Here is a 123,770-nt window from a genome sequence, read left to right as displayed (position 1 = left end):
AATCCAACCTTTTTCAAGTTTAATGGACCACCCTACAAGCAACTTTTGACTTGTATAAAGGATTGCCTTTGTTTTTGTTTTTTTTACCTCAAAACGGTATTATTTGTTTTCTTTATATTGGTTGAACAATTAAATGTAAGTTTCAGAAACTTACACAAGTTTGATTTCGGCTTTGTCTCCTTGGGTACTGACGTTAACAGTATAAGATAACAATCTACACCTGTACATCCTTATTAAAAAGAAGTTGTGATATGAATGCCAATTTTCATAATTATAGCATAACTATTGTTCTACCCCTCTTGATGAATCTATAATATATGCCACTGGACGTTAATCGATCAACTATTAATTCAGCCATCTTATCCTTTTAGTTTTGTTATAATTTGCATATCAAATACATGAAACAACTGCAGATTTGCATTTAAATTAGAAGGTTGGAACGGGAAGTATTGCACATATAAAAAAAAATCATTCACAACCCTACGTTTTGATCCCCTCACAAAACGACACTTTATAAATTTCACGCATCCGCATTATGGTGCTAAAAATGTTTTAATTTGTCCGTGTTTTTTTTTTTTTTTTTTTTTTTTTTTTTATTTATGTTGTATTCCATTTAGGGCTGCAATTTATTGATTGATTAATAGAAATATCGAAGCAATTCTTTTAGCTTATCAAATTTGAAAAATATACAATTAATTTTATTTAGTTATTTGGATTCAATTACCCTAAATTGAAGGGTGCGAACAGATATATTAATGTAACTGTTTCAATGAATTGCATGGTATACAAATCCTTGTTCTAATATAAATGGTAATAATTTTCATCTGCGAAAAAGATTGATACTTTTGTTATGTTATTTTTCTAAATTCTATTTGTTTAATCGGACATCGTAGAGTTTAATTTTTTTTTATTACCGTACTGGACTTATTGTGTATTGAATTGAAACATGAACGCGAACCTCGATGAGAACACCTGGATTGAAAGTTTGAAAACGTTCCGACCAATGAAATTCGTTTTGATATGTAACGCGAACTTCAACGAAAGCTTCTAGATGAAATATTTTATTTATACGACAATAAGTTTTTGTTTAGAAATTACCGCTAAAATATAGTTAATATAAATTATATCAGAGCAACAATGCGTAATTGTTTCTTTTCCATTCTTGTTTTTTTTTAAATAATGTTTATGTTGATTTTAATTTGGTAGGTAGACCTATATTAAATGCCCGTAACGTAAATATACGGTGTTTTTTTTAAATGCATTAGACGTAAGAGAATGTCGACTTAGAGCAAGTCAAGGTTGTTAAACTTAAATCAACCTACCCATCGTTATCGCAGACTAAAATTTATCTCATATAAACAGAATGCATGTTCATTTATAGCAATACTTTTTGTACGTCACGTTGCATGACAGCACAATAATCACGTTACAGAATCGGAACTACAATTCACAGTTTTCGTATTGTGCTGCTTTTCCACAATTAACGCCCGTTTTGCGTCAGTGACCAATCTTTAAATTTGGCACAGTTTTAAAAGTTTATTGAGCTGTTCCTTCTTTTACAGTTTGAGCAACTTGAAGACTTAACTGTTTATTTAATTCAACAAATGTCAGCATTATCTTCATTAATTTTATTATTTAACACAACATTGTTTTTATTACAAGCTATTTCATATATCAATATACAGCTAGGGAATATTTGTTGTTGACCGAAAATAGAAGATACATCGATTTAAACTATGTAAAAACATCGATTTAAACTATGTAAAAACATCGATTTAAACTATGTAAAAAATAAATAATTTTTGTAAGTTACTTTAATTTCCGTGTCTATATTTAATTTACGAGTACACTATTATAGTAAGACAGAAAAAGAGAAACAGAAATATACAGGAATACATAAAGTTTCGTAAGTCAATGCCATGGACCATACGTTACGTACATGTCACGAGTTTTTATAGCACTCAGCAAGTTTTGAAACGAATATGTGAGATAAAGATCTACTGCATTTGGAAAAATTAAAAATATGTTAAACATCTAACTACTTTATTTTTAACAGATTCACAAGTTTTGCATTTTTTAAACCGTGCATCAATATTTTAATGTTTTTATTCCTTATATGTTACGTGAATCGATCATTCATTTGTTTAAATTATGTGACTTTAATAACAATACACGCATTAATATATATATATATATATATATATATATATATATATATATAATGAATCTAATCATCAACCTAAGACCTAATTTAACAAGTTTTTTTTTATTCTTCCGGGATTTGAACTCATGCAATTTGGATAATGAGACAACACCGTCTGCACTGTGTCCAGCGCTCTTAACCACTCGGCCATTGAGCTTTCGATGGCCTAGTGTTACCTTTTCCTCGTCAGTAGAATCTACAGATGTAACACAGTACATGATATAGTATACACGAAGAAGGAATTAATTGCAGATTACCTAAGTTTTCTGTTCTAAGGGATCGTAAGATGAAGTCACAGAAAAGTGAACGAATATAAATATATAGATATAAATGATTCGTTCATTGTTGAAGACCCCTTATCAACTCTCAAGATGACGAACCGACATGAAAGCCCTATTCATTGATAATTGTTTTCTTTTTTCTATGTATTGCCTTTAATTTTGTACAATGTACATTTACTATATATCCTTTTATTTTCTATATATGTCATACGTTAAATATTCAATCTGATGAACTTTTAAATTGCATTAATTTATTCGAAACAATTCCATGTAGCATATGGTCAACAAGTTAGTACTACTTCAAGAAAAGCATGTTCTATATCTTTGAATTTTTCTTGTCATAATGTTTGTTTCCTTTTATATTTCTATAGGCTGTAGTCCAAAGTAAAAATATTTCGATTTGTCGGCATTTTACTCATAAAACTGTCTCAGCCTCTCCAGCACTCTTTGGTTCTAAACAATGTTTATGCACAGTATACGCGAGTGACTTCAAGGAATCAAGGGTTCTGCTCAAAATATCTTTAACTCTAAGTCCACCTTCAATTGCAGGACCGATAATTGGTGTTATGGCCATGATATGCCTTATAATGATGTCTTCTGTATATTCAACAGGCATGACAGGTTCGTGTGCATTCATTAGAACAACGGGTATTTCCTTTATGTCTTCTTCGGTTAAGCAAAAAGTCTTTAAATAATGTTGAACTTCCTTTTTTATAATAGGATTCTGAACAATAAATCGTCCTATCCCGGGAAATATAGTAGCAGCACAGGCCATCCCTGCTTTAAAAGCAACAGATGGGATACTTTTCTTTAACTCGTCATACTTGTCCTCTATTACTTGCTTCGAAGAAACAGGCAATGCAAACATGATAGCTTGGTATTTTCCTTCAGAAAGTGTGGCTGTTAAATGCTTCAGACAAGAAGACATTTCGCCGAGCTGGTTGTTTCTGCTTGAAATCACAAATAATTTCGCATTTTTAATTTTTTTATGTTTATTCATCGACGATTTTGCTTTTTCGCGGATTTCTGTAACAATTTCAACATCGCTTTTCCTCTTACCAACAGGTTTGTCATAATTTTCGTTATCAATAGCTTGATCAAGCATTGACCGGACAAAACAGAACGGTTTGTTAAGATCCATTATTTTTCCAGCTAACCACGCGTCGTCCTGCGACGGAACATCTTTGAAAAATATGAGGATATAGTCAAACGATGCCAACTCAACTTTGTCTAAAAACATCTCACGTGGCATAAGAAGACTAATACCAGGACAGTCACAGTAAAGAATCCGACTATTTTTCGGATCAACGTATTCAGTTTTTTCCATAGTTGTATTTCCTGATCCCGATTTTGCAAATCCGGGTTTTCCAGGTTTAACATTCCGTATCATATTAATGAACGATGATTTTCCAACATTTGTGCCTCCGGTAATTGCAATTTTGACATTTGCTTTTTTCCATTTATATAGCATTCTATTGATATATCTCTTGGTCTCTACGGGTCCATTTTTAATCAACATTTGTGTGAGGTTCTTCATAATTTGATCAGACGACAGCTGAGTTGAGTTAGATCGGCAATCGTCTGGAAAATTAAAAGAGGATTATATGTAAGTGTTTTTTTTATCAATCAATTTTGACCATATTGCTTTTTTTCTATTTAAGTTTTTTTTTTTACCAAAATCACGCCTTGGCTACTTTGATAAGTTTTGGTCCTGATCGGGAACTAAAAACAAGTTTCATTCTAATAGAATTAAGTACCATAGTGTTAGCATAGGAATTTATCATGTCGTACTAGCATCAGAATTTTGATAAATGTCGCATCATCTTTAATTTTGTTGTGCATTTGCCTTTTTATCTTTTTGTTTTTATCAACACTGGTTATGTTGTCAACCTCTTCCAACCCCACTCCCTCCGAACAATATTGAAAGAACGAAGACAAAATATCTTTTTTAGTTAAACCATTGCGTAGACATTACAGAGTTTAGAATTAACCCGTATGTCTATCTGTCTATCGCCTGTTATGTACGTGAATAGCTGTTGTATCGTATAACTGATGTTGATCATGGCAAGACGTTCTGTCAAAAGCAAAAATCAGGTCAGTATACTCTTGTCGTTTGACTTCTTTGATAGAAAACCTTGTCTGATTTTTGTCTAAGACAGAACAATCATTCAAGATGACTTTGTTTGACATGAGTGTATATGTTGGTCGATAGGTCACATACCAAAGTCAGATCATTTTGACCTTGACCCGCGTGATAGAAATATAGTAATGGTTGGTGTCTGGGTAAATATGTATGGTGCTGTAAAACTTAGGTTGACAAGCTTGGTATAAGATACATTTACAGAAACGAGATGTGTCACATACAATGATAATGTCTTTTTGACCTTGACTTTGACCGTATATCCCAATTTTTTTTAATGTAGATTTGTGATTTCAGGTAAGTAAAGTTCTGATAGATTTACTAAACAGTTACCATAACTCGACCTCACATAGAGGTAATGAATATTTTTAAACTATAATTGACTTGATACTTAATTTAAACTGATGATGTGCATATGTGAGGAGATTAGTCCCGATATGCCTACATGCGTAGTTAAAATCTAAGAACGTAACCATGTTAGTCATTAATGCTGTTTAAAGGGGCACTAGCTGTCAAATTCATGCCCACCGATTTGAGTCAAATTCTCATATTTGTTTTATAACAATGTAAAACATTTATCCAAATTATAAAAGTCTCAAATAAACAATTTACAGGACATGGGCATGATAATATGTAGCTTGGTATCGTGTGTATATTAGAGTTGACGTCATTTAATTAAATATCGAGTTGACCTCCCGAATTACACCGATGCGATATAAACTTAAATATAGATTATAGATATAAATAGATAGCGGAACTCGTGGAATTTGACTTTTCTAGGTCCATCTAATTTCATTTGTATATTAAAAAAAACCGTATAAGAATGATTATTTTTATGATCGAATCAGTCAAGCAAATGATTTACCTTTCACTTTCAATGTTGACAGTTTTTTCCTTTAAATTTTCAAACACACACATCCAATTCATGCGTTACCCATACAAGCTAAGGGGTTAAATTTAATTTCACATGAAAGCGGATTCAATGAGGTCGGGTTATTCACTTGCAAGTGAATAATTCATTATCAATATTTCTTAGCTTATTTTGAAAAAGATGGACCATAATGGCTGCAAATAGCCAATTATTTTCAAACTATTTCACTTCCATTTATGGTTGAACAAAAAAAAACATAATTTATATTTTTATGTATCTCGTAGTTAGTACCCCTTTAAAATAACATGGTTATGGTGACAGGTAATTAACACCTGTGTTGATATTTCTAGCAGAACTTCAGTGTGCTGAACATATTTCATTTATATAAAAATGGAACGGATTTAAATTACAAAAGCCGTTATAAAATAAAAATGTTAGAATTAAAACAATAAATAAAAGGATTGAAATAGTTTTAATTTTAATAATTATGAGTCGGTCTTTTTAATCTATGAAAAGTGTTCACTTTTACAATCTAGTAAAGGCACCGGGTCATCCGGGGGATAGCTAGATCGACTGAAAGAAAACTCAATGTAAATTTCGGTGTATAAGACTTCTGTAAGTAGGAGCACTGTCAAATGGAATATATACCTAAGTAATTCAAATAAATTATATACAGCACATCTATATAAAAGAAAACAAACAGATAAATATATTGTTTGTTTTATATGGCATGTATACCAGGGTTTCGCTTTTTATTTAGAGGTGACCACGAATAAACATGTGTGTTTACTGTACTGGTCACCACAATTGGGATGGGGTGTGTCACTTCCTGTATTAAGGTATCATAGATGTCACGGTCGCTGGAACGGGCTTCCTTATCAACTTCGCAAATATATTACTGTCACTTGTCAGGAAATTTCTACTTAATATTTAACCGGGTCAAAATAAGACTAAATACATGAAATATAAGACGGTGCTGGAAAATTTATACTAACTAAGTGTCCTGGGCCGCAAATATTTAGCCAAATGTTTAATGGGAAAAATGGTTTGACACTCATTATTCCTTCACTATTATAATTTCAATATGAAAATTTCAGAAAGAATGTAATTATCTAATGATACAATTTGAAATGGACGAACAATCTTTATTTATTTGGGGGTCTCTAAAAACACCGCAAAGGACCTCCTTTGTGCACAAAGGAGAACTACGGATCCTAAAAGGTTTGATAAGAGCACAAAGGACCTGAAATTCCCTTTAAAGCACGGAAATATTATAATTCCTGAAGAAAAATGTAAAAAAAATAAAATAATTTCAATAAAAATTGCGATTTTTATAATGTACGATTAGGTGTTATCACTGGTATCGGATTGGAACCGACTTTATATCCGGGCTATGTGATACCTCATTTATGTGAATTTTTAAATAGTTGTAATATGATATAAATGATAAAAACGTCAATTATTATTCTTAATGTTTTGTTGTTGTAATATATTTAAAGATAAGGGACTTTCCAAAAGTACGAAAATTATGTAAGAATACCGATGTTTTGCTCTCATATTTTATCATCAGCTAGCTTTCTTATGTATGGTAATATGTATTGCTATGACGAAAACGTTTCTAAAGTGAGAATACTATGGCAATAATTCTGAAGGTAGGAAATTACTTAACATTTGTCAATCCGTCTGTATTTATATCATATGTTTGTGTTTTCTCAATATTTTCTAATACATGAATTTATTACTAAGAAAAATCTTATAGAAAAGGCCCGTAATATTAAGCATATTCGTACCCATTACAGAACACATGACTGTGCAGTTCGTAAATCTTCAACTTTAATACCAATTTTTTTTTTAATCAATATTTTTTTCTTAAAAAATGAATAATTAATGACGTTTTTATCATTCATATCATATTAAAACTATTTAAACATTTGTGACAAAAATGCAGTTTAGGCATAAGACAATATTTGTAATTTATCGTTGAATTGTAATCCATGATTAATTACCAATTTTGAACAATACGTTAACGAAAACTACATATAAAATCATCCTTTTATCCTCGGTTGTTACGAGACGCGTTAATTGTTGCTAGGGTGCTTTCTTCGAGGTCCGCGCTCTTGGTATATAAAGACACTGATTTATAGTGCGAGTTCGCTCATTTATTAATTGGCCGTCGACGGATGAACATCGAAAAGTGAATACAAGCAAAAAAAGAAGTTTAAAAGGAAATTTTGTAAACCTAGTTTGAGCTGAAAGCTTATGGTTTTGAAGCATGTGGTTTTTAAAGTCTTTACGATTGTTGCAAGCTACCGGGTTGTTTCGATACTGTAATTTCCCTCGGGAATGATCGCAGTCCCTCGACCAGGTGGTTTGTAAGAGTCTGGTGACTTTGGTGCTTCGGAGACTTAAGTATTACAATTGTTAGAAGCTACCGGGTTGTTCCGACACTGTAATTTCCCTCGGGAATGGTCGCAGTCCCTCGAACAGGTAGCTATATATAGTTTGTAATAGTCTGGTGACTTAGGTGCTCCGGAGACTAGGTGCTTCAAAACTAGTTGTCTCAGGAACTAAGTGCTTCAGAGACTAGTCTTTTCAGCACTAGGTGTCTCTGAGACTGGGCGTCTCAGAACTAGGTGTTTCAGGAACCTAGGATTTTTGAAGCTTGTTCTAATTAATAGTGGTTGAACGGTTATAATATAATTGTTTGCAAATCAGTTGGGACCTCGGAGTCAGTGAAAGGATCAAGGATAAATTGAGGTTCTAGTTTTCACACAACTTTTTGATACAAAGTTTTTTGTGTAAATAGTATTATTTCTTTATTAAGTTTCAAAGTTGGTCTTGTAGTTTTAAGTAAAGCCTCCAAGTTGTAGTTAGGTTTTTGAGTTAATTAAAAGATTGATATTGGAGTATCTCAGATTCTGTGAAAACGGATACGAACATAAAGTTCATAAGCCAAACACGTTACAAAATTGGTGGCAACGATGGGATCTGAGAAACTTCAGTATTGTATGTAAATACTCACATTGTTTTATTGTCATTATTTCCTTTTTGTTCTTGCAAGAAGCAACACATTATTTTGTGAATACATTGATTGTTCAGTTGTTCAATATAATATCTTTAAAAAAACTGTTTGATTTATTCTTCAAAATATGTCGCGAACTTATAGAGAAGATGAAACGTTGTATGACCCTTACAGTGACGAAACCCGAAATTTGACCAGGTAGTTAGATAGATTAACGAGGAAATAGAGTACTTAAGATCTAAGAGTTTTGAAAATGTCCCAGACTTTTCTCAGTCAATTCCTATCAATCAAGAAACATGGCCAAGAAAATCTGACACTGGATTTGATACTTCCAGAATTCCAGACCCCGACTTTGGTACAGGCAGCAATATACTCCAAAGTTCAAATGTTGGGAAAGGGGCGGCTAAGTCAAAAGTTATGCCACGGCCTGCAATACCTGATAAACATATCCCAGCTTCGATAAAGTTAGCTCCAGAGATAGCAAAAATATCATAAAGCCCGCTACGTTTGACGGCCAAGGATCATTGATAGATTACAAGTCTCATGTTGATGCCTGTTCGCGTATAAATGGCTGGACAGAGTAAGAAAAGGGTTTATATTTGGCAGTCTCATTGAGAGGACAGGCCCAGGGGGTACTAGGAAATCTACCCACAGATAAAAGACAATATTTTAAAAAGCTTGTCAGGTCTCTTGAAGAGAGATTTTCGCCTGCCAATCAAACGGAATTGTACCGAACACAATTACGGGAGCGTTGTCAAAAGGCTTCAGAAAGCCTTCTGGAATTAGGTCAGGACATAAGACGCTTAGCGAACCTTTCATATCCAACAGCCCCAAATGACGTTAGAGAAACACTTGCTAAAGAGCAGTTTATAGACGGACTCATGAGTGTAGACATGAGGCTAAAGATAAAACAAGCTAGACCTGCTGACTTGAACGACGCGATTCGACACGCTGTTGAACTTGAAGCTTTTAATAAGGCCGAAATTAAGCAAGATAATGGGAAGGGCTATTCAAGGGCTATAACTAGAGACGGGACCAACAGTGACGCTAGCGACAAAACAGTAGAGCTACTTAAAAACATGCAGACAGGTTTGACTGATCTGCAACAAGAAGTTAGAGCTTTAAAGCAGACTCGGTCGCAATATCAGAATCACAAGAATCGAGGATGTTTCAATTGTGGAAAATTTGGACACTTCAAGAAAGATTGTCCCGATAGTAGTGTGAAAGGAGGACATTCAAACTCCCAAAACCTACCCGAATTTCACGGGAAAAACAGAACGGTGTGATAGGAGTTAACAAATTAGCAAATGAGGCCGGTATGTTTATAGAAGCTAAAGTTAATGGTTGTAAAGCCAAGATGCTTATAGACACAGGAGCGACAGTATCTCTAATTTCAAAGAAATTATTTGACCGTATGGGTTCCCATGTTCTGTCACCAATGGACAGAGAGATATTGACTACCAACGGTTCTCCATTAATTGTATTTGGGAAAACCATCATTGATATTGAAATAAATGGTGATGTCTGTTCCAACATAGCTGTGATAGTAGATCTGAACGTAGATGGTATACTGGGAATAGACTTCCAGATGAGCCAAAGTTGTGTAATTAATATTACTAAAGATAATATTTGGGTAAATGGAAAGGAGACCCGTTTACATTTTGAAGGTCAGATAGGCTGCTACGGGGCATATGTAGCATCGGCTGTACAACTGCCTCCTCGGTGTGAAGTACTGGTGTCTAAAACCATCACAGAGCCTGTTCTACAATTCAAAGAAAAAGTTAGAACGGTAGATAAACATAAAGGAATATTGGTTACGAATCAGGAGAAGAACTTATCACATTGCTACCAGTGTAGCAAAGTCTTTAAGAAGTCGGTTTATCGCAGACGTCATATGAGAAGGTTACACAGGAATAATGACGTTAAAATTATTGAGCTACCAAGGGAACATGACGTTTACTCTAAAGACGGAGATGTGAACCGAGAAAAAGTCTCAGAAAATAACAGCTCCGAAAACGAAGATAATGTTATCAAAAGAGCCTGACACAAATATTAAGACTTCCGATCAAGTGTGTCTTAGCAAAAGAAAGACAACACGACAAGAGAAAACTGTGTCTCCAAAGCAGAAAGAGTTATTGAAGTACAGAAAATACATAAAGTCTGTTAGAAGTATGTTAAATAGAAATGAGGTTGAAAAGAAAATTCGGAAAGAATTTCAATCTCTGGTTGAAATTAAATCGGTTATTGTGGATAGCAATTGTTTAATTTTTTTTTTATAAAATATTAATGTAATTTTTATTGTAAGTGTTGAGGTGTATTGAGCGTCACTGATGAGTCTTATGTAGACGAAACGCGCGTCTGGCGTACTAAATTATAATCCTGGTACCTTTGATAACTATTTACACCACTGGGTCGATGCCACTGCTGGTGGACGTTTCGTCCCCGAGGGTATCACCAGCCCAGTAGTCAACACTTCGGTGTTGACATGAATATCAATAATGTGGTCATTTTTACAAATTTCCTGTTAACAAAACTTTGAATTTTTCGAAAACTAAGGATTTTCTTATCCCAGGCATAGATTACCTTAGCCGTATTTGGCACAACTTTTTGGAATTTTGGATCCTCAATGCTCTTCAACTTTTTACTTGTTTGGCTTAATAAATATTTTGATATGAGCGTCACTGATGAGTCTTATGTAGACGAAACGCGCGTCTGGCGTACTAAATTATAATCCTGGTACCTTTGATAACTATTTTCACCACTGGGTCGATGCCACTGCTGGTGGACGTTTCGTCCCTGAGGGTATCACCAGCCCAGTAGTGAACACTTCGGTGTTGACATGAATATCAATAATGTGGTCATTTTTACAAATTTCCTGTTAACAAAACTTTGAATTTTACGAAAATTAAGGATTTTCTTATTCCAGGCATAGATTACCTTAGCCGTATTTGGCACAACTTTTTGGAATTTTGGATCCTCAATGCTCTTCAACTTTTTACTTGTTTGGCTTAATAAATATTTTGATGTGAGCGTCACTGATGAGTCTTATGTAGATGAAACGCGCGTCTGGCGTACTAAATTATAATCCTGGTACCTTTGATAACTATTTACACCACTGGGTCGATGCCACTGCTGGTGGACGTTTCGTCCCCGAGAGTATCACCAGCCCAGTAGTCAACACTTCGGTGTTGACATGAATATCAATAATGTGGTCATTTTTACAAATTTCCTGTTAACAAAACTTTAAATTTTTCGAAAACTAAGGATTTTCTTATCCCAGGCATAGATTACCTTAGACGTATTTGGCACAACTTTTGGGAATTTTGGATCCTCAATGCTCTTCAACTTTTTACTTGTTTGGCTTAATAAATATTTTGATATGAGCGTCACTGATGAGTCTTATGTAGACGAAACGCGCGTCTGGCGTACTAAATTATAATCCTGGTACATTTGATAACTATTTACACCACTGGGTCGATGCCACTGCTGGTGGACGTTTCGTCCCCGAGGGTATCACCAGCCCAGTAGTCAACACTTCGGTGTTGACATGAATATCAATAATGTGGTCATTTTTACAAATTTCCTGTTAACAAAACTTTGAATTTTTCGAAAACTAAGGATTTTCTTATCCCAGGCATAGATTACCTTAGCGTATTTGGCACAACTTTTTGGAATTTTGGAGCCTCAATGCTCTTCAACTTTTTACTTGTTTGGCTTAATAAATATTTTGATATGAGCGTCACTGATGAGTCTTATGTAGATGAAACGAGCGTCTGGCGTACTAAATTATAATCCTGGTACCTTTGATAACTATTTACACCACTGGGTCGATGCCACTGCTGGTGGACGTTTCGTCCCCGAGGGTATCACCAGCCCAGTAGTCAACACTTCGGTGTTGACATGAATATCAATAATGTGGTCATTTTTACAAATTTCCTGTTAACAAAACTTTGAATTTTTCGAAAACTAAGGATTGTCTTATCCCAGGCATAGATTACCTTAGACGTATTTGGCACAACTTTTTGGAATTTTGGATCCTCAATGCTCTTCAACTTTTTACTTGTTTGGCTTAATAAATATTTTGATATGAGCGTCACTGATGAGTCTTATGTAGACGAAACGCGCGTCTGGCGTACTAAATTATAATCCTGGTACCTTTGATAACTATTTACACCACTGGGTCGATGCCACTGCTGGTGGACGTTTCGTCCCCGAGGGTATCACCAGCCCAGTAGTCAACACTTCGGTGTTGACATGAATATCAATAATGTGGTCATTTTTACAAATTTCCTGTTAACAAAACTTTGAATTTTTCGAAAACTAAGGATTTTCTTATCCCAGGCATAGATTACCTTAGACGTATTTGGCACAACTTTTGGGAATTTTGGATCCTCATGCTCTTCAACTTTTTACTTGTTTGGCTTAATAAATATTTTGATATGAGCGTCACTGATGAGTCTTGTGTAGACGAAACGCGCGTCTGGCGTACTAAATTATAATCCTGGTACCTTTGATAACTATTTACACCACTGGGTCGATGCCACTGCTGGTGGACGTTTCGTCCCCGAGGGTATCACCAGCCCAGTAGTCAACACTTCGGTGTTGACATGAATATCAATAATGTGGTCATTTTTACAAATTTCCTGTTAACAAAACTTTGAATTTTTCGAAAACTAAGGATTGTCTTATCCCAGGCATAGATTACCTTAGACGTATTTGGCACAACTTTTTGGAATTTTGGATCCTCAATGCTCTTCAACTTTTTACTTGTTTGGCTTAATAAATATTTTGATATGAGCGTCACTGATGAGTCTTATGTAGACGAAACGCGCGTCTGGCGTACTAAATTATAATCCTGGTACCTTTGATAACTATTTACACCACTGGGTCGATGCCACTGCTGGTGGACGTTTCGTCCCCGAGGGTATCACCAGCCCAGTAGTCAACACTTCGGTGTTGGCATGAATATCAATAATGTGGTCATTTTTACAAATTTCCTGTTAACAAAACTTTGAATTTTTCGAAAACTAAGGATTTTCTTATCCCAGGCATAGATTACCTTAGCCGTATTTGGCACAACTTTTTGGAATTTTGGAGCCTCAATGCTCTTCAACTTTTTACTTGTTTGGCTTAATAAATATTTTGATATGAGCGTCACTGATGAGTCTTATGTAGATGAAACGCGCGTCTGGCGTACTAAATTATAATCCTGGTACCTTTGATAACTATTTTCACCACTGGGTCGATGCCACTGCTGGTGGACGTTTCGTCCCCGAGGGTATCACCAGCCCAGTAGTTAACACTTCGGTGTTGACATGAATATCAATAATGTGGTCATTTTTACAAATTTCCTTTTAACAAAACTTTGAATTTTTCGAAAACTAAGGATTTGCTTATCCCAGGCATAGATTACCTTAGACGTATTTGGCACAACTTTTGGGAATTTTGGATCCTCATGCTCTTCAACTTTTTACTTGTTTGGCTTTATAAATATTTTGATATGAGCGTCACTGATGAGTCTTATGTAGACGAAACGCGCGTCTGGCGTACTAAATTATAATCCTGGTACCTTTGATAACTATTTACACCACTGGGTCGATGCCACTGCTGGTGGACGTTTCGTCCCCGAGGGTATCACCAGCCCAGTAGTCAACACTTCGGTGTTGACATGAATATCAATAATGTGGTCATTTTTACAAATTTCCTTTTTACAAAACTTTGAATTTTTCGAAAACTAAGGATTTGCTTATCCCAGGCATAGATTACCTTAGACGTATTTGGCACAACTTTTGGGAATTTTGGATCCTCATGCTCTTCAACTTTTTACTTGTTTGGCTTAATAAATATTTTGATATGAGCGTCACTGATGAGTCTTATGTAGACGAAACGCGCGTCTGGCGTACTAAATTATAATCCTGGTACCTTTGATAACTATTTACACCACTGGGTCGATGCCACTGCTGGTGGACGTTTCGTCCCCGAGGGTATCACCAGCCCAGTAGTCAACACTTAGGTGTTGACATGAATATCAATAATGTGGTCATTTTTACAAATTTCCTGTTAACAAAACTTTGAATTTTTCGACAACTAAGGATTTTCTTATCCCAGGCATAGATTACCTTAGCCGTATTTGGCACAACTTTTTAGAATTTTTGATCCTCAATGCTCTTCAACTTTTTACTTGTTTGGCTTAATAAATATTTTGATATGAGCGTCACTGATGAGTCTTATGTAGATGAAACGCGCGTCTGGCGTACTAAATTATAATCCTGGTACCTTTGATAACTATTTACACCACTGGGTCGATGCCACTGCTGGTGGACGTTTCGTCCCCGAGGGTATCACCAGCCCAGTAGTCAACACTTCGGTGTTGACATGAATACCAATAATGTGGTCATTTTTACAAATTTCCTGTTAACAAAACTTTGAATTTTTCGAAAACTAAGGATTTTCTTATCCCAGGCATAGATTACCTTAGCCGTATATGGCACAACTTTTTGGAATTTTGGATCCTCAATGCTCTTCAACTTTTTACTTGTTTGGCTTAATAAATATTTTGATATGAGCGTCACTGATGAGTCTTATGTAGACGAAACGCGCGTCTGGCGTACTAAATTATAATCCTGGTACCTTTGATAACTATTGAAATACACTCAACACAAAAAAAAATATATCAATGTGAGTCCGTCGGATGGGGACGTTAAATCCGGGGCCCCATGTACAGGGACATGTCACACCCTGTGCATGTAAAAGACCCCTTCTACAGATTTCGTTAAGAGTAGGCTCCTTGGGGCCGCTGCAGAGGCAAAATTTGTTAGAGACCTTTTAAACGTATTCTTTGGCAGTTGCTTTGTGTTTATACAACTAGGAAAAAAATGTATGTTAGTCATGCGAGGACGCATGAAATAGAAGGCATGGGTAAGGTGACAAAAATGCAGTTTAGGCATAAGACAATATTTGTAATTTTTCGTTGAATTGTAATCCATGATTAATTACCCATTTGAACAATACGTTAACGAAAACTACATATAAAATCATCCTTTTATCCTCGGTTGTTACGAGACCCGTTAATTGTTGCTAGGGTGCTCTCTTCGAGGTCCGCGCTCTTGGTAAATAAAGACACTGATTTATAGTGCGAGTTCGCTCATTTATTAATTGGCCGTCGACGGATGAACATCGGAAAGTGAATACAAGCAAAAAAAGAAGTTTAAAAGGAAAGTTTGTAAACCTAGTTTGAGCTGAAGGCTTATGGTTTTGAAGCACGCGGTTTTTAAAGTCTTTACTATTGTTGCAAGCTACCGGGTTGTTCCGATACTGTAATTTCCCTCGGGAATGGTCGCAGTCCCTCGACCAGGTGGTTTGTAAGAGTCTGGTGACTTTGGTGCTTCGGAGACTTAAGTATTACAATTGTTAGAAGCTACCGGGTTGTTCCCACACTGTAATTTCCCTCGGGAATGGTCGCAGTCCCTCGAACAGGTAGCTATATATAGTTTGTAATAGTCTGGTGACTTAGGTGCTCCGGAGACTTGGTGCTTCAAAACTAGTTGTCTCAGGAACTAAGTGCATCAGAGACTAGTCTTTTCAGCACTAGGTGTCTTCGAGATTGGGCGTTAATTATAATATAATTGTTTGTCAAATCAGTTGGGACCTCGGAGTCAGTGAAAGGATCAAGGATAAATTGAGGTTCTAGTTTTCAGACTACTTTTTGATACAAAGTTATTTGTGTAAATAGTGTTATTTCTTTATTAAGTTTCAAAGTTGGTCTTGTAGTTTTAAGTAAAGCCTCCAAGTTGTAGTTAGGTTTTTGAGTTAATTAAAAGATTGATATTGGAGTATCTCAGATTCTGTGAAAACGGATACGAACATATAGTTCATAAGCCAAACACGTTACACATTCAAATACATGAGCTATCACATAGCCCGGATATAAAGTCGGTTCCAAACCGTTACCGGTCATAACACCAAATCGTACATCGTAAAATAGCAATTTTTATTGAAATTATTTTATTTTTTTTACATTTTTCTTCAGAAATTATAATATGTTTATGCTTTAAAGGGAAATTAAGGTCCTTTGTGCTCTTATCAAACTTCTTTGAGGTCCTTAGTGCTCCTTTGTGCTGCTTTGTGCACAAAGGAGGTCCTTTGCGGAGTTTCTAGATACCGTTTATTTGGCTTCTGAGTAATGAAGATAAAAAATGTTTTATTATATCATATTTGTACTTTGCAAAACAAACTGAATGGAAATTATTTTAAACGAGTCACTTAATTAATGCATACTATATATTAAAACTGCATTGAATATGCACTATTTTGTAATAAAATCTAAAGGAACCACAAGACATACAGAGAAGAGTCTGACGCTCAAGCAAGAAGCTAATATTTCTGTACGCAGTGGTCGAAGGGCTGGTTTCTCAGTGCTATAGAACCAGACAATTAAAAAAAAAGCTCGTCCAAAAAGAACACTGAATTGCTGCCAAGTGCCCGATTTAACAATTCATGCTCAGTCAAGAAATGTTGTGAAAAAAATGCATATCAAAAACTACACAAAGTGTTTTGAGATCTCAACGAGCAAAATACCACAATATCCCAACTCATTTTTCGTAAAAACAGTATTCGAATGGAACAACCTTGAAGAAACTATAGTGCGTACACCGAGCGTTGACAGTCGTTTAAGCTAGGTTCACACTGCCGATCAGACCAACTCGATCAACCTCGATCAAGACAAATTAAGCGATCGGGACACTGGTCTGTCTCAATCGACATGAATGTTCGGGGTGGTCTACCTTGGTCGTCATCGATCTGACTTTCTACCCGAGAGTTGTTGACATGTCAAAAACATTCGAGTAAGGATCGAAAAACCAGTCACTCGAGAAGAGATCGAGAATTCGACGAGTATCGGTCGAATTGATCGGAAAAGGATCGTGTAACGATCGAGCTTGGTCGGAATACAAATAGTTTACCGATCAGTACTCGATCATTTCGATCTTTGCTCGACTGATATCCGATGATTTCCCGATCAACGCCAACCTTTACGATATGAGGTCAAGATTAACTCGACTAATGCCCGATCGCTTCATGATCACTGCGACTTCTATATTTTTTTTCATCCCAGACTGACTCGACCAGTACCCGATTGCTATGCGACCACAGTCGACCACCCTTCGATCTCTATTCGGCCATACACGAGTTTACATGACTACTACACAATTCTCTAAAAATGTGTGCAGCTCTAATTTACTCTCATAACTTTGTTTCTGCAAAAATATATTGTCATTACTTATTTATTAACTGTACACAAATTTCTCCATGTACAGTACGCGTCTGTACGTTTCCATAGAGGTGTAAAATTTAAAAGAGAAAACACAGAGACCAAAGGAACAATCAAACTCAAAGGTCAAACCGACACAGCCATAGCGAAAACACGAAAGCCGACGAGAAGACAAGCAGAATTCTACATACATGTAACACAACATAGAAAACTAAAAACTTATCAACACGAAACCAAATAAAACCTGGGATGATCTCATGCAGGTGTTTCGGAAGGGAAGTAGATTCTGCATTTTAGCCCCACAGAATTTTTCAAATTTGAGAATAATTGTGCATTAAAATTTATTATTAGACAGCTGATGACTAATTTAGCCTTCAAAGTTAGTTTTTAAGAACATCAATAATGTATTTAAGCTGTTTAATGGGCTATTTTTGTTTGACTGTCCGTATTTCCCGTATGTCCAGAATTTTTTGCAGTATAGAAATAAGAAGATGTGGTATAATTGTCAATGAGACAACTCTCCGAAGGACACCAAATTACACAGAAATTAACAACTATATGTCACCGTACGGTCGAATGTTTCATACAATTTTTGACACAATTTCATTTAAAAAAATGAGACGAAAGACAATTACTTTTTATTTGAATTCGTGATAGATACATGTATATGTAAACAGTTTCAGAAAAGGTGTCCTCCAGGGGATTGAAATTTGATTTTTGGTCAAATTTTGGGAAACTATGTGACATCTTTACCCCCATTTTGCAATATAACTAGTAAAAAAGGCAGGTTGTTGCCACGGATACACCAAAAAAACACATCTTGAACCATTCAACTACTGGTATCAGATCTATAGAAAAAAATACTGATTACATACATATGCACATATGACACAAACAGTAGGCTTAATTTGTGAGAACGCAAGGGAAAGGGGGTGGTAATATTTATGTATATTGCTATCTTACATCAGTTCTAATCCAGTGACTAACTCATTTTGAAGAAAAGAGCCGTAAAACTCCCATAACAAATCAGCGTCTTACTTTACTTTCAGGAAGTTTTTATAACCATTGGGTCCTCTTCGTTCAGCTCCTGCAAGTCTCTCATACTTTTGATTGTGCCATTTGATTAGGGAATTTCCGTTTTAAATTTTCCTCGTAGTTTATAACAATTTCTACTCCCACACAGTGGTCGCCTTGTCATCACTGCATCATCTTGATTTTTCTGCACCCTTTGCTGTCCACTCGATTTTCTTCGTTTTCTACGCTCTCTTCAAGCTCCACCACAGCTATTAATCTGTCTATCTGAGCTCTAACCATCTTGCTAAACAATCCAACTGCTTTATTCCCATGTAGATATTTTACATGTATAATTTTACTCAGACCTTCTGTAAACTACTGAATCTAACCAAATAAACAGGGAACGTGTCCATTTGACACAGCTAATGACCCAGCTTACATATAAAGTTATAAAGAGTCATTACTCAAGAACGGTAAAAGTGACACCACGAAAATTCGCACTTGATCTGTGTTTGAGAGCGGAAACTAATTGATGGGACGTACGAATACGTATTTAAGGACGGACAAGGGTAACACTTTTATGCCTCCTTCCGCTGCAGCGGGTGATATAAAAAAAAACATGTTTTTATACTGAAATTGTACAAACCCGACCAATAACCGACTATCTCTACGACCCCTATACGATCAAGTTGATCTGGTCTGGTCGAGATCTTACTGAGATCGAGTATAGTTGATTTGGTCTAGCTAGTCGTGTAAAGATCGTGTAGAGATCGTGAATTCGTCGGAATCATCGAATATGTATTCAATTAGTGGTCTGGTTTGAGTTGTGATAGAGTCGTTAAGGAGTCGTGAATGATCGGGTTAAGGTTGAGTACAGTCGGATAGCAGTCGGGTAGGAGTCGTAAAAAGGCCCGATCAAAAATTTGGTCACGCTTGGTCGTGGAAATTTGGACTATCGGGATCATCGAGTTGATCTAATCGGCAGTGTGAACCTAGCTTTAGAAACTGCCCTCGTGCATCGTCAATACATCGACGGCGCTCTCTCTATCGTTGTATTAATGCCGGTATTTATAATAACAACGTTTCCTACAGAAACAGATACAGATCTAGAATGATCATGGTACTAGATCGAAATATGTTAAGAAGTGTCCCCTCTGGATATTTTGTTAATGACCATGATCGTAAAACTATGAAACTGTTTATTTTTTACTACACGAGTCACCTACATAAAATTAACAATGAAAATTGGGAATGTGTCAAAAAGAAAATAACCCGACCATAGAGCAGACAACAGCCGAAGGAAGGCCAGCAATGGTTCTTCAATGCAGCGAGAAACTCCCGCATTCGGAGGAGTCGTTCAGCTGGCCCCATAACAAACATGTATACTAGTTAAGTGATAATGGACGTCATACTAATCTCAGAATTATACACTTACTTACTTACTTACTTACTTACTTACTTAATCCACTTCGTCCCAAAGGGGGATATAGGGCGACTACAGTTACGAATTATACACAAGACACTAAAATTAAAAAATCATTCAAAACTAAGAAAGGCCAGTGGCTCCTGACTTGGGACAGGAGCAAAAATGCGGCGGGGTTATAAACATTTTTTTCTGAAATCTCAACCCTCCCCTAATACACCCACTTTAACGCCCTATCCCTTTGACTTATCCGATAAAAGATCTCACCATCTCTCCATTTCCATGTCAGAGGCAAATATCTCCAATATGCTTACACTAATTTTATTTCTCCATGAAAAAATGGTAAAATGGTAGCCTGGGATTCTGGCTGACTGCTCGGGAGAAGAGCCAGGCTGAATACAGCATGGTTTGTCAATTGAGTTAGGATTGTATTGTTACGATTCAAATGCAAAGGATTTTTTTTATTTTATATGACATGTAAATTTTAAAAATCTAGCTTTATTCATAAACATTGTGAATCATTTCGGTTAATTACCGATCCGATCGACAAACTATTATATTTGGTAAGGTTGCCGGGCTATAAGGAGGTGTGGCACCGGGTGGGGTTCATATCGGGAATACTGGGCGTTAAGCAGCTGTTGAGATCGAGGGACTCGTGAATATTTTGGTCTTTTTGGTTGTATTTATTTACAGAACGGAAATCTGGTAGCGGCAATTTTTAAGCTTCTTGACCAGAAAAATTCAGTAGCCATGTATAATAATATATATATGTCAGCCCTTTCCTCTCCTGTCAGAATAAAATGGTCAGATAATAGGATTAATAGAAATCGTTTCTTACTAGTACCTGGGTTTTTCTAGTAGCGATGTGTCATTTATAGCCGACTGTATGGTATTAGGTTTTCTCATTGTTAAAGGCCGTAGGTTGCCTATATATACTTGCTTACATCGACTTTATTTGAACTTCGCTTTAGTGGATAGTTGTCTCATTGGTTTATTACCAAATCTCCTTATTGTATTTGACTGAATAATCCAGTCATTATATTCCACTATTTCATTAACCTCGCAATTAGGACAGATCGATAAAGTCCAGGGACTGGGCTAGTCGGGATGTATTTTTATATAGTTTCCGTTCTCGAACGAAAGTCCAAGTCAGTAAATAAAATAAAACTTGGATCCTATAAACATGCAATTTTGGTTTTGCCTTTTTTTAGACGCATTTGCTGTAATTAATTGATTAGAATTACTTAGGTATATATTCCATATGGAGGTGTTCCTACTTACAAGAGGCTTATACACCGAAGAAGAAATCGAGCGCCATCTGTCGTCATAATGATCGTTAGCATAACACAACGATAACATTTCACACATTGACAAATCACACATTGACAATTTACGAATCGACAAGTTACAAAACATCAATATACAAAATTGACAATTTACCAATCGGCAAGTTACAATCCATCAATATACAAGTTTACAATTTACAAATCGACATTTAACGAATCGAAAAGTTACAAAACTTGACAATTTACGAATCGACAATTTACGAATCGACAAATTATATATAAATATACTAAATGAATAAATGATTTGGAAAATACGTTAAAGGTATAAAAAGTCATGAGAATTCCGAATGTAATAAGGTTCTATCCGGGCACTCTGATTCTAAACCTTGGTTCCATCTGGGTTGTTTGGTTCTGAACCTTGGTTCTATCCGGGTTCTTTGGTTCGAAACCATGATAACTGGTTCAACACCCGGGTTGTTTGGTTATAGCAACCCGACTTCTTGGTTCCATCTGGGTTCTATTCTAGATTATTCTAATGTTCCCGTTGCACTTGGAGAAGATAACCACAAGTATCCGAATAAAAAGATAAAGTAGGTCAAAGACGCTAAAATTGTTATATAACATTAAACATGTTAAACATTTCAGGATCGACGGTAAAAGAAGCTGTAAGGTATTTATTTTCTCATTATAATAATTTTGATTAGGAAACTAGATAAAAATAAAGCATCGTTTAGGGGCGTTTTTCAATAAAAGCATAACTTTCAGACCTAAAAAAATGGAAATTCAACTTGTCTAAAATTTAATTTCAAGAATTATTTTGGATACCTCTATTATAGACCTGTTTGTAAACAAAAAGTGCAATCTTAAATACTCTTTAAAATTATATTTTTTTTATAATTTGTGTACTGTTTCGTAGGGGACTTTTTTGTAACAAAAACAAATATGTAACACATAAACAAACGACAATTCATGAATTACACTCTCCTGACTTAGGACAGGCACATACAAACAGAATGAGGCGGATTAAACATGCTAGCGGGATCGCCAACCTTCAACTTATGTGGCATGAGTGCCAAAGAAGAACTCTCTGCAAGAGACCAGATAACACAGAAATTAACAACTATATGCATGTCACCAAACGGCCTTCAAGAATGAGCAAATAGATATAGGAAGATGTGGTATGAGTTCCAATGAGACAACTCTCCATCCAAATAACAATTTATAAAAGTAAACCATTATAGGTCAATGTACGGCCTTCAACACGGAACCTTCGCTCACACCGACCTACAAGCTATAAAGGGACCCAAAATTACTAGTGTAAAGCCATTCAAACGGGAAAACCAACGGTCCAATCTATATAAAAAACGTGATATTTGAAACACGTATAAATTACATAAACAAACGACAACTAATGTACATCAGATTCCTGACTTAGGACAGGTGCAAACATTTGCAGCGGGATGAAACAATATTATAACATCACAACATAGAAAAACACACGATAAAACGAAATTGAAACGAGAGAAGAAACGGATAAATGTATAGGCTCCTGACTTGCGACAGGCACATGCATACTGAATAAGGCGGGATTGAACATGTTAGCGGGGTCTCCATCATCTCCTTTACCTGCGACAATGCTTATTTCCACATAAAAAAAAATATTGAAATTTGGTAGCGTCACTTTTACCGTTCATGAGTTATCATGTTCCTTTAAAAACATAGAAAATGCTGGAATTTTTCGTTTTCGTTCTTTTTTATAAGTTTGACTCAATCAAATGTTATGAACCTTATACGTAATGATTATTACCCCATAATACAGATCTTTTAAGTTCGATATTGGGTGGTGTTACTGTTCATGAGTTATTAGATATGAGAAGTTGGTACGAGTACTAATGATACAAATATCAACACGTAGCCTTAATATAGGAAAAATGCTAAATCTGTAGTTTCTGTTCTTTAACTTTAGTTTGCCTCAACCAAATGTTTTGAAATTTATACACAATGCTTATGGTCACAAAACAGTCAAAATTACATAAATGCTGTATCTATATGTGGAAGTTTACTTGTGGTTTTTTCACAAGCAGGCCCATAGACATATTGTACATTTATTTCAGTACACAGTTTATTTACTTCCTTTGGATTCTACTTCTATTAAAATTAACTTGCATATTTTTATTAGATTGCGGTGCAGTTTGATAATAGACAGTCACCAGCATAAAAAAGTGTTTCACTAGATTAAGCTCTTTGTCTAAGTGTACATTAAAGGTTCTTCACACTGAGTTCAGTTTATTGATATGCGTATACCTTCTGTGTGATTTTTAAGATGCTTAAACAGACTATCCATATCTACATGTCCATGAAATAAATTCCAAGGTAAAATGATTGAAACATTTTGAATTATCTATCACAACTGGCAGCACATGGTGCTACTGAAGCAGTAAATATTTTCTCTAATTTTTCACGGCAATTAAAAGATTTAGTTTTCATTTGATCAAAACATTCTTCAATTCAAAAATTGAGAATGGAAATGTGAAATGTGTTAAAGAGACAGTAACATGACAAAAGAGCAAAAAGCAGTCAAAGGTCACCAATGGGTTTTTTAACAAAGTGAGAAAATCCCTCGCCCGGCGGCGGACTTCAGATGGCCCCTAAACAAAATGTGTACTAGTTCAAACTCCAATACAAAAAACCGAACTTACAATTAAAAACATATCTAACAAAGATATGAGTGCAATCAGACAATTCTCCATATACTTCAAACAAAATATACAAGTTGTACAATGAGGGCAAAGGTCAAGATCACATAAAGTTTCTCGTGCCACAAGACTCACCATCTTATGACAATACATCTTCATGCTACATATTCAGAAGCAAGGTCAATTTAGAATTATACTTCTAGGTCAGGTTAATATACAAAGTAACACACTGTATCATGATGACACACCCAAAGTGCATAGGTCAAGAGTCAAAAAGTCTGGTAAAGAGTTCCATGTCAAAAAAACACAAAGCAGTCCTGCACGAAAGTTCATCACGGTACACGTAACAATGTCTCATGTCATGATGCACTACACATGCCAAATACAGAAAACATTGGCCAGGGACAGAAACAGAAGACATATATCTAAACTCAATGGAACAGTACTTGTATTGCAGGTCGACACTATATGCAAGTGCCTTTAACATAGAACATAAAGTCTCGCAACAATTCAAAGTTAAAACCGTCTTTCAAAAAAGTTTGAGCAGGATTCTTTGCAACGATGATCTTACCACTGTTAATTGAAAATCGGATCGTGCAGTTATGTCAATAAATTAAAACGGTAAGATAAGACATTAAACACTTAAAACTAGGGTTTATAACCATTAATGTCTAACCTCACCATGTGATAGCACTATGGTAAACTGATAGAAACACATGATGCAGTCATGAAATTGAATATTTGCAATAGTACGACAAGAACAATACAAGCCAGAGTTGGAAACAAATGAAAGTAATTATACAGTCATACGAATTTTTAATCACAATGAACAAATTAGGAACCGTAGTTTTCATTCAATGTATTCATTTAAAATGTACGCTCGCGTTAAACAATGGAAATTAACACTGTATATTTATATAAACGATCAATCTTGTAAAGAATAAATAAATAAATAAGCTTTATTTAGAGTCGGCAAGGTATATAAACATAGTCAAACCGACATAACAGACATTTTTAACAATACAACATTTATAACAATACAACACATAATATAATACACATGCAATAAATTTCACAGCACAAAAATGAAGCACTAAAAGAAGAATATAAGCATAAGCTAGTTATTAAAGCTAAAAGCATATAAGTGTAAACTAGGCATAAAAGATGGCAAAATGCATAGCATAAAAAATTTGAAAAATGGGGTATGATCTAGATGGTAAATAAATTTGCATAATATATAAACTAAAAGTCTGCACAAACTGTGCACTTACAGTCATTTTCATTCCATGTTTACAAAATTATGAATTGTTCGAACTTGTCGAAAAACAGAATTTTCTTATCCAGGCTTAGATTACCTTAGGCGTTTTTGACACAATTTTTTAGAAATTTGGGGTTCGCAATGCCTGTGTTCTAACTTTTTTATCTGAGCGTCACTGATTAGTTTTATGTAGACGAAACGCGCTTCTGGCGTATCAAATTTTTAGCCTGGTACCTAACTACATTGTATGTATGGTGAAAATTATCATCCAATTGTGAACTTTCCATTTCTAAGTAGCAACATTTCAGCAGCACCTGCATACGGGATATATATCTCCCAATTGATATGGTATTCCCGTGCTTGCATTTCCCATCATGATTTTCTTGATAGAGGGTTGCTGCTCACAAGGAAGCTATTTAACCAAGAGTTCCGAATGGTGAAGTTGAAATCATCCCTTCGTAAATTTTACGGACGCCATCACGAGTTGGTTGACCGTTATGGAATAATTGTTTTACAAATGATATCGGATATGTTCCTTACGTCGTAACTACAATCCCCTTCCCTTTAATGAATCTGACCTACCGAATTATACTATTTACCGGATTTGTTATCACTGAGCAACACGACAGGTTCCACATGTGGAGCAGGATCTGCTTACCCTTCCAGAGCACCTGAGATCACCCCTAGTTTTTGGTGGGGTTCGTGTTGTTTATTCTTTAGTTTTCTATGTTGTATCATGTGTACTATTGTTTGTCTGTTTGTCTTTTTCATTTTTAGCCATGGCGTTGTCAGTTTATTTTCAATTTATGAGCTTGTCTGTCCCTTTGGTATCTTTCGTCCCTCTTTTATCATAAACCATCGTTCATCAGAGAAATACATTTGCATGTTTTGTATACCAACTTTTTATCACTACGCAGTGCCCAATATCTACTATATATGACGGTTATACCTCGTAATATAAATCATTCTAATTCATAAACTGTGCTTATTCTATTCCTTAAATAACGGTCATGCTTATTTGTAACAATGACATTAAGGATATCAATTTTACAGCACAAGATGTGCCTTTCTATAGTTTATGTCTCTTCAGTGATGCACGAGACCAGAATATTTGAAAATCCAAAACGTGTTCAAAAATGGATGAGCTGATGAACATGTGAAACCAAAGCAAAGAAAACTGAAATCCAAACAAAAATCAACATAAAATGTTCGCTTGATATGCCTAGCATGCTTATAAAGCAAAATATTGTCAGATGTTTTAATTGCGCAAATTAGATATTATGTTATTTACCATCAGGATAAGCTTCTCTGTTGATTCCAGAGTCTGACTCCTCATTATCACCTGAACTGTCAAATACATCGTAATCTTCTTTTGGTTTGTTCACGTTCAACCTCAATAATGGATGTCTTTCTAAAAGTACAGGTGCCTGTGCTAAAATTATTATTTATACTGATGCAACACACATTTTGGTGATTTGTTTTACAAAGTCATGATTATCCTTTGTATAATTGCTATTAATTCTTACTATACTTTAGAAAAAAATCAATAACTGACTTACCTGCGGTAATAGAATATTCCAGATTATTGACGTCACACGAATGTCGGAAGTGAAATAAGATATTAATGTATGACTTGGTTTCCGAACTCTTGAATCATTACAATATGTTGCATTTCATTTTGCCGAGAATGCAAAATTAAAACCGAAATCAGGTCATAAGACAGTTGCAGGCACGAAGACATTCAAGTGTTAATACCAGGCGGTTTCAGACCAAACATTTCTCTCACAACAACGTTACATAAATTGTTAATGACTACCCATCACCTAATCAAAATGTTGTGGTAACACCACATCAATAAAATGTAATTTAACAACGCCATTTTTATGAGTACAATGTCAAATGTTTCCTATGTACTGAAATGCCACATGTGCCACTGAATCAACTACAAACATATTTCGCTTGTAAGGCATGCAGTTTAAACCGTATGGTTTCCAAAAAAAGACTATAATGAATGAGACAGTGGCCAAATGAGAAGAAAGAAAAAAATATAGAACTCAAAAACATGCCCAACAAAATTAACTGGTTTTTGTCATTCATGAAGCTATTGGTTTTAAGCATTATTATCTTTGACAATGACAAATCCATATATAGATAAGAGAAAAACTAGGGTTTCAATGCCAACCCAAAGATTTAAACAGTTATAGTGACGTCATTAATTTATCTTTCGAACTGTAAACTCTATCATAAAAAATGAAAAAAATAATAAAGAAATTAAAAAGGTCTTTCCTACCAATTTCACTTAAGAGAAGAAAATGTGGATAAAAACAATGTGTCCGATATTAAATGATAGCTTATCACACACAGATTTTGAAAATACAATGTTAAAGGTTTTTTTTTATATTAATTAAGGGAAATGATAAGATACTTCCGGTTCAATCAACTTCACTTCCTGTGTCAATTAAAAGCTTACTTTACGCTGATTTAAAAACAAATTCATATACGTTTGCTTGAAATAAGGAGATAAGATCCTACTTCCGGCTTAAAAAATAAAAAAAATGACCATTTTAAGGTCATATGTCTATTATTCTAATGCAAAAGATCCCATGTCGTAATCATGTTTCAATATGTATCTGCAGCAAAGGTCAAAATCTTGAACAAATGTACTTTTGACCTTGAACTTAATTCCAATGTCACGCAGCAAGGACCTCAAATCAGATGATCCTAAGTCTCCATTACGTACGGGAAATGAGTTGTATACCTAACCAATACAGCTCATTTTTTTTTATTGGGGAAAAAAATTCCTATCATATGTCAACGACCCTTTTCAACCAAAATACGTATGTAACGGCATGTCGCAAATAACAGTAGCCAAATTCAAAATTAAGAAACCTTACCTTGATGTTTAACCTTCATCCCATTTTTTTTTTCTTGGTGGACCAAGGACCTAAATTTTAATGACCCTAGGTCTCAATCTGACGATCAGTTTATTTCACAAATTAGTGAATTAATTTTGTCGTAATCATTTACGGTTGCGAAGAAGATACGCACACAAGAAAAACAGTGTTTTTTGGGATCCAGTTCGATATCATATGCGAAAAACTTTTCTGTTACATACTGCGAAACCACTATAAAAAAAATGTGGCGGAAGAAGATAAAAAATAATAATAAAAAAAAAATCGTTCAAAGATCAACTAACTTCTTATTTGTACATAAATTAGGCCGATAGCTTTCTTGTTGAAATTGATTTACATTGTCATTTAGGGGCCTTCTATAGCTGACCATGCGGTATGGGCTTTGCTCATTGTTGAGAAGACCGTTCGATGACCTATAGTTGTTAATTTCTGTGTCATGTTTGTCTGTTGTGGAGAGTTGTCTCATCGGCAATTAAACCACAACTTTTTTTTATGTTGTCAGAAAACAAAAACAAAATCTTATAAAGTAGAATCTTCAATTTGCTAAAGGATGCTTTGTCCAGACATAGTTTATTTATTGTAACCCTGTCATGTAATGTTGTAATTTTAATGTTATAATTAACACTGCCATTGAAACGGGAGGTTTGGCATGCCACAAAACCAGGTTCAACCCACCATTTTTTCATAAAATGCCCTGCACCAAGTCAGGAAAATGCCCATTGTTACATTATAGTTAGTTTCTCTATGTGTTACGTTTCGGTGTTGTGTTTCTGTTGTGTCGTAGTTCTCTTATATTTGACACGTTTAACCCAGTTTTAGTTTGTAACCCGTTTGTTTTTCCTCTATCGATTTATGAATTTTGAACTGCGGTATTCTACTGTTGCCTTTTTTTTATAGAAACTGTACTATAATTTTGAAATTTTTGATTTGGTAAAACGATCGAATTTATAACAAAAGGACTGGACATATTACTTATACCACCTCCCCCCAGCTTTGAGTTTGCTTCTGTTCCTCTCCCAACATTCCACACTATATCCACCTAAATTACGATTTCAAAGGAAGGCAATTTTATAATCTTGTTCTATTGTATACTTTCTCTTCAGTTTTAATGCTGTTTTTTAGGGGAGTAGAAGGGAGAGAGGGGGAAGGGGCGATAAAAATCCAAATACTTCTCTCATAGCGTAATTTTATTGGTAAATAGCTATATATATTTTTTCACCACAGCACGACGCATTCCGGGGTACATCAAATATCACACGTCTATTCCTCTGTCTGTCCTTCCGGACCCCCTGGTTAACTAGATTTTTCAAGTATACAATTCTTGCTAAATTTTTATAAAAAACTAGTATGTTCGAAAATTAGTGCCATCAACAGTTCCTTAAAAGAGTTATGCCATTTGGAAATATTAATTATATTGGAAATTGCATTTGTATTTGATGTCAATCCGTCATGTATATAATAAATTTGTAAAAAAAAAGTACAACATAAACAGCAGCGCAACGAGCGCATAATACTCCCGTCGTCTTATGAAAAACAAAAACATAATTAATCTTTTTTAAAATAACACGGGGGTTGTGCAGGAAGTCATGCTAAGTATATCCTGACTCTTATTTTTGCTCAATAGGAAGTTTATATATCACATCATGTTTTATATGATATCAAATTGAAGCTCAATATAAATTCAAGAACTGAAAAATGAATTAAAGAATCATCACGAAAAATTATATCTTCATATTAATTTAAGTAACAAGTATGTGAAGCTTCATACAGTAATTATAATACGTTTCTGAGAAATGGTGCGACATGTGAAAACCCCCTCTTTTTTCATAAACTCATTAACTCTACATCATTTTTCAGTCATCCCTAAAAAGCATACAGATCTTCAGAATAATACAACTCACATTTTAATATTAAAAATGAACACAAATACGGCCACTTTCATTTAAGACGGAAACTGTCTAAAATTTAACTAAAATGCTACAATTGTCAAGATTTCCGTAATTTAGCATGACTTAAGGTAGCACAATACAAAGATTGTTTTACTTCCAATCACTAACCTTTAAAATGCTGTAACTTTCTTGTGAATGCATACAAAATAATAAAATGAGGTATATATAGAGAGATAAAAGATTAAACTTTTAAATAAATGCAATATTTTTATTATGCAATAATTACGTAATCAATTATTATGTATTTAGTGGCAAAATCTCGGTCAGTTCACTTGAATGAATTTTGCTCTTTCATTTCTTTAGCTATACAGAACATTTTAATGAAATCTTAATCAACACATCATGGGCTTCAAAAGGGTGTCTCAAATTGTCCATATGGTATATCATTCATAAATCTTTAATTAGTGTAAACACCCTAACCACATAAAAGAAGATAATGTTTAATTAGGTGTAAAACTTGTTCTATACATTCTATCTGAAATCTGAGATACCCTTTTGTAGATAATGGCCATAGGAACAACATACAATAAAATCAATCCTCTAGGAGTACCTATGAGGAAACTAATTTCAATTGAAAGTGGAAATTTGAGGAAAAATATTTTAGACACAGTTAACATTATAATTGGTTACATAATTGTTGCATCATACTAACATTGCATTTATTTGAAAGAGTAATCTGTTAGCTATCCATAACTACCCTTTTTATAAATTTTCAAGCATTATTAAGAAAGTTAAAGCATTTTAAAACTTGGGAGTTGGAGTTATAAAATCTTTGTATTGTGATACCTTAATGATGCTGATATCCGATATATGTGTATTATATTATCAAAACAGCCCACATCTATGTATCAGAAGCATTCTACTTCCCAATAAATAACTAAAAATTTACATTTTAACAATTTTGTAAAACTGCGTTATTTTAGGACCAAAAAGGGGTCTTACTGGGCCTACTCCTTCTGATATTTATGCTGCAACATGTTTACGACGGACAGTTTTTCGGACATTTGTATACCATAATTACGTTCCATCAAAATTTTTACGGGCGTATGAAAATATTATTAGCTATTGCCTTGTATTAGATAAAATACGTTGCAACGTGGAGGAAATAGGAACTTTATCAAAGTTGTATCATTGTTAATATTAGCGGCATAAACTCATTCATTTAACATAAATAAATTGAATAAATTGTTCAATTAGGAAATTAATTACTTCGTGTACCTTAGTTTTCGGTATTAGTTTGAAATCATCATTGGTTTTCTGTGATGTAATGAAATGTCAGAAAATCGGATCCGGACCAAATCATGGATGATGAATGATAACAAAAATGAAAATTGACATGCATTGACATGCATTATATTAGTAACACCAAAAGGGTCAGTCGTCTTGAGATTGCTCACTATACGATACTTTGTTGAAGATCTCACAGAAAAAGTAAAGATTTTTATTTGACTGTTATTATATCCTGTTAGAATCAAATTCACTAATACTAATGATTTTGAACTTAGCAAGCGAAAAAAAACAGAAATTGAAGCATCGAAAATTCACATTTTGTTTCTTATTACGGAAAATTACACGCATTACGTCCCGCAAAAAGTGACGTTTGCGGGAATTCAAACGCATAACGTCGCGCCAAGAGTTAACTCCCTTGAAACTGTATCGGATGTCCCTAAGGGCATACGATACAGTTACAGGAGAAGTAATGGCGTTGCTAACGTAAATTGTTATTTTCGCGACGTCAAACTATGAATTATCGGGAAAAGATTCAGTTTTCGACTGATTTTTATCATTAAAACTTATTTAACATGAAAACAAGTTCATGGATCCCCCTTTTTTTTCCAATGCCATTTGGTTTGATTACGCGAGAAGATTATATGTGACAACTTTCATGAAAACGTAAATAGCGCAATTTTTTTCAACTTTGATAAATATACAGCAAAAAATGATGATTTTTTCTACATTCATGAACATTTGTGAAATATGAGATATTTCTGAATGAAAAATGTATATTTTTTTAAGGACACTTATAAAATACAGAAAATACAAATTATTTAACAAAAAAAAAACAATTGTGTTTACCTTTTTATAAAAAAAGTTATGTCTTATTTTTGAAAAAGAAAATACGGCCACAAATCCGAATTTTGAGCAAATATACAAAATGTCAACCTCCTTTTACTCAAAAAGTAGCTCATGAAGGTATATTTTTTATAACATATTTGATTTAATCAGGTAAAAAATAGTTTATATGGATTGTTTTTCAAAATGTAAATACGGGATCAAAACTGTATCGTATGCCCTTAAGGGGTCAATTGACAATTTTGGTCATATAATTTTTTTGTAGATCTAACTAAAAGTTTGCTAAACATCTTTGCTGTATACAGTACTAGTTTATCTTTATCTTCAATGATATTTACTTAAAATAACCAATTTAGTGGCAGCAACCAAGAAATAGGTTGTTCGGTTTGGCTGAACATTTCAGGGCTGATAGATGTTGATCTTTTGAAATTTGTTTACCCCATGTCAGATTTGCTCTAAATGCTGAAGCTTCTGATATATAACCAAGAACTGCATTTGACCCCTATGTCCTACTTTTACCCATGGCGGCCATGTTTGTTGATGGATCAAAACAAATTCGGATACAATTAAAAAAAAACAAGATTCCTGAACGAAAATTCATTTAAAATTAAGAAGTAGAAGGCACAATAGCTTCAGAGAAGATTTTTAAATGTTAGCAAACTTAAGCTTGATGAACAAGTTGTAAAAAATTGTCTTTAAAGGGCAATTACTCCGTAAGGGGTCAATTGATATTTTTGGGCATATGACCTTTTTCTTAGATCTAACTTTGCTGAACATAATGGATGTTCACAGTTTAATTTATCTATGAAAATATTCAAGATAATAACAAAAAACTGCAAAATTTCCTTAAAACCTCCAATTTAGTGACAGGAACACAACAATGGGTTGTTCGATCCTACTGAAAAATTCAGGGCTGGTAGATCTTCACCAGGTGCACATTTTTACCCCCCCCCCCCCCACCCCCCATGTCAGATTTGCCTCAAAAGCTATAGTTTTTTAGATGTAAGCAAAAAAAATGCATCTCACTTCTTTGTTCTATTTTTAATTATGATGGCCATGTTTGTCAATTAATCGTAACTTGAGATACAATTTATAAACTAGATACTCTAAGGAACATTTAGTAAAAGTTTGAAGGTTTAGAGGAGAAGATTTTTTAAGACAGTTTACGACGACAGACGATGGACGCCAAGTGATGATATAAACTCACATGTGTCCCTCTGGCCCCTTTGAGCTAAAACAAGACATCGTGCATTGCCAATATATAAGTATAGACAGATTTAGAACTGTGGAAGTACATATGTGTGTGAAAATTATAGTTCATGTACAAGTAAGTATAGTTTAATTTATTGATAATGAATCAGTATGTATACCAATAAACAATATTGAAAGATCTTATTGCAGTATTGAATTCGTTACCTTTTAGAATTAGTTTATTAAAAGGATTGACAAGTTTACACGGATCGTAGAAGTTTCTAAATTGTCAGGCTAGGTAAACGGCATCCCCGTAGAAATGAGTACGTTCTATCCCGTTCGAAACAGGTAAACCCAAACTACTAAACCAAAGGTTTGTATATATGACAGAATTTAGTTTACTGGTTGAGCCCCAGTCACACTGTCACGTTTCAAGAGCTACGTTTTACAACGTTTTGAAAGCGTAGCGAAACAGGAATATACGTAACGAAGCGTATCGAAACGTAGTGATCCCTTGTTCAAAACGAGACCTGCCCCGTATGTTTTGAAAATTCAACAACAAACGTAGCGAAAATTGAAACGAAGTAGAAACCTAGTAAATACGTATCAAAGCTTAGCGAAACGTAACACAACGTGTTTTATACGTATCGAATAAAGGCAACAATAGTATACTGCTGTTCAAAATTCATAAATCGATAGAGAAAAAAACATATACGGGTTTCAAACTAAAACTGAGGGAAACGTATCAAATATAAGCGAACTACGACACAACAGAGACATTACACCGAAATGTTACACGCACAGAAACGAACTATAATGTAACAATGGCCATTTTCCTGATTTGTACAGGGCATTTTATGAACAAATGGTGGGTTGAACCTGGTTTTGTGGCATGCAAAACCCCCCGCTTTAATGGATGTGTTATTTATAACATTAAAATGACAACATTACACGACAGGGTTACAATAAATAAACAGATAGATGGGAGAAAATGTAGGACAAACGAATAATCGCCGTCAAAAGGTAACAGGTTAAAAAAAAATTATACGCCAGACGCGCGCTACGTCAACACAAAACTATGATCAGATGTGAAAAGTTTGAAAGCCATAGCAACTATAAAGTTGAAGATCTCCAAGGACCAAAAGTTCCAAAAAAGTTGTGAAGGCAGATTTATACCCCTAGGACAAAAACTTCATTATTATCAAGAATAATACATAGTTTTGCAAACAGTAATTTTATAAAATGACTATATAATAGATATATATGATTAAACTGAAGTGGTGACTAGCTATAGAATAAAAACGAATACATTACAAAATTATAGCCCTGTTAGCCATAGGCAATGCAACGCACAAAGACACGCCCCTTTTAAATTTCTAAAACGTGTTCCGAAAAGAACGAAATTCAAGATTAGATTTGTATGACTTATCTAACTTATATTAATAACAGTGACAGTTATAATACTAATTAATATTTAATTGTAGTAGTTATTAGATAATTAATTGTTATATCTAGCTTTGTTGGTGTTTCTTCTGATCAAACTGCAAACCAAATATATTGTGTAAATTTCGTTGATCCAAAATTAAATCTACCAAATGAACTGGATGAATAGTTATCCCCAACACAACACACGAATACAACAGAAAAAAATACGATTTACAACTACAAACGTTAAGACATTTCACAAAATCCGATGACAACAGCACACACAACATCAAAACCCAACAAAATAATTTGTGATGGAAAAGTACCGTGCTACGTCTTAAAGCAATACGAATTCACACTCATCAAAACAGTCAGATTCGGGAATAAGTCACGTTCGGTAATGACAACGACGTAATGACAAACCACAATCTAACACGTGGTAAAAATGTCCATATTTAGTTTGGACATCAATGTGCAGTTGAAACGTGGGTCTACACATACTCATACCTCGCAAACCGTGATAAGAACGGAGCACAAACCTAATAAAACCTAGCTTTCAAAACAACGGGACATTTTTATTCAAAACGTAGTTGAAACGTAGCATTTTAAACAAAGTAAAACGTGATTGTGTGACTGGGGCTAAAAGGTTTAAAGCCATTTGTGGTCGCGAAATCCTTTACTTAATAAATTGCAAGTAGTATATGAAACATGATTATTTCTTAAGTTTGAATTAGAAGAAGTCAAAATAAGTACGAAAGTTCGATAATTTGTAGAAATGTACATGTAAGTGATTTTTTTTTCCAAACATAAATGAGTACTTGTAATTATATTACAACGAATAATCATCATTGGTGGAATACACAACACAATACCCCTCTTCAAAATATCTTTAATACGTATTGTTCTGTTTAAATTGCTTTCAAAGATTTTGATCCGATTTTAAGGTATGCAATGAGGGTGTATAAAAACCCAAATACGTAGACATCAAGGTAGGTCTTGGATAGAGATGCAGGTATGTAAGTGGGATCTTGATGACAAAATATGAAATAATATAAATCAAAATAAAATTAAAAATATAAAATAAAAAGATACAATGGTAGAGTAATGCAACTGTAATTTACCAATATTCTGGCTATCAACGGCATCCTCAAATTCATCATCGTCTGATACACTGGTGTCTGTGTTGTGACCAGTTTTGCTGTTGGAATCAGTTTCCGAAGCTGATATTGCAGAAGCTATTTGAATGTTAAAAATTATCATTAAATAGTCATGCTAGTCTATTGTTTGAAATAAATCTAAATCTAATTACTACCACAACTTTATATAAATAAGTATTATAGGGTTATTGCATGAATATTGGGGAATATATATTGTCCCTCGTAGAACATATATTGCACTCACAAGCTCGTGCAATATAAAATTCTACTCGGGACAATATTCCCCAATAGTCATGCAATAACCCTATAATACTTATTTATATAAAGTTGTGGTAGTAATTAGATAATTAATAAAAATCAATATCTGCAACATGCAAATTTTTTAACACTTGATATTGAAACGTAAAGAAAAGTTTTATAAATTATGAAGAATAAAACAAATATAACCTGTTGAGTATAAGGGATTTTCTTTTCCACAATCGGAGCAAAACCGTATGCTACAACTTAAGGATTTGGTACATGCTTTACCATCGATGGTTCCATTGCAGTTTTTACGATTTCTATTGCTTGACGAGTTCATTGTTCCTGTAGAAAAAAATAATACTTAAATTCGTTTTTTGGGAACATGGAATTAAAGTTGTTCTGTTCACCCTAACAGACTTATATCATTTGTCGGTCATAAAACCTTAACATTTTCACACCAATGTACAAATATGTTAGTATAGGTTTAACAACACGTTATTTACCGTCTGAATACTTGTGTCTTAGGAATACGGAATAAGCAGTTAACATTATACATCAACAACAGCAAAAAAGATTTTTTAAAGATACTCTATAATGTTCAAAATCAATAATATTAAATGTTTTAGCCATCTTTATGCATTTATGATTGAATCACACGAAAATAAACAGATCAATTTTCATAACCTTGAAAAACATATTTCACTTTATGATACTTTGAAATTTAGAAAATATTGAAATTATACTGGTATGGAAAAAAAAATCAGGGGAACACTACCTCTTTCAGAAAATCTTTGTAAAAATATTTTTGGCTATATGAAGTATATGCAAAAGGTTTTAAACAATTCACGAGTAAACTTTGGCTTTTATCTATTTCGTCAATCACTATGTGTAAAATGTCCCATTGTTGTCTATTTGATACATTCCCCACTTCCAGTCCCAATTTTATTTTGATTTCATATTTTAAAGTAACAAGAATTATTGGCGTTTATTATTGTTGTCGACATACGGTTAACATGGTCAAGTAACCGTAGACTTATATCGCTCATAGTTTGTATAAAGCATTCATCATTAGGTACTAAAAAATGAATTATAATGCCACCATACAACGTTAAGGAAAACTGGAAAATATTGGCACGCTATTTAGATTGGGACGAATTTATAACTTAAGTGGGTACTCAACATTTCGACTAAAATAGATTTGGCTCGTTTAATTTTCATAAAGTTTAGACAAAAGATTTCCTTGACCTGTTAATAAAAATAACTTTATTTTTTAGAAATTATCCATACAAAACATTTATGATTGTTAACCATATCCACATAAGTCAGACATCACGTGAATTTTGTGACGTATACTAGCCGGAATTTTGTATTATATTGCCCCATATAAAATAGATAGGTGCTTCAATAAAGTTAAATTTTCTTATATAACCTGACCCATTTTCTAACTTTTGCAAATCAATCCTTGATATTTAAATATATTTCTATCAAAATATGTTTTTTGATGTTTTTGATTAAATTCTGTAACTGGAGAATCGTAAAAACATGTACTTTTTCGTGTTATTTCTCCATTGACTCAATGCTAAATGTACCTATACCCATGTCTACGTGTACAACAAATACAGACATTCCGTTAATAAAAATAAACTTTGCAAATCAATTAAGTATATCATGCAAAAGAAAGATTTCTTAACACCATGAAGCCATTTAAGTGCCAACCCACTTTGACATTTTATTTGTTAACAATTATTTGAAATACTTCGATATTTTTTGAAAAATTTTGTTTATAAAGTTAGATTTTATACAATAGTTCAAGAGAAATACAAAAATATTTTTGTAGAAATAATCGTTTTTTGTTAAAAAAAAAATGTCAGAAAAAAATGACTGGTGACTTTCTGTCCGTTTACCATATGGAAATGTTGCATCAAATCAAGGATTTGTATAGTAAGACTTTCCTTGATTAAATTTTATTTTCAATGTAGAATATCTGATGTTTCTGTTATTTACTTTGGTGATAATTTCGATATGATTGATTTAAAAATTTCTTGATGAAAAAAATATTATTTTAAGTGTGATATAGGAACATTTTATTTTGACAGATATCCAGGATATACTGTTACCAGAAAATAGTTAACAATAAAATTGATAATAATTTTTTTTTCTCTTCTTTTTTTTTAAAGGGGTTTTTCCTGTTTTCTGTGTAATTTATCTTTCTTTAGAAATATATTTATACGTTCCTTTTAGAACAAAAAAATATTTACGTCTCAAGAGATAAAAGAAATCCCAACAATTATTATAGATAAATATTCTATCCCATCACTTGACGAACAGGTGAACTCTGACTTGGTATGTAATGTTACATAACAATATATTGTGAGGTAGACGTGCAAACCAAAAGCAACCAGGTGACATTAAACGAATCCGAGTCCGTTCGCGCCCATTCACGTTCGCACCCACTCATGTTCGCCCCCTTTCATTTTCGCACCCTACATGTTCGCGCCCAATTTTAATTGGTTTTGTGTTTAATAACTTTGTAATCAAGTTTTGGCAAGTAGTATTCTTATAAGTATAATTGTTTTCATGGTCTCAAAATAAAGTGAGACAGCATTTTTTTTTTGTGTTGAATAAATCTTAATCATGTTTTTGATAGTGTATGGTTAAATTTTTTTATATTCCTTTCTAAATAAAGTGGGATTCTGTCAACGTTTTATTTTGTGTTGAATAACTGTTTATCATGTTTTGGTTAGTGTATTGCTATAACTTTTGTTTCATTGACTTGTTTCAAAATGAAGTGAGATTCTGACTACGTTTCTTTTTTTTTTTGTGTGTTGATTAAATGTTATCATGTATAGTAATATATAATAGTGTATTGTTTCATTATTTCAGATCAAAGGGACCAAGCTGTTAAAAACAATTATCTTTTGTGTTTTTCATTTAAAATCTTCCATCTTTTACTCATACCAAGCTATAAATACATTCAGTATTTACACGAAAGCAATTAAAAACAACAATCATGATTTTCCAATTATTCAACTCGAATTTGAATTAAAATTGGGCGCGAACGTGTAGAGTGCGAACGGACCTTGGGTGCGAATGTGCGAGGTGCGAACATGTAGGGTGCGAAAGTATATTAGGCGCGAACGGACCTGATACCACATTAAACATCCTGTGTATCATAATAAATTTAAGAATATATGAATATTATAAAAAAAATATTTAAAAAAAATATATTTTGCTTTAAAAGATAATCAAATTAATATTTATGTTTCTATAATTATTTTAAAGAAATATTTTGATTCAAATTTTAATTTAAATGGAGTTTGTTTTATTTCGTAGAACATTAAACGAGATTTCATTGAATACGATTTTATTATTTATTTTTTTAATTCACTATTTTAAGCAAAAACAGGCATTCAATAAATCGATATAAAGTTAAACTTGTTTAATTAAAAAAATGTTATTGCATACACTTTAACAGAGACATATAACTAAATTGCTCTGATTTCAACAACATTGTATACCCGACAATATTTATCGACAGAGTTATCGGTCCTGAATATGACTGATATAGTTGGGTATGCTATGCATGCAGTAACGAAGGACAACACACCTACAAATAATTGTAAACAGTAACGAAATCACCATTGACTACGTTTAACATCATTTCATAATAATGAACATTTTCGAAAGATTTATTGTATGGAACGCCGTAACTGCCTTATGATACTTTCTTCTTTATCATGATGAGGTTTTTCTTTATCATTATGTCTTTTTTTCTTTATTATGATGAGGTTTTTCATTATTATGATGAGCTTTTTCTTTATTATGATGATCTTTTTCTTTATTATGATAATCTTTTTCTCCATTTTGATAAGGTTTTTCTCTATTATGATAAGGGTTTTCTCTATTATGATGAGGGTTTCTCTATTATATGAGGGTTTTCTTTATTATGATCAGGTTTTTCTTTATTATCTCACAGACGAGAAATGATTATTCATTATATGATTGCTTGTGCCACAGCCAGTCTTGTCAAAACTATCTCGACAACGGGTAAGTTTGTCCCACATGATGTGCCAATTGCAAACTTATCTGTTAGTTTAAATACATGAAGATGTGGTATGAGTGCCAATGAGACAACTCTCCATCCAAATAACAATTTATAAAAGTAAACCATTATAGGTCAATTTACGGCCTTGAACACGGAGCTTAGGCTCACACGGAATAGCAAGTTAAACAGGATCCATACAATTACTAGTGTAAAACCATTCAAACGGGAAAACTTATCTGTATAAAACAAAAGATTCCTGACTTAGGACAGGTGCAAACAATTGCAGCGGGATTAAACGTTTTAATGGTACCAAACCTTCTCCCTTTTCTGAAACAAAAGTATAACTTCAAAACATAAAAATACATACTATAAAATGTCAATTTGAATGGCTGAACTCAATAAAAAAACGTAGTAATACAAATTAACACACAAAGAACGAATACATTTAATATATGATACAATGTAAACACATAGTTAATAAAAATAAAGGATAAATAATTAAAGTGAAAGTATTAAACACTGATAAAATCGCTGTGAAATGTAAAACAATTTTAGAATAACATCAACCTTGAAAAAAATACGTCATAATATACACAGTTAAATGAAAATAATTTTGTTGTTAAGTATACTTCTTCCTCTGTGACTGGACTAGCTTAGCACGCGCTGATATTAAATGAGGAATACGTATTGGCAAACTTACCTGTTGGTCAGATAGTTGTTACTTGACTTGCTAAAGCAGAACTGACAATTAATAAGAAATACTCACCCGTTTGTGAAATATGTTTGATTGGACTAGCTGTTGCAGAAGATGACATTTAATGAGGAATATTTACCGATTTGTGAAATAGTTATGTCTGGACTGGTTGTATCACAAGTTAACATAATGGGTCAAACTTATCCCTTGCAAAATGCCCTAAGTGAGCCAATTGTAACTGGACTTGCTGTGGCACAAGCTATCATATAATGGGTAAACATTACTCGTAGGCGAGATAGTTGTAACAAGACTAGCTGTGGCACGAGCTATCATATAATGGGTAAAACTTACTCGTTGGTGAGATAGTTGTGACTGGACAAGCTCTGGCACATCATCAAATATAGTATCTGGGAGTGCAACGACATGGGAACTGTTTGGGTATTAGGCGCATCATACTAAAAAAAACTCACCATCATAGAGAAAAACCTCATCATGATAAAGGAAACCCTAATCATAATAAAGAAAACCTCATCTTAATAGAGAAAAACCCAATCATAATGGAGAAAGACCTCATCATAATAGAGAAAAAGCTCATCATGATAATAGAAATCTCATTATAATAAAGAAAAACCTCATCATAATAAAGAAGGAAGTACCATAAGGCAGTTACTGTAGTAGTGTTTGTCGCTCAGTCTAAGCCCTGAACTTCGGACGCGGACGCTGACGTCACATTTGAACTGGGTACGGACGCTGATGCCATATGTGGGCCTTAACGCGGACGCCATTTTTGACCATGAAAACGGGACACGAATCTAAGGGTTGTACCATGTGACTCAGACGCCGACGCCATATTATAAAAGGTTGACACTAGTGATGTCACACCCTACTAAAGCTAAATCTAACCTAAACCCAATCCTTAGATTATCAGTCTATGATAATTCTGAAAGATATATTCTACCTCTTTAATATGTCACTACTAAGACATGCGTATAACTACTGTAAGAATTATCCAAGATAAACTATTTATATTAATCAGTTTATCAGATATATCTGTAACTCAATCCAGTGGGCGGTATCATAGATAGATGCACATGTAAAAATAATAGGATTAAAATGTCATTTGAAAAATAGATAAAGCGATTGTAATCATATAAACTAAAGTGATAAAAATAAATAAAGTGTTTATAATCGATGTCATGTTTAGGTGAGAAATTTAAATGTAGAAGTTCTTAATAGCAACATCAAAATAAATATTTAGCACAATCATATGGAACGCCCTAAATAGTGTCCGTCGGACAATATGAGCCCTAAAACTCGGGCGCGGACGCCGACGCCATATTTGGGCATTAACGCTGACGCCGACACCTTATCTGGCCCTTAACGCGGACACCGACGCCATACTTTGGCCTTAACGCGAACACCATATTTGACTGTGAAATCGGGACGCAAACCAAAGGGTTGTACCATGTGACTCGGACGCCGACACCATATTTTTTAACTTAAACCCTGGACGCTATACCTTAATGTTGGACCAGGCTATCCTCCAAGATGGGCACTATGAGTGATGTCACACAATTAAAAGAGAACGGTATACCATCGAAAACGGACGGGAATTCTTATAACTAAACGCTTACTTAACTCCATACCTAAACCCAACCCTTAGAAAAGAATATCCTACCTCTTAAATAAGTTACTAAATTATAATCCTAGTACCTTTGATAACTGTTTACACCACTGGGTCGATGCCACTGATGGTGGACGTTTCGTCCTCGAGGGTATCACCAGCCCAGTAGTCAACACTTCGGTGTTGACATGAATATCAATAATGTGGTCATTTTTTTTTTATAAATTTCCTGTTAACAAAAGTTTAAATTTTTCGAAAAACTAAGGATTTTCTTATTCCAGGCATAGATTTCCTTAGCCGTATTTGGCACAACTTTTTGGAATTTCGGATCCTCAATGCTCTTCAACTTTGTAATTGTTTGGCTTTATAAATATTTTGATATGAGCGTCACTGATGAGTCTTATGTAGACGAAATGCGCGTCTGGCATACTAAATTATAATCCTGGAACCTTTGATAACTATTTACACCACTGGGTCGATGCCACTGCTGGTGGACGTTTCGTCCCCGAGGGTATCACCAGCCCAGTAGTCAACACTTCGGTGTTGACATGAATATCAATAATGTGGTCATTTTTTTTATAAATTTCCTGTTAACAAAAGTTTAAATTTTTCGAAAAACTAAGGATTTTCTTATTCCAGGCATAGATTTCCTTAGCCGTATTTGGCACAACTTTTTGGAATTTCGGATCCTCAATGCTCTTCAACTTTGTAATTGTTTGGCTTTATAAATATTTTGATATGAGCGTCACTGATGAGGTTTATGTAGACGAAATGCGCGTCTGGCATACTAAATTATAATCCTGGAACCTTTGATAACTATTTACACCACTGGGTCGATGCCACTGCTGGTGGACGTTTCGTCCCCGAGGGTATCACCAGCCCAGTAGTCAACACTTCGGTGTTGACATGAATATCAATAATGTGGTCATTTTTTTTATAAATTTCCTGTTAACAAAAGTTTAAATTTTTCGAAAAACTAAGGATTTTCTTATTCCAGGCATAGATTTCCTTAGCCGTATTTGGCACAACTTTTTGGAATTTTGGATCCTCAATGCTCTTTAACTTTGTAATTGTTTGGCTTTATAAATATTTTAATATGAGCGTCACTGATGAGTCTTATGTAGACGAAACGCGCGTCTGGCGTACTAAATTATAATCCTGGTACCTTTGATAACTATTTACACCACTGGGTCGATGCCACTGCTGGTGGACGTTTCGTCCCCGAGGGTATCACCAGCCCAGTAGTCAACACTTCGGTGTTGACATGAATATCAATAATGTGGTCATTTTTTTTTATAAATTTCCTGTTAACAAAAGTTTAAATTTTTCGAAAAACTAAGGATTTTCTTATTCCAGGCATAGATTTCCTTAGCCGTATTTGGCCCAACTTTTTGGAATTTGGATCCTCAATGCTCTTCAACTTTGTAATTGTTTGGCTTTATAAATATTTTGATATGAGCGTCACTGATGAGTCTTATGTAGACGAAACGCGCGTCTGGCGTACTAAATTATAATTATAAAACTAAGGATTTTCTTATTCCAGGCATTGATAGCACGAGCTTTCTTCTTTCCAGTAAATAGCTAAAAGATTACATTTTCACAATTTAATAAAACTGCTATATTTTAGGGCCAAAAAGGGGTCTTACTGAACCGACTCCTTTGTTTTGAAATATGTACTGCATAATTATTTATGCAACAACATATTGTAATTATTGAACTAATGTTAGGCTTGAACAAAAGTATTTTTAAGGGATTCGGAGATGGAAACAGTAAAAAAAGCTCAGCAACGAATCTTAAATGTAAAATGATTTGCGGCATAATAATTATGACATGAAATCACATACATTTGTATTATAGATAGTCTAAAATATGAATTTCTCGCCTTATACAGTGTACGTCCTATGCAAAAGGACTATTGTTGTAACATGGGTTAGTAACTGGTTCCAATTTATCTCGAATTGTCTTTTTTTCAAAGAATTATTTCCGGAATATCATAGATCAGGTCTCTTCTTGTGTGTGTCTGGTTCTGCTGTCGTAATTAGGTGATTTTTTTCTAAATGTAGCAACAAAGAGGGGCTTAGTCAAAATAACTATAAAGTCTCGGAAGGTTTTTTATCCTCTTTCTTGTTTGCCAGTAAAGTAAAAAAAAATGATATAGCATCAAAGAACGTCATGATTAGATGTATCTGGACTTAGAGGGGAAAAAGGGGGCGGGGGTGGTGCGGGGGGGGGGGGTGACGCTCATATCCTGATGAGTCTTATGTAGACGAAACGCGCGTCTGGCGTACTAAATTATAATCCTGGTACCTTTGATAACTAATTACTACTAATGCATGCTTATAACAGCTCTAAGAATTCTCCAAGATATACTATTTATATAAACATATGGTTTTCACATGCAATTGTGCAGACAATTTTTTACAATACTTTTGTAATTTAAATCCTGGGACCAATGGTAGATCTACAGGATAATCAAAAGACCTTCACATTGTTTAAAGGTCAAAAAGTGACCTCTAGATGTTTATTAAAGACTGTAAAGACAGTAGGAGCCTGACTTGCTAAAGAAATGTTAAGGTGGTAGGAGCCTGACCATATAATCTAGAGCAATGTACAGGCTTATCAACTGTATGGTAGGGACTTGAAACTTCCTGAATGTCAATTGCAACAATAAATTCAAAATGCACAGCTACAATGTAGTATTCATATTTCAAATAGGGACTGAAATTTCATATCTAATTTTATTGTAGACATTGTTTGAAATTCATATCAGTCTTTATCTATAGTGATGAAAAACAGATGTGTCTTTTTGTCTTTATACTTTATGTAAAGACTTTTACACTTTAGTTCTATCTGATAACTGCACATTTCTGCATACAAATGATCGTAGTGCAGCACATTCCAAATATGACCTATAAAATCATTAACTCTGTGGGTCATAGCACATGTTACTTTATTCTGTCACCATTTTAGTTTATTCAAAAGATTCCTAAATAAAACTCCTTTGATGGTGAACATGGTGAAGGGAACATGATATATGTAAAAGTAAACAAGGCTAAAGATTGCTGATATTTTGAGAATATGAAAATAAGCAGAAGTGGTATGATTGCCGATGAGACAATTATCAAACGGTGACAAAATGACCAGAAATTTTAGTCAGCAACTAAAGGCCCATATATAGCCTTCAACAAATATAAACTTTGCAATTACATAATGTACAATACAAGCAATGTTTAGGTTGTATAATTTTAGATAATGAAAATCAGGTTTTAGACATTGAAAACATTTTATATAATAACGGATAAAGAAAATATTCCATAATTTTACTCCTCTACATATATATTTTTGTGTTGGATTATGTTTTCTGTATACTTATACTGTATCTTCTATCTGTTTATTTGTATACTAGTCCGGCTGATTAGTGCAGATATAGAGCAGAATTGCTCACTTGATGAGGAAAGCATGAAACTTTGCATAGTAGTTCTTGGTTATATACCCTTTGATTTTAGCTATGGACCCACTCTGAAAAATCCAATATGGCTGCCATTTTCAAGATGGCAGAAAAACGGTATAAAGATTGTCCTAAAGGTATTCTATATAATTTCGGAAATTAAAGTAATGATTCTTTAAAAATGGACTTCATGTTCTTGAATTTGTTATCAATTAATTCTAAAGTATAAAACAAACAATGTGGGTATTTCTATAAGACATAAGTTGCAAATATGGCTGCATATACAAAAACAAATAGTGAAATTCAAAATGTTAATCAATATGTTACATGTTATTGTAATTGTTCTTTAAACGCTTTCAGTTTTAATGGTTGGAATGAAATAGGTTGAAACGAGTCGATTGACGTAAATATAGGTCGGTTAAATGTGGTGAAATAGTAGGTAACTCATCTGAACTTGGAGGCAGTGCCGAGGGCACCTTGTCTCGCATCTCTTCAATGCCACGTTTTACGTCACTTATCGCGTTTTTATCTGCCGTACCCACTACATCGTCAAATTATTCTATGTAAACAATAGGTGTACCTTTCCTTTCTTCAAGCGGATTAGACGATTGACATCATTTAAAATGGTTAAGGGGCAACTATTTCCCTTTCCAACTACGTGCGTAACCTGATTTGCAACATTTCAGCGAGCATGGTCCTAAAATGCACTCCTGGTCAGCACTTTTATTAGATTCAATGGTAACAGCCATGTTTGAATTTGGCGGAACTGTAATGGTTCGTTTCATGCAAACTAGCTGAGTTAAAATCTCGTTTCCACTATTACCAAATGGCGCATTTATCATTTGGCATTTATCTCTTTATTGTTGATGGTAATTGTGGGAGTACTCAGGTTTATCACTGCGATCAGTGTGTCCAAAATAACTAGCCTAAGTATAATATCGTCTGTTAATGGCTCTTTTCTGGCGTATTAAATTATAATCCTGGTACCTTTGATAACTATTTACACCACTGGGTCGATGCCACTGCTGGTGGACGTTTCGTCCACGAGGGTATCACCAGCCCAGTAGTCAACACTTCGATGTTGACATGAATATCAATAATGTTGTCATTTTTATAAATTTCCTGTTTACAAAACTTTGAATTTTCGAAAAACTAAGGATTTTCTTATCCCAGGCATAGATTACCTTAGCCGTATTTGGCACAGTTGTTTGGAATTTTTTATCCTCAATGCTCTTCAACTTTTTACTTGTTTGGCTTTATAAATATTTTGATAAGAGCGTCACTGATGAGTCTTGTGTAGACGAAACGCGCGTCTTGCGTATTAAATTATAATCCTGGTACCTTTGATAACTATTTACACCACTGGGTCGATGCCACTGCTGGTGGACGTTTCGTCCCCAAGGGTATCACCAGTCCAGTAGTCAACACTTCGGTGTTGACATGAATATCAATAATGTTGTCATTTTTATAAATTTACTGTTTACAAAACTTTGAATTTTCGAAAAACTAAGGATTTTCTTATCCCAGGCATAGTTTATCTTAGCCATATTTGGCACAATTTTTTGGAATTTTTGATCCTCAATGCTTTTCAACTTTTTACTTGTTTGGCTTGATAAATATTTTGATAAGAGCGTCACTGATGAGTCTTGTGTAGACGAAACGCGCGTCTGGCGTATTAAATTATAATCCTGGTACCTTTGATAACTATTGGTTCCAATCTGGTTTGATCGTCTTTCTTGTTGAAGCGATGCTCTAAATGAATGCTTTTTTAAGGCCTTGGAATCATCATCTGTGTTTACCATGCGAGCGTACTCAAAGCCAACATCGGCCTGGCAATCTGGGGCCTACACACATTTTTCTTGATTTCCCATTGTCATTTACCGGCAGTTCGTTCAAATTGGTAAATGAACGCCTCCCAAGTGATGGATCCTCTTCAATTGAGTTTTTGCATTTTTGGCAGCTGTGGGCTTCGGCTCCGGTCCCTTGCACAAATATTTTCTTGCCATCGGATATATTCTCTCTCCAGTGAGGAGTCTGAAAAAGAGGTGATGCCACACTCTTTTTGTTTCTTCTGCCCTTTCCTGGATCGGTCAATGGAGTCAACTTGCTGTTATGGGAAGCATATAAGAGCCCCAGAAGCGGACGAGGTGGTAAATGTGGGATTTGCCATTGACTCGACGGAGATGATATCGTAAGTAGGCACTGCATTTAGCATTCGAGAAACTTAATAGAATCCACTTGCAGAAAATTGTTTCTGTAATGGTGTGCTGATCTGAACCAAACATTATTGACTCATAGTAGATGGTTAGTGTGCGTAAGAAGACACATAAGCCTTTGACTGGTATCCTTGATTAGTACTAGAGGTTTATAGTATGTTCTTAAATGGAGACTGTTGTTGAATAATTTGAACTGTCTCACGCGAGCCAAGGGCCCTGACATAGGAATTTTGTCTTAAGGTGAAGACACCTTCAACAGAGTTGGCGCGGTTAATGGTTCATGCGATCACTACAATTGGGGAAAGACCCACGGCATGGATTTTGTTGTGTACTTTTGGTAAATTTGCGTTGTACTGGCTAAGGTCAAATTTTGGCTTAGATGATGTTTCCATTGCAGAAATATTAACTACTTTATTTCAATTGTCCACTGATTCATTTACAACAAATGCCAGTTGTTGGAAGGTACCCTGCTGTTCAAATTCACTTTTAGATAGAACTGTATCTCTTCCTCAGTTGTTGTCAGCGTGTCCATTCGTCTCACCACAACATTGAATATCTTATTGGTCTGACCATCAATTCCGCCAAGCAATTATTACTAGACTTGTGGTCTATCCTGTCTTCAGACTGCTGAAGTTTCTGAGATATTGCTTTCATCTGTTTTTTATTAATATATTCGTTGCCCTTTTTTGTTCAGCTTGAAACGTAATATATTCGCGCTTCGCTCTGTTTTATATTGCGGTTAATCTCAGCTGTTCTTTGAGCATTTGATTTTCTATCTGCTAAATATTCTTGGTACAATTGTTTAATAGTCATTTCTGAGCTGTCCTCTGTTAAAGCGTCTTCAGCTGTGGGTTTCTCCATATCCCCAAGTGATTCAGTTTCGGCCATTTCATTGTACGTTCTTGTCCTTTTTGTCCTCAATTCCTGCCATTTTCACTGATATGTGTTTAACTGATTCTCAATTCACAGTTTGATGTATCAAATTGGAAAATATTGCGACCCAAGAGATAAGATAGGCACTGAATATTATCTTTAGGCAGATAAATCCCAAATCACAGCTTTTATGTGTGACCTAAGACAACAAATAGTGCAGCTTTTAATGAAAAGTACTACTGCAGCTTTTTATGAAAGCTACTACCGCAGCTTTTTATGAAAGCTACTACTTTGTGTATGAAATGACAAGCATGGCAAAATCAGAAAGGACAGAACGGGGACATATACCAAATGACACTATACATCAATAAAATGCTTATATTCCGGTCAATTCTCAATAATGAATATTTGCTTATTTTTCATGGCGGCCATATTGAAAATAGCCGCCTTTTTGTATTTCAAAAATAGATCAAAACAAAATTTTGCTAAGTACACCAAGTCATTCAAATATGTTGATTTTTGTGCACCCATCATCAAGTCCACTGTGTTGTGTGCAATACTGGAAAATATTTTAGAACGTACGGCAGCCATTTTGATATAAACCGCCATATTGAATTTTGAGGGTGGGTCCATAGCTAATATTACTCAGTACACAAAAATGTACCATCATGCAAAAATTGGTGCTTTCCTCATTATTTGAGCATTTTTTTCACCGATCGGCCGGACTATACGGTACTACATGTGCCAGTGCGTTACTTGTTTGAATTAATGAAGTTATCAGTTTGTTGGTATTTAGACTTGTTCATACCTCAATGGTTAACATAAGATTTTAATTTGATTTAAATCTCGTACATTTGAATGTCTTCCTTTTGACCATTTAAAGGAAGGTTCGCCAATCGCTATATATTTGCATCAAACCTTTAGAAATCTGTATTAAAGGGTCAACGTATTATAGAGGAAAATGCTACAAGTTATCTATTGATTTTCTGTTAGGAATACATATATTATTTTATCCTTTATTTCCAATTCATCTCATTCTACTAACAAACTATTTTCTTTTTTAAATCATTTCCAAAACACTATAAGTACATGTTTATAAAGTCAGCTGCAATTATATGGATCCTATCCCATCTTTCTCCTTTGACAAAAACTTAAAACATTTTACAGCTTTTAAGTTGACATCCATTTAAACAACGTTTAAGTAGAGGCTGTTACAAGTGCTTTCAGCCATTTCCCAAAACGGGCTGAAAAAAAGGATCGTGACTCAACTTCATATGCACTTTGGTACCACAGCTAACTCTTTCTTTGCTTACAAACTACATTTCTAGCAGGGTAAAATAAGAAAATCGGTACCACTAAATTTCCTGATCAATATTTAAAACTTACCTGCATGGGACAATATTCCTCTGTTCTATAAGATATTAAACTAGTACTCCGTCATACATTGAAATCTGTTTACTTAGGGCCAACAGAATACACTTGTAGGTCAACTAACAAACAAATATCATAAATCCATTGTTGTGTTATATTGTCCACCTGTGATCGAGCCTGTGATGGTTACCTGAAACAAATGACAGGTAGTATTTAAAGCCTCCAGGTAAATATCTATAATTCACATCAATGTTAAATTCAATTGTATGGTTCCGTTTTATTCAAGTGATTATAATAAAATTCTTGCAACTCCCAATTGATGGATTTAGGCTCACGATATTTGGGACCTTTCGATAACACATTTCGTAGAGAAGTGTTATTAACAATGTTAAGGTCACCGGTAATAACGTGGCCAGCAGGATTATATGTGAATTTGGAACTAGCACAAGTGCAATCAGGAGGTTTAGACTTGAAGTCGTCAATATCGAGATCCTGCAAAACGCGTTTGTAATTGAAAATTTTAGTTGCAATAGGTTTGGTATAGGTATAAGAAATTATTGGTACAGACTGGTCTTTGAAATAAGGAGGTATTTTCGATTGCACTAATTTATAATGAAGGATATTGCCTAGGTTGACGCCATCGAGACCTTTGTTGGCAAAGGAAAGATTAAGAAAAGACTTTTTCTCTTTTTCATCTTTTCCAATGCGAACTGGCTTGAAAAGTCTGTGACTTGCAATATCCGAAATTATAGCTTCAAGTTTGTATTGGTTTGAATGAGGGTTTGTAACAGTGGATTCCAAACATAAATTGAACAGAGAATGAAGTTTTGAAAGGGGTAATGAATAAAGTTTCGTGCGAATGTGATGAATACCTAACGGCTTTTGTATGAATTGCAGCAAGTCATTAATAGAGACATCATGCAGAGAAGGTGATGTATAATGACGATGACCATGACTGCGTCTACGTCGAGGAGTCGAGTTGAAAATATTCATCACATTCACCGAGTTACACGAAGGACTAGATAGAATATCATACCATCAATTTTGTCATTGCAGCTATAAGGTGTTGCAGTTCCCAATTGTCTAATCCAGTAGTTTTCTTTTTGTCTACGGAGAGTCGTTGAAAGATTAGGATTATTAGAGCTATGGTATATATTTTCGATAATGCGAACTGTCATAGAAACGATGGAATGATCGGGCTGATTGAAATGCTGGTATAGAATGTCGTTAGCATTAAGGTTAATGTCTGATCTATGACCGCACATACGTTTGTTAAGCCTTCCTTTCGTTTCACCGACGTATACCAATCCGCAAAGGTTGCACTCTAATTCGTAGACGACATTTATCGATTTACAATTCAGATCATCGTAACTTCTGGTAAAGTATGACTTCTTGGTCAAATTGCTAGTGAATTCAGCATCTGTAATTAAAATAGCACAAAAAATGCAGCCTTTGGTCTCACATTTTGAAATGCGACAGTGTTGTACTGTGTCATCAAACACCAAAATGTCTTTAAGGAGAACTGAACATGGCTGTATATGTGTAATATTGCTATTGTCACTAGGACGATGATCTGAATGAGTCGTGTTTGAGATATTTGTCATGTCTGGTGATGAGGGGACACCTGCCGTATCAGACGACACCGTGTCCATGGTGACGTCTGTTTCGGACCTTTTTTATACTGAGCGACGTCCGCGCCAGTTTGCTGTTTGATCTTCGTAAGTTCATGCAATAGTGGTTTTGCTACTGGGCGGATGATGTCCTCGGGGATAAAATGTCCACCAGCAGAAACATCGACCCAGTGGTAATAAAAGAGGGACGAAAGATACGAAAGGGACAGTCAAACTCATAAATCCAAAACAAACTGACAACGCCATGGCTAAAAACGAAAAAGACAAACGTAAAAACAATAGTACACACGACACAACATAGAAAACTAAAGAAAAAACAACACGAACCCCACCAAAAACTAGGGGTGATCTCATGTGCTCCGGAAGGGTAAGCAGATCCTGCTCCACATGTGGTACCCGTCGTGTTGCTTATGTGATTACAAATCCGGTAAATATTCTAATTCGGTAGGTCATATTCATGAAAGGGAAGGGGATTGTAGTTACGACGTAAGGAACATATCCGATATCATTTGTGAAACGGTTATTCCATAACGGTCAACCAACTCGTGATGGCGTCCGTAAAATTTACGAAGGGATGATTTCAACTTCACCATTTGGAACTCTTGGATTAATAATGGATTCCGTGTGAGCAGCAAACCTCTATCAAGAAAATCATGATAGGAAATGCAAGCACGGGAATATCGTATCAATTGGGAGATATATACCCCGTATGCAGGTGCTGCTCTCCGCTAATATTGTTTCAATATTTTTCTACACTTTCATAACTTGTACAATTCTTTTGATATCATATTACCTTTCTTAAACTATATTTTTTATTTTAACATACTTGTTATCTATGTTCTTGCACAACTGTGTAATATCTGTGGAGCAATAAAAACATTACAGTGAGTTATCAGAGCAATCTATGCTAATTGCATTAATACATAGTATATCACCTAATCATCTATAAATATATTAAACACTTCTGTACATCATGGTAGTCTGGTTGTCTGGAATATTATAAGGCACAATGCTGATTGAACTCTCCCATCTTTTTTACAACTCTATCTGATATTGTTTTCAAATTGATAAATTATGTGCACTGTGGCTGCAAAATCATAGATATCTGGTGCAGATCCAGAATTTTGAAAAAGGAGAGGGCCCTTTCAAGACCATGTAGGAGTTATCTGAGGACTTAAAAATTGACCATCAATGAAACTCCATAAGGGGCTCACCTGCCTCGATCTGCCCCTATATACCCCTTTAGATATGATGACTAGATATTATGGATTGGTATAACCTTTGTACATTATACATTTTTTCGTAGACAGCGTAATTAAGCCGTGTCAGAGAACCAATTTGATAAATTTTTACTGAGAAAGTCTAAAACTCCCAGAAAATAACATTGGGAAGGTAAAATCTTTCAAGATAAACAAAACAAAAATCATGAACATGAGGATAGCATATGTGTATTTTTATTTCTAAAATTTGTATATTGGTATTGAACGGTATGTGTTGCTTGAATGTACCAACGTTACATACGTATTGCCTAAACAAATTCGTATCACATTGCAATAAAAAAAATCTTGTCAGCAGCTATTCAATACTAGATACCAAACAACCACTTTTGTGTCACTAAGGCATGTAAGGGTCACTGTTTCATTCAGGTATTGCTTTATGACTAACTGTCAGTTAACTATTCTTTCTGTTATTATTTATCAAAATATGTCTAACATTGTAGCCAACTGTCAAGAAATAAGCACATCAAAAAGACCTGTTTTTTTTTTAAAAACTATAACGTTGTGTACTTAAAACTAATGACGGAAAGAATCTGCATAAACTGAATACACAACATTGCAACTAAACAATTCAGACTTTTACAGGGAAAAATATAACATTGTTTATGTACGGACGTTGATTTGTCTGTTCTGACTGTAAAAATAGTCAATAAAATTAAGAGTGGAAATGGGGAATATGTTCAAGAGACAACAACTCGACTTAAGAGCAGAAAACAGCCGATGGCAGCCAAATGGTCCTCAACACAGGGAGAAAATCCTACACATGAAGGTGTGCATTTTCTGTTCCTAACAATAATATTTAACAGTTTAGTGACAATGGACGTCATAATTAAGACAAACGAAGATCAGGGGCTCCTGACTTAGGACAGAAGCAAAAATGCGAGGGGGGGGGGGTGTGTTAAAACATATTTTGTGAGATCTCAACTCTCCCCTATACCTCTAGCCAATGCAATACGCACAGTAACAATGACATCCGAGATCCAGACTTTAATAAAACTGATTGAAATATTACGTTTTCATCATATGAAAATCAAGTACAAAAATAAATGAAGACTCATAATATTTTATACAAATATAAGTTTACCTTAGATAATAGTGTTCAATTCCATTTAAATAAATCGTTTTATCAGCTTATTTACAGATCGAAGATGTATATCAATCGGGAATTACTTTAACTCTGAAAGCACTGAAACACTTATTTCCTCCTATCATTCACATATTAGATACATGTATGTTAGAAACAGTAAACGACAAGGAAAGAAAATAAATTGAAAACAGTAACTTCATTCAAAGCCCCGTTAAAAATTGAAGAGGAAGTTTTTAAAGGATGAATGATTACAAACAAAAACTTTTAAACATAATAAATGTCATATTTTACGTGAAGTAAACAATACGTGATTTGATTTAGTTTCGTAAAGGAAGATTTTGTTTAACTTATTTGTGCAGTTTTTGGTATCATAAAGTTTAAATACTAAATAGTAAATATACATTTCATTTAATGCATCCCGTTATCAGATATAGTCGAAATCCTCATTCGGAATATCCATGTTAGTCCGTTTATTTTCGTTTAGATGAAGTTGTTCTAGAGAAGTGTCGGTTGATTGAGTGGTAAAGAATAACTGGATTATTGTACAAACAATACTGATTTTAATTTACTGCATTTGGTTGCTAAGACATTTAGGAAATTATTTTAAATTAAGGTATACAATTTCTTATGTAAATTTCTAACTTCAGTTTGTTCCTTTTTCAGTTTTATCGGGTTGTCAGTAAGATGCAGATGGACACTTCACAACTGTTATGTCGAATGGAAACGTACAAAACAATGGGAAAAACAAAAGAAGACAGTTTTGCAATCAACAAAGTTCTGTCTGCTATTATTTTCATTGTCAAGTATCTAAAATAAGAATTTTTTTACTTAAGAACACAATCAATAACCAAATGTCAGTCAGTGTACCATATCATCTTAAAGTAAACCATCAGGAAATAATTATATCGGAAACGTTACGTATGTATTGACAGTCAGTTTATTATCACATAGGTAGCAAACGTGGAATGTAAATATTTTAAAAGGTTAAAGGCAAATAGGGTAAAGACACATATCTTTTGTTGCATCATGTGATTATGCAGTAAACAAAAACATATTTGTGGAAATTGTTTAACATTTTATAACTCCAACATCTTAGCAAATGCTTACACTATCCATTTGAAGTGTAGTTTTTTAATAATATTTGGAAAAAACAAATGGTATATTTGTTATTTGAAAATATGATTCAAACTAGCTCTCATCAATTGGATTTACTCATAGATCCCTAAACAAAGTGACAGATTAAGTTATCTTTGTGTGTATCTTGTAGATCAATTATGTCCGTTCTTTTTCAATGTGTTTTACCGTTTCGTTAAATGCTGGCCAAGATTAGGGGTAGTGTTAAAAAAACCACAACTATGTTTAACCTGATCACATTCTGCATGTTCCTGTTTCCAACTAGGGGTCTGTTCATTTAATCCAGTGCGTGTTCATGTTGTTAATTGTTCCCTTTTGGCAAAATGTCGTGTTTTTGTAAAAAGATTAAAACAGTTATTAAAATTTGTCGATATCTTTTATACAAAATGATAACGGCGATATACCCTACATCTTTAATTCGAGTGTGTTACTGTTGTATTTCACAACATTATAACAAATACATCTGTTAAATGGAGTCCTTGTGATATTTTTAGGGTCTAAGACGTTTATTGTGTCGAACCGAATACCTGTATTATCCTGATATTTTGAAAAAAACAAAGTCATACCGCGGTGTTGTCGTTAATTGTTCACTTTATTACACACATACATTTAAACGGCAATATTTTATTACTTTTCAGACAATTTGCAGGACAAGATTTCAAGTCAAATGTTAAAGACAGCAGTCGAGAAGTATTGTTGGTACTTAAAAATTGTCGGTAAAATGTCTGGAAATATGAAGGAAAATGAAAAAAAGCAATGACGAGAGCTTCCAGCAATTTTATACATTTACCTTTTAATTCATTTAATTCTTTTTTAATGCATTGCTCAAATTAACTGATCTCTTTGTCTTTTTAACTAATATTGAAATTAGGATTAAATAATGTGTGAATATTGTTTAATTGACGATGACATGAAACATGATTACGCATTGCATGTTTATTTATCCATTAGTATTAGTAATGAATCAAATGTCACATTGCTATGATCTTCTTTTAATGAACTTCTTAAGAGTGCTTGTTCGTCTGGTCAAGGGTTTTTATATGTTCAACTGATCATAAACGTTCACGCTTTTATCTGTGTCGTTATTTTTTATTGTTCGTATTCCAAAGTATCTTTATTCTTCTTCATTGCAGTATTTTCTTCGATTGGTTCATGTTTAAGATATTCTTCTTTTGAAACCATTGTCTTAGAGGAGCAGTTAGTTAGATCAGGTTTAACAACATGTAATTGATCATGTGCTGTCATCTTTGTATCTTTGTTGGCTTTATCTAATTGTTCGTATTCCGAAGTAACTGTATTTTTATTTACATTTATCGAGTCTTCGATAAGTTCATAGTTGCTATATACTTCTCTGGAAAAAGAAGTTTTGGGCTGGTCATTACTCGGGTCAGGTTCTACAATACGTGTAACGTGCAACTGATCATAAGCTTTCATTTTTCTCTCTTCATCACTTATATCATCTAACTGTTTGTAATCAGAAATTATTGTGTCGTTAGATGTATCCCTTTCGTTTATGTTACGATAATTTCGACTTGCTGAATCAAATGATTACTGTTCCTTTGAATTTTTCCTGCAATAAGAGTGAGTGACTAAAAGAGAGAACCATGTCAAAGATGCTCGATACTCTTAATCTTCTCATAAGAGTGTGTGTTTTTTGATCGGCGAAAACAACCTCATCAACCATATCAGCATATGACTGTATTCACGTATTGATTATCTCTAATTCCACTTTCATCTGTGTTATGTGTAGAATATGTATGATGATTTGATAAATTTGTTTTATAACATTTTAATTGGTGCTTTTGGTAATTTAAGTGTAAATCTTTAATCTTAATATTTCGCCGAAAGAAAAAACAAATCTCATATTCCTACGACAGTACGCTTGTTGTACTAATAACAAAATATTTCACTATGAACTTGTGAGTACGCATTACCTTGTTTGCCTTTCTTAGAAACAGAGAACAATTAGAACAAAGCAAAATACACAAATCACATGTTTAAACTTCATGGTATATAAGTTGTTGCTATCTAAAAAAATGGAAGTTATTCCTGACTACAAAGAAAACAATCAATTCAGATGTTATTTTGGGTACGAGAAAATTAGAAAATACACAATAAGGAAATAATTATATCAAGTTTATAAGAACAATGTAAAGATGCCTCCGTTCATGTTAAAGTCTTTTCGGGAAATCCAGTGACTGGATGCACGTACAATTATTAGATATGTAAATCGTTCAGGTCAATATAGTCATTTAATTAAAACTGGTATGTCAAACGTAGACGGCGGTGATAATTCTTCAAAACACTATTGTTGAATATGTCAATAGGAAGACAACACACTAACACAGAATAATTATTTAACACACTCGCAGATCTTTCAGAAATACGGGTCGAAAATAGTGTAATGTATGTATATATAAATGAGATTAAACATGGATATTACTATGTCGATTGTGGGGAGGGGGCAGATGTTCACGTGTTTTTTCTTGGTTCAAACATATTTTGCGTGTCAAGGGTGGTACTTTTTTATTGGTTTAATATAGACAAATTGAATTATAAACTTTGAAGTATGCTATCATTAAATCTGTTTTGATCAGATACAAATAAAAAAGATGGCGTCAAATGTATTTCACATACATTAATTTAACGTGTAATTAGAGTAAACCTTCTTCGCCCTTTGCGAAAATATAAAACAATGAGAAAAAAAAATTAGTCAAATCGCAAACTGTCACATCATGCCGTGATTGGTTATTGGTGTGTCTTATTACAAAGAAAACAATAATTATTCAAATGTCATTCAGTGTATCATATTACTTTAGAATTTGAAAGTAAACTACTAGTCCTAGATGCCTGATCTTTTTTTTTAGTTGCTAGTGTCTTTGGACTAGCTGTCACAAACTGCGAGTACTCTGTACTTAGTGTCTTATGATTGATGTAATGAATAAGTACCCGATCACGTCTACATGTATTTGTAGTATTTGTATTTTTAACCATCTGATGCGTTAAGCCTTTTCAACTGATTTTTTTAGTTCGTTCTAATGTTGTACTGCTACACCACTGTCCAAGGTTAGGGCGAAGGTTAGGATCCCACTAACATGTTCAACCCCGCCATATTCTGTATGTATGTACCTGTCCCAAGTCAAGAGCCTGTAATTCAGTGGCAGTCGTTTGTTTCTGTATTATATATTTGTTTTTCCGTTCAATTTTTGTATATTAAAAAGGCCATTAGTTTTTGCGGTTGAATAGTTTTATATTGTCATTTCGGGGCCTTGTATAGCTGACTATCCTGTATGGAATTTGTTCATTGTTGAAGGCCGTACTGTGACCCATAGTTGTTAACTTCGATTCTGTGTCATTTGGTTTCTTGTGGAGTGTTGTGTCATTGGCAATCATACCACATCTTCTTTTTTATCAGTAAATAAGTCTATCGGAATTTTAATTGTGTATTAATAGTTTTGTGTTGAAATACAATTTTATTTTTCATAGATACTATTAGTCCACATAATCATGACGTCTTGAAAGGCTATTATATTTTTTTTCTTTGACGCCTTGCATTGACGTCATAACGCCGAACTCATATTTTCAGTTGGACTTTGAGAGGGAATTTACTGCTTTATTAGACATGTTCACCGTAAGCCGATACCGAAACCGCAACCGATACCGAAACCAAATATAAGTAGTGAGGTAAATTGTAAATGTTTGTTATGTTTAATTAACTCTACCCTTTTACTCGATTGTATTGTATGAATTTTGAATACACTAGATGGAGTTTTACTTCAATTCAACAATTTATATAATCTATAATAAAAAAGGTGAAGTTAAATTCAACTAGTATTTAAAATATTAATGCAAGTAATATCAATGAAGATGTGGATTCAATTTTATTTATGATTAACATTAATCCTGAAATAAATTTCGTCAAAGGGAAATAACTGTACATAGTTCTACAATACGTTCAATATCGTTCCGATTATAATTACTGTTGTGATTTTTATAATCCTGGTACCTTTGATAACTATTTACTATTGTCACTGTATATCCAGAATGAGAAATAAAAAAAAACTAAACAAATATGACAGGTATGAGGTTAGAAAGATCGACTATTTAAATAAAATCATCAATATTATGAAAAAAATAAGATTATTTTTAGTATGAACTAATAAATAATTAATAATCAAATGCCACATTTAGACGAACGTTACCTTTATAAGCTAATAATTCTTATATCATTTGCATATCTATAAATACTTGAATTGGATTGGTCAAGTAGACTTTTTCTATTGGTTTACACTTCGATAAACCATGTTTCCGAAACTACTTTTGTAATCTATTCATGCGCGATACACATTTTGGCAGGGATACTGAGATTTTCAGCAAGTTGAGATTTTAAAACAATTGCATAACAGTTGTTTCTATTCTAATGCATATATAACCAAAAAAAAAGAAATAAAATAAATGCACTAAAGCTTCGAAAATGTATAAAAAATATAATTTAAATAAATTTCCTGGAAATTTCACGAATGATTTTGCGAATTTACGTCATGGCAAAACACGACGTCATACGATTGAAAACTTTCAGACGGAAGATTATTTCGTTACTTGTGCGCTTCCAATACGCATAGTATCTAATTAAAATTAACTTTTTGAGGTAGGTGCTAGTTCATTTTAGATTCTGTTGCATTTATCGAACATTTGAGTTTATTTTAGAAAGTCAAGATGGCGGCGTACTCCTTAGTTACAACATGCCGTTGTGCTTTTGATGGTACATATAGTAGCCATCAAAGTAATAATGTAAATTAATAATCGCGTATGTTTGGTTGAAGAATTATAAGGATTAAACACATTTTTTCTAGAGGTCTCTAACTCACAAACTTGACATAAAAGTCCTTCGGACTTTTATTCAGTTTGTGAGTTAACCGCCCCGGTTTACACATCAATAACCTCTAGAAAAAATGTGTTTAATCCTATAATACTTAATATGTCGAAGTCACATAGATCGCTTTGTTCCCGTTATCAAATTCGTGTTGAAATATAAGTATAACCTGTGCTCTCGATATATAGCTTTGATGAAAGGTCTGCTTCACTGATCGCATCCAAGCAAGGACTGTTTGATTCCGTAACAAGTGTCTGATATATTCCATTAAATAAAGGCAACAGTAGTATACCATTGTTCGAAACTCATAAATCAATTGAGTAAAAGGCAGATCCGGGTTACAAACTAAAACTGAGGGAAACGTATCAAATATAAGAGGAGAACATCGACACAAAAGAAACACAACATTAAAATGTAACACACACAGAAACGAACTATAAGATAACAATGGCTATTTCCTGATTTGGTACAGGACATTTTAAGAAAACAATGGTTGGTTGAACCTTGTTTTGTGGCATGCTAAATGTTGTTAAAGCTATATCGAAAATATCTGAAATATGATGTGCAGTAATGCTTATATTTATTCTATATAATATATTTGCTTTTCAAAATAGTATTGATACAAGGAAAACTATATATATTTGGGTTTCAGAGAAAACTAATGTTTGTTTCTGAGCGGTTAGTCCCACCAACGATAACAACAACACATTCTAAAAAATTAAGGTCTTTCATTAATTTCGTTAAAAAAAGACAAATGGAAATGCAGAGACTGATGTTGTTATTTTGAACACTTTCATTTAATGTAGAAAGAACTTTCCAGCCCAATTCATTTTAATATGGATGCGATCAGTCCACACGAGATAATACTGTGTCATCGTGATTGTTACTAACTTGCCGATACCATATATATCCATCTGAACATCCTATTGCAACATCATATACTGGAAAGCTGCTACGCGATCAAAATGCAGTAATCCGCGATCACGCAAAATTGTCAATGAAAAGGTTCGTGCAAGAAGAGTTAATGTAGAACATTCCGTAATAAAAGGAAAATTTATTAAATAAAAGATTATATATATAAACATTGTCGGAACGATATTGCAGCTATTGCAAAACTTTGTGCAGCTCTACCATACAACACAACTTACTTCATGATTAGTGTACACCATCAATGAATTGTATACATAGTTATCAAATGTACCAGGATAAGCATCTTTAATTGCATGTTAAAAGAGGGACGAAAGATACCAGAGGGACAGTCAAACTCATATTTGTTTTACATCTAATCCGTCCGTTTTACTTATTTTGCATTTACACTGCATCATAGACTAGATTCATTCGTTCAGTGTATAAATGTTGGCTTGTTTTTGTTAATAAGTCTTCTGATGGATTTAAGCCAATACAATTACTTATTTATAGTGTGTCTTTCTATGTTTTGATATTACAATGTTGTTTCAGGTAAAGGTGAAAGTCAGTTTACACGTTTAAACCTGCTGCATTTGTTTGGACCTGTCCATAAGTGTTCCTCGTTTCTCGTTTCTTTTTATATAGACTAGACTGTTAGTTTTCTTGTCTGAATTGTCACTAGTCATTGTTGGTGCATTGTATAGCTTGCTGTTAGGTGTGAGCCAAGGCTCTTGGTAAAAGGCAGACTTTCTTTTTTAATTGTGACTTGGATGGAGGGTCGTCTCATTGTCTCATGGCACTCATACCACATCTTTTAATATCTATATTAGCCTTCTTGTGAATAAAGGATATCAATTCATGTTTGAAATGATAATACCATAACAATGATTAGGCGACCAAGTAAAATAATAATCCTCGTTACTTCTATCAACACTTATCAAAATTGCCAAAAATTAAATAATTCCGTTTTAAGTATATGCAGAAAATTAAAACTGACACCGCTCAAAGGAACACATTTCTTTGTAAGTGTTATCTCCCCGAAAACTATTTTCTTTTGTTTTCTAGTCCATTGCTACCGTAAGGGATAAAAACAAAATTACTTCTCCAATTTGCTCCATTCATCATCAGGATCTTTAGAATAATTTTGACGAAAGATACAAATGTATCTAGAGATTCCATATGAGAATTGTTTCCCTTTATAGATTTGACATAAGGGAAATGTAAATTAGCCTATAAACTAGAGGTGAAATTAACCAAAGATTTCTTTTATCCTGGGTCCACCAAAAAAGTAGGTCAAGGCCAAAGTACAAGGTCATGTTTTATTTGTTTGCTTTTGATTGTGAATGCTACTATTTTCATTAAATTGTTAATTGCGATATGTCGTAGCAGGACATTTTTTTTCGACCCGGTGCAGTTCCATTTATTATGATTGTTGTCCCTTCTAATGTTAAAAAATTATGTATTGTAATATAACTTCTTAACCATACATAGTAGAGACTTACAGATGGGTGCGGTCCTAACCTTGACAAAAGTTAACTTAGAGTTAACTTGTTGACTGCTTTTTAAGTTAACTTGAGAATTTTTAAGCAGACCAGCACGTTAACTTCGTCTACGGTGGACCAGACCTACGGTCCGCTTTTTTATGACTGCTGCAGACCTATCGACGGGTCTGTTCCATACCAGACCTGTGGACAAGTCTGCTTTTGACCAGTCCTGAGGACAGGTCTGCTTCTGACCAGACCTGTGGACAGGTCTGCTTCTGACCAGACCTGTGGACAAGTCTGCTATTGACCAGACCTGGGGACATGTCTGCTTATGAAATGTTATCGTTTTTGCGACCTTCCATATCAGACTTGAGCTTTATTAAAATATGTATATACAACATTCGCATTGTTCTTCCCAAGAAGGCCTCTGATAGCAAATTTCTTTACTCGCTATACTTTACTAGTTAGACATTATTCATAACAACACAATTCTTTCTTTTTTTTTTATTTTATATATTCTTATAAACAGTAGTCAATTACAAAGTGCTATCATATTTTTTTAATTAGAAATTAGGGTTGTCCAACGCATCGGAACAACATTCGTATATCATGGGATATCATCATCTTTGTCGACGTTACGTTCCCCGTTTTTTTACCTGTCCCTTCATAATTTTTACTTTACGCATTTATACATGCATGGATATTTCATTGTTATTCTTCTTGTTTGGATTGGATTTACTATTCTTTTTCCGCAGAATATTCTAACGAAAATTGTACAGTGTCCGGATATGTACGATGTGGTAAAACTACCAACAATCTCGTCAAATCCGTCAGATTTGTCGAGAGATTTGTGCACATGAATGAAATAGTTGTCACTTGACGTTTAACCACAAACAAAATCAATCAACCGACATAATAGATTAACAGTATACTATTACCAGAAGAGAACCTCAAATACATTTTTTATTAAAAAGCACAAATGAATTCAGACATGTCAGTGTTGGTACATTGTACATGTACTTGGATGAGGCGGCCTAATAGTTTCGTTTTACACACCCTAGTGACTGTTCAATATTATGAATACAGAGATGAAACGCTGACATTCTCAATGTATGCGTGGAAAAAATTGCATTATTTTTTTTCCTTATTGCTTACATTTGCCGTCCTACTAACATGTTCACAGGAGTGCCAGGAGAAGACATAATTAGGCGCCATCCCAACAGGGGTCATTTATTTTATACATTGAATCCAGACATCAAAATATGGCTGATTTACTGTGCGGATATATATAGATTTTTAAATTAAAGTGCACATATGCAGGTCAGTTTTTGGTCGATGCAGTCAAATAATTTTGTTGTATAAAGTCAGCATGAGCATGATGAGGTATCAAATCTACTGAAATTTTGTTACGTATCAATATTTTGAATAAAAGGAGGACATGCTGACATCCAAAATTAATGCGAACAAAAATTTGTTGTTATTATATTGCAATATTAATATTACTGTCCATTGTATTATACATTGAATCCTGACATAAAAAAATATGGTTGATTTACTATGCTGGTATATAGATTTACAAATTAGAGTACACATATGGTCAGTTTTGGTCTTGGTCAATGCGGTCAAATTATTTTATTGTACAAGTTAGCATGAGGTATTAAAACTATTGAAATTTTGTTACGTATCAATATTTTGAATATAAGGAGGACATGCTGGCAATCTAAATTTATGCAAAACAAAAATTTGTTGTTATTGCAATATTGCAATCCAATATACATTGAATCCAGACATAAAAAATATGGCTGAATTACTATGCTGGTACATAGATTTACAAATTAGAGAACACATATGGTCAGTTTTGGTCTTGGTCAATGCGGTCAAATTATTTCATTGTACAAGTCAGCATGAGGTATCAAAACTGTTGAAATTTTGTTACGTATCAATATTTTGAATATAAGGAGGATATGCTGGCACCCTAAAATTATGCGTAACAAAAATTTGTTGTTATTGTATTGCAATATTGCAATCCATTGTATTATACATTGAATCCTGGCATAAAAAATATGGCTGAATTACTATGCAGTTATATATGGTATATAGATTTACAAATTTAATTGCACATATGGTCAGTTTTGGTGGAAGCACTCAAAATATTTTGTTGTACAAGTCAGCATGAGGTATCAAAACACTGTAATTTTGATATGTATCAATATTTTGAATAAAAGGAGGACATTCTAGCACCCTAAATGTATGTGAACACAAATTTGTTGTTATTGTATTGCAATATTGCTGTCCATTGTATTGTACATTGAATCCTAACACAAAATATATGGCTGATTTACTATACAGGTATATAACTTTACAAATTAAAGTTTACATATGGTCAGTTTTAGTTGATGCGGTCAAATAATTTTGTTGTACATGTCAACATGGTCAGCATTAGGTATCAAAACTACTGAAATTTTGTTACGTATCAATATTTTGAATTAAAGGAGGACATGCTGGCACCCTAAATTTATGCGAACAAAAATTTGTTGTTATTGTATTGCAATATTGCTGTCCATTGTATTATACATTGAATCCTGACATAAAAAATATGGCTGATTTACTATGCGGGTATATAGATTTACAAATTAAAGTGCACATATGGTCAGTTTAAGTTGATGCGGTCTAATAATTTTGTTGGACAAGTCAGCATGAGGTATAAAAACTACTGTAATTTTGTAAAGTATTTATATTTTGAATAAAAGGATGACATGCTGTCACCCTTAATTTATGCGAACAAAAATTTGTTGTTATTGTATTACAATATTGCAATCCATTGTATTATACATTGAATCCTGACATAAAAAATCTGGCTGAATAACTATGCTGGTATATAGATTTAGAAATTAAAGTGCACAAATTGTCAGTTTTAGTTAATGCAGTCAAATAATTGTGTTGTACAAGTCAGCATGAGGTATCAAAACTACTGAAATTTTGTTACATATCAAAATTTTGAATAAAAGAAGAACATGAAGACACCCTAAATTTATGCAAACAAAAATTTGAAAAAAATTGCTGATTTAGTCATACATGTTAGTATGCTGGTATATAGATTTATGAATAAAAGTGCTCACATGATCAGTTTTGGTCAACAGGGTCAGATAATTTTGTTGCACAAGTCAGCAAGAGATATTCAAACTACTGAAATTTTGTCACATATCAATATTTTTAATAAAAGGAGGACATATGCTGGCACCCTAATTTATGCAAACAAAAAATTGTTGTTATTGTATAGCAATATTGCTGTCCATTGTAATATACATTGAATCCTGACTTAACAAATATGGCTGATTTACTATGCTGGTATATAGATTTACAAATTGAAGTGCACATATGGTCAGTTTTAGTTGATGCAGTCAAATAATTTTGTTGTACAAGTCAATATGAGGTATCAAAACTACTGAAATTTTGTTACGTATCAAAATTTTGAATAAAAGGAGGACATGCTGGCACCCTAAATTTATGCAAACAAAAATTTGAAAAAATATGGCTGATTTACTATGCGGGTATATAGATTTATAAAAGAAAATGCACACATGGTCAGTTTTGGTCAACACGGTCAAAAAATTTTGTTGCACAAGTCAGCAAAAGGTATCAAAACTACTGAAATTTTGTTACGTATCAATATTTTGAATAAAAGGAGGACATGCTGGCACCCTAAATTTATGCGAACAAAAATTTGAAAAAATATGGCTGATTTACTATGCAGGTATATAGATTTATAAATAAAAGTGCACAGTTTTGGTCAACGCGGTCAAATAATTTTGTTGTACAAGTCAGCATGAGGTATCACAACCTAACTAATTTTTTTTACGCATCAATATTTTGAATAAAAGGAGGACATGCTGGCACCCTATATTTATGCAAACAAAAATATGTGGTCATGTGTTAAAATGATGCTTTCCTCTAAAATACGTCCTTTCATAGATATAAATATAGTGCAAATATGGTTGAATTTGATAGGTATTGGAATATATATTCAGTGCCCGTTATCATTGTAACTGTTCCAGACCATATGAGTATTTGGACCGTACGCGTACGGTCCGGACCGTATACGTATACTCGTACGGTCCGACCATACGCGTACGGTCGGACCGTATGAGTATACGCGTATGGTCCAGCTGATCATACGTTTTGGGATCATATGGGTTAAATTTAAACAAACATTTATCAAAATCTTTATTTTTAGTTATACAAATTGTTATTATTACAAAATAGATGGCCGATGATAAAGTGAATAAGCGAACAATTGAAATTAAATATTTGCTTAATTGTATATCCGTGAATTCTATTTTGTTACTCTGGCCGAAGGTGACACTTGCTTCTAATAAGAACGTCGTATTTTTACATTTACATGTTTTGTTAATGCGTGTTCCTTTGCGTATGCATTTCTTTTGTAAAGTTCATAAATATTCTAAAACAATTGTCCTCCCACATTATGTTTACTTCCGATAACTTCAATTTCAATGAGCATACTGAGCTGCAATTAATGAATTACCGGCCTGCAAAATACAGGAGATTAACAGATTAAATAAGCGTGATCTTTTTAAATAGTTAAAATAATAAGTTTTTATGTCAAATGCTGTTGAACTTTTTATATTAATTAAAGATAAAAGTCATGTTGATCTGTCATATACATTTGTATCTAATAAAATTGACCAACTTCTTAATATCAGTCAGACCGTACGCGTACGGTCCGACCGTATGCGTATTTTGAAAAAGTACGCATACGGTCCAGACCGTACGCGTACGGTCCAAACACTCATACGGTCTGGAACATAACCAAGATCGTTTTTTAATTTATAGATTGGCAGATCACAGATAAATTTGTGTAACAAGCAACGTTTTATGCGTACTTTATTTTCAAATAGTTGTATTAAATCCTGTTTATATAACGGAAGTATTAGTTTCACTTTATTTTCGATGTTTATACTACGAAACAAAGATATTAAAAAATCGATGTAGAACGGTCCTGGTTACAAGTTAACTTAGTGTTGAGCAGACCAGTCTAAAGTTAACTTGGGAACAGGTCTGGTTTCGATCGGATTTGTCAAATCAAAAGTTAACTTATGTTAACTTTGTGGCAGGACTGGTCTCGAAGTTAACTTATGTTAACTTTACGGCAGGACTGGTTCGAAGTTAACTTATATCAATAGCAGACCTGTTTCGAAGTTAACTTTTTGGCAGACATAAAAACAGTCCTAGGACCAAGTACGCTTTTCAAGTTAACAAGATTTTGGTCCTAGGACTGGTCAGAGCAGTCCTAAATCCGGTCACAGGTTAACTTTGACCAGTCCAAATGACTGGTTATCAAGTTAACTTGCTGTACAGGTTAGGACTGCACCCATGTAACTGTTAACTATACTGTAAGCATGGATGTTAATGAAATGTTTTTTCTTGGTTAAAGAAACTATGTATGTCAAATTTTCAAAATCTGAAAAAATTTGAATGAAATATACTTTTAACAATAATTTGAATGTCTTTTGTATTCATTGTTCAAGCTTCAACTGTAAAGTCAAATCACTCCTTTTCCTCTGAGTTGGCTAATGTGACTTCACAAAAAAGAAACAAAAGTTTGCTTTTAAACAAATATATAGTTTAAAAATTTAAAATCGTTAGTGAAACAGACTTCAACAACACTGTATCTTGTGCATTACTCTCAGTAGTTAAAAACAAATACATGTATCTAAAATATGTTGCTGTATACCATTTGTGTGTTTCATTCATTGTTGTTTACTTAAATCAGGATGTTAGTTTTCATGTTTTAATTATTTTACATTTGTCATATTTGGCCTTTTATAGCTGACTATGTGGTATGGGTTTTGCTCATTGTTGAAGGGCATATGATGAAATAAAGACAATAAATTATAATTTCTATGTCAATTTTTGTCTGGTGGAGAGTTGTCTCATTCACCATTCTACCACATCTTTTTGTTTTTATATGCAGATAGCAGACAAATTCATATGGTCATATCTGTCAATGTGCTAAAAATAAATGTTATACATGTACATATTTATAATAATTCTGTCAATGAGTACATTTGCTAATTGCATTGCACTACACATAAATTTAACAAAATATCCAGACAAAAAACTTATTTAGCAGAACCATTTTTCTATCCATAAAATTTGTAGAAGTAACAGTGAAGGTTAATCAGAGCTAACATATCTACTTTTTGACACTATGCCAAATTCAAACTGAATTTTTGAAAGTTGCTGTAAATACGTATCATGGTATATAATGTTTCTTGTCCCAAAGACAATTGAAGTACAGGGTCAGCACAATATCTTGCCAAAGAGTAACTTTGTATATTATGTGTCCATATTATTTTTTATTTTTTATTAAAACTTGTTTATTTTCCTATAATGTCTGATTCATGCTTGACAGGGCATTGCTGCTTATTTGTATTTAGAGGGGCTTCAATTTGTATTTTAGTAAATATTCTATGAAACAAAATTTGTTGCTACTGTGTTAATAGTCTACTGCACAGAGTTTCAAAGAAAATTTTGCACTTAAGAATATTTGCATGAAACATACATCTATATAAATCTCACCTTAATTGATTAAAACTGTACATCCATACTTTCTTCCATTCAAACTCTTTTCTGATGTAGATTTCATCTTTAAAATAGATTTCACAGCCTGTAGTGATGTTGACTTCTCTTATCTGTTTCAGGTGAGTTTCAGCTGTTCTGTGAAATTACAAGTTATCTTTTAATTTAATTAACAACAATACTTCAATTTTCATGTAATATTAATTAGATACTCCTTACACAGTAAAGTAAATATATGTGCTATGTATGAGTCACCATTTATCAGAACAGGAATTGGGTTTATAGAGAGAATAACAAACAAAACAAAGATAAGGAGCGGGACCAAACCTATAGCAAACATAATTAAAAAAAATGATGAAACATAATAAAAAAACGTTGATTGTGTTTTTGTTGCCTGATTCCAGTGGCAAATAGTTCATGCATGTTCAGGACAAATATAATAGAACTCAAAGGATAAAGAAAACGTGAAATGGTAAAAGCTAAAAGATATAGAATTATAGAAACATTCTTTGATCTGAACCCCCCTCCCCTCACACACACACCATAACTATTACTACCAAAACTTGCATATATACATCTCTATACAAATATATAAATCTGAACCCCCTCCGCCTTAGACACAGACGTTCTGGATCCGTCCCTGTTAAATGTATCTTATTATATAAATTTCGTGCGGATCTAGATAATAGCTGAACGCACAATTCTATAATTTGTTGGATAACAATCATTAGAGATTTGTATGTAATTATATTATAAACTGTGCCACAAAATAAATTTGTATACCCCCTCTTTTTCCCTATCCAGTATTCAAAAGAAAATTATTTAAAAGTCCTGAAGAAAAAATGAGAAGGTCCGGTGAGGGCCGATGTTGGCCTCACATTTCAGGTGCATCTAAAGAAAGATTTTGGACACCTTTTAAACACTTAAGTGTCTATTTCAATTGATTCAATTCGTTTATGTGAAATATTTTGACTGATTTAGTCATTAAAACGCTCCGATTCAAGCTTACATATGAAAAATCTATCAAACATGCCAAAAAACGTCCCTTTTCATATGGTTTTTTGTCAAAAATGAAAGAGGCCGCATACGTGTTCAATACACCCTCAACCCTTATATATGTTATGTATAATCATCAAATACAACTTAGATTTCAATATTATGAATGAACACGAATGCGGCCACTTTCATTTAAGACGGAAACCGTCTAAAATTTAACTAAAATGCTAAAATTGTGAATATTTCAGTAATTTAGTATGACTTAATGATGGTAGTACCCTATATATTTGCATTGTGTTGTCAAAAACAGCCAATATTTATGAAGCAGGAGCTTTCTACTTTCCAGTAAATAGCTAAAAGATTACATTTTCACAATTTAGTAAAACTGCTATATTTTAGGGCCAAAAAGGGGTCTTACTGAACCGACTCCTTTGTTTTGAAATATGTCCTGCATAATTATTTATGCAACGACATATTGTAATTATTGAACTAATGTTAGGCTTGAACAAAAGTATTTTTAAGGGATTCGGAGATGGAAACAGTAAAAAAAGCTCAGCAACGAATCTTAAATGTAAAATAATTTGCGGCATAATAATTATGACATGAAATCACATACACTTGTATTATAGATAGTCTAAAATATGAATTTCTCGCCTTATACAGTGTACGTCCTATGCAATAGGACTATTGTTGTAACATGGGTTAGTAACTGGTTCCAATTTATCTCGAATTGTCTTTATTAAAGAATTAGTTCCGGAATATCATAGATCAGGTCTCTTCTTGTGTGTGTCTGGTTCTGCTGTCGTAATTAGGTGATTTTTTCTAAATGTAGCAACAAAGAGGGGCTTAGTCAAAATAACTATAAAGTCTCGGAAGGTTTTTTATTCTCTTTCTTGTTTGCCAGTAAAGTAAAAAAAAAATGATATAGCATCAAAGAACGTCATGATTACATGTATCTGGACTTAGAGGGGGAAAAAGGGGGCGGGGGTAGCTATGTATTTTTTAATGTGTAGACTGTAGGGGAGTTTCTTTAGAAATGGTTTTAATTGAAGGCGTTTTTACCCTGCACCTACGTATCTATATTTATCCATGAACAGTTGTGTGTCAAATAAATTATTATTACTTGTCACTCGCATTTTTTGCTCAACCTGGCCCAGTGTATGTAAAGTGCTGATCCTAAACTATCATTTTAACTGTATATGCCATAAATTTCTGATGTAGAATGATAAATAAACAGACGAAAGAGTTATAATTTTTTAAGAAAATGTAGAAAAATAGTTCAAATATATATGTTTAGAAATACATAATACAAATAAGACACTGTAAGAGAAGCGGATGGGTTTGTATCACACCTAGAGCCATCCAGTTGTGAAATTTATACCGAAATAGGTGAATATTTTGGAATTTTCACGAACAGATCGTGCATATGATTTGTATGAGATGTAATTGCAGAAAAATATTCCTTTCAACACAATTATTAAAGTTGTATAACGTAGAATAGGTTTTGTCATTCAGTTTGTTTATATTGAACTAAATTCCACTATGATGCTTTCATGTAATATCTTAGACGATGAATTTCATTTTTTCTTTAATTGTAAAATAAATGAAAATAAAAGAGAAATCTTTCTAAAATATTATATACAAAAATATGTGAATTTCAATACACTTAATTTTACTGATTAACTCGTGATTATACTAAATCCATCAACACCAAATGATGTAAAAACAGTTGTTTCTTTTATTAAAGAGTCATTAGAACTGAGGAAAGGAGAACAATAACTGTTTTTATCATATCTCTTATAATATTGTCGAGTTTTCATTATGTTTGATCATGTTTGTTTTGTCAATGTATTTGCCATAACCAAAATTGGTTTTTGTCTGTTTTGCAAATAAAGAATATATATATAAAATTAAGCGAGTCATGTTTACTGTTGAATAATGATACTTTACTTTTATTTTCACTGTATGGCGATTCATTAGTATTGTATATGTGGTGCATTTTCACTGTATAAATTTTATTAATTTTTATCTGTTAAAGTCATAATTTAGCCGACTTGCTCAAACAATAGTTACAGTAAGTGAAGGACTTGATAATGCCGACTTTGCCGTGAAGGAAAGTTTGATTTAATGCGGGGCTCACACATTGCCGATTATTGCTCCCGTTTGAGATCAGACAGCAATAAGACACGAAAAGTGAAAAAGTCGGATTACTATCCTTAATTATCTGGAATGTCCTATCATAATCTAAACGCAGTCTTTTAAGTTCGTACATTTTTACAGATTCCTACGGGTCGGGAACGGTCCGGATAGTTCGGCGAAGCACTCCGACAGTTAGGTACGTCCCATAACATTGGGGGAAACTCAGCCGATTTTGTCTAGTCGGATTACAAACGTGACTATGTCGTGACATATTCTGATGTATCGGATTAAAATCCTAACAATGTTCAGTGTTTTCTGGACGGTGTCTGGTGGAACGAGAATGATCTGGAGAAATTTTCCATTGCTGGTTTTCTGCCGATTGAGTCCAGATTGCATCCAGATCTTGTCGATTGCGAACCGTCTTTGCTGAAACCGTTCCGTAACAGTCTCGTTATTAATACGAAATTAGTCAATGATACTCACGTCAGAGTGCCGACAATTACAGAATACAATACGACTGAGACCCGATAAAGCCTTTTGCAATACGATAGAGCGGACCGTGATAGGATTATGTCATGACAGTTCGTGAACATCCCGAGTATGCCGACAGTTTCCGAACGGGTAATTTCCGTCAGCGTCGGTTCACTGTCTGATTACTGTCTGATCTCTGTCGGATAACATTTGGTAGAATCGGGACGCAGTCGTGACAGACTCGGTCGAATTTTACCATGCGAAAGATACAAAGCGGATTAGAAGCGAATTGAGAACGGGATTATCGGGACAAATTCGCTTGGAAACGGTTGAAAATCGACGCTTCCTGAACAAAATCTGATTGTTGTCATGGTTAAAAAAAATTACAAATCTTAATTAAAGTTTGAATTTCCATCCAACATTCACGGGATCTTGATCAGACTTTTGACAAATATTAATCAGGAATGATTTTGTCAAAGACGACAGTAAAAATCGTGAATGTTTGAACCCAGCTTAACACTCCAATATATTCAATAGAAATAATATTTTTTTCAAATGTATTCCATTAAATTTCTTATAATTTGTCGGCATCTATATGTGTGGTTATATTTATCCAGGTCAATGATACTCCATCACTAAATACGTACATTATCACTTAGCTGAAGCATGTCTCCAGGTGCGGGAGTTTCCCGCTGCATTGCAGACCCATGCATTGGTGGCCTTATGCTGTTGTCTGCTCTTTGGTCGAGTAGTTGTCTCTTTGACATATTCCCCTTTTTCATTATCAATTTTATTACAGGTCTACGGCTCAGATCGAAATGAAATGGGACAAGAAGGGATAACAAAACACTACTTTTCTAATATTTTTTTATAAATTACTTTTTGACCAATCCCAATGGGTCTTAATATTCTAAATCTGACCATGAAGATAGATTTTTGTTTTGGCCTATTCTTTGTTGGGTTCAAACTGTCCAGAAATTAATGCTTTTGGATTTCAACAAAAAAAGAATATTTGGGGTTCATTGGCATGCTAAATCTTATCGTGTATTTAAATTTTGGATTTTGGGACAAGTTATCGAAATGGTCCACATTGAGGACCAAATGTGTATTTGGTCTGTACAGGCATAACAAGGTCCACATTAATGATATACACACATGTGACCAGTGTGAATTTCAAAACAATACTCTTCTCAATAAGCATACAAACTGCAAGCATGAAAAGGGCCTGATCTGTACTCATTCTCCCAAACACTTCAAAAGCAGAACTGGCCTGGCTTACAATATGAAGAAAGTAATAGGAGCTTAAAATCACACTTGCCCGTTTTGTAGTAAAACATTTCTACAAAAACAGCACTGTGATGGCCATGTCAACAAGCACCTGAATAACAAGCCATGTAAATGTGGGAAATGCGAGAAGTCATCTTTGTACAAACATAATTTGAAACTACATGTACCAGAGTATCACAAAGCAGGGAACCGTGGTAATACTTTTCATTTAACAGTGGTTTGATTCCGGCAGTGTACTTTATCCGGAGGAAGAAAATCCCCAGTGATTTTATCAAACAACAAATATTCACTAGGTTTTTCTATCCGTGTCCAGTGTAAAACATCCAACAGTCATTATAAGGTTCCAAAAAAAATTCTGACGGGGACATATATATAAAATGTGGCTTAATAGTTTTAAGTGTATTTGAAACTTGCATAGCTGATTTATAAAAAAAACAAAAGTGGAGAGTTTTCATCCAAGGAATGTTCACTCTCGTGTTTTTGAACCATGGGTGATTAAAACTAGTGATTTTTTGTACCAAGAATGATTACACTAGGTAAATTATACCGGGATTTATAACACTAATGCTTTAGATCGATACATTGATGAAGTGATTGGTACTCATGAACACACGATAACACAATAATGCTTATAAATGAATAAGTCTGTACAAGATTTAAATTATTTTTCTATGCAAATAAATAAAATCTTTATATTTATTGGAATGCCAAGGATTTTCTGTATATTTGCTCTTCGGTCGACTTGCATATAAAATCATATCTTTTTGTCTATATCAAAGGATGTTTCTACAATTGAAACTTTATGTTAGAACAAATCTGCTCTTTAAATTTGGTTTATAATAAATTTCGATGTCCTGATCAACTTTATTACAGGTCTATGACTCAGATCAAAATGGGATGGGACAAAAATGGGATAAAAATAACATCTACTTTTCTAATATTTTTTTATAAATTGCTTCTTGACCAATTCCAATGGGTCTAAATTTTCTAAATCTGACCATTAAGATAAATTTTTGTTTTTGGCCCATTCTTTGTGGGGTCCAAAATGTCCAGAAATTAATGTTTTGGGATTTAAACAAAAAAAGTATATTGGGGTTCTTTGGCATGCTAAATCTAACCGCGTATTTAAATTTTGGATTTGGGACAAGTTATTTAAATGGACCACATTTAGGACCAAAGGGGTATCTGGTTTGTACAGGCACAGTCCACACTAATGATATATACAAATGTGACCAGTGTGGTATAAAATATATGTGGGAAATGCGAGAAGTCATCTTTGTACAGACATAATTTGAAACTACATGCACCAAAGTATCACAAAGCAGGGAACCATGGCAATACATTTCATATAACAGTGGTTTGATTCCAGCAGTGTACATGTACTTTATCCGGAGGAAGAAAATCCCCAGTGATTTTATCAACCAACAACAATTCACTAGGTTTTTCTATCCGTGTCCAGTGTAAAACATGCACCAGTCATTATAAGGTTCTTAAAAGGTTTTTTTTACGGGGAAATACATGTATATATAAAATGTGGCTCAATAGTTTTAAGTGTATTTGAAACTTGCATAGCTGATTTATATACAAAGTGGAGAGTTTTCATCCAATGAATGTTCACTCTACTGTTTTTGAACCAGGAATGATTACACACACTACTGATTTTGTACCAGGAAGGATTACACTAGTTATTTTATAGCGGGATAAGTAACACTAAACACTGTACGGGACAACTTTGCAATTCCAGAATTGGCAAACCTGACTTTGTCGGTTGACAAGATATCAAAAATATGTTTTGCCAAAGTGATAGATAATAAAAAAAAAAAACAACCCATATGTCCCAACATGTCACCGTTGTCACTGTTGTCACCACAGCTGGTTAAAAGTACATTTCCCATGGGAAATTTAAAAATTCCCATGGGAATATTTGAAGTTCCCATGGGAAAAGTTAATGTTCCCATGGGAAAAGGTACTTTTCCCATGAGAATTTAAAAATTCCCATCGGAACTTTACAGTTCCCATGGGAAAAGAAGAATACAGAGTGTTCCCATTGGAATTTAACTTTTCCGTTGGGAACAGTTTATCTTCCCATGGGAACGATTTTTCTTCCCATGGGAAAATATGTCAACCTATGGGAACAATTTTTCTTCTCGATAAAACAGATATTTTATGTATGGATATGGCACGCGGGAACCACATTAATGCGATAATAACAGATTATCGGCGACAATGATAGATTATCGGTCGACCATTATAAATGTACGGCGTAAAGTAGACTGATGTCGATCGACAATCTATGATAGATTAAAGTGAGAACCATATTATTGGATAAGAACAGTTTAACGGCGATTCGTAAATACGTTTTTTGTACTATAGGTTCTTCCAACAAAAGAAATGGCAACATTGAAATAGGCAAGAGTCTTTAAAATGCTCAAAATTATCTTAAATTAACACCATTCCTGTTTCAAAGGATGTTGAACTCATTAAAAAGGGAAATCCCTTGCGACTACATTGTGTCTATCGGATTCTAAGTTCATACGTACATGTTATAAATATATATTTTTTTAGTTATGAACATTCGGTTTTTCAATGAGTTAAATGAATGGTCATGAACTGTAATTGTAAGGACACCTGTCTAGTTTTTAAAATTAACTAATGCCTTATAGATTAATATTGGTTATCTATATCGTTAGATTGCTGTCTTATTGACGTGAATCTAACAGGTTCTATTCCAATAACCATGTATTTTGCGGTTGTTGTGTGTGCTTTTGATTCTAATTTAACATTTAAGCTTCGAATGTTTATCTCATAGTCTACTATTATTATTGTGTGGGGTATGTAAAATTGCACTCCATGCTGTTCTACCATTTCAATACAATACATATTTTACAGTTGGATTAGCTAGTGTTTTTCAGAGTAAACATCTCCACCACAGCGCTCTATTGACTAATCTAGTTATGTAACCAACTATGACAAATGCAAATTTTTGTAGCAATCAGATCAATCTCAATTAGACGACTGTTGAGTGAAGAACAATGGTACATTTTTACCATTTTACATTCAAAAAGGAACTGTATTTGGTAAATAAAAACAAATGCGTTTCATTTGCATATTGTGATTGCTGTATTTAAAGCATGCATGACCTGCCATATCTCTTCTTGCACAAATGCACACTGTGTTTGCACAGTATAAACATAAAGGATTATTTCAGCTCTAACGATTATTTCACTGGTTATAATTTCTACTTGATTTAGATGTGGCCGTGTGATATTCCATATACACTGAAAAATGTTAACGTTATAAACTAATATATTTACAGCCTGACACTTCAATCGGTAGCATTACTAGGCAAATTGTAAATGACCGAATTAAGAGACGTTTTGAAAATACTTATGATCACGAGGAAAAAGACTGATCGCATTTCATGTTCGTCAATGTAATTTCACTTTATATCAATTACAGACAAATGTCACAAGAAAGAAATTACAAATAAAGAGTTAAATACTTATTGAAATCTTTGTTTGCACATTATCGATGATATTTGTTATTTTCTACATGTTACAATATGTATGCTTGTATTTTTTTAAGTGACAGTAAAAAGAGTATTAAGGAAAACCTTCTGCCTCGTCGTTTTTATTATGTCATTAAATTGCCTTTATGGTGCTCATTACAAGTTATCAGAACTCATCAACGAAACCAAGCTTATATTTAATACTCCAGATGTGCGTTTCGTCTACATAGACCTCCTTAGTAGCGCTCAAATCAAATTAGTTTGAAGACAAAATCATTAATGACATTAAAACCAAGTCATTAACGAAGTAGAAGACAACTACAAACAAAACTTTCAACTTCATGACAAAATTTCCAATTTCGCAGCACTAACACACCCTCTGCTTCATCGTTTGGCGTTTGCACATATCAGTTAATAGGTTAATCTCGTCCATTTTAACACTTTACCATATTAAAGGGGTTGAACTTCTTTCATAAAAACTGCGCGAACAGAGTTTTGAGGAATATTGATTATAATTGACACACTACATAGATTTCACGATCACCATCATCAATTGATCGACCGATGCATATGTCGGTGTCTTAACTCGCAAGCGACTTTTTTTTACGTTCTCATATCTTCAGATTCATATTGTACCAGAAATGTGGTGTGATCTGTAATTTTACCGATGGTGTTCAATGCCCGATTGTGACATTTTGAGCAAGTATTGATTTGCATGGGCGGTGATACTTACATAGCAGGAGACTCTTACCGTGTCGCCTCACCCGGTATCGTTCTTTTTGGAAGTCATGCGATTCTATCAGTCTTTGCTTGTTCCCTGCTTTCGTGTCTTCTTAATCGGTATATGAGATGTTAAGTGTTTTATGGATAATAATTTGTATTAACCCAACAATGCACTTACAAATTTAACATAATAAGAACAGACGTTCTCTATGAATACTTGAAATAAGAAAAAATACAGCAGAAAGACGATTCTCAGTATTGTACTTTGTTAATCTTATGAACGTTATGATTTGACATTTTTAAGTTTTATGGTGATTTATATATTTTTGTCCATTTAAAGAGAATTATAAATATATTGTATTGTTAATGCTGTAAAGTGATAATTTGTTTTCTTATATGATCACGCCATCAGTATCATATACCCGTCCTTGTTAAATGTGCAACGAGTTTTTTTTATTTAATGACGCACTTGATAAATGTTTCGATCAAAATTTAGAACCTTAGCACAGCTGACATATTTTCACATTCGGTTTAAAATGTAAATCCTATTAAGTTACATCTTTGTTAAATGAAATAGTTAGCTAATACAACCTTCTCAAATTCAGAATTTTGCGGGGTATAACAAAATCACACTTATTTGCAAGTCATGCTCTGTTTATGCATTATACACCCCCCTCCCCCCCCCCAAAAAAAAAAAAAATCGCAGTCTTTAGATTGACAATGTCTTTTCCAGGGGTAATAATCTGCTCTATCACTCTCTCAGATATGTGTTATTTAATTTATTATACTGAATGTTCTGTTATTGCTGTCTATTAAATTTCAAATTCAAAGAAATAGCTGTGACGTCTTGTGAAAAATCAATACCAATCATCCGTATTCATTAAAGCGCACACTCGATCAAGCGTCTCCGTGAAGGGTAATAGAGTTTTTGCCATGGGATAGAGTTAATTGTCTTCTTGCTATCAACCAATCAAAATCTGGAATTTTGACATGAAGTATAATAAAACACAATATCTAACCGTTCTTAGAAAAGAAACATAATAACTAAATACATGAATGTTGGATCTATAAATACCGAAACACGTTGTATAGCATGCGAATTTTCAATCGGTAAAACAATCATATTCGGAAATAGATCACGTTCGTTACTTAGCAGACAGACGATGTACATGGTTAACCACAATCTAAGACGTGGTAAAAACGTCGTTAGTTAGTTTAGACACAGACACATCGTATAGATCAACCAATTTGTGATGGTGTCCATATAATTTACGGAGTGTCATTTTTAATCTTTCCTCTTCATAACTGTGTTGGAGCAGTTTCTGCGTAAGGTGCACACTCCTGTATATGAAGTCCGTATAGTGTGAACATGCACGAGCATAACGTATCAATTGAGATATGTAAACACCATACGACGGAGCAGAGGGTATGTTACTGCTGAGAAATGGAAAATTAATAATTGGGAAGTTGAAATCATCCCGTTTGTCATAGACTTTAGTGAGAAGTCGTCCATCTGTGTCAATATTGAGGAAAAGATCAATGTATGAAGCAGTCCTTCTAGTATCAATAGTATCCTCAATTTCAAGTTCATTGACATATATGAGATGCAAGTTCTGACTGAAATATGAGTTAGGACAGCATTACTATATCTGAATGTAAAATTAAAAAATATTCGCAAGGTGCTTTTTCTTTTTCTTTTTTAGAAGGTTCTGGATGAATTCTGCTTCATACGAGTAGAAAAACAAATCGTCCAGAAGGGGTGCACAATAAGTACCCATTTGAATACCGACTGTCTGTTGAAATATCAATCAAAGAACTTGAAATTGGTTATATGATTTGATTTTATATTCACTTGAAGATTTCTTACTTTGTGCAATACACTGTCATGACTGTGCTGTTGCACAATACTTAGTAAATCTGTTTTCAGACTATATACAAAGAATTAGCAAAATAAATTGTGACCCCAAATTTTTCTTTGGAAAATTGACAATTTCTTAAATCTTAAGTTCAAACAATTGACCCCCTAAAATTATTTTTCACCCCCCCCCCCCCCCCTTATTCGAAAAAAACAACATTTGAAGAAATTTTTACACTTAAACACAAGTTTTAGACCCTTTTTGGCCACCCTAATTCCTGAACAGTTTGGGCAACTCTCCCCAAAATGAATCCCAACCTTCTACTTGTGGTATTGAACCTTGTGGTACAATTTCAGAGCAATCACAATACGTATACACAAGTTATTGTCCTGAAACTATAAAAATGCTTGTTTTTGGCCCCATTTGGGCCCCTAATTCCTAAACAGTTGGGACCATCACCCCCAAAAACAATTCCAACCTTTTTGTTTTTGTGGTATGGAACCTTTTGATTAAATGTCATAAAGATCCATAAACAAAAACTAAAATTATTGTTCGGAAACCAAATGTCTTCGGACACAATACGACTCCAATTTTTTTGGGGGGTCGTATAAAAATGACTATAGCACAATATCACAATGGCGGGATGTATAAATATCGATCAACGCCAAACGATTATTACTAAAATTAACTACACGTTTTATTTCCATCAACTGTAAAGGACTGCATATTTATTTATACTAGCTCAAAAACAGGGTCCAGAGAGGGATGGCAGACATGAGATCCATTAAAACTGAGGGAAAATAGAAACGAAAAAAGTACATATAATTAAGAAGATGTGGTATGAGTGCCAATGAGACAACCCTCTTTCCAAGTCACAATGTATAAAAAGTTAACAATTATAGGTCAGAGTACGGTCTTCAACAAGTAGCCTTGGCTCCAACGAACAGCAAATAAAAGGGCCCCAAAATGACTAGTGTAAAACAATTCAAACAGGAAAACCTACGGTTTAATCTATATAAATAAACGAGAAACGAAAAATACCTATGAACCACACCAACGCACGACAACCACTGAACAACATGCTCCTGATTATCTATAGCACCTCAGAAAACTTCACTCAATATATTATAAACAAATGTTTTAAAGATGATTGGCATGTAATCTTAAAATTTACCCAAACTATGTTTTTATAAAAGAACGTGTTTCTCGGACAATGTACCTCATGCATGTTAAAGAGATAGTATTGGAAAGTTTCAACTGCGAGATTAAACACACTTGGATAGTTGTCTCATCGGCAATCGTACCTCATCTCTTACTATACATTTTGGATAAATGAATTTTTAAGACTGCAATTTTTTGGTTTGTTTTGTTTGTGTTTGATTGTGTTTTGTGTATGTGTGTAGGGGGAGGGGAGATATCATGCTTATACAAAGCATGAATGGCAAATAATTGGGATTTTGTTATACCCCTTACTATTCTGAATCTGAGAAACATTTAACAAAATTGCAACATAATAGAACTCCGGATTTCCATTTTAAATTGAATGTGAAAATATGTCAGCTGTGCAAACGTTCTAAATTTTGAAACACATACTGCGATGTACATTTACCAAAGACAAGTATATGATACTGATGTCGTGATTAATTATACGCAAACATAATATCATTTTACAGCATTAACAACACAATATATTTATAGTTTGTCATAGACTTTAGTCAGAAGTCGTCCATCTGTGTCAATATTGAGGAAAAGATCAAGGTATGAAGCAGTCCTTCTAGTATCAATAGTATCCTCAATTTCAAGTTCATTGACATATATGAGATGCAAGTTCTGACTGAAATATGAGTTAGGAAAGCATTACTATATCTGAATGTAAAATTAAAAAATATTCGCAAGGTGCGTTTTCTTTTTCTTTTTTAGAAGGTTCTGGATGAATTCTGCTTCATACGAGTAGAAAAACAAATCGTCCAGAAGGGGTGCACAATAAGTACCCATTTGAATACCGACTGTCTGTTGAAATATCAATCAAAGAACTTGAAATTGGTTATATGATTTGAATTTATATTCACTTGAAGATTTCTTGCTTTGTGCAATACACTGTCATGACTGTGCTGTTGAACAATACTTAGTAAATCTGTTTTCAGACTATATACAACGAATTAGCAAAATAAATTGTGACCCCCAATTTTTCTTTGGAAAATTGACAATTTCTTAAATCTTAAGGTCAAACAATTGACCCCCTAAAATTATTTTTCACCCCCCCCCCCCCCTTATTCGAAAAAAACAACATTTGAAGAAATTTTTACACTTAAACACAAGTTATTGCCTGAAAATTAAAAGAATGCTTGTTTTAGACCCTTTTTGGCCCCCCTAATTCCTGAATAGTTTGGGCGACTCCCCCCAAAATGAATCCCAACCTTCTACTTGTGGTATTGAACCTTGTGGTACAATTTCAGAGAAATCACAATACTTATACACAAGTTATTGTCCTGAAACTATAACAATGCTTGTTTTTGGCCCCTTTTGGGCCCCTAATTCCTAAACGGTTGGGACCATCACCCCCAAAAACAATTCCAACCTTTTTGGTTTTGTGGTACGGAACCTTTTGATTAAATTTCATAGAGATCCATACACATAAACTAAAATTATTGTTCGGTAACCAAATGTCTTTGGACATAATACGACCCCAATTTTTTTGGGGGTCGTATAAAAATGACTATAGCACAATATCACAATGGCGGGATGTATAAGTACCGATCAACGCCAAACGATTATTACTAAAATTAACTACACGTTTTATTTCCATCAACTGTAAAGGACTGCATATTTATTTATAGCAGCTCAAAAACAGGGTCCAGAGAGGGATGGCAGACATGAGATCCATTAAAACTGAGGGAAAATAGAAACGAAAAAAGTACATATAATTAAGAAGATGTGGTATGAGTGCCAATGAGACAACCCTCTTTCCAAGTCACAATGTATAAAAAGTTAACAATAATAGGTCAGAGTACGGTCTTCAACAAGTAGCCTTGGCTCCAACGAACAGCAAATAAAAGGGCCCCAAAATGACTAGTGTAAAACAATTCAAACAGGAAAACCTACGGTTTAATCTTTATAAATAAACGAGAAACGAAAAATACCTATGAACCACACCAACGCACGACAACCACTGAACAACAGGCTCCTGATTATCTATAACACCTCAGAAAACTTCACTCAATATATTATAAACAAATGTTTTAAAGATGATTGGCATGTAATATTAAAATTTACCCAAACTATGTTTTAATAAAAGAATGTGTTTCTCGGACAATGTACCTCATGCATGTTAAAGAGATAGTATTGGAAAGTTTCAACTGCGAGATTAAACACTCTTGGATAGTTGTCTCATCGGCAATCGTACCTCATCTCTTACTATACATTTTGGATAAATGAGTTTTTAAGACTGCAATTTTTTGTTTTTTTGTTTGTGTTTGATTGTGTTTTGTGTGTGTGTAGGGGGAGGGGAGATATCATGCTTATACAAAGCAGGAATTGCAAATAATTGGGATTTTGTTATACCCCTTACTATTCTGAATCTGAGAAACATTTAACAAAATTGCAACATAATAGAACTCCGGATTTCCATTTTAAATTGAATGTGAAAATATGTCAGCTGTGCAAACGTTCTAAATTTTGAAACACACACTGCGATGTACATTTACCAAAGACAAGTATATGATACTGATGTCGTGATTAATTATACGCAAACATAATATCATTTTACAGCATTAACAACACAATATATTTATAGTTCTCTTTAAATGGGCAAAAATATATAAATCACCATAAAACTTTAAAATGTCAAATCATTATCTTTGTTATTATGTTACATTTGTAAGTGCATTGATAGGGTAGTTGCAATTATTATCCATTGTGAAAGGAGAGATATGCGATCTGTCGTGCAAAATGCAAGACAGTTTTTATTGAATTGTCGAACAAGTTGAGATATATCTATATGTGATAAAATCTTACTGGTAAATTGCTTAACTCGCAAACAAGTTATTTGACACAAGACAACAACAAAAAAACAAACAAAGGCGGAAGATACCTGTTGTAGATAACTAGTATAAACACTTAACATTTCATATACCGATTAAGGAGACAAAAATTCAGGGAACAATAATTGACTGATGGAATCGCATTAACTTAAAAAAGAAGGCTTTCTGAGTCTACACGGTAAGAGTCTCCTGCTATGTAAGTATCACCGGCCAGGCGAATCAATAGTCGATCAGAATGCCACAATCAGATATAGGGCACCATCGGTAAAAATTACAGACCACACGACTTTTCTTGTACAATATGTGTCTGAAGATATGAGACCGCAACAAAATGAGTTGAGACACCAACACATTTCATCGGTCAATCAACTGATGTTATTATACTTCATGTCAAAGTGCCAGATTTTGATTGGTTAATACAGGGGAGATAATTTACTCTATCCCATGGCAAATACTCTATTGCCCTTCGCGGAGACGCTTGACTCAGTGTGTGATCATAGTTAATGATTATGTGTTTATCGTCGTTTGGTATTTATCGTCGTAAATAATTAGGTATCTATCGTTGTTAATGATTTGGTATTTATCGTCGTTAATGATTTGGTATTTATCGTCGCTAATGATTTGGTATTTATCGTCGTTATTTTTTTTGGTCTTCCAACTGATTTACAAGGCGCTACTTTGGAGTTCTCTGTAGACGAAATGCACGTCTTGAGTATCAGATATGAGCATGGTTTCTTAGATGAGTTCTGATAACAGATAGAAGATATCGAACCAAAAAATGAGCATCAGAAAGGCAATATTAATGAAATGATAGAAAAGATGAGACAGATAGTTTTTCCTCTTTTTTGTGTAACTTGAAAGATACAAGCATACATTTTGTAACATGTTGAAAATTACACATATTACCGATAATATGCAAACAAAGATTTCAATAACTATTTAACTCTATTTTTTTTTTATTTGTCAGATTTGTCTGTAATTGATTAAATGTGTCATTAAATTAACGAACATGAAACTTTGAGGAGTCATATGGCTTTGTAAAAATTGATATAAAATATTCTGTTTAAAACACAAACAATGAACTTTAAAATTTAAATCTACGTTAGTTGATGCGATCAGTCTTTTTCTTCGTGATCATAAGTGAAGTATTATCAAAATGTCTCCTAATTTGGTCATTTACAATAGTATTGCTATTTGAATAATGTGCAACCGTGTGAAACGTCAGGTTGTAAATATATTAGTTTATAACGTAAACATTGTGTTAATGTATATGCGCATCAATGTTTAAATGTATTTGGCATTGTAGATTAAGTGGAAGATAGTTTTGTTAAAGATTACAAAAATGTTTCAAAAATTGACAATATAGTGTCATTGACCCTTTAGGTCAGGTGAGCTAAAAATGACATTCCAATTTGTGCATAAAATAAAATTCTTAAGTTGAACTAAACTAAAGGAAAAGGCTATTTTTATATGATTTCTAATTTTGTTAAAATGAAAAAAGTCACAAGCAAAATAGGCACAAATACTATAGGGAAAAAGTCACTGGACAATGTCACAGGAAAAAAATTACAAGACAAAAGTAGCAATATATGACAGAGTAAAGTTTTCTAAATGGAGCAGAAAAGTCATAATTTACATGTATGAAATATATTAATCAAATAAATGTTTGAATGCACAGAAAAAAAGGTCACAATTATTTAGATGGTAGATTTTTAATGCATACATGTATCTGAAAAGGTCGCATTATAGCATATTTAAAGTAAAAAAAATGTAAATAATTTAATGGGCACTTATATGTTATATAAATGATGTTTATACATAGTCTGATTTTTCTTCAGATAAGTTTTTTATATAGACCGTTTATGTAGACGGTGAAAATCAAGCTTTGATGAACTTTGGAACAGTGATATTACTTATAGTACAAGAACTGTTTATTAAACTTGGTTCAGAAAGATTTCATGTTAATAAAAGCATTAAATTTACTTGTTTACCTCCTACTTGTATTTCTAAACATTTTTATTATTTCTTAAACCATTGTGGTGACGTCAGCCTATTCATTTACCGTGGATTATTTTTCTAGAATCAATGCTTCCTAAATCCGTCGCTGAAATGGACTCACCAGATTATGTTCTATTGTTTCCTTTCCTTTCTAATTTCATTAAGGTTGGATTGACTAATTTACTGATTTCTGTTCACCAATGGAATTATTTTAAAAACTTACCTTTAATTTTTGTAATTACTATATGCCTTCACTGGGAATCGAACCCATCCATGTATTGTGTTAAATGTTACTGACTTCAACATATCGATGAAACCTCTGTGCTACCAATTGGTTACGATTTATAAGTTTATTTTATGTATATAAATGAATATATGATATACATCGGTTCAACATACACACAGGGCTTGTACCTTTATATATTAATAATAGGTAAACGTACAATATGAGTTGGTAGCCAGGAGGTTTCATGGTTAAGATTAATGAGTTAAAGTTTAGGTCTTGTCTGTTTAGGTTCGAATCCCTGAATTCTCTTTTTTTTTTTTTTTTATCTTTTATTTGTTTTTCAATAGTCAGGATTTAACATACATGTACCCCTACACTACCACCTGACAAGGATATCAAGGGGTTACATATTATAGAAAATAATTCAGTAAACAATTTTTATCACTGACAAATTGATTTTTACAATTATAATATTTAAGGTTACATATAAGTTTTATTTGGTAATATTTTCTCGCTCTCTGACTTTCTCTCATACATTACAAATACTCTTCACTCATTTGTTATGCTACAATATGTATCTTGACTTACATTTAAAAAAAAATATATATATATTTTAAAGACAAACAAAAAAAAAAAAAATCAAAAAAAAAAAAAATCAAAAGCTCAAGGATAAATTTTTGCTCATAATATATATAAAAATAAAAATAGAATTTCTCATTTTATATGTAACAATAATTAGTTGAATATTACATGTAAAGGAGACCAAAATTTTTCACACACTTGGACTCTGTTATTTTTCTCTACAATATAATGTTCAAGAAATTGGTATTTCTTTATTCTATTCTTTAACCCAACCATATTTGGTTTTGTTTCATTTAATTTACATTTGTATATATAATTCTTTGTAATTATGACTAACAGATTCAGTAATAAACTTTCATGTTTGCAACCAAGAAACACATTCTCTTTGTTAAGAACAAAGTTTACAAAAAAAAGATTTACTGCATTTGAAAAAGATTGCCACAATTGAAAAGTTATTGGGCATTCAAAAAAAAGGTGTTCAATGGTTTCTTCACCAAGTTTACAAAAAGTACACATCTTGGTGTCTTTTAATTTAATTTTGTATAAAAAGGTATTAGTTGCTATGATTCTATGCAGAAATTTGTATTGAAAGGTTCTTAAATAAACATCTCTACAAGATTTTTTGGTTATCCTGAAATATTCTGACCATTCTGTTAAATCAATAATCAACAGTTCTTCCCATTTCAAAAATTTGACTGTTGGTAGTTCTATAACTTTATTTACTAAATTTTTATATACAAATTTTGCTTTCACATTACCTATAATTCTCTTTAAAAAAATATCACCATTATCAGGCTTATCCAAATCTTGCTTTAAACAGTTCTCTTTAAGGCATTTTTTCATAGTCTGAGGGATTCTTGAAATCAGACCATGATATTTGATAAAATTGTTGATTTTTACTCTTTCTTGAAATTGTTCAAATTTATAAAAATTCATATTTTCTTTATTAATTAGGTCACTTACTGATTGCACACCTCCTTGTTTCCATTGAATATAATATGGGAAATCATCCAGAGAAGAAAAGTTCAAAATATCTAATGATAAAATGTCACTGACAGAATTCTCAGTAATAGGTTTTGCTATAGAAAAGCATAGTAAAACATCCTTCCAGAAGGGATTTTTACATCTTTTAGAAATCTCAATTAGCTTTTCTTTCTGTAGATGTAAAACCCTTTCACCCCCATACTTTGTGAGGTCTGCCAGTAACAACTGCTGCCAGCCACCAAGTGGGTTTGACATCAGTCTTTTTATCCAACTAATTTTTAAATAGATATTAAAGGAATGAAGATGTACCATATTAAGTCCACCTTGTGAAATATCACCAATAAGTGTGTTACGCTTAATTCTGTCTGGTTTTCCATTCCAAATAAAATGATAAAATAGTGAAGTGAGCTCTGTTAACCTGGATTGTGATAGGTTTGGCAATGCAGTCATTAAGTGTACCAATTTTGAAAGAGCAAGAGATTTAACTACTGTAATTTTCCCCAATAATGTTAGTTTACGATGTTGCCAGCTTTTCAGGATTGCAGAGACTTCTTTAATCTTCTTGGCAAAATTAATTTCTGTGATACAGTTTAAATCTAATGAAAATTCAATCCCCAAAAGTTTAAAATTTGAATGTGACCAATGAAGTTTTAAATCGGGACAAAGAATCATATCTGAATACTTTTTGTTTCCAACCCATAGTGCTTTTGTCTTTGAAGCATTTATTTTTAAACCTGAAATTTTATAAAAAGATTCAAAACATGAAAGTGTTTCTCTCAACGATATTTCCTTTCCATCTAACATAAGAAATGTGTCATCTGCATACTGGCTTAAAAGTGATTCATTATTATCTACAGTTATTCCCCTTATTTCAGGATTATCTTTTAATTTTAAAGATAGTAATTCAACACCAATAATAAATAAATAGGGTGATAGAGGATCCCCTTGTCTGCAGCCTCTTTCCAATTGAAAAAAATTAGAAGTATGTCCATTATTTATAACACAACTTGATGCCCCTGAATATAAAGTTTCAAGCCATTTACAAACTGAAGGCCCAAAATTAAAGCTTTTTAAAGAATTTTTAAAAAATAACCATTCTAAGGAATCAAAGGCCTTTTCAAAATCAACAAGTAATAAAAGACCTGTCTTATTATTTTCCTCAAGATAGTGCATTAAATCATATAAAAGGCGTGTGTTTTCACCCATAAATCTATCTTTGATGAAACCTTTTTGTGTATCACTTATGACAAATGGTAAAACTGGTTTAAGTCTATTAGCTATAACAGCAGAAGCTATTTTCATATCAGTATTCAAAAGACTAATAGGGCGCCAGTTACTTATATACTGTCTGTCTTTCCCCTCCTTAGGAATGCATGTAATTACACTTTGATACTGAAAATCAGAAAATTTTCTTTGTTGTTCATTATCTCTGGTTTTCCAGTTTTTGTTCTTGTTCTGTATGTTATTGTGGATATTTTGTGTAATAAAAGCGAGTTTGGTCGTTTATATTCGGATTAATGTTGGCTATTCCACGTCCACTTGTATTTCTGTCCATCTGATGAGTTACGCCTTTTTCAACTTATTTATAGTTCGTTCTTATGTTGTACTGTTAGACACTTAAATAAATGAATGTGTTCGTAGATAGTAGATGTTTTTGTGTTCTGTTAAATTGTTCCTTTTAAAATTGTTATACGATGATGACTGATGTACCCAAATTTTGACTATTTTATTTATTGTGTCTGTTTATTTAACGCATCAATGTAAATGTATCGGAAATTGATGAGACTGTCATTAAAGTGAGAGGGTTAGCGCTATAGAACCAGGTTTAATCCACCATTTTCTACATTTGAAAATGCCTGTACCAAGTCAGGAATATGACAGTTCTTGTCCATTCGTTTTTGATGCGTTTTGTTATTTGATTTTGCCATGTGATTATGGACTTTCCGAATTGATTTTCCTCTAAGTTCATTATTTTTGTGATTTTACTTTATACCACTGTCCCAGGTTAGGGGGGTTGGGATCCCACTAACATTTTAAACCCGCCACATTCTGTATGTATGTGCCTGTCCCAAGTCAGGAGCCTAAATGTAATTCAGTGGGTTTTTTTGTTCAATATTTACATAAATAAGCCATTAGTTTTTTCTCGTTTGAATTGCTTGACATTGTCATTTCGGTGCCTTTTATAGCTGACTATGCGGTATGGGCTTTGCTCATTGTTAAAGACCGTACGGTGACCTATAGTTGTTAATTTCTGTGTTACTTTGGTCTCATGTGAAGAGTTGTCTCATTGACAATCATACCACATCTTCTTTTTTTATATTCCACATGTTTGAAATAAACATTATTACATTCTTTTTGTCCATTATTGTTTTATAAATTAATATAATATGATTTCATCTGTTTTACTACATAAATTTACAAATGTTAATTCGCAAATTCCTATGCTAGAAAATCGTTATGTGCCTAGAATTAGGCTTCGTGTTAAAAATTTCGGAAACACACTTATTATATGCACTATATGTATCTTCTTTGTCGGGTTGTTGTCCATTTGACACATTCTCTATTTCCATTTTCAATTTTAATAGAAATGAGTCCGAATAGAACTTATTTTGTATAAACAGATAATATTCTGATAATATGAAGATCTTAAAGGGCAGACGTATTGTGTAATAATGTATTTGTATTTTTAAACATTTATTTGTGATATTTAATTTATTGTAATGGATCGTTTGATACGATAACATGGTTATTTGAACTCACTTACAATACCTTCTAATTAAGAATAGGCGTTAATTTTGACAAGACATTAACACAATAGTTTAAGTTATAGATACAATGGATAAGCGTTGATTCATGAAAAACAAACCATCCGGGCTCATGGTTTCTTTTTCAAGAATCAACGCTTATCCATTGTATCTATATCACTTAAACCATTGTGGTGACGTCAGCCTATTCATTTACCGTGGATAATTTTTCTAGAATCAATGCTTCCTAAATCCGTCGCTGAAATGGACTCACCAGATTATGTTCTATTGTTTCCTTTCCTTTCTAATTTCATTAAGGTTGGATTGACTAATTTACTGATTTCTGTTCACTAATGGAATATAAAACTTACCTTTAATTTTTGTAATTTCTATATGCCTTCACTGGGAATCGAACCCATCCATGTATTGTGTTAAATGTTACTGACTTCAACATATCGATGAAACCTCTGTGCTACCAATTGGTTACGATTTATAAGTTTATTTTATATATATAAATGAATATATGATATACATCGGTTCAACATACACACAGGGCTTGTACCTTTATATATTAATAATAGGCAAACGTACAATATGAGTTGGTAGCCACGAGGTTTCATGGTTAAGATTAATGAGTTAAAGTTTAGGTCTTGGCTGTTTAGGTTCGAATCCCTGAATTCTCTTTGTTGTTCATTATCTCTGGTTTTCCAGTTTTTGTTCTTGTTCTGTATGTTATTGTGGATATTTTGTGTAATAAAAGCGAGTTTGGTCGTTTATATTCGGATTAATGTTGGCTATTCCACGTCCACTTGTATTTCTGTCAATCTGATGAGTTACGCCTTTTTCAACTGATTTTTATAGTTCGTTCTTATGTTGTACTGTTAGACACTTAAATAAATGAATGTGTTCGTAGATAGTAGATGTTTTTGTATTCTGTTAAATTGTTCCTTTTAAAATTGTTATACGATGATGACTGATGTACCCAAATTTTGACTATTTTATTTATTGTGTCTGTTTATTTAACGCATCAATGTAAATATATCGGAAATTGATGAGACTGTCATTAAAGTGAGAGGGTTAGCGCTATAGAACCAGGTTTAATCCACCATTTTCTACATTTGAAAATGCCTGTACCAAGTCAGGAATATGACAGTTCTTGTCCATTCGTTTTTGATGCGTTTTGTTATTTGATTTTGCCATGTGATTATGGACTTTCCGAATTGATTTTCCTCTAAGTTCATTATTTTTGTGATTTTACTTTATACCACTGTCCCAGGTTAGGGGGGTTGGGATCCCACTAACATTTTAAACCCGCCACATTCTGTATGTATGTGCCTGTCCCAAGTCAGGAGCCTAAATGTAATTCAGTGGGTTTTTTTGTTCAATATTTACATAAATAAGCCGTTAGTTTTTTCTCGTTTGAATTGCTTGACATTGTCATTTCGGTGCCTTTTATAGCTGACTATGCGGTATGGGCTTTGCTCATTGTTAAAGACCGTACGGTGACCTATAGTTGTTAATTTCTGTGTTACTTTGGTCTCATGTGAAGAGTTGTCTCATTGACAATCATACCACATCTTCTTTTTTTATATTCCACATGTTTGAAATAAACATTATTACATTCTTTTTGTCCATTATTGTTTTATAAATTAATATAATATGATTTCATCTGTTTTACTACATAAATTTACAAATGTTAATTCGCAAATTCCTATGCTAGAAAATCGTTATGTGCCTAGAATTAGGCTTCGTGTTAAAAATTTCGGAAACACACTTATTATATGCACTATATGTATCTTCTTTGTCGGGTTGTTGTCCATTTGACACATTCTCTATTTCCATTTTCAATTTTAATAGAAATGAGTCCGAATAGAACTTATTTTGTATAAACAGATAATATTCTGATAATATGAAGATCTTAAAGGGCAGACGTATTGTGTAATAATGTATTTGTATTTTTAAACATTTATTTGTGATATTTAATTTATTGTAATGGATCGTTTGATACGATAACATGGTTATTTAAACTCACTTACAATACCTTCTAATTAAGAATAGGCGTTAATTTTGACAAGACATTAACACAATAGTTTAAGTTATAGATACAATGGATAAGCGTTGATTCATGAAAAACAAACCATTCGCCCTCCGGGCTCATGGTTTCTTTTTCAAGAATCAACGCTTATCCATTGTATCTATATCACAGAGCCCACGGCTTTAAAAAAAATTATTTACAGTACAGTACAGTACATACAACATAAAATTATATTTATGTTGATTAGATAACTTTAGGTATTAGCAGGTACTGAAAATGGTAACATTCCAGTTGGTCTACTCCCATTTGATCTACTCCCAGGTCGGAACTTGTCTAACAGTTCCGTCTCTTTTTAAAAAAATATAGTTTTCCGTTCGGTCTACTCTTGCATGTCTTGATAAATTTTATATGTTTGAAACATTATTTTTTTTATACGTATATATAGGGCTTTTGTTAATTGATAAGAGATATTTAAAGGTGTATTTTTTTTTAAAGTTTAAATGTACTTATCATGCTTATAGGGGGAAGGTTGAGATCTCACAAAAGTAAACACGTTTAAGCCGGCAGCATTATTGCACCAGTCCTAAGTCAGGAAACTCTTGCCATTGTTAGTCTTGTATACTTTTTTTTCATTTTTGTTCATATCTATGTTTCGGAGTGTAGAGTGGCGTCCATTTTCCTGAACTAGTATACATTAGTGTTTCGGGACCTGTTCAATACAGCCTCTGGCTGCTTTTTTTTTGGCTGTATAGAGGGCCCTTTGGTGGCCTTGGACTGGTTTGTGTTTTGTAGTCCCGGTTTGACTGCTTGTTCCTTATTTTTCAATCGTTAACCGCATACCAGAAGCATGCAAAAGGAGTGAAAAGCCCTCATTTGAATTGCAAATTAGAAAGAATACATAACAAGGAACATTTATTATTTCATTTCAAGCTGAAGTGACTACAACTTCACCCTTATCTTCTTTCAAGACTATAACCTTATTAGGAATTGATTAAGAAACAGACAGGAAGATGGACAGATACATTTACCAAAAAAATAATACCCCTTCTATTGGAGCATACAACTAGCCTCACAAGATGTCATAATTGTTTGGACAAGCAAGATTAAAGCACTTGAACTTAAAAATGAAAACCACATTGCGTCACTAGACCCAGCCCCCTACTATCAACTGCTGTTAGTAGGGGCTGGGTCCAGTCAGACTGCACTTGTTGTCCTGTAGATTATTTCTTTTTAAACTGTTTCATCCTGTCACAGGGGCTTATTACTGTACTTAGGTACTTATTTTCGGTAATTGCCAGCACCGATAATTCAATAATTTCAAAATCCCTCTTCCCCATAACACAAACACAATTTATAGGCGCATAGGGTCAAAAGTTAAATGGCAGGTGACAACAGGCTACCTTGGTCTTTTGACGTTGATCTATCAAGGAATTTAGGAAAATCGCTTGATTCAGGTCTATATATTTATAGGTGTAATGAGAATAAGTATTACAAATTACAGAAACTATGTCATAAATAACATAGGATTATTATTTACAGCTGTCATTCACCTCCAAAACATGTAGATTGATGTATCCATGCCGCTTACATCAATTCGCAAAAGCGAAAGTAGAAAAAAGTTGACCGCCACTCAGAAATCGATTTTACAATCGGCAAGCATTTAATTTAATTCAAGTTATCGAATTTATGACTCGTGTTTCAATTCACTTGGTCGAGGTTAACTATCATTATCGTAACAATTCACATTATCGACCGTTAATGCATTATCAAAAAAGTAGCCATCATTATCTGCGCTCGAGTCACATTAATTAGATCATCTATGATGGTCGAACGTAAAGTATACTTTACGCCGACTATGTATAATGATCGACCGATAAACTATCATTTTCCCCGATAAACTGTGATTATCTATTAATGTGGTTTCCGCGTTCCATATATGGAACATGTTTTCCACTCCTAGAAAAATAAAAATTTGTGGAAAATGCAGGATTTATATTAAGTTATTGCAGTATGCAGGTTTTCTGCGTGTGTGTTGTGAATACTAAATATTCTTTTTTTTTTGTTTTATTGAACTTATTTGAAAATAGATACTAAATGCTTAACAACTTTTTCCGGTGCTTAGAAATACCACAAATTTTGATTTTTTTTTTTTTTTTACAAAATACAAGTTCCCATATGACTATAACCACGATAACATGCGGAGATAATATATTCATTTATAATCTGTATACACGTGCCTCATTAACGGGTTCTGGTTGAATGAACATGAATTTCATTAATCACACACAGATGACGATCAACAGAGTGTGGCACGTGTCGTTAAAACATCTACGTGGTAAATACCAAAGATGTGATTTTATAATTTGGAATTTATTTTTTTAATTTAAAAATAACATAACTTCATGTGGCACCTGTATCATCACATCAAGTCCATGGTGTGTATTATTGAAGTGGTCATTTGTGGTATTTCTACGGACGTCTTTATTTCAATATTTTGATTTCTTTCGTATTATATTATTTATAGACAGTTTGTGTAGATGAATTACAAGAACAGAAAAAAGTAAATTGAGGTCATATTATTAGTCTCCGTTGTATTTAAAAAAAAAAACTTAACATCGTTATGGATTAGTGATTTCTGTGACATATACATGCACAAGTACCAAATGTACAAGTGTGTTTCTTTGAGTATTTTGTTGTGTAACTTATCTTCGATTTCGTTTTGTTTTTTGTTTAAACACATTTTACTTTCAAAAGAAGAATATGGGATTGAACACAAAATACATAAGATAATAACGAAAAACAAAATAGAAATACATGTAATACAAACTATAAACAAAAACGAAAATTAATTCAATACAATATTTTTGTAATTTGAATTGGCGTGAAAAGTAGGCATTCAGAATCTTAATTGTATGTGAAGTTCTAAATCTTTGTGTAATTCTGATATAAGATTGCACAGATTCAAAAATTGTTTTACTTTGCTAAAATGTATCATTGAAAAGTCACCGTGAACAGCCAATATAAGCTCAAATGGTATATTATATATTTGAAATCAAAAACAATATTTGTCTTGCTTCATTGTGAAATGGGCACTCGAAAAAATTGTAAATACAATCCTCAACAGCATGACTACATGTACAGCTGCATGCGGGATTTAGTTTAATAGTACCACAGATCTGCATACTTCTGAACCATGAATGATATTAAGTTTTCTAACACCTCATGTGAGTGTTTTCATATTTCAAGAAGTCCATATGTCGGGGTTTAAAATTCCATTCAATACAAGTAGATGGGGGCCATGTGTAAATTTCCAACAAATCTATGGCTTCCATGAATTATGCCCAGGCCATGTGTAAATTTACAACAAATCTATGGCTCCCATGAATTATTTCGATTCTAATAGGACAAATAAGTTCATTCAAATACTGAAGCGATAGTGGGTATGCCGTGTGTGAAGCTGTTCTTTTTAACTCCTTGTTAGATAAAGCTCAAATATTCTCATAAATCTTTAGCTTGCATTGATTATTTCGTTAATAACCGCTGGAAAAAAATGTTTAATTCTCAAACCCAATATTTTCGATTTTTAATTAACATATTTTCTCGTAAACAACCGTCAAATCCAAAATTGACATTTCGTAACGAAGGAGCTGCCATGTTGACTCGCTGAAATCAAGTATGCAATAGAATAGAAAACAAAACAAAACCTACCTCAAAATTTCATTTTAATATTATACGAACTTGGATGGTTACAAAAAAATTATATTTTTGTGACATTGACTAAATATTGTTTTTATACTGCAACTTAAATTAGTATATTGATAGCTTTTAAAATCGTAACATAAATATCAAGCGAATGTTCATACCTTAATGAACCCCTGATTGTAGAGAAAGAGTTCCATGATGAAATTGACATTGCACAAAATATAGCTGTGTTACTATATTTAGGAAATAAACAAAACTAGTTGCAATATATTTATTCTTTTTATTATGCATCCGAATAAGAATAAAAGTTCTTTTGTCTTTTGTTTTATTACAATTTCTAATACAATAAAATTGGCAATGGGTTTGCAAAGAGTCAAATACATGTGGATTTACGTGGGAGGTATATTGTAACATCCATTATTATGTATATCTCTGAGTCTGCGCTGAGTATAGATATATCGAGAATTTTCACACAGTGTTGTTTACAAAGCGAAAGAAGCACGTCATATTAGAATATTCGATATACTGTATATTACTAAATTCATGCGTGTAGTCAATTTTATATACTACCAGTTGTTTATGAAATATGGCCTTGTTATACCCAAGTGCAAAATCTTAGGTGGTGTTACTCATAATGTCTTTTCAAAATTATATGAGAGTTTGGTGCTTCCAATTGTTGAATATGGTGCTGGTATTTGGGGTTGCAAAAATTTTTCTTTTATAAATGCCATCCATAATAGAGCTTGCAGATTTTTTCTTGGAGTGGGTAAATATACTCCAAATGCTGCAGTTGCAGGGGATATGGGTTGGATACCTTTCTTTCAAAAACAATGGCAATGCTTAATTCGACTATGGTGTCGTTTGAACAATATGAGTTCTGATCGTTTAAACAGAAAATTTTTCATATGGGCAGACATTATGAGTAAAAAACATAAGTGTATAAAAAATTGGAATTTTTATGTAACTTAAGGAAAACGTTTTCTGAGTATAATGCAGAACATTTATGTATCATTACAGATTATGTTGATAGTACCTCAGTTGTCAATACTGTTATGTCTAAAATGTTTAGTAAATATGTCGAACGGTGGCAAGGCAATTTACAATCAGAGAAAGCTTTATCTGGTAAAGGTGGTAACAAACTTCGTACATATAATCTATTTAAGAACAGTTTTGAAACGGAAACCTATTGTAAAAGTCCAATGCCATTTTCGCAAAGGAGTTCTTTTGCCAAATTTCGATGTGGTGTAGCACCACTAAGAATAGAAACGGGGAGATTTGAAAAATTGATTTTAAAAGATCGAGTCTGTGATAATTGTATGAATATTTTAGAAGATGAAGCCCATGTTATTTTATCGTGTCCTTTGTATGATGATTTTAGAAAAAAAAAATTATTTGATGAAGCAACACATTTTAATAGTGATTTAATGTCTTTTGATGATAAACAGAAATTAGTTTTTTCTATTTACAGATAATAATATGATTCGTAGCTGTGCCAAAGCCTGTAATCTTATTTTAAATAGACGTAGAAATGTTTTATACTGTAAATAATGTTAATGTCAATATGTTTTATAATAGATGCATTCTTTATATAATTTTAATGTTATAGTCTCTTGTAATTATGTACAGAATGGCTCTCTTTTTATATTTATATATTTTTACATTTAATGTAATGTTGTATTATATATTATTGAGAGATGAGACTTAAATAAAATATTGAATTGAATTGAATTGCATATTGCAAGACCAAACTAAGTTGGGCAGACGACAAAAGCGAAATTGTGACAAATTCGTTGTTCAAAAATGTATTTCCAAGTGTTATTTATGAAGTCAAACATGTATACGGAAAGTAAATTTTACTATAATTTATTGAACAAAATAAAAAGATCAAAACCGCTAAAACCGCTAAAAGAAATTAGCGGTGATTGAATGACACTCCTTGTTAGATTTGGGTTTGGCTGACCTTAATAGGTATTACGTTATAAAACAATTATTCAAATTAAATATACAATAATTTAACTTTTGAAAAAAAGGGGGGGGGGGTCATCGACCCTAAAAAAGTAACAATACAAGGCTTATAGTATTTTAAGCTTTTTTAACACTTAATTTTTTTCCAGAACACGTTATAGTTAATATCAGAGCCATATAATACTTGTAAATATATCTTAGATTATAATACTTTAGTTCAATAGTCCCTGATTGTATTCTCTGTTAATATACATTCTTCTTTTATTATTAAAAGTCTTGTTTTTCTTGAACACTTTACACCGTGTATCGGCACTCCCGATAATCTTTCAAAAAGCAAATTTAAGTTTCAACCTTTAAAACGTGTATGTCAGATAATTTGACCACATGACAAGAAATTATACAATAAACATTGGTCACGCACGACAGATTTCGATGTAAGACACGTGCCGTTACAATAGCCAGTTTACACGCATCAACGCACACAGGTTTGTCGAATAGGCCAGTTGATTGGAGGAAAGTTACCGAAAACCACGCCTACCTTTAACTAATACCCAATCAAATGCCTTTACAGAGATTTTGTTGCGTATTCAATATTTGAAAAAGTTTAGACTCTTAATTCAAACTTAGAATAAAATTGAGAATGGAAATGGGGAATGTGTCACAGAAACAACAACCCGACCATAGAGAAGACAACAACAGAAGGTCACCAACAGGTCTTCAATGCAGCGAGAAATTCCCGCATCCAGAGTAATGCCCGTAATGCAATTTTTCAATAAATTGTATAGCTCTTCATCTTTTATATAAGCTTTGGATTTCAAATAGTTTGGCCACGAGCATCACTGAAGAGACATGTATTGTCGAAATGCGCATCTGGTGCAAGAAAATTAGTATCGTCAATTTTATTACTACCACTGGGTCGATGCCTCTGCTGGTGAACTATTAGTCCCCGAGGGTATCACCATCCCAGTAGCCAGTACTTCGGTACTGGCACGAAAATACGGATTTTTTGTGTTATTAAAATTTCCTGTTACAAAATATTAGAAATTATTATAAATTAAGGAATGAATCTCCCTCATGCAAAGCTCTGATTCCTTTCACGGATTTGGCTATACTTTTTGGACCTTTTGGATTATAGCTCTTCATCTTTTATATAAGCTTTGGATTTCAAATATTTTGGCCACGAGCATCACTGAAGAGACATGTATTGTCGAAATGCGCATCTGGTGCAAGACAATTAGTACCGTCAATTTTATTACTACCACTGGGTCGATGCCTCTGCTGGTGGACTATTAGTCCCCGAGGGTATCACCAGCCCAGTAGCCAGTACTTCGGTACTGGCATGAAAATACGGATTTTTTGTGTTATTAAAATTTCCTGTTACAAAATATTAGAAATTATTATAAATTAAGGAATGAATCTCCCTCATGCAAAGCTCTGATTCCTTTCACGGATTCGGCTATACTTTTTGGACCTTTTGGATTATAGCTCTTCATCTTTTATATAAGCTTTGGATTTCAAATATTTTGGCCACGAGCATCACTGAAGAGACATGTATTGTCGAAATGCGCATCTGGTGCAATAAATTAGTACCGTCAATTTTATTACTACCACTGGGTCGATGCCTCTGCTGGTGGACTGTTAGTCCCCGAGGGTATCACCAGCCCAGTAGCCAGTACTTCGGTACTGGCATGAAAATACGGATTTTTTTGTGTTATTAAAATTTCCTGTTACAAAATATTAGAAATTATTATAAATTAAGGAATGAATCTCCCTCATGCAAAGCTCTGATTCCTTTCACGGATTTGGCTATACTTTTTGGACCTTTTGGATTATAGCTCTTCATCTTTTATATAAGCTTTGGATTTCAAATATTTTGGCCACGAGCATCACTGAAGAGACATGTATTGTCGAAATGCTCATCTGGTGCAAGAAAATTAGTACCGTCAATTTTATTATTTCACGTACCTAGTGCGGCAAATTACAAATATTTCGAAATCCTTGATTATGCTAATAACGGAATAGAAACTAAGTGGATATCATATATAAAAAATGGTTTTGATAATTACGGTCTGATCTGCGGTATGAATATGTTCAATATTATAATGCACAGTTTGAGATAAATGGGTGTCAAAATGTATCTAAGCAAAACCCAGACCAGTTTCAACAAAAATGCTTTGCTGTTATTACAGAATTGCATAAAACTTAATGTTGTCGTTTTTTAAAAAGAATTAAAAATTTGAAAAACTACTTTTCATAATGACATATTTACCTTACTAAATTCATTTATGTATTCTGCAAATATAGATGTGGTAGTCGGTCGCCACTTGCCGATTGAATCTGAAAGGTGACAGGATTTAAAGAGAGAAAACATAATCTCCCTTACAGAATGGTTTTGTTTGCAGCAGGTCTGCCGCAACTTTGCAACAGACCTGCTGCAAACAAAAATTTTCGCAGGAACTAAATTTTGATGTTTGCGGGAGTTCGCAGCTAGCTACGATCTTCTTGCGAACATCGCAGCTTTTTGCTGCAAGCTTGCCGCAAACTCGCAGAAAAACTTTCTATTTGCAGAAACATTGCAGGAAACTTTACATATAACAGCTTTGTTCGCAGAAAGATTGCAGCAAGCTTTAACAATATTTCTATGTTTGCAAGAAGTCTGTAAGAAAGTTTAACAGAAAATCTCTATTCGCGGAAAGATTGCAGCAAGCTTTAACAATATTTCTATGTTTGCAAGAAGTCTGCAAGAAAGTTTAACAGAAAATCTCTATTCGCGGAAAGATTGCAGCAAGCTTTAACAATGTTTCTATGTTTGCAAGAAGTTTGCAAGAAAGTTTAACAGAAAATCTCTATTCGCGAAAAGATTGCAGCAAGCTTCAACAATATTTCTATGTTTGCAAGAAAGTTTAACAAAAAATCTCTGTTCGCAGAAAGATTGCAGCAACCTTTAACAATATTTCTATGTTTGCAAGAAGTCTGCAAGAAAGTTAATCACAAACTCTTGGAACAGTAACAACTAATTTCCACAAGACATGATTTGATTGTACATGTATGAACAGTGTAATAGGTATTGTTATTTACAATAAAAATTTATATTAATTTATTTGAAATTAAAATCTTAACCCTTATTAGTAAGTTATTTTACTTCCTTTCAAGAAAATCATCCCATATGCACGTGTCAAAAACAAAACAAAACAAATCTCATACTTTACATTTGATATTTTTGTTCAGTAGATGTAGTTACAGAATATAATTTATATATGTACATCATGTACATTTTGCTTCAATCAGATTCCTTTACATTTGGAAAATCACAAACAAACATTTTTCCATTATCTCCAAAAATGTCTATTAATACAACAACATTAAGTATTTTCGTAACATCAACCAAGTGAACATTCTTTGTTTTCTGTACAATATTGATATGAGGTACATCTACACTTAAAAAATTTGGATTAATGATAGATAATCCTGTACACACCAACTCTCCAATAACAGCTATCACTGTAGAATTACACATACAAATTTATTTGACACATTCACATTTCTTTGCAAGAATGTAATGAGCTATGCATCCGTACTTGAATTGTTTTTGAACCGAATCATAATATTTAATAGTGTATGTTTCTCACTTGCACTCTTGTATAAGCAGTTGAATGCAGTGTGTTTCCCTGCAATGAAATTCTCTTGTAAGACAATATTTTAAGTGGAACAAACTTTACTTCATTCACAAGTTTACCAAACAATGTATCTGACAATGTAAAAGTACTGCTTGCTCCTATCGGGAAGGAAGCAGCAGAAGTTCCAATGATAGCCTTTGCAGAATTGTTTTTATGATTCATTTTATCTGCAAAGTGAATAAGATTTTTATCATTGATACCTTTCACCATCAATGACATACTTTGATCAACATTAATACTGTACATTATTTGGAGTTCAATATTCTGAGTTCCATGAAACAGCTCCATAAGAACACCATTTATATTTTCAAACGGAAAACAAGAATATACCCACAATGGGCCTAGATCTTTAACACATTGTGTAAGATGAAGCAAGGAGTGCATATTCAATGTTACGTATCGTTCTCCATATAAGGATGGAAACATATGTACAAAATATGATAAAAGGCTCTGACTTTTCTGTAAATCGACAGGAGAAATACTGTCAGATGACAATAAATATATTCCTTGCACATAACAGGCAAAATGCATAAAATATTCTTCAGGCAGAATATCACACAGCACAGGTAATGAATGAAACTGCAACCAGGATCGTATTTCTGATGCTTTCCAATATTTGAAATGCTCAGATAGGGATCTTGGAACACGTGTTATGACTGATGGTGGCTTTATTTTCAATAATCTTTCATCTATAATGTCTACATATGAAGAAATAGAAAATGTTTCCATACTATGACTGCTACCAATCCATAATTTAATTAATAATTTTCCAATTCCTAGTAGAACCCCATGCATGTCATCAATGGAAGAAGATTTGACATAATCATAGGATTTCAGAGTCATTAGAAAAGAGGGTCCTTTAATTCCTTTAAAGGTTTTTCTACTTTCTGTGGCTATAGCTGCATCTTCTAAACAATTACTTGATGTTCTATCTTCATACATTGACTTTGATGCGTCATAAGGATGTACATGAACAGATCCCCCTGCTGCAGTTCTATAAGTTTCTCCTGGATGCACACATCGCATACAGCTGTACTGTCCATTAAATTGATTGCAATTTAAAACTAAACTTTTAGCAGGAAGGTCAGCAGTACCACAAATAAGAAAGGCTTGTGTTACAACTTTGCAGCCTCCTGTTTCATACTCTATCCCCTTAGACTCTAGATTTTTCAAGGACTTCATTAATGGTTTTGTGAACAAGCTAATAAATGGTTTGGACTCACCAAACCAAAGACCACAGAGAATCATGTTTTCTTTCATCATCCTTTGCTTATAAGGTAATTCATTAATTACAAGATAGAAAGGTCATAACGATAATGTTGAGCTTTTAAAAACTGGAATTCCATCTGTATTCCAGGTGAATGATATGTTGTTTGGATATTGTTCTGACAAAGGCCCACCTGTTGTAGACATTTTTTTGTAAATACTGCCACCATAAATATCTCCAATTCCATTTTCTTTTTTTTTTCTTTCTAGTTAATCTCGATTGTATTAAAGAAAGAATACCGGGTCTTTGCATTATTTTTTCTAGTTGTTCTTCTAGTGGTAGTTCAATGAAGAAATCTTTCTTTTTCATTACTGTTAATCTTTTCCCACAAGAGTGACATGTTTCCTCAAATTCGTCAACATCGGACATACATTTTCTGCAGAAAAAATGTTTCTTGATTGGAGAATGCATGCTTGCAAAATATTTTTTAAACATGCAAATACTCTGTAGACCAACATGTGACTGGAGATAATGGACGCTTATAAGTGTTAATAAGTCATCTAGGTGTGCACCACTTACAGAATGGCAAATTGTATAAAGTAGAATTAACACCATGCTATCATGAACAGTCATATTGTGCCTAGGATATATTGAGTCATTACTTTTTAAAGTTTCCCTTGAATAAGTTATCTGATCATTTCCTTGTTCAGTCAAATCATAACTGTCCTCTTGTTCTTCTTCAATTTTAATGAGATCATTCCATTTTTCATCTGAAATTAAGTCATCATCAGATTCATCCTCTTCCACAAGACCTGAACATATACTATCTTCCACAATCTCACTGGCTTTTTCATTACTCAATTTTCTACTATCTAGTTTAGTGTTTATCTGGTCATGACATGACTCTTTTAATGCATGCAGGTTATCATTGAAGTTCTCCTGGTCAACCCCTGGATTTTCTAATTTTGATGAATCATAGTCTGTACTATTTTCATTATCTGAATGATAAGAAAAATCCTGTTTTTCTGAAACTGCAAAGTATACAATCAAATCCTTGTCAATGACAGCTTTTTTAGGCAAAATTTTGTTTCTGTTGTGTCTTTGAATGTATTTTCTTGGTCTGACTCTTCCAATATTGTCTACTTTTTTCTCCTTTTTAGGACTGGAACAGCCTGTAAAAATCATTACAATATAAAAACCTGTATTGAAAAAAAAACTCAAATTCTTAAATATTGTTAACAACCCAATAACCCACTGTGTAACATGTGTAAGGCAATTTTTCACATATTAGTACTATCACATACATGTACTAAACCTTATTCACTGTGGAAGTCTTGATAATATCCAAATAATGAACATGACTCAGCTGCTCACACTTCAATAGCAAGTGACATCATCCCCAGGTTTTTGATGGGTTGTGTCTGTCTTTAGTTTTTTATGTTGTGTATCAACAGTGTAGTTTTACTCTTTTGTTTTTTTTGTTATGGCTTCATCAATTTATTTTTGAGAATGATTGTCATTTTGGTATACATGGTATATTAAGGGAATTATAAACATGACAACATAACTCTTGTAAAATGTATAAAAAGTCACAGAAATTAAATTGTTTACATTTTCTTTTTATATTTAAGACCTTTGGTTTTTGTGTTTAAATGGTTTTACACTTGTAATTTTTGGGGCCCTTGATGAGTCGTCTCATTGGCACTCATAATCATACCACATCTTCTTATCTCTATAAACATATTTATAACATATTGGTTACATACAAATTGGTTTTGATTACATGTACATGTAATAGTCGCAGACTTTCCCTCGTCATAACCCAAACAGGGGCATATACAAAATTTACCAAATAAATGTGCCCGTCTTAAACAAGTAATTTTTTTAATTACTTATATAGGTATTTTTTTATTTTAAAAATAATAAAATTACTTATTTCTAGAGTTACTTTAAATTTCAATAGAAGCATGGACTAAATGTAGTTTCGTGAAATTTTTCATCATTTAATATCATAAAATTAAGAAGTTATTTGATTTGAAAGGAGTATAGAGATTGACGAGGGTTACTTTTGAAATAATGACAAAATTATCATGATTATTAATTTTCATTTTTATTTGAAAGAATTAGAAATCACAATTATTCAAGAACATCTGTAATTTTTTGGGTAACAAATAATAAAATAAAAAACTTCAACTCTGACCTAATTCACAAGTACAAATCTATTTGTATCAGTCTACATTCAAAATTTTGGATGAAAATGATAATTCTATAGTCCCAAGAGACAAATGTTTGACCCAGAAGCGTCAGTATGAAAGATAAGTGTGTCAGAAAAGTAAGTGTTTCAGTAGGATTAGATTTTATGTTAAATTAAAAAAATAACCAGATCGATGACTGTGAAAATTTGTTTAAGTTACATGTAGTAAAATATGTATTATCGGAAACCTATAAAAATGATATTCAGAAAAGTTACTTATATAAGTAATATTTGAAATGGCCCCATTTTCAACATTACTTGAATAGGTAATTTTAATAGTTACTTGTCTAAAATAATGCCCCTGACTGGTCATGTTGTCAAATAACTCACTGATTAAATTGACGGTTATATTTCAAAGATGGTGAAATTCTGAAAATGATTACATAAATTAAGCAAATTAAATCCTTGTGGGAACAATGTGACTTCAAAACATTTGTGTTTGTTGTAAGGCCAAATAAAAAAAAACTATGTGTGTTTCCTATTTCACTACCTAAAGCTTAGAAATCTAGCCTAACTTAGTTTTTTGTCATTTTTCAATTAGCTCTGTTTAGTCAGAATTTATCTCTCATAGTCTCAATGACATGCAAAATATTTTTTGAAATAAAAAAAATCCTTACCTACAATGTACCTACCCTTTTTTTTTAACAATGATTAATTTATACTTCGCGATTGACAAACAGTGCTTTAATGTAACCACAGCATTTCTTTAATACTGAAAACTCTTTATTTTTTTTAATTTTTTCATGAGAAACAAGGAAAATCTTTTTATTTTTCAGAAGCTAATTGGAGACAGCATCAAAAAATGCTAGTGATATTTTCAAGAGCTGCATGCTGAATGCACTGTAGGTACTTGTAGTACAACTAACAATAATGGCATGTTAGACTTTAACCAACAGATTAATAATGTCTCCTGCACTACCACTGTTCCTACCCCCTGCCCAAATTAACATGCATGTCCCTTCCTCGTCACCTGTGCCTAACACTAATGATCATTCCTTAACACCTATGACTAGCCCAGCAATAACCAGTCAGCCACCACATAACATTACTACCATCCCTCTTTCCCCAGTTAACAATCATGTCCCTTCACCATTACCTGTGCCTAACACTAATGTTCATTCCTTTACTCATATGCCTCCACCAACAGTAACCAGGCAACCACCACATAACATTACTACCATCCCTCTTTCCCCAGTTAACAATCATGTCCTTCACCATCACCTGTGCCTAACACTAATGTTCATTCCTTTACTCATATGCCTCGACCAGCAGTAACCAGTCAACCACCACATAACATTACTAATTTCAATCCTGGCTTAGTTAACACACATGTTCCCTCTTCTGCACCCTTTCCTTACATAGCAGCTACCAGTCAACAACCTACTTACACTCCACTTGTTAATGCCCATGTTTCCTGTTCAGTACCCTTGCCCTACACAGCAGAACCGTTGCATCATTATCCCAATCAGCATGATAAGCAAGTTTCAGCATCTAATAGTTATGTTCCTTCTATGGATGGTTCTTCAGTTCTTCCACCTCTCACATCAGGTTCTAATTCCTTTGTGTCACCCTTGTATATGTCAACTAATAGTCAGCAGTCTTCGTACATGCATGTTGACACATCTACCTCAAGACCTCTCATCTTTAGCAATAATGATATACCAGCTTCCAATAATTCAATATCTACTTCTACAAATCCTCTATCAAACTTTACAGAACTAACTGATCTTCAACCAATTGACTCACTTCAATCAAACAATAACTGTGCTGATTGCATTATGAAAGACAAACAAAGTTCCAGTATACAGCAATATATTGCAAAACTTCAAAGGGATGTCACTTACTGGAGGGAGGAAGCGACACGGTTGAAATCCGAAATAGGTTAGTATCATTGATTAAATATATTTACACTGTGTCCCTCTTATGGCATGATGTTTTAGGTCTGTCTGTCTGTCCTGCTCAAGGTTAACGTTTTTAGTCAAGGTTGCTTTTGATGAGTGGAGGTCCAATCATCTTGAAACTTAGTACACAAATGACCATAATGGCACAAAAATTAACAAATTTAGGTCACCATACAGCCTTCAACAATGAGCAAAGCCCATACCACATAGTCAGCTGTTATAGGGGCCCGAAAATACTATTTTCCTTTTTTTATTCTGAAATAACAGATCCTAATACACTTGGCGTGCAGTGTCCTATTTCTTTTTTAAACTGAATTATTGGTTTTGTTCTATTGTTGGATCAACAGAAACAGTTCACATTAAAACTTTGTAAACCAACAAATTATAAAACTATAAGCTAGAACCACCAACAAAATAATAATATATTCAGAAAGCTTTTTCTTCAGCCCTCGTTTCAACTCTTTACTTGTAAAAATACTTTCCTGTTTGAATAAGGCCATGATACTTAATTCTTATGCTTCAGTGTTCTACCCAGCCCCATGCATGCAGGGCATAAAAGCACAGCAGTACCCTGGTGTTATATTTTCTAACCTGCTGCTATTTTGGATAATTATATAAAAGAATTTTATGGACCATGGTGCTATATTTTTCGGACAACCAGTGCTATGTTAATGTATAATGCTTTTTTTCAAAATTTTAGGGAAAACACTGCATATGTACCTAAATCACTGTGGCTGTATAATTTTACTTATTTTGAATTTGATAAAATTTAGTAATTCTATTGTCCTTTGCTTATAGTAGCAACATCCATTTCACATATATACACATTTGATAAATCTTGATTCATTTGCCTATCTTTTGTAGAATCAAGAACAGAGGATACCGTGATACAGAATGATGATCTCGGAAAGCTGGCCATATTTAATTCCCCTGACCATTACATGCCTGTTCTAGCGCAACATCTTAATTTCTTCCAAATCCTTACCATATTATGCCCAAAGCGTTCTTGATTTGTTAATTGTCACAATATTTTTTTTCTATTCAAAGTATGGACCTAGCTAGGGGCAGGTATCAATTTCTGAGCTGTGCTGACAGAAACTATTAATATATAATGGGTACAGAACTTCTGAGTTCTAAGTTCTAACTTCTATGAATAACTTTAATTAAATTCTGTGATTCATGAAGTACAAACAATTTTAAATGGATTTTATGAGGTCTAACTATACATATTAAAAAAGAAAGCTCATATATACATGATATATGTTTAAATTTATAAATTGAATCTTAAATTTTCATAATTTTTTTTCAGAAAATTTCTGATGTCCCTGATACCGACATCCCACAAGGGTATATGAGATTGGTGGAAGGACACCAAGTTTTGATCCCTGTTCCTTCGATGAACGACATGCAAGGAGCATACAAGGGAAAAACGAAAACCTGTGCCATCAAACTCATGTTTAATGGCTTTTTCCAGCCAAAAGAGGTACAACAAAAAACTGGCTCTGACTTGGTAGATACCCATATTGGAAAAGCCTTGAAAGGTTTGTTTTATTACTTCTTTGAAGGTATTTGGTGTAAATTAATTAACATAAATGTTACAAAAGAGTTATTTAATTTGTTTTGTCCTTTGAACACTTTTAAATTATGAATGCACTACCTAATTTCTTACAAAATATAATAGGGTGATTCTTAAAGAAACATTGAAGACTTATTGGTGACCTCCTGCTGTTGTTTGTTCTATGGTCAGGTTGTTGTCGCTTTCACACATTCCCTATTTCCATTCTCAATTTCAGTAGCTGTCAAATTCATGATAACCAATCAGATATAACTTCTCATATTTGATATAAATACGAAGTAAAACATAATAAATAAATCATATAAATAAAACATGCATTTAGCAATATGCTCTTGCCTTTTATGTTTCTGATGTTGCTTTGAATGAATTATCACTCAGCTGTTGAGACACAATTTTAAAATTTCGCTCTTCAGTGGATGAAACTTGGTAAATTCCATTTCTATTAAATTGGCAGCCATAGATGTTATGTTCTTTTGCAACATACACAGTCATGATGTTGTTGACGTAAAATATGTTTGCAGGTTGGTTTTAAATGCAAGATATCTTTTATACCTCATTTTTATGATCCATTAATGGGCATTATGTTTTCTGTTCTGTGCATTCGTTCATTCACCTGTCTGTTCAACATCGGGTTTAAGTTTTTGGTTGTGGTAGTTTTTGGTTGAAGTTGAAGTCAAACCTTACAATTTTACCTTAAAGGGGCACACACTGTAAATTTAATGGTCACCGATTTGAGTCAAATTCTAGTATTTGGTTAATATTATAACAATGTAAAACATTTATCCAAATATCATAAAAAGTCTAAAATAAGACATTTGCCGGGCATAGGGTCGAGTTTCGTTTCGTGTGTATTTTAGTCTAGACACCATCTAATTATTTATTAGAATACTTCCCATGACTGTATAAGTAATATAAACATAAATGAAGATATAAATAGATAAAGCGAACCCGTATAATTGGATTGTTCTATGTCTGTTTAATTTTATATTATAGATTAAAAATATAAGTTAATCATTGTTGTTATCATCTGTATAAGAACCAGTTTTTGTGGATTGAATAAGTCAATTAAATGCTGTACCTTTGTTTCACTTTCAATGTTGACATTCTTTTCCTTTAAATACAATGTAACTATACACAAACAATTCATGTGTTATCCATCACTAGCTAAGGGGTTCATTTGAATCAAACATGAATACAGATTTTAATGGGGTTGAATTATTCACTTGCAAGCGAATAGTACACTATCAATATTTATTCTCTTATTTTGACAAAATAAACCCATACTGCCTGCTTAAGCAAATTATTATTTCATTATTTCAGTAATTTCATTAATAATTTGAAAAAAAATTATATTTTAGATTTTTTATATATCTCGTAGCTAGTGCCCCTATAAGTGTTTTACTATAGCTACTAGGAACCAAGATTAATTCATATATTTAAATGCAGTGGTGAAGTTATTTTGTAATATATGAACTATAATGTAACGGGGAAATAGAATAAAACTTTTATATTATAAATTTTCTTCTTTTTTTCAGCTTTTGCAATGAAGACATGGGGTTTAGACAGCAAGACGGTCATCTCTGCTTTCAATTCAAAGATCGGAACAATGACCAGGGCGCACAAAAAAAAGTCCATTGAAACTGAAACCATTGAATAACTTTTTTGTTGAAAATATATGTTGTGATATATAGGGTGTCTTTTTTTAAATATCCCTTCTGGGCATGTTGTAAACATTTTTTCTATTTAAAAAATTTTACCAATTATTTTATTCAATATACAACAGAATTATTAAATCGTGACCTCATATTTTAAAATCAATTATATTGTTAAATATTTCCTCAAAAGGACAAATGTGTTGTTAATGTTAAAAATTAAAGTTGCCTTAATAATTTCAAGTTATTTATTTGTCAATTATACCTTGTGTTTATCTTAATTGTTAAACCTTTTCAATTAACAAAAACCTGTACATTGCAGTATTGTTTAAAAAATGAAAGTACCTGATTTCAATTTTTTGTAATTGCAAATGATATATGTAAATATATTTTTTTTGTCTTGTGATTTCTTAACATGAAAATTTTCTGTACCCAAACAAAAAAAATTGAGGAACAAATCATGATAACAAATGATAAACAAATCGTATGATTTCTTTGTGATTTGAAAGTGATAAAATTTCACATGCAAATGAGCTAACGAATCACAATAACAAATAACGAACAAATTGCTTACAATTCATAAGCAAATCATAAACAAATTGTCAAGAAATTGTTTTGAAATCATTAACAAATCAGAGGTAATTGCTATCCTACTTCAAGCAAATCACAAACAAATTGTTTTCAAATCGTAAAGAAATTGTAAAGAAATTGCTAACAAATCTTTAACAAATCAGAAGTAAATCATATTCCTACCTCAAGCAAATCATAAACAAATTGTTTTCAAATTATTAAGAAATTATAAACAAATTGTTATCAAATCTTAAACAAATCAGAAGTAAATCATAAGCAAATCGTAACTTGATAAATTGGCATCAATCAAAAATTCACAGATTAAATCATTTACATCCAGATCAAAAATATGTTCTGCACCTGAAACCACTAAACTTTTACCTTAAATAGCTACTCATCTAATTGTAAAAAGGAATACTATCTTTGGTTGCGATGAGGGACGAATTGTTCACTTTGTGTGTAGGTTTCTCTTACTTCTCTCCCGAATTTGACTATAACGAAATTTGAAAAAAAACATGGGCAACCACGTGTACTTAGCAGAATGGTATCGAATAGATGATGGTTCTTAGTCTTGGTCCAATTCTGCTATATTGTAATATAGCTTTACCCATTTTGCCCGGGACCTGGTCAGTAAACATCATGCACAATTAAAACATTAAACTTGCCAGTGTATTATGTTTGCTGTCTCTGGAAGCCAGTCTTTAAATGAATGTTTCGATCTGTTTACACATCTTTTACACATTTTTATTTTAAAAATTAATCCTTACAGACCTTACAATACAAAATTATCATGATGATAATGAGATACTGAAATGCACAGCTTTTAAATTTTAAAGGTTAACGTTTGAATAGTATTAGTTGAATATGTGAAATTATAAATATAGAGATTCCTTACCACCGCCATCTTTCATAAACTGAATAAAACTCCTCATCTTGCAACCTTCTTTGTTCAGTTAATATAGAACAGTACTTGAAATTTGAATTTGACCTCAACCGGAAGTCAGAGAGATAGATAAACAAAGAAAATTGAAATCCATTAACATTTTATTCATTATAGCAAATCATCAATGAATCACACCATTCTAGCTAGCAAAGTTAACAAATCATTTTCAAATCATTTCATATGATATTCTAAGTTAACAAATCATAACGAAATCACACCATTCTAGGTTACAAATTTAACAAATCTCTTTCAAATCATTTCATAAGATAAGCAAGTAAACAAATCTTAAAGAAATCACACTAAAACAGAGACAACTTGCTTACAAATCATACAATATAAAGAAATCGCAAAGAAATCAGTTTTAGGGGATTTGGAAAATTCTGATTTGTTTATGATTTGTTTAATGAATCGCAAGCAAATGGTACTAACAAATCGCAGAGTCACGATTTGAAAGAGATTTGAATACGATTTGAAAGCAATTTGTTCATTTATTTTTCTGTTTGGGATATCAATGATTTCCACAATATTCATATCTTATCTAAAAATATCCTCTTTTGCATTGGATTATATTTATTTAACATAGGACTGTAGTATCAATATTTACAAAGTGTGCTGAAATAGTGATTTTTGTTTATAGTCCAGTAATGATTTTGTTCACTCAAGTGCTTATTTATCTATTTTATTTTTTCTTGGCTTTGTAAGAAAAAGTGTATTAGTATGTGTGTTATAGGCTAAACACCACACCGTTTTACTTACTATTTTAATTTATTATGTTTTTTCATAAAGTGCTGAAGTAGTCCATATATTTAGTTTTGATATTTTCAATATGAGAATGGAAATTCAGATAAAATGAATTGGACTTTGAATGTTTATGAATTGTTATTCAGTAATAAAATATTAATAAAATTATTTTGGCTTGTAAAAATTTCAAAAAAATTTGAACCAACCAACTTATCAGAAAAAATACACTGGTTATATAGCGACAAAAACTAATTTTGATCATTGAGAAGCCTAATATTCCCTTTACAAAACAATGTAATTAAGGCGTTCTGATGATTTTATAGAGTTATCTCCCTGTAGTGTTAGGTACCACCTCAAATAACATAAAATCAGCTTTTTACAAATTGTCATTGTTAACTTAACTAGCTGCAGTTTACAAGATTAATAGGATATATCAAAATTTGTTGTTAATAAAATTGTTATACATATAGGTTGGTTAATAAATGTTTTATATTTATTTACCTTGTCCTTTGTTTATATGAATGTGTTTGAAGTTTTGTTGAAAATTGTTTGTGGGAGTAAATCCTGTGTTGAAAGGGTTGTGTTTGCGGCAGACTTGCAGTAAATAATTTAAATAAATTTGCATACACACTAATAAGGAAAATCATGTGTTTGCAGCTGACTTGCCGCAAACCTAATTTGCATGGTAAAATGTTCGCGGCAGGTTTGCAGCATATCTGCAGCAAACCTGCCGCAAATGTTCGCGGCAGGGTTGCAGCAAATATGCTGCGATGTTCGCGGCAGGTTTGCAGCAAATATGCAGCGATGTTCGCGGTAGGTCTGCAGCAATGTTCGCCGCAAGCTTGCGGCAAATGCTTGCAGGAAGGTCTTTATTTCAGTAAGGGCTGCCGTCTCTGTGACATTGACAAACAACATTGGTGACGAGTACCATTACAAATATGAATTTTAGAACATTTAAACTATAGAAAGAAGGAAATTTTTACAGATCTACTGTTAGTCAAACCCAATTATCTTTAAAGTTGATCAACAGTTAAACTCATCAAATAATTCCTTTAAGCTATAAATTACACGAAGAAAGCCTACGAGTAAAGTACAAGTGAATGTATAATAAATATTATATTTAATCCTGATTCGTCCTTGGAAATGGAAAACTATGGATTCTCTTTGATATTTACCTGAGAGATCATAAAAGAAAAATCTAACAAGACTTCCAAAAGTTTGTCAAAAATTAATAGAAATAAAAGATTTTTGTGTAGACGAGTAACAACATTGCATTGGCATGATTAGGAAATTTGACCAAATGAATAAATTAAATAAACTTTAAAAAAAATAAGTGCACATCTCTCTAGTGGCGAAAACCACGCATAATGAGTTACGTCGACGAAAGAGAATAAGTACATTAATAATAATTATGATGTCAATTTCATGAAATTATAGGGTTTTAATTAGAAAATAATCTTAAACACGATTCGTGATTCCCCATGTATATAGTTTAAAACAGAATTATAATTTTCATTCTTAAATTAAATTCTTAAATACAAAAGCATGGCTCTGATACTTGACAGCTCAGCGAACACTATTACATGATATACACGATGCTATTGACATAACACAAAGGTGAGAGATTCAAATTGTAAAATCAGCCGATGGACGGTAGAATTTCTATCAATCATTCAACGATAATAAACGACTTTTGAGTGTAAAAGTATGATATAAATACTTAATTTTTTTATTTTTTGAAATAACACCTTTTTATCAAATGGAATGCTTGTTAAACTGTTCCAGCCATTGTTACAAGTGACTGTCAGTCCATTGCGATATTTCACAACTCTTTACAAATTCTGAAGTAGAAAAAAAGAAAAAAGAAAAAATAGTGTTCCCATAAGAAAAATATATCTTCCCATGGGAAAATTTTTAGTTCCCATGGGAAGAATAAATGTTCCAAAGGGAAAAAGGTGTTCCCGTGGGAAGAAAAATTCCCTTGGGAAATTTAGAATTTCCCATGGAAAGAAACTATCTACCAATGTTCCCATGGGAAATTGTAGTTCCGATGGGAACTTTAAAATTCCCATAGGAAAAGTACTTTTTCCATGGGAACTTTTACATTTCCCATGGGAGCTTTAACTTTTCCCATGGGAATTTTTTTATTTCCCATGGGAAATGTACTTTTAAACAGCTGTGGTGACAACAGTGACAACGGTGACATGTTGGGACATATGGGGAAATTTAATATTTTTGATTATTTATCACTTGGGCAAAAAATATTTTTGATATCTTGTCAACCGACAAAGTCAGATTTGCCAATCCTGGAATGGCAAATTTGTCCCGTACAGTGTTACTAGTGCTTTAGATCGATACATTGATGAAGTGATTGGTACTCATGAACACACGATAACACAATAATGCTTATAAATAAATAAGATTTAAATTATTTTTCTAGGCAAATAGACAAATTCTTTATATTTATTAGATTGCCGAAGTTTTTCTGTATATTTGCTATTCGGTCGACTTGCATATAAAATCATATCTTTTTGTCTATATCAAAGAATGCTTCTATAATTGAAACTTTATGTAAGAACAAATCTGCTCTTTTAATTTAGTTTATAATAAAGTTCAATGTCCTGATCATTGATAAAGTATTTTGAGTTATAACAAAATCCTCCCCGTCATCATCAATATTATTTACTAGATTGACTCAGATTATGTAAATAATAAACCGGTCTAATACACTGTGTCTAAACCACACCAGCAAAAAAATGTTTAGACTCGATTGTTTCGAATATCCGCACGGTGACGGAAAATTATTGGACAAAGAAAAGGTTGATTTCTGTTTTTTATTTGTTACTTTTATGATATCAAAGAATGTGTACATGACTATTTGGACCATACGCGTATGGTCATGACCATATGGGTATATACTCATATGGTCCGACCGTACGCGTATGGTCGGGGTAATTAACACTCTGTTACAGTTAACTTTTAATACTTCTAAACCCTTCATATGGTTTTACCGTTCATTAAAAAGACGCTATCAAATAGGTAATTTTATTATTATATTATAATAAAAAGATAAGCTATATAAAAATAAAAAGTTTTACAAAGTTAATGTTACTTAATTGACAAATTCATAGTAAACATATATTATACCGATGGTCATTACCGATGGTCATTACCGATTTATTATTACAGTATTTGAGTTATTGGCAACATGTCGACTAAAACAATTATTAAATTCCAAAATGTTCTTAACGAACTGTTACACAAGAAGTCACTGGAAAGTAACATAGTTTTTTTAAGTTGTCTTGTGAATATGGTGTATTGCACATGTTGCAGACATCATACGATATTTGAGATATAGAGCTTCTTAAAAACACCGTAGACATCAGAATGGCCAAAGACCTCTGTGTGACTGTATGTAACTGCATAAAGGCTAGCGTTTCACTCGCAAACTAAGGTGTAAATGAAAAGAATCGTGCACTAATTTCTTGCAAATGCAAAAAGCTATGATACCGTTTGGAAGTGAATGTCACACCAAACCTACATGCAAGAAAGTAACCAGCGATGAAAACTAACTAAGGCATCAATATTTAGTTTTTTCGTAGTTTTTGGATTAAAAAATGTATAAACTGTCATGTAACCATCACTGTTTTATTAGATAAAGTTTTTGTATTATCGAAACGTTCATAATGTTATTTGAAAAAAATACCTATATGGTCCAAATACTCATATGGTCCGGCCCGTTAATAACCAAACGAGTATTATACTCGTATGGTCGGTCATATGAGTTTACGCAGAAATACGTAATTTGACTATAGATCTTCTAAAATTAAGAACTTTGATTTTAGAAGATATATATGCAAATTACGTATTTCTGCTAATAAGCTTCAAATTGAAGTTGGTCGTTTTTCAAATATTCCACGAAATGAAAGAATTTGCAAAAAATGCTCATCTGGCTGTGTTGAAGATGAAATCCATTTTTTAACTAACTGTGAAATTTTTAAATCAGATAGAGATGCTCTCTTTCACTTTGTTTGCCAAAGAATTTCAAATTTTTCTATACTTGATAATCAGCATAAATTTATTTATTTATTAAACTATGAAGACAATCAGGTCCTTAATGCTGTTGGTAAATTTATTAAAGTGAATATGAGTTAGTAATTGTATTGTAACTGTATGTAAAAAATTGTTTGTATCTATGTATCTATGCAAATCAATATTCTTTTTCCTTATTCGTGTATGCTCTGTATGACCATTGTGGGCCCTTAATTGGAAATAAAATATGTTCTGTTCTGTTCTATGGTCCAAACACTCATATGGTCCGGAACATACACATATATAACTATTTTCTATTGTGAGGTGTAATATTTTCTACAACCGTTTTATATTAACGGAGAAATAAGTAAAAATGCATCTCAAAATGACGAATTGATCGAACCTTGTCTCGAGCTGGTTCGTTGAATCTTAGTACAGCTGGTGGAAAACTTGAATAACTCTCTGGTAAAGGTAAACGAGAAACTCTCTTTGACTGGCATTTCAACATGGGTTTAGATTGGAGAAATGTTTGAACAATCTGTCTTAAGGAAATTGTGTTTATTTATTAAGTGTATTAATAAAAACAGTTTGTCCGTCCATGTAAATGTAATCGCATGAGCATCTCAACGATCATTTTTCCTTCTTATATCATTAATTCTACATGTTACTAAACATGTATGTCATCATAATTACGGTATTTAACTGTTGTGTCTGTATTTATATTGTATGTTTCTCAGTAAACTTGTATCTAGTTTTTAGAGAATAAAGTATCTATCTATCTATCTAACAACGCCTTGAACATCTTCTGAAATATGTTGGAATAAAGATATACCTGTACCATCGAATGAATTTTTTGACGATATACTGCTTGGAATTGGATTGTGATCAATATTGTCTACAGCAGATGAAGTAAATACATTTTGTAGTAGATTGGTAAGGCAAACAAACTATACCGTCTTTTACATAACGATCATAAGCCATGGGAGTAGAAATTTCTAACACTCGATGTAAGGAGACAAATAGTCCAAGTTTGAAGAAAGTATCTACTACATGTAGATCACGTTTTCTAGTCTTACAGAGGATCAGGATTCCCAAATAAGCACAAAATGTAGATTCATGATCTTTTATGTGACGGTTTGATAGTTTCTTTGTACATCTATACATCAGAAGCGCTGTGCTATCGTTACTGTCAACTGAGAATATAAACGATCCTGAATGTTGGGTCTAAACTTAATCATACTGACCAAAGAAAGCAATGACAGGGGTACAGAATTTTCCTTACATAACTTTGGGAAGGTTCCTTTAAATTCCTAATTTGGTGCGAAAATATCTGTACGAAACAAACGTAACTGCTTTTGATATGTTGAAAAAATGATTATCAAAGTCTTCTAAGCAGACTCTCTTCAATGCAGGACCAGTGTCATATTTGAAATCAAGAATGTTTATGGTTTCTGCTAATAAGACTTTTGATGGCCATTTTGAATTTGTCGGTCATTATGGAATTATTTTTTATTGTTCCATATTCATAAAAGATTTATTAGCATCATAAACAGCAATATGCAAAGTTTTGTGCTTTTATTTTCAAATGATCAATTATATCATTTATTTTTTTGGACTCTGCATCATGACTGTTGGCGACCATTTTGAATTTGTTGGCCATTATGGAATTATTTTTTATTGTTCCATATTTATAAAAGATTTATTAGCATCATCAACAGCAATATGCAAAGTTTTGTGCTTTTATTTTCAAATGATCAATTATATCATCTTTTTTGGACTCTGCATCATGACTGTTGGCGACCATTTTGAATTTGTTGGCCATTATTGAATTATTTTTTATTGTTCCATATTTATAAAAGATTAATAAGCAATATAACTAGCAATATAAGAAAAGTGTTGTGCTTTTATTTTAAAATGATAAATTAAGTCATATTTTTGAAATCTGCCTCATGACTGTTGGCCACCATTTTGAAATTGGCGGCCATTGTGGAATTATTTTTGATTGTTCCATATTCAGAAAAGATAAATTATCATCATAACTAGTAATATGCGAAGTTTTGTGTTTTTATTTTCAAATGATAAATTATACTATATTTTTAGATTCTGCTTCATGACTGTTGGCGGCAATTGTGTATTTTTTGTTATGGCTCCATATCCAAAAATATTTATAAGCATCATAATTAACACTGTGCAAAGTTTCATGCTTTTACCACAAAGTGATCAATTGTCCCAAAATATTGGACTTAGCTGCTGGACTAGTATAGCTTTACTACATTTACATGTTGACTTTGAAATTTAGTCTTTTCGGTAACATAGTAAATAAAGGTATAGCCTAGCTAAAACTCACAAGTCAGTCAATGTATTTGGATTTCTTGGAATTGCATTTATACTTCCTCTTTTCTTTTTTCTTACCTTTTCTCAAGATGATATCATGCCTCCTTCCTAAATGTATATTTAAAAGCTGCACAGAGTCCTTTAGTTATAAAATTTCTATTTATTTGTTTCTGGTAGATGGTTTCTTATTGGTAAGCATACCACATCTCCTTATTTGTATATATATATATATATATATATATATATATATATATATATATATATATATATATATATAAGTCGATAAAGTTTGAAACAAATAAATGAAAGATACATCGATGTTGTTTTGCTTGAGTGATTTACCTGTTAAAAGCTCGGGTCTCAACACGGTTTAAAACGAATAAATACCAGTTTGAAATAGTTTAACGGGGGCGTGGCCTATTTGTTTGACGTAACTTACCACCAACTTGAACGACTGCAAGCGAATCTATTTGAATGGCATTACAATGATTTGATATGCATTGAAATAAATTAAAAATGATTTTTAATTTTTATCAATCTTTATCAAATGACAATTAATCTCATTTAAACAGCGTTAATGCCGTTTTGTTCGATCAAGTTAAATTCGGGTTACTAGTGTAAGTAACAATACTAAAAACATCTCAGACCGATATGTCAGAATATGTTAAATATATTTCATTTTAAAAGTCCTTACAAACTCATCAACATATTCTCATTTTCATAAAATAAATATCAGATGAACTGACGTCAACTCCTTTAACAGTTATACATTATAACCAGGTAAATATGAAATTATAACTGTAATTAAATCAAAATATGGTACCATTATTTTGAAAACCAACACTGTGTTAAGTTCAGGTCTTGTTTACTTTTTACAGTAATTTATTTTCATGCATCAATGAGGTGTATAACCATACATAAATCCATTACTGTTTTTAAATTATTTTTTGTTTCTATTAAATAGAAATGACATATATGGGTCGTTTTCAAAAAATGTCGAATTTTCAGTACACCCATGCTAACTTTTTTATTTCTAATGAAAATTTCAGTTGTAATGGTTTAAATGAAAGCTTGTCGGATTTGTGATTCAGAACATTAATAATAAACACACCTTACATCTATTTTGATAAGATTTAACTGCATTTAAGACCCATTTTGGGGGTATTTGTCTGCGTACAGTGTCAGAAAAACACATTTCAAATGATTTTTTTGCGATTTTCTGATCGCCTTGATATCTGCAAAAGGGACTTTTTAAGAACGTTTAATATTACTCTAACGAAAAATCGTAGCTTCTATATCATTGTATGTAACATATTATCTACAAACTAAATTGAATCTGCGTACAGGAGGTTCATGTCTTTCCTGTTACCGCTACTTAAATCAGCCGTGAAATTATTCTCCCTATGAATATTGAATCAGTCAGTGTTGATCTCAAAAGTGCAAAGTAATCTTTACATTTAAAACGCCTCGTTTCTTGAACGACAGTGTAGAGAAAAGAAATTTCAAGACATTTAGTCAAAAAAATATAGCGTACTTTTTTTCATGTCTATGCTGTTACCACCAATTTTGATTAAATACACCAACAGTATACTTGTAAAAAGTGCAATAACGTGTTGGAAACCAAATTCACAATAGAAAAACATAATCACTTCACCAAAGGGAGTAGTCATTTCACAACAGCAATCAAAAACGAAGAAATTTGTCTATCCTGTTACTATGGTTGCTATGGTTACAGTAACAGGATAGACAATTGTAGACAAAAACGTCGTTAATTTTTTTATCTTAACATATAGGTGCAAAACGAATGAAATATTTCGTTGTTTGAAGTCATCTTAAGGTTATAACGTATTAATCTTCCCAATTAAGAATTCGCAGGTGCAATACTGATATCGGTAACAGGATAGACTAAAAGGTAACAGGATAGACTTTTATATAGTAATATATCAGAAACGTACGTTCCTGTTACCAATGAAATATAGAGAAAAGTAAACTACCTTATGAGGGATTTACTTGATGTTGGGTTTATTTGAAAGGGTGAAAAAATGCCGAACAATATAAATTGCTAACTTAGACTTGCATTACTGGTGATAATTTTTACAACCTTTGAAAACCAATTTTTAGAGGCATTTTTCAGTACAACCTGTTAAATTGGCAAATAATCTATTATATTACAGAATGAATATATATAGAAGTTTATTCTCTTGAAAACCATTTAATTGTCTACGTAAAACAAGCTTAACATTTTATCTAAACCTTTTCTTAATGACCCAAAATTTCTTTTGAAAATGGTAACAGGATAGACAAAATAATGTACCAGTCCACCGATCAAAAAATGTTTCAACATATTTTTGTATGACATCATTAAGATTGCATCTTTTAATATGTTGTTCTTAAAGTACTGTTTGTTTTGATTTGCTTATGTAGAGGGTTGTTTGAATAAGTAACTTTTAATAATATTTTCAATTTCAAAATTCGACATTTTTTGAAAATGACCCATATGAGAAAAAAACAAGTATAATTTGAACGAAGATAGTTTAGTTGGACTATTTGTATTGGTCTTTAACGTTAACAGGTGACACTCGCATGTCAAACAGTATTACCTTATTGCCAAGTATTTCTAGATAAAAAAAAAACTTAAACATCCACGGCAGATACACTATTATTTGGCATAACTTTTTGGAATTTTGGATCCTCAATGCTCTTCAACTTTTTACTTGTTTGGCTTTATAAATATTTTGATATGAGCGTCACTGATGAGTCTTATGTAGACGAAACGCGCGTCTGGCGTACTAAATTATAATCCTGGTACCTTTGATAACTAATTAAAGAAGTTGCACAGAATATTCATCATTGACAACAAGGCCGACATCAACCCAAAATGATGCAACACTCGACGAACTTCAAAGACATCGTTTATCATGTTTATTATTGGACACAGTACTGATACGTGAGTGACATTTTTTTGAGAAAAACTTCCTAGTGAACGACTTTAATGCACCCAACTTACATACAGCTATACGATAAATAATTCCGAAACTTTTTAATGTACTTTCTATTTTGCACATTTGTCAATAATTCATAAAGTGAAATTTTCGTAAATTGAAGGTTAAAATAATATTCCTAATTGTATCAACGAACCAAAATAAGTTCTACTAATGTTTTGGTTTAATATATTTTAACAAGTAGAAAAGTATATTTCCTATTCTAAAACATACTCCTTTCACTTTGCGGTTTTTATATTATAACTCGTTCAAAGATAGTTGTCTTTGAATTTAGTTTTTTCGAAACTTCATAATAATAAGGAGTGTATACGTTTCCTTAGGCAACTTAGATCAACACCATTATAATAAGGTGATGGTCAACTTGACATTCGGTTAAGTGTTGTCATGCTCTTTGTTTGACTTTTTACTTTAGTAATTGTGGTATCGTTTCTGCTCATGTTGCTTTTAGATATTCTCATCTAATATCATGCTCATTTTTTGTTCAACATATATAACAATAGTACGCAGTTTGTTTAAGAGTTGGCGAGTTATGTAATCACCAAGGGGCTGTATTTGTTTTGCAAAAAGTTAAAACTATCGTTGTCGTGTAACACCGAATGTTTACAAAAATTTAAAAAGTTTGAAGCAAACAAATAACGCAAAAGTTTATGATTTTTAGAATGAATTAACATTACATGTATTTTTTTTATCTCCTTTTTTTTAAGAATTATTTCTGGCATTGTTTTAAAACACAAATGTGTGATCTTATAGCAACATAATTCTGAAATTGACATACAGATGTTGGATCAGTTCGGATTTAGTTAAAATATGGTTTTGTTAGTTTGAGTTAGCAATCCTCTTCAACTTTGTACTTGTTCAGTTTTGTATTTTTTTTTATATGAGCGTCACAGATAAGTCGTAATAGAGATTTCCAATAAAATGACTTTACTCGACATAACCGACTTAACTCA

General features: G+C 33.0%; 1 protein-coding gene across 2 annotated transcripts; it reads right to left on the bottom strand.

The window, feature by feature from the left end:
- Nucleotides 1–2,663: 2,663 nt before the first annotated feature.
- LOC143055557 (interferon-gamma-inducible GTPase 10-like) lies at nucleotides 2,664–69,807 on the bottom strand. Of its 2 annotated transcripts, none has more exons than XM_076228711.1 (7): nucleotides 69,676–69,807; nucleotides 53,141–53,174; nucleotides 50,699–50,873; nucleotides 36,617–36,754; nucleotides 36,134–36,247; nucleotides 26,754–26,894; nucleotides 2,664–4,065 (listed from the first exon to the last, which is right to left on the bottom strand). In XM_076228711.1, the coding sequence occupies exons 4-7, from the start codon at nucleotides 36,747–36,749 to the stop codon at nucleotides 2,900–2,902; spliced, it is 1,554 nt and encodes a 517-aa protein (XP_076084826.1). In that variant the 5' UTR covers nucleotides 36,750–36,754; nucleotides 50,699–50,873; nucleotides 53,141–53,174; nucleotides 69,676–69,807; the 3' UTR covers nucleotides 2,664–2,899. The 2 variants fall into 2 exon arrangements, with proteins under 2 accessions (XP_076084826.1, XP_076084827.1); XM_076228712.1 differs by having other exon boundaries at nucleotides 26,754–26,873.
- Nucleotides 69,808–123,770: the final 53,963 nt, after the last annotated feature.

The sequence above is a fragment of the Mytilus galloprovincialis genome, chromosome 12 (genome assembly GCF_965363235.1).
Source record: "Mytilus galloprovincialis chromosome 12, xbMytGall1.hap1.1, whole genome shotgun sequence".
Taxonomy (NCBI): domain Eukaryota; kingdom Metazoa; phylum Mollusca; class Bivalvia; order Mytilida; family Mytilidae; genus Mytilus; species Mytilus galloprovincialis.
The sequence above is the reverse complement of the archived record's forward strand: the minus strand, read 5'-3'. Positions and strand labels throughout refer to the sequence as shown.

Coding starts and splice junctions, on each gene's coding strand:
- LOC143055557 (XM_076228711.1), bottom strand. CDS start 36,749: ATGAACTCGTCAAGCAATAGAAATCGTAAAAACTGCAATGGAACCATC. Junction 36,248..36,616: donor AAATCCCTTATACTCAACAG/GTTATATTTGTT, acceptor ACATTCAAATAG/CTTCTGCAATATCAGCTTCG. Junction 26,895..36,133: donor CGTTGATAGCCAGAATATTG/GTAAATTACAGT, acceptor TAATAATTTTAG/CACAGGCACCTGTACTTTTA.